The sequence below is a fragment of the Phasianus colchicus genome, chromosome 13 (assembly GCF_987193195.1).
Source record: "Phasianus colchicus chromosome 13, bPhaCol1.hap1.1, whole genome shotgun sequence".
Classification (NCBI taxonomy): domain Eukaryota; kingdom Metazoa; phylum Chordata; class Aves; order Galliformes; family Phasianidae; genus Phasianus; species Phasianus colchicus.
Genome location: NC_143448.1, coordinates 818,720 through 930,041, shown reverse-complemented (window position 1 = coordinate 930,041; position 111,322 = coordinate 818,720). Strand labels below are relative to the sequence as shown.

Sequence of the window (111,322 nt, the reverse complement as noted above, 5' to 3'; positions counted from 1 at the left end):
CCTCTCCTGCAGAAGCATATGGCTTAGATGGGTGTACTGTTTCTCTTTACTGGGTAAAAAGCTGGCTGGATAGCTGGGCCTGCAGAATTGTTGGTGAATGGAATCAAATACAGCTGGCAGTTGGTCATGAGTGGTGTCCCCCAGTCAGTATTTGGGCTGGTAAGGTCCAATATCTTTATTGATTATCTGGATGACAGAATTGAGTGCAATCTCAGAAAGTCTGTGGATGACACCGAGTTGGATGGAAGACTCGATCTGCCTGAAGATAGGATTCAGATTCAGATTTGGAGGGATCTGGTCAGGCTGTATTGGTGGGATGAGGCCTATTGTACAAGTTTCAACAAGATCAAGTGCTGAGCCCTGCACTTTGGTCACAGCAACCCATGCAACACTTCAGACTTGGAGCAGAGTGGCTGAAGGCTGCATGGAGGAAAAGAATTTGGGGGTATTGGTGGATGTTTGAACACAAGCTAGTAATGTGCCCAGGTGGCCAGGAAGGCCAACAGCATCCTGTTTGTATAAGAAACAGTGCAACCAGCAGGAGCAGGGAAGTGATTGTCCCTCTGTACAGCACCAGTGAGGCCACACCTCAAGTGCGGTGTTTAGTTTTGGGCCTCTCACTACAGGAAAGACTTTGATGCCCTGAAGCACATCCACAGAAGGGCAACAAAGCTCTGAAGGAATACAAGCCTTATGAGGAGTGGCTGAGGGAGCTGGGATCGTTCAGTCTAGAGAAGAGGAGATCTCATTGCTCTCTACAACCCCTAAAAAGAGGTTATGGTGAGGTGAGGTGGGGGTCAGCTTCTCCTTTTATTGGAATTAATTTCAGGAAGAATTGTTCATGCTCAGATAAAAATGAAGCTTTTATTTCAGTGATGTCCCACTGAGGAGTTTCTATGGAATCTGCTAAGATAATCTACTGAACCACTCAATCAATCATTCTTCTAACTTTAGGGATTTATACAAAGGAGGAAGATTATCTACTGTCACATGTCTGTTTTGGAACTGTAATATACTTCTAGCTGCCTTAATAACGAGACAACCTCAGATTGCAACTTCTGTCTCTACAGACGCGTATCTTTACAATCAGCTTATACAGAGCCATTGCTCTAACGTTACAGATAACTTTTAAGTGAGGCACTCTTCTCTCACAGTTTTTATGGAAGCAACAAATTAAAATTCTTCCTTACTGCCACATGCACTGAGTCAAGCAATGCACACACTTGAGAACTATAAACAATGCAACTTGTCTGCCATTTTTTGTAAAGACTAGATTTGCACAGCAATATTGGAGGCTTATTGTCATTCACTTCCAACTTGTAATTCTTTTTAAATTTTAGATGCTTAGGTATAACTCAGTGCATGAGATAAGTGTGTATCTAGACAGCAGCGCAGTAAAGAAAGCAAAGGATTCTATTTGAAATAATGCTTAGGTGCATGTAAACTACATGTAGATGCATCATACATTAATATTTTCCTAGGTTGCATTTAAGTAAGAGCACATTTTATGTGGAAACCATAAACTATGTGGTTCAAATATGACGATACAGTAAGTTTATCCTAGGTAAGTTTATTCTTCTTCCCCTACAGGTTGCTTTGCTTCTGATTCATCTGTAGTCTGCTTTCTCCCTTCCGGTAGATCAATGTTTCTGCCTCTAATCTAGAGACTGAGGGGTTTTTAGTCAAATAACTGTGTTTTAGATCATCTGAGTTGTAGATTATGCACATAGATCATGGTATCACCAGAATACTTCCTAGGACATTAGAAAAGCAAAAAAATACTTGGAGCTCCAGCAAAATTTGCTGGAAATAAAAAACCACAGCAGGTCAGAATCAAGGTTTTGATAAATCAAGGTCAACTGTCTGATATGCTGTGAGTACCTAATGTAATGTGTTGCTTTTTCAGTTGCTCTTTAGATTAGTTGAAAACAAAACAAAAATGATGGAGAAAGGAGAATGTTCTGAAGTTCACAAAAGCAATTGTAGTTAACAAACAACTTGAAAATGTAATCCTTATGTATCCTATTGAAATAACATCTAACTTGATTTATTGTTTTATAAGTGCTGTTCAGTTGAAAACCAAAGCTTAATAATGCAAGAGAAAGAAGCTCTTCAGATTAAGAATGATTTGGATAGGCTTAGGGAAACTTCTTTATTAAATCAATAAATGTGCTCTTTGAAGTGATGAAAACATAAATATTGATTCCGAACTAATGAATATGATTGTTTTCTAATTTCCGTTCTGGTATACTGTGCTGGGAGAGCATAGGCAGACAGAAACCCTTTGAAGGTATTTCTCTATTGCTCACATCTGATTTTGTTGTAGCGGTGTTTCCTACAAATTCCTTTACTATAGAGAAATGATGACACCAACAGCGCTGTCTGTTCAAATAGCCCTCTGCCTTTTGTTACAGTTAGAACAGAGTTTGTGTAAAGCATGATGTAACAATTGCCATAGTCTAAGAATGATCCCCCATCTATAGTGTTGGGCATCAAAGAAAGACTTCGTTGCTATAGGCTCAGTTCTGTATGACAGAGCTGATTGAAGGCCTCCTGCATTTTGCAGTCTGAGAAGTGTAATAACATTGTGTAGAACAGTACTATTCACACAGCTTTCACCTACCACTGCCATCTCGTGGCTGCACCTCTTCTTAGGACTCATACACACTGTAAGGTGTTATATAAAAACCTTGTGATATAATAAATACTGTGTATCCGAGGTATTAATTTGATTTATTGTTTGTACAGAGCTCTTTGTCCGAAAGTGGCCTGTTGCAATAGGTGGCTATGGTCATTTTTTAAACACTAGCACATCTACTAACAAGAGTGTAAATATATTTTTACTTTTGCCTTTAAAAACAGTCTTTGTTTTAACACGTGGAATAACTTATGCTAAATATTATTTTAAGATTCTGGGATCTTTGGTATTTATTGCCTATTGGTATATATTTGGTATTCATTTATTTTCTACACACTGCAGGTCAAACAGCCCCACTGAGAGCTTTGACAGGATCTGTAACAGCTTACAGCCTGCCAATTCAGAGAAGTTTATACCAAGCAATTTGCCCAAGAGGAACAGACTGTTGCATTTTATCACTGTATGCTGTCATCAAGAACCAGATTACAGACCACGTGCTGCAGGTAGCATTCAGGATTTACTTTCTTTGTAGGGTTTGCGATAGAGATGGTCTTGCTGGGAAGATTGTTCTGGCACTCTAAATCAATGGCATACCAACTGAAGTGGAAAGTAAACAGCCTTTAGATTATCATCAGAGTGCTGTAGATTTTTTTAAACTTTTTACAGAAGTAGGAAACCAAGACTGTTTAGTATAATGTAGTAAATAAAAACATAAAAATAGCCAGCTAAAAGAGGGGATATTGTTAGTTCATGTATTATTTTAACAAAGATTGACCTGTCTTAAGCATTTATTTCCATTGCATAATTGGTTGCATTCGAGGTGTGCTAACAGTTCCACTAACATCAATGGCGTGGTTATCCTAAAAAAAACACACAAAACCAAACAATAAACCAGACAAAAAAAAAAAAAAACCAGCCAAGAAATCGTGATATTTGAGGGCTAATATACAAATTGATTCTTCAAAAAGTCGTTTGTAATCCTTCTGCAAGTGCACATCTGTATCAACATCTGTAAGAAAAACTAATTTTGAGTGGGTGATCTTCACAATGGATTCATAAAGAAAACCAAAGGTTGTATGAGGTAGAAGCTGCATTTAAACTGATCTAATCTAGTTCATTTGGCTGCTCAACATAACAGTGAAGTTAATATTCAGTTGCATAATTAGTGAAGTTTGTTGCTAATATCAATGCCTAAATATATACACAATTTGGTATGCAACATGGTATATCTAAAATGCTTTGTTCCTCCTACAGAAAGGGCAGACCTTCTAAATGGGATTTTGATGAGTATAAGTAAGAAGGAAATTTCCACCGTCTACAATCTGATGCATGCAAAGGTTTGGGCAAAATTAAGTTTTGTTACGTGATTTTTTGATTGCAGTCTTTGCAGTCCAAAACAGAAGAGCTTTTGAATTTATTGCTTTACTGGACATGCTGGCACCTTTTGGCACCTCAAGTTCATTCAGGAATTGTAGAAAATAGATACTGTGAGCTATTCCGGCTGGTCCTCTCTAGAAACCTCATCAGTTGCTACCTGAGGTTGCAAAAACAGTAGTGTCTTTCTGGTCACAAGCTATAATCAAATATAGCTTGCTATCTCTCTGTCTCCATGCATGTCTACATTTATTATACATTATTACACATTATTACATAATGTATAATGTATATAATATTACTTGTTACATTATACATGTATAATATACATAATAGTATATATTATATACATTATTGCCATGGGAAACCTGGCACAAATCTGACTGCCATAAATGCAGCTATGCCTATCAAACTTTGATAGACATAATGAGGAAAGTACATGGTCATGTTTCAGCCCTTGAACAAGTATTCTGACTCCATATGAACTTGCAAAACCCATTCTGTGTAGTTGGTTTTGTTGCTGTGTTATGTGAACTACTTAAGCTAAGGCATACCAGATTATTTTTATATGTTGCAATCATATTCCGCAATTTTAAAATAGATTTGATTGACACTTTAGTGGTTGGCACAGTTATGGTCCAAGTCATTTTATTACTTCTGAAGCTTATAGAATATTTGGCAATACATCCCTAAAAAATTTAGCATTTCAGTCCCCTTTGAGCAAGATTTTATTTTTCTATTTGCTAAATCAAAAACAATCATTGTTATTGTTTAAATAACTGGAGAGATAACACGTTCCAAATGACTGAAATAGCTACCAGAGATATTTAAAATGGATTCATTCATAGGTGCTGAAGGGCAATGAGTTGAATAAATCTGCTGCAGATGTACAAAATGGAAAAAAGTTTTAAGTATCAACGTATCGTTATAGCAGACATCATACTAAACACAAAATGCTCCTGCTATGTGTGTACTTGAAGGACATGTTATAGCTAGCCCAATATTCATATCTCAGTATAGGGCTATTCTCACCTTCTAGTGCATAACCCAAAAACTAGATTTAAAATTAAAAATGAGAGAAGCAGTAATGGAGTAAAGTCAGGTTCTACACCCACTTACATGCTAAAATGCAAAGTTCTATGCAGTTCACTATTATCATGCATCAGCATGCCCAACAGTATGACATATGTAACGTCCCTGTAAATTATCAGTGTCAGTGTAAATTCTTACTCCTTATAACTGTGAATTGAGGAAGCGTTCTGCATTCTTACTACTGTTCCTGTGCTTTTTTTTTTTTTCCAAAACAGCAATTAATGCATGCAAAGGTTCAGAAGTATACACATTGTAGACAGGCCTACAGAACTCAGAGGTGAGTACATGGCATTTATTTGAGAATCTTACAAAAATCTTCCTCCTTCTCCTGCCAGAGCTGACACTGCATAATATAAACACCATAGGGCAGAATGTCCCCTTTCTTTTGTCCCTAACAAGGACATCTACAACTGGTTTAACAACAAAACTCTGTTTTACCCTCCTACAGGCAGCGGACTCCGTTGCTTTTGCAAAAAGGCTCTCCACTTGAAAGTCACTTTGAACCTCTCCTTCATGAGGATGTCCCAATGAAATGGCAAAAACCTAGTTTTCCTTGTGGTGTTTTCAAAATGCCAGCTGGGAATAAAGACCGAAAAAAGCTTGAATTCTAGCATACGCAACTCATTTTCTTGAAGAGTAAGGATAACTGTCCTGTGATCACTCTGCAGCATACCACTAACACCCATTTTCAAAGTGATATTGGCGCTTGCTGCAGGCCTGCCAATAGAGAGCCAAAGCTCATGCACCTGGATAAGAGCTAACTTTAGCTAGAAAATTCGTTTTCTGTGAATTGTCATGGCTGCTGGCAGCACAGGCTGCAGAATCAATTTAGGACAGCCATAACATCTAGGACAGTTAGCCTACAGGTCTGTGCTGCCACAGCAACCTAGGCAACTAGCTGAAGCTGAATTAGTTTGTCTACAGGCTGAACAATTGCCTGCCCACCCTTCCCAGAACTGTGATACAGCCTTAAATTCCAAGACACAACTTCTTGCAAATGGTTTTGAAAGAAAGTTTCCAAGATAATTCTCCATTTTAATTTTTTTCAGGTCATCTGTCAACAAAAATTCAGCCAAGTAATGAGCAAGAAAATCCCTCCCGTAGTACCAAGTTCGTCACCTATTCTACTTGGTAGCAGTACAAATATCGCAGGAAGAGAAAATATTCTTGAGGCTGATCTGACAGGTCTTATCGCACAGGACTCAACAAAGAAAGGTCTCTGCCTTCAAACATATTCAGCTTAACTACACCAAGGAAAAATACTACTATTTGTTCCACATACACATGTATTTTTCAAGTACAGTTGTCCATTTTTAGAGCTTTGCTCTCTATTGGTATCATTCAAAGCATGAGCTCACTGCAGAAGTGCTTTTTCTGTATTCCTCATACCTTTGGAAACAGAAGTTGAGCCACAGGAAATCAACTCACTTATAATAACACCTGCATTTCCAAGCATTTTACTTCTTATCAATAGCTGCCAGATTTAGAATAGAATTTTCTGGAACTTCAGAAAGTTCCAGAATTCATATAGAATTCCTGAAAAACACAGAAGCATGTTGTAATATATCCAATATAGCCAAAATCTTCCCAGGAAAAGTGTCCTATTATCAAGTGCCCAAAGAAGAGCTAGTAATAAAAAGATGCTCTCAAGTTAGTCAGATGATACATGTTATGTTCTGTTGCTGTTCAATTTAAGGGTCTCATCTTGTTCATTTTAAACTTTTTTTTTTTTTTTTTTTAGATTACCCACACTCTGACAAAAGAAAACCTTTTTGTACTCTGCCCTTATCTGGTCCAACTGCAGGCAGAGACAACTGTCAGCATAAGGATCCACCACGGACAGTCCACAGTCCACAAATTATGCACCCTGAACAACCAGTGACTGGTAAGAGTCCACTTCCAGTTTGAGAGGGCAGCATTCTCCCAGACCAGATCTTATTCAGTGGCTACATTGCTTAGAGATTTATAGAAATAGATAATCTTTTTCTAAGTTATTTGGCACAGTGTCAGTTGTCTTCAGACAATGCTGCATCATTGTAGTCTGTATTGGTGTATGGCCCTCATGTTTTCAGAAAACCAGGCACTGCCCATTGAGAACACTGGCTTGTTCTTTCGTTGGATCATATTCAGGTTGAGAACAAGCCTGAAAAGACCATAGTAAAAACACAGAAATTGTGTCACATCATTAATTGCTTATTAAAGTATGGGCATTTTTTTTCTTTTGTGTTTTAAGCTGAATATTTCATACAGCTAAAAAGTGCTACTGACTATAGAAAAGGGTGATGAAGAGAATGGGATAACTACTTATTTTCTTCCTTATGTGGTCTCAGATTTTGGTACTGAGCTGGAAACTGATCAGTAGGAAAGCTTCTGACTTGCGAATCCTGCCTCTACCTGCAGGTGAAAAGCTCAGTTTCTTGCTTTGCTTGATTGATTGTTTCAGATTGGCCAATTCCTGCATCTGGTTGCTCATTTATTTCAATTTACTACTCAGCGATGGCGTAATTTCAGGATAAAGCAGTAGACTAGTATGTGCAAGAAAAGTTCATCTCAGAACTCTACTGTGATCACTCTGAAATCAGAATGACAGAGGCACATTCTCCACAGTAATGATGGTCTTTGGTTATTAGTTTTCTCTTGATTTACAGTACTTACTGTACAATAAAAACCTGAATGTCAGCACTAAATACTCTGAGAGGCACAAGCCTCATCAGCGAGTGGAGAGGTAGAACCGAGTGCTCTTGATCACTTTTGCCAAAAGTATTAGTTTTGCTATTAGTTTGGCTTTGACATATATTCGTGTTCCTGGTTTCACAACACATTTCAACAGACCTACTATCCTGGACTACCTGTTAGCTGTTCTTCCATATTCTACAGGACAGCATTTTCTCATTTATGTAGAGCCAAATTGCTTTGCACAAGGTTTGTTCATGCTAGGATGAATAGGGCGAGACCTGAAATTCTCCCCTACACAATCCAAACAGTCTTTAGAAACACTGATTTTCTGAAATAGGATCCTCATGATTTTGGATGGGAATTCATTCTACTACTTGTGAACAAAGGACACAAACTAACTCTTCCTTTCTTCTTTCTCAACTGAGATTAAATTTCTACATGCATCAGTGTTGATGCTATCACTTGCTAACAACCTTCGAAGAAAAGGGTAATTAGTGTATCTTGTTTCACCCAAGGTCCTTGCTGCAAAGGAAATTGCAGTCATATACTGGCCAGCCAGAGAGAAACCATCCTGAGCTGCATGACAGAAGGACGCCTCAACCACATCCTTGACATCCTTCGCTCACAGCAAATGCTGTCCCAAATAGATTATGAAACAATAATCTCTTACCCCACAGTGACCAGCCGTGCTCGGGCACTGCTAGATATTTGCTTCTGCCTTGGAGAGAAGGCAGCACGGGTTGTAGTGACAGTTCTAACAGTGAACAAATGCAGTCCTCTGGCACGAGGCAGACATTGCATAGGCTGTCCTGAGACAAACAGGCTGCTGCTTTAACATAATTTTGAGGTTTTCTACATGAATCAGAGCACTGGTAATTTGGAGTGACAGTGATTCACATTAATTCCTCATAAATCATTGAAATCAGTTCTTCCTCTGGCCAATGCTTGTAATCCACTCATGGAAAAAAAAAACCTACCTGGATGAAAAGATCACATCAACCCATTGCCTGCAGAAATAACCCAGACTGGTAGAACAAATTCTGATTAAGTCAAATGACACCTAATTTTCTTGATTTTGGAAGTCAGAAAAATGGATTGTGAGATTTTGGAGATCACACTAAGGAAGAACAACAGTTACTAAGTCCTTCCAACTAAGGACAGTGTACTGTATGATGAGAAAAAAGATACTGCCTTTCACTGAACTCAGTACTGAACCAGCTGTCACAGTGAAAGACTTCAGAGAATTAAGAAATATTTATTAATACTTAATATGAGTCTTGGAAATTTTACATTATGCATATGAATTATTTTATTTTTATTCGCAAATGGTCATATATTATGAAAACCTGGTGCTGATAACAGCATTTTGGAGAGATGGGCTTAAAGTATTGGTAAATAGAAACTCTGATACATTACATTCATGTCGTTCTCTGAGTGTGTCTGCAGTACAAATGTAAAATTAAAGCATGAAAAGGATGTGCCAAGCTGATCATTTTTGAGATGGTGGTTCTACAGAATTGTAAAGGAATGAGTACCAACATTATAATAAAAATGAGATTATAAAAGTGGTGTTTTTTGAAGATAGAGTGGATTCCTTCAAGCTGCAAGGCACTGGATTAACATGAGCAAACTTGTTCTATTTCAGGTACTGAACTATGCCATTCCATTTCTCTGCATTGCATTTGTTCTCTGCAGTTTCAAACTGCCCATCCAATTCGGTAGTTTGACAGGCTGTAAAATTAAATAATAATGTGTTTTCTAGGCACAAGTGATAAAATAGATTTATTTAGTGTACTACAATATTATTGAAACTGTAAACTTTAGCTAGAAAATATTTTTATATACATTCATTAAACTTTAAGATTTTCTTGAAATTATATATTGATAGAATTAAAATCAGTGTCTGTAAGAATAAAAATGGTTTTGCCTGTCACGGGAACTAACACTGACTCCACTGCTGAATGTTTTTTCCAAAGACCACATTAGCCCTTACCAGGAAAGATGTCTTGCTCAAGAGGAAGAGAACAGTTGTCACAGTGTTTGCTTGTTTAGAAGGTATAAGATAATCAGAGTAAAGCAGAAAATCATTCATTTGTAGGTATTATTTATAGACTTTTAAGAGGGAAGCTAGCAATATTGTTGAAATCTAATTATCAACTTTTGGTAATTATTCCATTTGATTTTTCTGCAAGACATGTTTATCACTCTGACAGATGTGCCAGCTGATGGACTATGTTCATTTGTGCCTTTTTTTTTTTTTCCTTTAATTTACATAGGAACAGTTTTGGATCTCACTTTTCTTGAAACAGCTTTTTATTTGAGAATTTCAGTTGAAGCCAAACAATACCAGTTTTAACTGGTAATTAGACAAGTGTCATGAAATGGGTGGGAGCAGAAGTTGCCTGGTTTTGGACAGATTTTATTCTCATATTTGGCTTTCCAATTTAAATATATAGGATGTGACCTGCCAGAGTTACTGATCCATTGCCATTGTGTTTACCCAGATTTTTGTCAAGATAATCCCAGTAAATTGTAACCAATTACAGAACAAAGGAAAATCTATTAATTCATGTTCAAACGAGCCCAGATGAAATTCTTTAAGTATGTTAATTTTTTTTTGTCATGTATTCAACTAAAATCACTGTATGAGTTTGAGATTTTGCATGGGCACCTTGACTGAAAGCAGTCATAAACCAGCAATGCTGCAGTCCAAATCCTTAAGCTAATGCAGACTTATGCCATAATAGAGTGCATGCATACAGTTCCTCACATATCTCTCTTGTGCAATATAAGTGCTTTGGGTAGGTTTGACATTTGCAGCTGTTGAGAATCCTCTTTTTTTAATAAGTGTAGTATTTTGGAGGGATGCTTTTAGCTCACTGAAATAAAACTGCAGTGATATAGTAAGCTTTGTTAGAGAACCAGGATACTGTGGCCTGAAATTTGCACCCTTTCCCTTTTTCTCACAAAAAAAAAATACATACTCTTACAAGGCCTGCAATAAATTGGCAAGATAATAAAGACATCAGTGTATATACATTAATTACTGATGTGAAATATCAGATTTCTTAAAAATTGTATTTTTTTATGTTTGTACTCAACCAGGTTAATTATAAAAGATTTCTACTGTCCCTGCTCCTCTTTTCCATAGTTCACTTGATATCACAAAATATCGACCAAATGGCACTGAGTAAGAGTGGATATCAGAATCAAACTGTTTCTTAGTACCTGTGGGAAGAAATGAGAATAGAGTCCTAGGATGGAAATACATAACATAGGTAAGTGGAAAAGAGTAGAGGGATTTTAAAAAAAAAAGGCACTTCAGGTGTGAACATAGGAGTAAACATAGAACATGATTACTAGAACACTTTGTCTTGCAGTTACTCAAAGAAAAAATAGAACTAAATATCTTAGAATTGAACCACATTCAAATTCTGTTAAGCTTAGACTGATTAAATGTAAAATAACTACAGTTAGTGGGTGCTTATTTTTTTCTGACTCAAGTGGAATGTATTTTTCTTTTTGAAGTTGGTTGCAGCTGTCTTTCGCTGATCTGTGAAAAGGTCCTGTCCCTTGCTCTTTTCCCTATCTGTTTATTTAAGCTGCCATATTTCCTGCAATGAAAGAACGTCGTCTACACTAGAATTTTTTGAAGTTAATCTCTGGGCAATTAATATGAAGAAGTGGGCACCAGAAGCCCAGCATTTATCACAATGACATGTCATATATGTAGGAGCACACAGGGACATCTCACCTACACACTGAACACATGTAACTCCTGATGCCAGGAAGAACAAGATCTGTCTCTGTTGTGAAGAGAAAGCCCCTTGCCAATATCATGACCTGAATAGAAACTTTTTAAGAGACTGAAAGCTTCAAATGGAAAGGAAAAAAAACTATAAAATATCCAAATGCTGGAAAACTGAAATGCTTGCTTTCTTCAACTGCCCAGCATCCTTTGCCACACATTTGTTACTTGCACTGTCATTAAAATAGAGTACAGAGTCAGTAGGAAAGAAATGGCTACGTGGTGGTGTCAGTATGAGCACCGCCATGATTTGATCTCAGTTGATCTCTCTATGATCTATAAAACAAGAGCTTTTTTTCAGATTCTTCATCTTGCCATTCCTCCAGTTCTCTGGGCTGACAGAAGGGGGTCTCATGAGATGCTTTCCATATAGCACATACTGGAATTTGGACATCTGAAACAGAACTTTGCCCACAGGAGCATGCTCACTTTTTTCCTGGAGTCTCAGCAAAACTCCCTTGTTCAACCAATCAGTCTCCTTTCCTGTCATCTTATGGCACACAGGGATAAGCTGTTCCTTACCTTTAAGACTTCCTTCTTGAGGAGGAACCAACCTCTCTGGACCCCTCCACCATTCAGGACTGAATCCCAGGGCACCCTCCCTACCGGTCTCCTGAACAGGTCAAAGTCTGCTCTTAGGAAGTCCAAGGTAGCAGTTTTGCTGACCCCCCCTCCTGAGCTCACCAAGAATAGAGAACTCCACCATTTCATAGCTGCTCTTCCTTAGACAGTTTCCAATCACCACGTTTCCTTTTCTATTTGTGAACATCAGATCTAGTGAGGCGCTTCCCCTGGTAGGCTCTCTTACCAGCTGTGTCACCTTCCATGCACTCCAGGAACCCCCAAGACTGTTTACTCTCTGCTGTATGATATTTCCAGCAACTTCTGGTAAGTTGAAGTCTCTCACAGGAACAAGGGCTAGCAATTGCGTGACTCTGGCCAGCTGCTTGTAGAACACTTCATCTGCCTCTTCATCCTGGTTGGGCAGTCTATAACAGACTTCCACCAAAACGTTCACCTTGTTGGCCCTCCCCTGATCATTATCCGTAAGGGATATCATTCCCAGCCCCAAACTCCATGACATCGAAATACCCCCTGACATAAAGAGCCATGCCATCACCCTTTCTTCCTCACCTATCTCTTCTGAAGAGCTTGTAGCCATCCACTGCAGCTCTCCAGTGGTGGGACTGATCCCGCCACGCTGCAGTGATGGTGACTGTGTCACAGTTCTCCTGTCCCATCACATCTTCCAGCGCCTCCCGCCTGCTGCCTGTGCTGCCTGCATTGATGTAGATGCTCTTCAGTCAGGCTATTGGTCTCCCTAACTCTGGCATGCTCCCCTAGGCTCATATCTAGCAAATCTGTCTTTGTCTCCTTTCTCCTTCCCCTTCAAACTTAGTTTAAAACCCTCTCAGTGAGTCCTGCCAACTGCAGGGCTAGAATCCCTTTTCCTCTTTGACATAGGAAAACTGAAGCTTTTCTGGTCCTTCGACTGTTGCCCTCTAGATCTCATCTACGTAGGCACCAATGATAGAGACAAACTGGGGAAGTGCTGAGCACTATTATGTGATCCTGGAGGCAGTGATCAAGGGCACGGGTGACTCAGGTTGTCATCTTTTTTTCCTGTGCTTGTGAGGAGGACTGGGTCAACAAGCAGTTGCACAGCTGGTACCACCAAAAAAGTTTTAATTTCAATTTCCTCAAGACACTCTCTGAGGATCAGCCACTGCTTGGAAGAGAAAAAATATTCCCCAAATTATCCCAAAGTACGACAAAGTAGAGTCATATTATCTTTACTGTCAGACCAGAGAGCCTGTTAACACTAATACTGGAATGTGGGAAGAGAGAGGGGAATAAGAAAGAATGACATGAGGATGGGGTAGGCAAGCAAACATTTATACACACAAGAGGAACACTGCAATCCACAAAGCAGCACTGTGCAAGTCAATCCAAGTCTTTGCACACTGTTGTGGAATTGCTCGTGGGAGAGGAGTATGGTGAAAGCTCTCATACTCTCTCAGGGACATCAGCACTGTTGGGCATTTCTCTTACATGCTTGTACACTCATGCAGATAGCAGGGGGAACAAACAGCAGGAAATGGAAACCTATATGCAGTTCGTGAGATTGTGATCTCGTAGAAATAAAGGGCACAGGGAGATAGCTCACAGAGCTGCAATGCTGTGATGGATGCATGAATAGAAGCTCCCCAGGAAGAAGAAAACCGTCTTGGGAGCTCCTGAAAGGCAACAGTGAAGCACAAATTGTCAAGAAAATGGGGAGACTGATGATAACTTCCCAAGCATGCAGAGATAGGTTTGGGATAGCCAAAGCCCATTTTGAATTTAATTAGCCAAGAGACCTGAAAGGAAAATAAAAGGCTTCTACAAGTACATAAAAAGCAAAAGATTAGGGAAAATGGAATCCCACTGGTAGGCAGATTGGGAGCCCTGGTGACAAAGCATACGAGATACAAATTGAGAGATACATATACATTGCCTTCCTCACCTCTGTCTTCGTTCAAATACAGAAAGTTCTGTATTCGGTGGTGCCTCCAACAGTGAACCCCCCTCATCTACAGCATAAGGAACCAGAGCTCACGCATGCATTGAGGAAAATGGCGCCACAGTTTTTAGCAGCACTGAACTTATGAGTCATCTCTCTCTACAAATAACTCACAGTCTGTTCTATGACCTCTGCTTTACGTTCCTTCCTGCACATCATTTAGTTATATGCGGGAATTTATTTATTTATCTTCATTACTTATTTATCTACATTAGTAGTCATTTTTTGCTCTTATTTTTGTTTTTAGTAGTTATCAAGCTTCTACACAAATGTTTGGATTCCTTCTACTGAGATATTACCCTGCTTGGCTTCTCTTGGAGACCAAATAAAATGTGGGCCAGAGCTGACTCTCTCCCAGTCTCTGCGTCCTGTCTCTGTATCTGCAGGCAAATGAATGTCTGCAGTCACCATGGAGGCAGCGGGCATGCAGCAGGGCACAGGGAAGGGAAGCTGGAGGGGCATTCCTGCCATCCTTGGGCATCCTGGACACATCTGGTGCCTTTGGAAGCGCTCCATTGTCATTGCAAGCATTTTGCAGACCCACGCACTTCCACAGAGGGGGTTTAGCAACACTCATTCCTATCTGTCTGGGTCTGCTTCCCCCCCTGATGAGTGCGGCCAGCACAGAGCTGCCCAGCAATGGCTGAACGTGGGGACTGACGGGAGCTGATGTGGGTATGACGTTTCCCTGCAGAGGCAATCACGACCAAGAGGGCTCTTGGCCTTGCTGCTTTGCTCAGCCTCTGTCTTGAGCACATATCCTTCAGACAGTGTCCCACCCTGTGTGCTGGCCATTACACCAAAAACAACTCTTGAACAAGCTATGCGTGCTGAGGGACAGCTGGAGCACCACATTCTGGTTGTGACAACGAGCAGAATGAGAGAATGAGGCTGCAGCCTCAATGAGCCCACAGCAGGAGGGATCAGGCAGGGGAGATCCAAACCCTGCAGATCACTCCATGCCAACGGGGCTCTGGAGTAGGGTGTCTCAGGGCAGAGATCCAGCCCAGCTTCCTGTTGCATGAACAAAAAGGAGAAATTTCCCAAGGAAACCACCACCATCACTGAAACTCATGCTAGGGGTTCCCAGCAGCAAGCTCTCACCTTGGTCTGCTGTGGGCTGATGGCTGCAATGGCACTGCTCCAAGCTGCAGCCAGGCTCAGTGCCTGCACGGGGGAATGGGCAGCCTGGCCTGGTCCCTCTCCCAGCCCTGAGCCATCAGAGCCTGGAGCAGGGCTGTCTGCAAGCATGGGGCTGGGTAGGGGCTGGCTGGTGCGGGAGCCTGCTGGGCAGGCAGCTGCCTTCAGTTTTACAGCTTTTTTCACATGCTGTTATATGGTATGGACTATCTCTTAGGCCAGGTTAGGTCAGATGTCCTGGTTCTGTGCCCTTCCAGCTCCTTGAGCCCCTCAAGTCTCTTGCTCATTAGCAGGACAGTATGAGAAGCTAAGAAACAGAAATATCCTTGGCTCAGTACCGCACTGCTCAGCAACTACTAAAACATCACTGTATTGACAACGCTGTTTTTCTCCTAAAATCAAAACATAGCATCACGCCAGACATTTTGAAGGAAAACAACTCTGTTCCAGTTGAAACTTAGACAGTATCCACCTCTTATTCCATATCATTTACATCACCTCAGGCCCCACAATTTCCCATACATCCTAACAAATTACCATCACCTATCTTCTTCATGTATACACACAGATATCATTCCTGTGGCCTACAGGCCATCCCTGTAAATTGCCCATGGAGTTAATTTAGCCCGTGACTCTGGGCTCCATTTGCAATAACAGTCCTACAGAGCAGTAGGAATGATTCGGCGTGAATCGAGATACAAGCCACTTACGAAGACAGGAATGAAGAAAAGTAAGAAAATAGCAACGATAACTGCAGATAAATGTGAGATACACAGATACGCACTACGCACTGACCGAGGCCTGGCTAATTCCCCAGGCAGAGGTATGGACTAACGCTGGTTCCGCCCCATGTTGAGGCAGTGGCTCTTTCCCCACTGAGCAGCCTGGCCCAGCCCCAGGTTAGCACCTATTGCTCAGCTACAACCACAGCATCAGGGTGCTATTAATTGTGTCTCAACCGGAGCCAGGAAAAGGGAGCCCAGCATTGAAACTCTCTTCTTCTGGCTTCCCAATGGGCTGTATGCCAGGCTCCCCACTGAAGGCCTCCAGCAACTTTCCGAGCCCAGAGCTCTTGCCTCCTGGAGAGGGAACTGAAGGTCATTTTGGAGGAGCTGAAGGCTGGGTTGATGGTGGGTGATCACAGTGGATCTGTTTGATAGTTGTTCCCGTGGCCATGAGGCTGGCGGAACCCCATTCCTGGCTCTTCCCCTGATCAGGGGAAGCATGGCACACTGTGTAAACTGCCGGGGGTTTGACAGAGCTGCCGCTCCGGAGCTGTGATCTCATCCCATGGCAGACCAGCAGCTTTTCTCTTCTCAGACCTGTTGCCCTTCAACAGATCCCAGAAGGTGACAGTGCGTCAGTGTGTTGTGGGGAGCATTGCCAGCCTGAGCAAGGCTCTTGTCCCCACTCCTCTGGTGGAAGTAAGCAGCCAGGTGGGCAGGCAACCTCTAACCCCCACCCCTTGACTTTTCCTGATGTCCCAGAATAGCTCTGGGCTCCTTGCAAGAGGAGGACTCGTGGGACCTGTCACCTCCCAAAGCGCCCTACCCTAGTGGACAACCAGGTCTGGTTCATGCTGGGACACCTCCGTGCTGCATCCTGTGCTGGAGCTGTGTGGCAGAGTAGCCATAAGGGCGGCCCGTGAGCATGGGAAGAGCCCAGGGGCCTGGGAATGCAAAGTGGTCAGCAGTGGGTACCTGTGGGAAGGCCACAACTTCTGTGTAGCTGAGGCTTCTCAGCAATCTGAGCACATCTCCTCATTCTTCCCCCAGCCAGGGCTCTGCAAACCAAAGCAGCTATCTACCATGCTGTGATGTTCCATGAAACAAGTGTAGCTCTCAGCCAGAGACGGAAGCACTAGGAGATAGGTGCCACGGCTGTGCTCCTGGAGGAGGGCCTAGTGGGGCAAGCAGTGCCTCCCTGCAGGGCCTCGAACCCCTGGCAATGCTGTGACTGGTCCTGGGGCCCTTGCCCTGAGCCTTGCAGGAGGGGCAATTCAGCATGCTGCTGGATATCCTGCTGACCGGGACATCCTCACGTTGTAGTGCTGGGTGTGTTTCAGCTGCTGGGCTGCGTCGGTGTTGAGGAGCACACTGATGGCAGCATCCTGGGCCTCCTCCAGTCACACCTGAGGAGTCAGCCCTCAGTGCTGCGTGGGTTACTGCTCACAAGCCTGGCCAAACTGTCTCAAAACCCAAGATGGTGAGCATGGGACAGGGAGGCAGAGGGATGGCTAAGCGTGCCTGCAGCCCCAGGCAGTGGTGCCTTCAGAGCCTCAGAGCTGTCATCCTGCTTAGAGTGGGAGGAGGTGCCTCAGCACAGGGCCAGGCTAACATAAGTGGTGGCTTTGGGAGCCCAAGGCAGCAGCCCTCCATCCCAAGGGGCCCCAGTGCGCTCACTGCCAGCCTGGAGACAGGTGTCTGCTCTAGGCTCCACCTGTTTTAAGCAAAGCTGTTCTGCCAGAGCGGTGCCTGGGGTTTCTGACAAAGAACTGCTGTGTTTCACATAGGCAGTAACTTTGCAGGACCTACTACCAGTGGTTACACAGCCACTGCAAGATGCCGACAGCAACAGCAGTATGGCAGGGAGAAGACGAGACCCTGGGCAGCAAGCTACAACGCCTGGTGGACCCAGGGCAGTAAAGGCAGAGCGGTGAGCGATTTCATGGCCACCTGGAGCATTTGCTGCCAGTCCCTTCCAGCTGTATCCTCTGCAGAAGGGGACAGTCAGCTCTCTGCCCTGCTGCCACCCCACTGTTGATTCAGGCAAAGATACTGTTGGTCTTCCAGGCTGCAAGCACACACTGTTGTCTCATGTCAACTTTTTCATCCACTAGAACCCCCGAGTCCTTCTCTGCAAGGGCTGTTCTCAATGAATTTTTCTCCCAGTCTGTATGTGTATCTGGGATTGCCCGGACCCAAGTGCAACACCTTGTACTTGGTCTTGTTCGACCTCTTTAGGAAGACCCGGGCCCACTCTTCAGGCTTGTCTAGATCCCTTTGGATGGCATCTCTTCTGTTGTATCAGCAGCATCACTCAGCTGAGAGTCCACTCAATCTCACTGTCTAGGTCACTGATAAAGGTCTCAAAGTGCACTAGTCCCAAGATGGAACCCTGGAGGACACCATTCATCACTGGCCTCAACATGAACATACAACAGTTGATCACAACCCTCTGGCACTGACTATTCAACCCATTTGTTATCCACTGAAGAGTCAACTCATCAACTCCCTCAAGGGGGACTTCAGGGGCATAGGGACAGTGTCCAAATACATATTTTCTCCCACAAAGGCCTGTTTTCTCCCAAAGATGGGATATATTCCCCCAGAAATACCTGCTTATTCTTAAAAATATGGCCTTTTCCCCCAAAATACCAGCTTTCTCACAAACACGTCATTTTCCAACCAAGTATGCTACTATCTCCCCGAAACAGCACTTTTCTGAGAAATACCTGACATTTTCACTCAAAAATACTACTTGACACTCCTCCATAGGTCATTTTCTCCCATATTTACCATGTTTTCTCCCCAGGAGACCACTTGGCTCACCAAAAATACCACAGTTTCTCTCCAAGACAAGACATTCTTTCCCACCCTTTCCCACATTTTTTCCCTCAGCTATGTCATTTGCTCTCAGAAACACCACTTTTCCCTTGGAAATTTCACCTTCTCTTCCAAAAAGAGGATTTTTTCTCCCGGAAATACCACTTTTCCCTTGGAAATTTCACCTTCTCTTCCGAAGGGCCCAGTGCCCTTCATTCTGCACGAGTTTGCCCTCCACCAGGTTGGAAGCCTGCTTATATCTTCTTCAGCTTGCTGGGACCTAAGACGGGGCCGTGTATCTGCCCATGCCACAGCACAGTACAAGGCATCGATCCGCCTCTCCAGCTGCTGGGTATCTCTCAGCCTGGCAACTCCTTCTCACAGCCTGGTCAGAAGAGAGGAGAAGGCTCCGGGGAGTTCAGTAATTCTGTTGCTCTGGATCTTAGTGGCTGCAGCACTCACTTCTTCACTTTGGGCACTCGGGCAGGCTGACCTCAGAGCTCGATGAAGACCGTGGGGCACGTTTTGCTGCCTTCACCTGGCCCACGTCCGGTGCTCGGCCTTTGGTTCCTGTTTGCCCCTGAGGTTGGCTGGATGCTTCTCAGGCCAAAGGCACCCCTTGTTGCTGCGCAACATCGACCTCCGGCGAGGGGACAGTCGGACGGAACGAACGACCAGCGTTCCTTCGCCGAAAGCCAATTTATTGCTGCGTAACAAGCACTTATATACCGTGACACGCGACCGCCCACGAACGCACCCAGGAAACCCATGAACCAATCCCCACTCCCCTTGTACCACCCTCAACCCTGCCTATTACCCCAACACCCCTGATTCCCATACTTTTCCTATATAAAATGGCCGCTGGCAAGCCAGCCCGTACAAGGCCAGCATCCACATGGCAGCGCAATCGCCCTGCTGACTTAGGCTCTGGCTTGCTCTCTTGAATCCCCTGTTCCCTTATGGCCCTAGTTGGAGGGGCGGGTGGCCTCCGTTTCTCTCCAGCTGCGCTCCTCTCCTTTTCCCTTTCCCCTCCCCCTGAGGAAAGGTCGCTGAGATAGCCCCCCTTCCATGTGCATATGGGGCCGATTTCAGAGCCACAGCCCAACTGTGGATCCCTTCATCCTCACTCCTATGGAAGAGCACTGGGAACAAACAAGCACTTCACCATCTCTTGCGAGGCATTTGTTGTAGTTTTCCTCTATCTATATCCTCCTGCTTTTTCAAACAACAGTGCAGGTTTTGGAGCAATTTGCTCACATGCAGACTCCAAGGGTGGCTTCAGGTCAGGACACCGAGGGAGGGCAGCCTCTTCTCTCCCCCCTCTCTACTCCCTTTCTGCAACATGTTCAGCTGCTCTGCAGCATGTTCACGTGTTTCTGCAGCATGTTCAGCTGCAGCGTTCTGCTCCTCAGCTATGCCGGTGCCGCCCAAAAAGGCTTCTCTTCCTACCAGGGATCTAAAGGAGCAATGAGCTGCAAAGAAACACTCCCCTCTTGGGCCCAGCGCAGTCTCACACTTAGCTGTCCTCCAGTGGCATCAGAAGAGAGATGTCGTTTGTGGGTAGCTCAGGCAGACTGCGCTCAGAGCTTGATGCTGATTGCATTTCTACATTGTCCTCGGAGTCTGGGCTTCACAAGCACCAAACAGCTTGCCTTTGGCAGTCTTCAGCACTCTGCCATCACACAGGACTTCCTCCACTCCTCGACCTTCTCCTCTGAAGCTCATGTTTTCTATGCACAGTGGCCTGCCTGTGACCCGCAAGGGTATTTAGCTCTCAGCTGAAGGGCTTGCTGTTATAAAAGCATCACAAAGACCTTTTTTTGGTCAGTGAACAAACACTACGAACTGAGCAACTGTGTTGTCAGTTACTTCTCTATCTGTAGTTAGATTAACTTTATTATTTACTAAGTTGGTATATAGCTTTATCCCAGTGATTCATCAGCTCTTAGCTGAAAAATTTGGACCTTTTAATGTGTTGTTGTTGTTGTTTGTTTTACTACTGGGGGAAGAACCCCTTGAGAGCAGCCCTGCAGAGGAGGACTTGGGGGTCCTGGTGGATGGACAAGAAGCTGGACATGAGCCAGCAGTGTGCGCCTGCAGCCCGGAAGGCCAACTGCGTTCTGGGCTGCATGAAAAAAGGGGTGGCCAGCAGGGAGCGGGAAGTGATTGTCCCCCTCTACTCGGCTCTTGCGAGGCCCCATCTGCAGCGCTGCGTCCAGGACTGGGGCCCCGGTACAGGAAGGACGTGGAGCTCTTGGAGCGGGTCCACAGGAGGGCACTGAGATGGTCAGAGGGCTCTCCTATGCAGAAAGGAATAGGAGCTCCTGTCCGATGAGGAAAGGCTGAGGGAACTGGGCTTGTTTCCCTTGGAGAGGAGAAGGCTCTGGGCAGACCTCACTGTGGCCTTCCAGTAGTTGAAGGGAGCGTATAAACAGGAGGGGGAACGGCTGTTTACATGGGTTGACTCCACAAGTGGCAACACATCATAGAGACCCAATCCACCGTGGAACAAGATTTAATGAGGATTAAAGGCTCTGAAATAAAAAAGGACTACCTTTGTACTTCTTTCTTACGTATGTTAGCTGACTGCATTTCAGGGTAAACATTTCTTCCATCTCACAGCAGCAGAGCCTGCCTGGCCTGTCTCGTCAGGTCCGGAGCTGTCAGCCGGATGGCTGTGGTTATTGCCATCATGCGGGAAAGAAGAGCCGTGAGGAAATACAGACATGCTTTTCTGCTTTCCTCTTCTGGCCCATGCCTTCTGCCCAGCGGGGACGGATCCGCTCTTCCATAGGGACATTCCTCTCACAGCCACACATCCCCCAGGTTTGTGCATTCCCAGCTGCAGGGTGGGAACACCGTCCTTGCCCTGCACCATCCCCCTGGCTGTGTGACTCCCGGCTCCGCCTTTCTGTGAGCAAGGGGAAGGCACAGGGGATGGCTGCTGCAGGTGCCACAGAACGTAAACCTGTGTCTCTCCTGAGTGCTGAGAAAATGAACCCAAAGTGCACTTAGACTCACCGTTCTCTGAAGCCCAACTCAGTTTGGCTGTGTTTGGATGAGCCCCATTGCTTCCAATAAGCAGCCAGCTGCAGGCATACGTGCTGCACGAGGTACTGCGGCGGAGAGGAGTGACTTGCGGAGTCAGACTCCACAACCCAAAGTTAGATTATGGAGCAGGTACGTTTTAATCAGTGCTGCGCAGACACTGGGAGCAAGGGGGATATTTCCACCTATCTTGCCCAATGTAAGGAAGAAGCTTGGTACAGAGATAGGCCGAACGAATATACAATCAGTGGAATTCGCATGCATATTCATTCCATTCCTGACTTATCAACATACGGTCCCACCATGAGCAGTGGGGTCTCCTTTGATGGTCATGGTAGAAGACCCATTGTCTCTGACAGAAATAATCCGATCCTGACCTTGTGTAATGTTGCAACAGAGTTTCCAGATGTCCTTTTCTTATCTGACCACACATCCTGCTTACCTACATTCCTAAACAAGAGTTAATCCTTATCTTGTCCTCTCCTTACTCAATTCCCCCCTTTTTCTTGAACCTGGCAAATTCTTTTCCTAAATTGCTCCATTCGGGAAAAGGGAAGTTTTGAAATAACTCCCACTTTCCACTCTCTGCCTTAGCTTGTGCTTTTTCCATTCCTCATAACTATCCCCAGAAGTTTTACATATCCATAATGCACATCTCATTGCAACACACATAAAAATGAGCAAGATAATTATAATAATACAAGCCACAAAGAGTTGCTTTAGCCACGCAAAGTTAGGTAACCAGCTGGTAAGTTTTTCCCACAATTCTGTGAATCCATCGTTACCTGATGAAGTAATTTAATGTGCTCCCATATTGCCTGTAGAGACTGATCCTTTGAGTCTTATCTACATAAGCACAACAACTCTGATTAATTATCACACAAACCCCTCCCTCTTTGGCTGTTAGGAGATCCAATGCCATTCTATTTTGTAATACAACCTTACTAAGCATTGAAATCTCAACTTGTAATGCTTTGATTGCATCAGCGGTTGCGTTCTCTATTATCTCTAGAGTGGCCGAAATATTAACAATTGCTTTCTCCAGCTCAGTTACTCCAAGAGATGGGACGAGCCATCTCACAAAGCTGTGGAAAACAGTAGGTTTTTCCACCAAAGGATTTAGTACTCTTCTCACCCATCTCCAGGGTGTTCTTAAGAGTCCCCGTGGTATTTCCTCATGCACCGTGGTCTGAGGTACCAAGTATCCTGCAGTGCATGTTCCAATCCAATTTAGAGGCAGTGCTTTTCGTGCCTGCCCATCCCCACATAACCACCAGTATCCATAAGGTAATCTGCATGGATTAGACGTACCCTCTTGTTGGGTAAAAGATGTTCCCATTCCCACAATCCCAAGTACATTCTTATCTATAGGCCAAGATGAATTTTTACTTGTTCTAGGATCGCACCCTATGCCCTGCTTCCACCTTGTAGTTTCGTTGAGTCCTGATACTGTTCCCGAATTCCCATATTCCCAACTACATCCTATACCTGTTAAATTTCGCCACCCGACTTTCACACTAATTTCGCTATCACTTTCCCTATCCACATAGATAGATTTAGAGGAAGTAATAATCAACAGATCAAACTTGGGGCACTTTTGTAATTTATCCTCTATTCCATACTTACGTTCTCCATGTTCCACCCAATTTGGAATTGTCCAATTAAGCGCTACTACCCTGTGGGAACGTAAGAAAAAACTGCACAGAGCAGCAGCTGCGGAGCAAGATAAGCGGCATGAGAACCAAGGACACCTTCAGAAGAAGAAAGAACATCTCACGGCTCTGACTGGCTAAGCACCTGTGTGAACGGTTGAGGAGTGTTTTGCAGAATGCTCTGTTAACATGTATAAATAGAGTAGTGCTTAACAATAAAGCAGACTAATAGCCTTTAACCACACTGGTGTGCTGTTATGTCTCTAGTGCGTCCTGAGAGTCCAGAGACTTAACCACATTTGGTGCCCGAACAGGGACCCTTCGTGGGACGATTCAGGGAAGTGGACAACGGCAGGACGGTCGCGACAGAGGTTGGCACCGTGTTGCGGTAGCTGGGTTAGGCGCCGACGTAAGTGCTGCGGTTAGCTGGAGCGGGGTCGCGACCCGCCCTCTGTATCCACGATGGAGTGGGAAGCTGCGGAGAAACTGCCGTTAAATATTCTCTCTAAGAGAGGGGAGCAGTCATCTCCTAAAGGCATGGCCGAGACCCTGGTGCACTGGGCTCGGAAGAAGGGACATTTGTCAGAAGTGGCGCTGATATTCAGCGTCGACAAATGGTGTGATATTGGGGACTGCATGTGGGAATCAGTCATTAATGGTGGAAAGGAAGAAAAACTATTGCGGCCCCTTGACCCCTTGTGGAGGTCTGTTATTAACTCTTTGAAAGCTATGCAAGCCGAGCAACAGACAGCCGCTGCAGCTATGCAAGCACTGGCTGGTACAACAACTAATTTGGCTTCAGAGTTTGACGTGCCTGTTCGGGGTATCACACAGCCTGTGTGTTTCTTGGCGGGTCGAGTAAAAGCATTGGTAGAGGCAGCAGCTCCTGATCTTTTAAATGACACTGCTACTGAGTCATCTGCAGTAGTGCAGCAGGAAAAAGGGGCTATATCTGACATCACCCCTGATGGACACTGCCAGGAGCAGCCTCCTGCCGAATCAGAGAGCGTCGGTGAAGGTGAGGGATTAGAAAAACTGGATTGCAAGGTTAAAATATTAACAGAGCGATTATGTAATCTGGAAATCTGTATGTGGCAAAAAAAAGATACGGGGCCTGACCGAGGCTCTCAACTAGTGCCTTCTACGGGTCCTGACCTACCGACAGTGCCTTTTGCTCCACCGACTCATCCGGCAGCGCCGCCCGACTGAACTACGGAGAGCTCGTTTCGCGCGCGCCCGCACCGTTCTGCGGGACAGGGGCTGAGCGGTCGGGATCTGTGCGGAGTTCACTGGTGAGGGAGCAGCCGGTAAATCTTGCAGCGTTACTGTTAGTTGACGTTTCAGAATCAGCCTGTAGTTACCTTAGCATTAGTTACTTTTCTCAAATGGTAAAGCAAAAATGTTCCTGAATTTCCGAAAACTGGATTCTCTTTCTATGGAGAGTTTTGGGGCCAAACTGGCGCAAAACTCCGGGAGGTTTTTATTACTATAACAGCACAGCTGCTAAACTTTTATCTGTTTGGAACCAAATAATGGAAGGGCTTAAACAAATTCGACAAGGAAGAATTTCTTCCGACTATTCCCCATCGCCCTCCCTCCCACCCCCGTCGCTACCCCTCGGTGCAGAAAGCAGCCCTGGTCCGCATTCCGCATTCGGTCCGCAGCTCCGATCCCACCCCTGACCGCGGGGAAGAGAAATCGCGACTCCCTCCCCTCCTCCCGTCCCACTTTCCCCCCCCCCCCCATCGCTGCTGCCCTCGGCTCCGTCCCTGGCGCTCATCCCGCTCCCACCCTCCGCCCCACCCCCGTTGCTCGGGGTGACGCTGCTTTCCTCTACCCCGCCTACGTTCCCTCACGCTTCGTCTCTGCAGCCTGCGTGTAACTTAGAGCCAATAACGGACCTGCTTATATTTCTAAAGGCATTCGAACTTCCCTCCAAGAATAGGGTGTTAGATATATTACAGGCATTCCTCATTCTCCCACTGGACAAGCTATCATTGATCATACTCATCTAACATTGAAATCCATTCTTAATAAACAAAAAAGGGGAATATGGGAGACACACCGCAAGAAAGACTGTAAGTGTTTTGCTTTCTCTGTGCCATCTGTCAATAAAGTGGAGCCAGCCTCTTGGTATCAATGGGTTGTACTGCCTCAAGGCATGAAGAATTCTCCAATTATGTGTCAGATATTCGTAGCCACACCTTGCAACCTATTTGTAAAGCAAACCCTCATATGATTATTTATTATTACATGGATGGCATACTGTGCTGTTCAGGAACAGCCTTTTGATAATAGCTGGGAAATGCAATTAATCTCCCATCTCTCTCAATTTGGCCTTACAGTGGCACCGGAGAAAGTGAAACGCACCTTTCCTATGTTAAATTTGGGTTGGAAATTATCAGATGCTATGATATGCCCTCAGACTGTAGAATTGAAAATTGACATTTCCACACTCACTGACTTACAAACTCTTTTAGGTCGCTTACAATGGCTACGGCCAACAGTTGGCATTTCCAATGTTCAATTAGAACTGTTGTTGTTAAGAGGGAGATGTGCTAATGATGCGATTGTACTGACGCCTGAGGCTAAGCAGGCTCTAATTCAGATTACTGCCCAAATTCAATCAGCAGCTAGCTATTGACAGTCCTTACATCACAATATCTCCCTTGTCTTGTATGTTCAGGAGAAGCATGCTGTCACAGTCATTTGTCAATGAAAACAAAAACAAACAATCAAACAAACAAAAAAACATATTTCTCCTCAAAACAGGCCTACTAAACAATCCTCTACTTCTCCTTCTGTGGTTGTTTTTTTTTTTTTTTTTTTTTTTTTGCTGAAATGGCTGTTTCCCCCTGCTCAGCCTCGGTCGTCCTTGATGACTCGTATCATTATAGTAGCTGAACTGATTCATGTGGGCAGAGAGAGAGTTCTCTGCATAGCGGGGCAAGAACCTGACGATATTAGTTTACCTTTTACCTTGTTGTGGGCATAGTGAGTGTACTGTCACTCTCGCTCCTTAAAATTCGCTTTAGAAGGGTACCCTGGTCATTTTCATTTAGAACACCCTGATCAGCGAGTAGCGTAGTTTCTGGAAAAAAACTGACTGGATTGGAATACCTCAGTATTCGAAATGATTGGTGGATGGTCGCACAGTATATACTGACACTGGATGCTGGAGCCACAAAGCTGTCTGTGTGTGGTGGGACAATAGCTGGAAGCATCAGTTTGTGCCAATGGAGCTGTGAGACAGTTTACAAACTATGGAACTAAAAGCAATTTTATGGGCCTTTACTGCATGGCCAAATGAACCTCTAAATGTTGTAACTGATTCCCTCTACGCGGCTCGCATATGTCAAAGAATTGAGGATGCCCACATTAGAGACAACAAGAATGTGTGCCTTATCTCTCTGTTTTTACGTCTTAAACACACATTACAGCGAAGAAAGGAACCATATTGTGTCATCCACATTCGCAGTCACCTGAACACTGTTGGTTTAGGGAAGGGTAATGGTGTTTGCTGATAAATTGGTTGTTGTAACTCCCGTTAATCTGTTTGATGCTGCTCGTAGCTTTCATGAGATGTTTAATCAAAATGCCTGTGGTTTCCACACACAGTTTAATATTGATGTGAATGATGCAAGGTTGATAGTTCAAACATGTCCACAGTGCAGTTACCATAACGGTGGCTTTGGGCTGGGGACTAATCCCTGAGGTTTGCAAGCATTGAAAGTGTGGAAAATGGATGTCACCCATATTGCAGAGTTTGACTGACCGTGATATGTACATGTCACTATCGACACCTATTCTGGGTTTATATTTCTCCTTTAGCGGGTGAATCTGCTAGATACGTCATTAAACATTGGATTGCATGTCTTGCTATCTTGGGAGTTCCAAAACAAATTAAAATGGATAATGGGCCAACCTATAAGTTGCAGTCAGTACAGTCCTTTTTGCAAAAGTGGGGAGTTCAACATAAGTTCGGGATTCCACATGCTCCTCCAGGTCAGGCTATTATAGAACGCACACATGCTACACTAAAAACACAACTAAACCGAATGAGCGATACACGTGATGTGCCAGGTCGCCTCATGAGCGTTCTTTTCTCCCTTAATTTCCTTTCTGTACGAGGAGGTTTATCGATACCTGCTATAGCCTTGCATCATTCAGGCACTAGTATGAGAATACTATCTGAGTCTGCAAAAGTATCTTACAAAGATCCTTTAACTGGAGATTGGAAAGGTCCAACTACTATCATATTTGTAGGAAGAGGTTATTTTTGTCTTTCCACAGATGATGGCCCTATTTGGATTCCTGCTCGCAGTGTTCGCCCCTGGCGTGGAAACACTACTTGAACTGCACCAAATCAATTTGCGGAAAAATATGTGGGTTATCTGGGCTAAATCAACAAACCAGACCGACTTCTGCTTAGCGCTTGCTTCTGCCACTGATTCCTTCCAAATTTGTTTATTAGGGATGCTGTTTTCTCAATGATTCTGACTTTTTTGCTTACTCTACAGGTAGTTGCAATGTACTGGATACTCCAGGTGATTGTTCTTTTAAGCTTCTTAGGAGTCTCAATACCAGAATACCCTGGGACTCACAGGAGTTAAATCTTCTTGGAACTCAAAAGGTCGGTAACACATCTAAGGGATGGAAGAAAACATGTTTTATGTTTGGAAATACCAGGAAATGTTTTTGGGGGTCCATGTTACATTGGTAAATTCACTATATTTTCTCTCACTTTCCAGGACATGCATGATATCCACTCTAAACATAGCACACGGGTAGCATTTAGCTGTCCTTACACCAGGAGCTGTTGCTAGGAATAGGCATTATAACCATTAGTATAGTTATCCGTATTGTAAAATGCTTACTTAACAAACTGTCCACTACTGTCTTGCTTGCGCAAAAGGAAAAAGGGGGAATGGTTGTGTGTACTCCCATTGCAGCTCACGGAACCCACAAAAAGAACAGTGTCAGGATGTGAAATGATGAGAAAGACTGAAACCAGGCTTGAAACGACCATGAACTCATAGTGATTGGGATTGTGTGCTTCTTATTATTTGGTTTTGCTTTGTAACTTGTTGTATTGCAAATAGCAGAGTAGTAACCGTTGTTGTGTGGTTTTTATTTTTTTTTTTATTTTTTTAGTAATAGATTGAATGTGAATTAACAGGATTTAATGTTACTAATGCTGAAATCTATGGAGATAGCTATTTTAATGTATTAGTAGCGCTAAGACAAAACCTGGAAAGGAATCCCAAGCAAAGGGATGACCTTATGTTATAGAATGATTAACTCTCTTTCATCCCACTATTCAGGAATTTAAAATATGATCATGCAGCACCTGAGACAAAGGCACACGCTAAGAGAGTTAACCTTGATAGTTCATTCTGCAAGCAGATGTTCCATTTGGCCTCTGAATCACGCACTGGCCATGCGGATGCAGTGGACAAATGGAAAATACCCTTCGGACCCTGAGAAGAATAAAAGAGAGAATCTGTGGTGAGTGAGAGAGGAAAAGTGCGCCTTGAAGCAGGGGACGCCCTGCTGGCACTGCCTATCGCATTCACCGCCCCTTTTCTGCAGGTTGTTGTTTCTCGAGGGTCAGTAAGTAATAATGCCCCTAGTTCTATCTGGCATGTAAAGTTCCTCAACTATTAATTTTCTATTATCCCAAAGGCATAATAATGAGCACTCTAAAAGCATCCAACAAGACCAAGTACAAGGTGTTGCACTTGGGTCCGGGCAATCCCAGATACACATACAGACTGGGAGAAAAATTCATTGAGAACAGCCCTTGCAGAGAAGGACTCGGGGGTTCTAGTGGATGAAAAAGTTGACATGAGACAACAGTGTGCGCTTGCAGCCTGGAAGACCAACAGTATCTTTGCCTGAATCAACAGTGGGGTGGCAGCAGGGCAGAGAGCTGACTGTCCCCTTCTGCAGAGGATACAGCTGGAAGGGACTGGCAGCAAATGCTCCAGGTGGCCATGAAATCGCTCACCGCTCTGCCTTTACTGCCCTGGGTCCACCAGGCGTTGTAGCTTGCTGCCCAGGGTCTCGTCTTCTCCCTGCCATACTGCTGTTGCTGTCGGCATCTTGCAGTGGCTGTGTAACCACTGGTAGTAGGTCCTGCAAAGTTACTGCCTATGTGAAACACAGCAGTTCTTTGTCAGAAACCCCAGGCACCGCTCTGGCAGAACAGCTTTGCTTAAAACAGGTGGAGCCTAGAGCAGACACCTGTCTCCAGGCTGGCAGTGAGCGCACTGGGGCCCCTTGGGATGGAGGGCTGCTGCCTTGGGCTCCCAAAGCCACCACTTATGTTAGCCTGGCCCTGTGCTGAGGCACCTCCTCCCACTCTAAGCAGGATGACAGCTCTGAGGCTCTGAAGGCACCACTGCCTGGGGCTGCAGGCACGCTTAGCCATCCCTCTGCCTCCCTGTCCCATGCTCACCATCTTGGGTTTTGAGACAGTTTGGCCAGGCTTGTGAGCAGTAACCCACGCAGCACTGAGGGCTGACTCCTCAGGTGTGACTGGAGGAGGCCCAGGATGCTGCCATCAGTGTGCTCCTCAACACCGACGCAGCCCAGCAGCTGAAACACACCCAGCACTACAACGTGAGGATGTCCCGGTCAGCAGGATATCCAGCAGCATGCTGAATTGCCCCTCCTGCAAGGCTCAGGGCAAGGGCCCCAGGACCAGTCACAGCATTGCCAGGGGTTCGAGGCCCTGCAGGGAGGCACTGCTTGCCCCACTAGGCCCTCCTCCAGGAGCACAGCCGTGGCACCTATCTCCTAGTGCTTCCGTCTCTGGCTGAGAGCTACACTTGTTTCATGGAACATCACAGCATGGTAGATAGCTGCTTTGGTTTGCAGAGCCCTGGCTGGGGGAAGAATGAGGAGATGTGCTCAGATTGCTGAGAAGCCTCAGCTACACAGAAGTTGTGGCCTTCCCACAGGTACCCACTGCTGACCACTTTGCATTCCCAGGCCCCTGGGCTCTTCCCATGCTCACGGGCCGCCCTTATGGCTACTCTGCCACACAGCTCCAGCACAGGATGCAGCACGGAGGTGTCCCAGCATGAACCAGACCTGGTTGTCCACTAGGGTAGGGCGCTTTGGGAGGTGACAGGTCCCACGAGTCCTCCTCTTGCAAGGAGCCCAGAGCTATTCTGGGACATCAGGAAAAGTCAAGGGGTGGGGGTTAGAGGTTGCCTGCCCACCTGGCTGCTTACTTCCACCAGAGGAGTGGGGACAAGAGCCTTGCTCAGGCTGGCAATGCTCCCCACAACACACTGACGCACTGTCACCTTCTGGGATCTGTTGAAGGGCAACAGGTCTGAGAAGAGAAAAGCTGCTGGTCTGCCATGGGATGAGATCACAGCTCCGGAGCGGCAGCTCTGTCAAACCCCCGGCAGTTTACACAGTGTGCCATGCTTCCCCTGATCAGGGGAAGAGCCAGGAATGGGGTTCCGCCAGCCTCATGGCCACGGGAACAACTATCAAACAGATCCACTGTGATCACCCACCATCAACCCAGCCTTCAGCTCCTCCAAAATGACCTTCAGTTCCCTCTCCAGGAGGCAAGAGCTCTGGGCTCGGAAAGTTGCTGGAGGCCTTCAGTGGGGAGCCTGGCATACAGCCCATTGGGAAGCCAGAAGAAGAGAGTTTCAATGCTGGGCTCCCTTTTCCTGGCTCCGGTTGAGACACAATTAATAGCACCCTGATGCTGTGGTTGTAGCTGAGCAATAGGTGCTAACCTGGGGCTGGGCCAGGCTGCTCAGTGGGGAAAGAGCCACTGCCTCAACATGGGGCGGAACCAGCGTTAGTCCATACCTCTGCCTGGGGAATTAGCCAGGCCTCGGTCAGTGCGTAGTGCGTATCTGTGTATCTCACATTTATCTGCAGTTATCGTTGCTATTTTCTTACTTTTCTTCATTCCTGTCTTCGTAAGTGGCTTGTATCTCGATTCACGCCGAATCATTCCTACTGCTCTGTAGGACTGTTATTGCAAATGGAGCCCAGAGTCACGGGCTAAATTAACTCCATGGGCAATTTACAGGGATGGCCTGTAGGCCACAGGAATGATATCTGTGTGTATACATGAAGAAGATAGGTGATGGTAATTTGTTAGGATGTATGGGAAATTGTGGGGCCTGAGGTGATGTAAATGATATGGAATAAGAGGTGGATACTGTCTAAGTTTCAACTGGAACAGAGTTGTTTTCCTTCAAAATGTCTGGCGTGATGCTATGTTTTGATTTTAGGAGAAAAACAGCGTTGTCAATACAGTGATGTTTTAGTAGTTGCTGAGCAGTGCGGTACTGAGCCAAGGATATTTCTGTTTCTTAGCTTCTCATACTGTCCTGCTAATGAGCAAGAGACTTGAGGGGCTCAAGGAGCTGGAAGGGCACAGAACCAGGACATCTGACCTAACCTGGCCTAAGAGATAGTCCATACCATATAACAGCATGTGAAAAAAGCTGTAAAACTGAAGGCAGCTGCCTGCCCAGCAGGCTCCCACACCAGCCAGCCCCTACCCAGCCCCATGCTTGCAGACAGCCCTGCTCCAGGCTCTGATGGCTCAGGGCTGGGAGAGGGACCAGGCCAGGCTGCCCATTCCCCCGTGCAGGCACTGAGCCTGGCTGCAGCTTGGAGCAGTGCCATTGCAGCCATCAGCCCACAGCAGACCAAGGTGAGAGCTTGCTGCTGGGAACCCCTAGCATGAGTTTCAGTGATGGTGGTGGTTTCCTTGGGAAATTTCTCCTTTTTGTTCATGCAACAGGAAGCTGGGCTGGATCTCTGCCCTGAGACACCCTACTCCAGAGCCCCGTTGGCATGGAGTGATCTGCAGGGTTTGGATCTCCCCTGCCTGATCCCTCCTGCTGTGGGCTCATTGAGGCTGCAGCCTCATTCTCTCATTCTGCTCGTTGTCACAACCAGAATGTGGTGCTCCAGCTGTCCCTCAGCACGCATAGCTTGTTCAAGAGTTGTTTTTGGTGTAATGGCCAGCACACAGGGTGGGACACTGTCTGAAGGATATGTGCTCAAGACAGAGGCTGAGCAAAGCAGCAAGGCCAAGAGCCCTCTTGGTCGTGATTGCCTCTGCAGGGAAACGTCATACCCACATCAGCTCCCGTCAGTCCCCACGTTCAGCCATTGCTGGGCAGCTCTGTGCTGGCCGCACTCATCAGGGGGGGAAGCAGACCCAGACAGATAGGAATGAGTGTTGCTAAACCCCCTCTGTGGAAGTGCGTGGGTCTGCAAAATGCTTGCAATGACAATGGAGCGCTTCCAAAGGCACCAGATGTGTCCAGGATGCCCAAGGATGGCAGGAATGCCCCTCCAGCTTCCCTTCCCTGTGCCCTGCTGCATGCCCGCTGCCTCCATGGTGACTGCAGACATTCATTTGCCTGCAGATACAGAGACAGGACGCAGAGACTGGGAGAGAGTCAGCTCTGGCCCACATTTTATTTGGTCTCCAAGAGAAGCCAAGCAGGGTAATATCTCAGTAGAAGGAATCCAAACATTTGTGTAGAAGCTTGATAACTACTAAAAACAAAAATAAGAGCAAAAAATGACTACTAATGTAGATAAATAAGTAATGAAGATAAATAAATAAATTCCCGCATATAACTAAATGATGTGCAGGAAGGAACGTAAAGCAGAGGTCATAGAACAGACTGTGAGTTATTTGTAGAGAGAGATGACTCATAAGTTCAGTGCTGCTAAAAACTGTGGCGCCATTTTCCTCAATGCATGCGTGAGCTCTGGTTCCTTATGCTGTAGATGAGGGGGGTTCACTGTTGGAGGCACCACCGAATACAGAACTTTCTGTATTTGAACGAAGACAGAGGTGAGGAAGGCAATGTATATGTATCTCTCAATTTGTATCTCGTATGCTTTGTCACCAGGGCTCCCAATCTGCCTACCAGTGGGATTCCATTTTCCCTAATCTTTTGCTTTTTATGTACTTGTAGAAGCCTTTTATTTTCCTTTCAGGTCTCTTGGCTAATTAAATTCAAAATGGGCTTTGGCTATCCCAAACCTATCTCTGCATGCTTGGGAAGTTATCATCAGTCTCCCCATTTTCTTGACAATTTGTGCTTCACTGTTGCCTTTCAGGAGCTCCCAAGACGGTTTTCTTCTTCCTGGGGAGCTTCTATTCATGCATCCATCACAGCATTGCAGCTCTGTGAGCTATCTCCCTGTGCCCTTTATTTCTACGAGATCACAATCTCACGAACTGCATATAGGTTTCCATTTCCTGCTGTTTGTTCCCCCTGCTATCTGCATGAGTGTACAAGCATGTAAGAGAAATGCCCAACAGTGCTGATGTCCCTGAGAGAGTATGAGAGCTTTCACCATACTCCTCTCCCACGAGCAATTCCACAACAGTGTGCAAAGACTTGGATTGACTTGCACAGTGCTGCTTTGTGGATTGCAGTGTTCCTCTTGTGTGTATAAATGTTTGCTTGCCTACCCCATCCTCATGTCATTCTTTCTTATTCCCCTCTCTCTTCCCACATTCCAGTATTAGTGTTAACAGGCTCTCTGGTCTGACAGTAAAGATAATATGACTCTACTTTGTCGTACTTTGGGATAATTTGGGGAATATTTTTTCTCTTCCAAGCAGTGGCTGATCCTCAGAGAGTGTCTTGAGGAAATTGAAATTAAAACTTTTTTGGTGGTACCAGCTGTGCAACTGCTTGTTGACCCAGTCCTCCTCACAAGCACAGGAAAAAAAGATGACAACCTGAGTCACCCGTGCCCTTGATCACTGCCTCCAGGATCACATAATAGTGCTCAGCACTTCCCCAGTTTGTCTCTATCATTGGTGCCTACGTAGATGAGATCTAGAGGGCAACAGTCGAAGGACCAGAAAAGCTTCAGTTTTCCTATGTCAAAGAGGAAAAGGGATTCTAGCCCTGCAGTTGGCAGGACTCACTGAGAGGGTTTTAAACTAAGTTTGAAGGGGAAGGAGAAAGGAGACAAAGACAGATTTGCTAGATATGAGCCTAGGGGAGCATGCCAGAGTTAGGGAGACCAATAGCCTGACTGAAGAGCATCTACATCAATGCAGGCAGCACAGGCAGCACAGGCAGCAGGCGGGAGGCGCTGGAAGATGTGATGGGACAGGAGAACTGTGACACAGTCACCATCACTGCAGCGTGGCGGGATCAGTCCCACCACTGGAGAGCTGCAGTGGATGGCTACAAGCTCTTCAGAAGAGATAGGTGAGGAAGAAAGGGTGATGGCATGGCTCTTTATGTCAGGGGGTATTTCGATGTCATGGAGTTTGGGGCTGGGAATGATATCCCTTACGGATAATGATCAGGGGAGGGCCAACAAGGTGAACGTTTTGGTGGAAGTCTGTTATAGACTGCCCAACCAGGATGAAGAGGCAGATGAAGTGTTCTACAAGCAGCTGGCCAGAGTCACGCAATTGCTAGCCCTTGTTCCTGTGAGAGACTTCAACTTACCAGAAGTTGCTGGAAATATCATACAGCAGAGAGTAAACAGTCTTGGGGGTTCCTGGAGTGCATGGAAGGTGACACAGCTGGTAAGAGAGCCTACCAGGGGAAGCGCCTCTCTAGATCTGATGTTCACAAATAGAAAAGGAAACGTGGTGATTGGAAACTGTCTAAGGAAGAGCAGCTATGAAATGGTGGAGTTCTCTATTCTTGGTGAGCTCAGGAGGGGGGGTCAGCAAAACTGCTACCTTGGACTTCCTAAGAGCAGACTTTGACCTGTTCAGGAGACCGGTAGGGAGGGTGCCCTGGGATTCAGTCCTGAATGGTGGAGGGGTCCAGAGAGGTTGGTTCCTCCTCAAGAAGGAAGTCTTAAAGGTAAGGAACAGCTTATCCCTGTGTGCCATAAGATGACAGGAAAGGAGACTGATTGGTTGAACAAGGGAGTTTTGCTGAGACTCCAGGAAAAAAGTGAGCTTACCAACTTTGGAAAAAGGGCCAGGCAACTCAAGGAGAGTACAAGGATGTTGCTAGGATACGCAGAGAGAAAATTCAAAAGGCAAAAGTCCAGCAAGAACTTAGTTGTCCAGAGAAGGACTACTAAACTGTGGAGAATCTTATGGGTGGTGGCTGAAGGAACTGGGATGGTTCAGTCTGGTGGAGTTCAGGAGAGACCACATCGTTCTCTACAGTCTGTGAAAGGAGGTTGTGGTGAGGTGGGAGCTGGCCTCTGCTCCCAGGTAACAGTGATAGGATAACAGGTAATGGCGTTAAGTTGCACCAGGGGAGATTCAGGTTGGGTATTAAGAAACATTTCTTCTCCGGAAGAGCAGTGAGGCAGTGGCACAGCTGCCCGGGTTGGTGGTGGAGTCACCATCCCTGGAAGAGATCAAGGACTGGAGATGTGACACTGAGGTCAATGGACATGGTAGGGGCGGACTGACGGATGGACTAGACGATCTTAGTGGTCTTTTCCAACCTTAACGATTATATGATTCTATAAATCCTGCCTCTGTCAGTACCTGGAAACAAAAGGCACTCTTGGTTTCCTCAGAGATTCCCAGCAATCTTGATATCTTAAAAAAAGTCCCAAGAAAACATTTTCAGATCACAATTGGACAGGTCCTTAAGAAGTTGGTGGGAACTCACTGTTCTCCCTGGCAGGAGCGTGTGCTTGATCTACAGACTCCAAAAATCTCTTGCAACCTCAATGATTTGATGTTACTGTTATCTCTGAAAAGGCTACTGAAGTTCCTGAAGCCATCAATTGCTCATCTGTGTGAGAGTTAGCACCAAGCAGATGAGGTATTAAGGTGATGTGATGTTGCTTCTTTTGGGCCTCAAACTTTCCAAGTTTGAAGTTTAATCACCAGTGATTTCTTGCACGCAACAGGCCTTTCTCACACTTGAAACACCTGTGTAGTGCAACGTAATGACAACTGAGACTGATGCACACAGAAAGCCAAGGCTGGAAAACAATGATATTTCAACTACCCTGGAGTCCTTTGAAGATCCAGGAATATCCAGTAGGGCTGGAAGAGCCTTCAACATCTGAGGCACGTAGTTACTTGGGAGAAAAGAAGGAAAAAGGCTTTGAGGAGATACAGATCTGCTGGCATGAGAGCAAGGCTGGGAAGTGGGCGCCTGGAGCCTGCAGGCGTGTGGCAGTGTAGGACAGCCCAAGGTGGGGATGGCTGAGGGAGCTGGCAGGGCTGGAAGGTGGAAGGAGAACTGAGGTCTTTGTCCCCTTGGTTGTGGCAGTTGTGTCTGCGTGGAGGCATGCCGTCCTCGCTACACTGAGACCTCTTTGCCTTTATGCAGCCCTGCAGAAACACCAGCAGATGTCATATCATTCTCCTTGACAAAACACTGCATACCCCACATCCCACTGAAAATGGGAGAACTCTGGGACACGTGTAAGGGATGGATCTCCTTTCCCTGGGTCTGCAGGCCAGGGCTTGGCCTTTCTGCTTCATCAAACAAACCAAGGAGTTTATTCAGCATCGCATACCTGCCCAGTGCTTCCCTCTTAACTGCAATCATGGCCTCCAACTATCTGCTCTAACAAGTCCATGAGGAGATTTTGTTGGTACTGCTGGGGACCAGTTAATACTCAAGACAACTACAACATTTCCTTCTGAGTTCACTTTCTCGTGTGGTTCCATCAGCCTCCCCTCAGAACTTGAAGTTCATGGACACGACACCCAATGCGCTGTGGGGCTCATTACAGCGCAGGCAGACCTAGCAAGATTCCTCGAATCTTCAAGACATCTACAGTTAATTATGTCTCATGGAGGTTTTTACAAAAATGAATTTTTCATATTTAAATGTATTTTTCATTATGTTTCTAACCAAAGAGGTGATGGAAGCTGTCTGCATCTTACAGTCTTCCAGGCTGCCTCCTAAGGAGGTCTGGACAAGATGTTGCAGCCAGCCTTGCTCCTCACCTCCCCTTCCCCACCACTTTCCTCCTCAGCCACTTCCTTCACTTTTCCATACAGCAGACTTTTCCACCAAAGTCTGGGTGTTCCAGCTCCTCTGCACAACCTTCCACCTGCTTCCTTGGAGAAATGGCTGCACGCAAGCATTGGTTTTGATTGTTGTTGTTGCTTTGTTATAGGTAAAACTGATAACAAGTATGAGAGCAAGAAAACACAGTCCTCAACTGTCAACCAAATCCAAGCAGCCTCCATTGAGTTTCACCTTCCATAAGGTATAACTGTACAAGGAACATTTGACACAGAGAGACAGCAAATCATAAATAGAAATATAATTATGGCCATAGGGACAATGAGAAAGAGCACTTTAAATGAGCAAGCTTAAAATCCCTACAGTTCCAAGAAGCAGCTGGATTGGTGAGTGACCAAAGAGTATGTGGAAGAGAAATCTGGAGAATAACGGGAAGTGTGCACATACAGAGAGTTGCTGGAAAGGTGACTTCCAGCATGGACTGTTGAATCAGGCCAGGTGGGAACACCTGCAGGGCTGCAGAGACAAAGTGCACTGCATAAGAGACAGAGAACTGTCAAGTCCAAGGGGAAATAAATATTTTTTTCTCTGGTATTTATAAACACGAAGAAAAAAAAAATGCTAATGGGAAAACGCTAACATTTCAGTACCAATGTTCAGTCGCCTCAGGTGGTAAGCAATCTTCATATATTTTTCAGGTAATTCTCAGACCCACAACTCCAGTTTTCTGCCTTGCTTAGAGCAGAGAGCCCCCAAACTCCCTGCCCAGCACTGTTACTGTGGTACCATCTGGAATATTCCCCAGCAGTGTGAGAGCTGGGACAGGAGAGAGGCAGAAGCAAGCCAGGGAGACGTGGCTGGGAGGCTCTCGAAGGACCCTGAAGGACCCTGAGTGCCCTGGGGCAGGTAGCAAACACGGGATGTCCTTCGGTGTCACAACCCCTGCAGCAGAGAGGACGGGCCCTCTGCCTGATCGTTGTGCTCTGCCCTGCCTTCTTATTAAACTCTAAATATAAACTTCTTATAAAACTAAATAAAGACCTGGGAGTTTGGCACACAAGTGTGCTCATTTGTGTGGGTAAATGTCTGTGCATGCTTTGCTCGCCAAGCTCAGGGGGGGCTGGCTGGAGGACAGCAAGCTCCAGAGACACAGGGTTGGGGCTGCCAAGTGGGGAACAGCCCAGGGCCTGGGCAGGGCACCCAAGGGGACCCAAAGACCAGCTGCGCACTCAAGGAGCCAAGCCCACCTCTCGATCCCACCTATGTGCAACATCCCTTCCCCGATGGCCTGAGATGACATAGGCCAACCGAGGTAGAGATAGCTCACCCTGAAGTTGCCTGTCAAGATCTATCTGAGCCACTTCAATCCTAGCAGCCCAATCCACCTGCTGGTTGTTTTGATGCTCTTCAGTTGCACAACTCTGGGACACCAGGGCATTTATGTGATGAATCGCATTCTCTACCTGGGCAGCGACATCCCGCCACAACGCAGCAGCCCAGATGGGCTTGCCACTGCACTGACAATTTTTGTGCTTCCTCTGCTGTAACCACCCCCAGCTGCGTGGTCAGCGCGAGCCATGAGTTCCACATAGCACCAGCTGCATGACGTGGGGAAGGAACTCTCCCTCTGAACATCCAGCCCAGCTCAGGCAGTCACGTGCCAAAAGGGGCTGTGCTTCAGTACCAACCACCTCCAGAGCTGCCTGGACTGCTTCATATGCTGCCAAGAGTTGGAGTATAGCAAGCCTCAGATCCCCATATCCTCAACTCCAAAGCCCCTCCCCCCCCTCAGGGTTGACCTTGCGTCTCCCCTGGCGCTTTCTGCCTGAGGCTCCCAGTCCTCTAGGAGGCAGTCTATAGCATGTTTTTTCATCTTGTCCTGTCCAGACTGACCAAAGCGCTGCTACACGAACTGTGTCCTGTTTGATTTGTTCAAAATGAAGACTGGTTTTCAGAAGGACTAGGATTATTGTCTTTCTCTTTCTCAAAACCCTCCTCCAGTAGTCATGGATTTTTGTTGTTCTGGATAGGTAAAGGGACTCTACCTTAGTGCAGAGTAAACAGACCTGGTGCATCTGTCAGCTCTGCTCTCAGCTGCCTGGCTCTTACACTTCTTTGAGCTGAAGAGTCTTTACAAGAAGACATTACCTGAGAAACAAATCAGATATTGCTGAGAGCAGGCAAATCCCATTCCAAAGCACAGAACAAGAAATTCCTCAGCTTTTCTCAGAATACTTAAAAGATCTCAACTCTCCTGTTCTAGGCAGACACACAGACAGCTCCTTGCAGCTGTCCACATGCAGATTCATTTCTACAGGCCTATCAGTAGGACGCCTTCTCCATGGAACTCCTCGATAGCCCAAAGATCCTACAGGAAAGGTGTATTTGTCTGGTGGGTAGCTTGCAGCCCAGCAGGATGCCCCAGAGAAACACTGTCATATCCTGGAGATGGGGGGCACTGAAGGAAGAGTCGTCTTCGCACATCTCTGAGTATGGCAACACAGCACCCACAGCCCCGTGTGTTGACACTGCTGGGATGCTTTGGAAATAATAGAAGGGGGTGGGACAGCTCGCTCACCTGGGGTACTGCAATGGGGACTGCAAAAGGGATACGGGCTCTGCTAGACACAGTGGCAGGAGAATGAGGAAGGAACAAGGATGCCCTGTGAGAATGTGCAGCTCATATGTACAGAGCTGGTCTCTGAGAAAACAAAAGTTTCTGAAGAACAGATAAGTAGCTTTCAGGAATGAGGATGAGTGGAGAATTCGGTAAGGGCTGCACTGCCTTGGCTATTATCAACCTCTGGATGAAGGAGAAGCAGAAATCTTCTGTCAGCAATTCCAGAAAATCTCCACATAAATGGGCAGCATCCAGAGGGGAACTGCAATTGCCCTGGCATTCACAGGCCAGGTAAAAGAAGAAGCTGCAAAGAGCCTGGAGGGTCTACAGACCCACAGGGGTCCCTGCTGTTCCTATGGAGTTACACCCCAGGGACTCTATAGAGCCAATACAACTGCCCCACCCTATGTGGCACCTCTGTCCCCTGCAGAATTCATCCAACATGTCCTGTAAGAGCTGCATCTCTAAACTTATAAGGCAGCGCCCCTCTACCCCTACAGGACGACACTGAAGACCCACAAGTGAAAAATTTGATTTTAGTGTGGAAAAAGTGGGAAAAAACATATTATTGAAAACGTCATCTGAGCCAGCAGGATGCCAGTGCTGCGGGCGACGGGAGGCAACAGCACTAGGTGGTACTCAGCAGGTGGCGCTTGGGGGCAGTGGCAGTGTAGGGGTGCCAACGCCATTCCACATCAGCAGCATCCCCTTGCTCCAGGGTCCCCAGGCGGATCAGGTAGGCTGCAGGGAAACGGGACACATTGGAGACATGATGGGGACCCATAGGATGCAACAGGGGCATAAAGACATGGTGGGGAAATGGAGATACATTGGGAAGATGAGGAAGAGGTGGACACGACGGGGACACGGGGACACAACGGAGACATGGGGGGGGACATGGGGGACGCGATGGTGATGCACCGATACACGGGAGACAAGGGGATGCAGCGATCTGGAGGACACAGGGACAGGTTGAGGACACAAGGACACACTATGGACATGGTGGACATAATGGGAACACACCAGTGACATGGGAATGCAAGGGACACGTTGGGGATATAAGGACATGGTGGAAACACGGGGGACATAATGGGAACCTGTTGCGGCATGGGGACATGTGATGGAGATGTGGGAAACACAGGAAAATGGTAAGACAGGTTGGGGCACGAGGACACACGAGGGACATGGGGAACACGAGGGGAACATACTGGGGACATGAAGGTACATGGAAAACATGGGGACATGGAGTTATGAGGGACAGAGAGATGGGAGATGGGGAAACAGGAACACAACAGTGACATGGGGTTACATGGGAAATATGGGAATACGGCCACATTAAAGGACACAGGGATATGGGGGACATGGGGATTTGGGGGACACAGAGCCATGTTGGGGACACAAAGACAGTTGACAGGAACACATTTGGGATGTGGAAAGTTAATGAAGACATGGAGAATGTCTTCATTAGCGATATGGGGACGTGGAGACATGCTGGGACAAACAGGGACAAGGGGGAACACTGGGGACAATGAGGACATGGGGGAAATGTTGGAGATAGGAGCATGTGGGGTACACGTGACATGCGGGGACACATCCAGGAACATAGGAGGATGCTGGGGACATGGGAGAAACGTTGGAGACCTACACATGGAGGACATACTGGGAAATGAGAGAACACTGGGCTGTGGGGAAATGCTGTGGATACGTGAGAAGATAACAGGCACGGGGAACGCAGGGACACAAGGGGACAGGGGACATGTTGGGGACACCCTAGAGACACATTGCAGATGTGGGAACACGTGGAGGGAAATGAGGGTTAACAAAAGGCACAGACATAAACAGAGGGTGTCAAGCACTAGGGCTCGGGGAAAGTGATAGAAGATGCTGAGGGGTCTGGGAAGGCCACGGGGACACTTGGGAACACTCACGGCGTAGCTGGAAGCGGGGTCCCACCTCCTCTAGCTCCACTGTCTTTCCCTGGCGCCGGTAAACATGGTTCCTGCAAGGACACCACTGTTTCCTAAAAGTTCCCAAGGTTCTTTAACCCCATCCACATCCCCCGTGCCTCCACAATATCCCCACTGCCTCCCAAAGTACATGTGACATCCTTCCCAGTGCCCGTCCCACCCAGGTCACCCTGCATTCCCACCGGACAAGAATGACGTCGTCTTCGTTGGCAAAAGCCACCACGCGGCGGGTCTGCGGCCGGGGGACAGGGAACAGGTGCTTGAGGATGGTCCCCAGCTGATGAACAGGCACAAGGACACTTACCACAATGTGCTGCCCACGTTCCTCCCAGTTTCCCCACTGTCCCAGTCTCCACGTCCCTCATCATCCCTCCCTTTGTCCCCGTGTCACCATGCTCCACTACATCCCCACATCCCTCCACGTTCCCACATTCCCCCAGTGCTCCCCATATTCTCCGAAGTTCCCATATCCTCCAGGTTTCTTAGTCCCTCCATGTCCCCCACGTCCCTCACATCCCAAGTCCCCCAACATCCCAATGTCCCTCCATGTTCTCATATGTCTCCCAACATCCCCACATCCCCTACGCCATGTATCCCTCCACATCCCCACATCCCTCTATGTCCTCGTGAAACCCCATATCTCCGTGTCCTCCGAAGTCCCAGTGTCCCTGTGCCCATCACGTCCCCGGTACCCCCATCAACCCCACACCCCACATCTCCACATACCCATGTCCCCTCCCTGCCCCCCTTGTGTCCTGCAATGCCTCTGCGTCCCCTTACCCGACGTCCCAGTGCGCTGTCCAGTCGGTGCAACAAGATGTGCGGTGCTCCTAGGGGAGCACCTCCAAGACCCCCCACTTCATGCCTCAGCACAGCCCCGCTCAGCGTGAAGTGGGCTGTAGGGCCATGGGGCAGGTGGCACAGAACCAGCCCATCTGGGGACAGTGGTATCAGTGAGAGGCCACATTCCATCAGCGTGCCCATTCCCTTTAGTCCTGCACACCTCCCCACAGCTCCACCCCTTCATGTTAGCCAACGCTTTTCCGGTTAGTCCCACCCCTCATGCACTAGCCTCCCCCTCCCATTAGCCTCACCCTTTCCCAGCCCAACACAGGCCCCTCAACACCACGTTTTCCCCCAGCACAGGGCACCTCCTGTGGGCCCCCCCTTTTCCAAGTCTCCACCCCATCTCACCAGGCCGTCCGCGGGTCTCATGCAGTACCAGCAGATCAGTGACGCCAGCTGCCCGGCACGCATTCACCAGGGCCCCCACCTCTGCCCGGCCCCTGTTCAGCCGCCGTGCCCCTGGGATCACCAGGCACAGCTCCTGGGGGTGAAGCAGGTCAAGAAGCCATGCCTACTACCTCGACTGTGCCAATAAATGCTCCACCCACCCCAACGAGCTCCTCGCCCACGTCCTAGTGTGGATTCAGGCCCACGGGGGGCACCATTCATTCACCATTCTTCAAGAAAGGTGGCACAGAAAAGGGTGTCTGCTCTCTATCAGTGGGTAACTAGGCGTGGCTGCTTGGATTCCTTTGGGTTGGTGATGTCACGGCAGGACACCTTACATCACAATGACGGCTGCTGTGGCACACTGCCCTGTTCCTCTGTGTGCTGCACAGTAGTGTGGAGGAGGAGGAGGAAGAGGTTGAAGAGTACAGAGGAGTTTCCAAATGGGAAGCCCGTATATAGCGATGCAGTTTCCTTTTGTCAAGCTGCCAGCGCTGCGAGTGCTCAGCCTGGATGGTATGGCTTTGGGAGTCCTGCTGCCAGTGCAGGACACCCGATCTCAGAATTATGGGCTGGGGAAAAATCGTGGGGGCCCCAAGTGTCTGAGGATGAGCAGTGGGAGGAAGTCCCTGGGAAAGGGGGAGGCCCTGGAGACCTGAAGGGGAAGGGAGCAGAAGGCCAAGAACAGGAAGGAGTCCTGCTGGTAGCACTGGTACCTCCACTGCGTCTCCAGAGACCTGAAGTGCCCTGCACTGGAGACCCAGGCCCTCCCTTTCCACCGAGCTATGCTGTCTCAGGGTGGTGTTCACGGAGGCGGGTGGCGGGCTCAGGTCTGACACGTCTCTCTGTTGCTTTTCAGAGGTCATGAGCATTTGGGACAGTACATCTGAGTACATGATTCAGCAGTTTGCCCTCAAAAAGGTGGGATGTCCCTCCCCTTCCTCCCGGTATCTGTGTGCTGTCAGCAGTCCCTGCAGCCATGATGCCATCGAGTGACCCCATCCGTTCCCTTTGATGAAACCCCTGGAGGGTCAGTGAGGTGTGACGGAGCTGCTTCTGCAGCAGCTGGTGCCAGTGGGGAATTTGTCCGGAAGAGGCTTCAGGCCTTCCTGGCCACTACCATCCCTCCCTGCTGGAAGGCAGAAGCCAGCAGAAAGTCTGGGGCACTTCTCAGGGCTTCTGCGGTTGCTCAGCGCCCTACCCTGAAGTCCGTGCATAGCTCCAAGGTGTTTGTTTGGCTTTTCCTTTCCTTCTGTGTTATGAGGGAAAGAGGAGAAAGAATCACGGCCTTCTCGTCGGGGGCCCTGACCCAAAGCTTTCGGAAGAGCCCCCTCCTTCTCCTCTGCACCTCCAGAGCAGACGGAGCACATTTGTCCATCCAAACCTACATCTGTGTTCCTCTGCTCTCTGCTGGCTCCAGGCTGTGGCCGTAGACGTCCTTGGCACTTTCTACATCCTGAGAAAGCGCATCTGCGAGGGGACCAGGCCCATGATCGTCCCCAGGTTCCACCTGTCGCAACGAGTGGCACAGGCCCAGGGGCTCATCTACACCAACAGCGACATTCCTGGTAAGGCCTTGGCACAGGCTTTGCTGGCCCTTGCAGCGGTGCCAGCCTGTGAATTTGCTGTGGAGGAGTGACCGAGAAAGCTGACGGTTGCTCTCCAGGAGAACATCTCACCGGGTGCACACCCTTTGCGTATTAGATGTGCAAAGGGTGTCTGCCTGGGGGTGCTGGCTTTACAGCAGCACTGCGTGCAGTGTATCCCTCCCTCCCCTCTGACCTGTCTTGCTGTGGGCTCCCTATGGTCCTGTTTAGGACAAGTGCATGCGGAGGGAAATGCTTTGGAGCTGCTTTTGGTTTTGACCCAAACTGCCAGGAAACTGGTACTCCATGTGCAGTCGGCACCAGAGCTTGTGCAGGAACACAGCAGCATTCTTGCCAGCTCCAAAGCTCCCTCCAGCTCCAGGCAGGTGCTTCGCACCTGACCCCGCAGGCTTCAGAGTGCTGTGGGTTTGGCCCGGAGTGCAGCACTGGCTCCTCAGGGCCTGTTTCAGCCTGCTGTGTTGCTGCCTGCCTGACTCTTCCTCTTTCCTAGATGATCTCGAAGTCGTCCCCCTGGACTATTCCCAGCTGTCCCTGAAGACATCCTTGCCAGAGAAGCTGGTGAAGGAGTGTGTGAATGACATCGTGGTCCTCTTCAGCTGGGGCGCAGGGCTGGGAGAGGACTATGACCTTGTTTTCAAGGGCATTGGGGTTCTTATGAGCCGGAATCGGATCCTCACAATGAGATACCGTGAGGAGTTTCTCCTTGCCATTGATCAGACAGGAGCTGCGCTGAAGTGCCTGCTCGCTGTAAGTCTACCGTCTTGCGGCTCTTTTTCCAAGGTCCTCTCTTTTCTCGGGCCAGCCGTGCCGTGCACTGGGCAGGCTTGCTACCCTGTGGGACAGGGGATCCTTTCCCAGCCTCACCTTCACGACTCTGTCCTCTTTGCAGAACCCGCAGACAGAGGTTTGTGTGCTATCAGGCGAGGAACCGGCTGCTTTCCACGTGCGTCCCGGGGGCATCCGTGTGCTTCCAGTGTGAGTACATGGGCTTGCGTAGTCCTTGGCTTCTCAGCTGCCGTTTGGCAGGGCCACGCTGGCAGACTGCCTGCTCCCAAGGCCAGGTCCCATAGAGAAAGGGCTCCGTGTCACCTCCGTGAGAGCGCTCTTCTACGCTCTGGACACCCTCACTTGGAGCCATGTGCAGGAGGGGCTGCGCTCCGTTGCTGACATGGGTTGGACCTGGAGAGGAATTCTGGCACCCTGTCCTACAGAGTCTTGCCTCCTCGTTCCCTGTGTTGGCTGAGGGACAGGAAATAGCATTGCAAAAGGCAGCTTCCCAAGCATCCACTGTTTTAGAGGAAACATCATCTAAGTCTTTCCTCGTGGAGAACTGGGGAGATGAGGGACTTGGTGGCTGTAAGGGCACCCTGCGGGGCTCTGTCTCTGGATGCAAAGGGAAGTGGTACCCTTTTTTCCAGCACGCGTCTTCTTCCTTCTTCTAGGTTTAAAATTAAGCCACACCCTGAATTAAAAGCCAGAGAGCTTTCCTCTGACAAGGAAGCCGACGGGAAGGAAGGTAAAGACTGCCCACGTCCTAAGCTGGGGCTAGGCAAGTCTGCACCTCCCGCGTCTGTATGCACACAGAGATGCTCTATGTGTCTCCTTCCACAGGTGCACGGAGCTACCAGGATAAGTACCTGCACCAGCAAAAGAGACAGCCACCACGCCACCAGAAAGGGGACAGGGCTAGAAAAGGGAATCAAAAGCACATAAGGACGCCTATGGACAAGTGAGGCTCGTGGGCGGGTGGACGCGGGCAAGGCATGACCTTGTCCTTGTGGCAGTTAGACTCTGTGCTGGTGCGCTGTCTGCATGGGCTCTGTGGGGACGCCATCAGATGGTGTTTCCCAGCCAGAGTGCAGGTGTACAGCAGGTCTGGGTGAGAGACTGCCGTCAGCCTCACTTCCTTTCATTTTCTGTCCAGTGGTATCTTCAGCCAGCTGTTAGCAGGCCTGAAGTCCAGGTTTGAGGCTGAAGAAGGGGGAGTCGGGGAAGACGTGTCTAAGGAGCAGGAGAAAGAAGGTAAAGCAATGGATGAGTCCCCACATGGGCCAGCAGGTTTCCGCACTACCAGAGGACAGAGGCCAAGGCTGCCCGAGGAACACCTGTGCCTCCTAGCTGCAGAGCTTGGAGGACACTTCCCCGCTCCGCCCCATCCCCAAGCATCCCTTGCCGAGTGCTCCTTCCCTTGAGCACTGCCACAGGACCAAAGGCCTCCTAGCAACAGGACCACAAGTCTATCGGGGACTGCTGCTGCAGAGAGCACCCCGACAGCACAGAGTGCTCCCATCCCGAGCTGCCCGAGTTATGGCTGAGGTTGGAAGCTCAGAGCCCTCCCCGTGTCCTTCCTGCAGGGAGCCGCGAGCACCCCACGACCCAGCGGAGGCTGCCTCCGGTGACATTGCCAGCACTGCCCACCAAAGCCACCCGAGGAGAGCCAGCACCCGGCGCCCCGCATCCAAAGAGGTGAGCGGTGGGAGGGCAGCAGCAAGGTGGGGGGCAGAAGCAGCAGGATGAGGGTTGGTGGCACTGCCAACTCTTCAGAGCCCCAAGGCCGCGTGCCTCGGGTGGGGGTTTTGCTGCTGCATGTGATGGGGCTTGGGGAGGCTCCGTGTCAGCTCCATCCCTGTGTTCACCTTGGTTCCAGGTCAGAGTTTTCCCAAGCACCATCCGGCACTCAGGGGTCAACCAAGCTGCTCCAAAAAATCCATGGGGAAGAAGGTCAAGCAGAGGAGGGTGAGGGAGACGGCAGGGCAGCAGGTAAGGCCTGGCCCAGGCTTCCCTGCACCTTTGGTGCCTGTTGCCTATCGTAGGCGTGGCGACCTGGTTCGGGAACGGCACGGCGACCAATCCCAGGTCGCTCGGTCCATCGGCTCACTGACACCAATGTGGTGGACGGCAAATGGCGTTTATTGGCGGGAAAAACAGCCTTATATAACCTGGGCACTGAACGCTACTGGCTATCGGGAGGGGGACCCTGTCTTCCCGTACAACGCGGTATCTTCCGGGCGCCAGACCCTCACTACCACAGGTGCCAGGCGAGGGGAGGCTGGAATGGAGACGTGTTTCCCACATGGCTGAGTGTGCCCCAGAGGCTCCGTCCCCAGGGCTGGCTGTGGAAGAGGCCCCCGGGACAGCACCGTGGCCAGGCTGCAATAGGTCTGCCGAGTCCCCACTGCACTCCGTTCCTGGGTGCACCTTGCTGGGCCCCGCTGTGCTGGAGGCAGAGTGGGTTGTGTTGAAGAGAGAATGGACGAATGACTGTGCACCCTCATCCGAAGGCCCACCTCTGCCCCGCGGGTTGCAGAAGGCAGTTGGTGTGTCCTAGAGATTCCACTTGTCCTCATCCGATGAGGCATAACGTGTTGGGGAGATTGTCAGAGACTCCCGGCGGAGGTGCTCAGACCCCATTCAGCTGGGAGCTGGTGGCCAAACCCCTGTGACGCAATGGCCGCTGACAGCGTCCCTATGCAGTGCCTGCAAGAGTTGATGACCCCAGGGCCAGGCAGGGGGATGCTGCCTGCTGCAGCACTGCCCGGCAGCTCCTGCTTCCCACGGGTTGTCCTAGGAAAACGGATACTCTCTGGCACTCGAAGGTACAGGGCAGGGCCTGAGGACCCATGCAGGATACTGAGGACACACAGAGGAGAGGGCTGCTCTGTGCAGCCAGAGCTGGACGAGACAAAGGGTTTGCCTCAGGCCGCCTAGGAACAGGACTGCAAATCTATCAGGACTGCTGCTGAGAGAGCATCCCGACAGCACAGAGTGCTCCCAGCCCGAGCTGCCCAAGGCATAGCTGCAGTTGGAAGCTCAGAGCCCTTCCCATCTCTTTCCTGCAGGGAGCCGCAAGCACGCTCAGCGGAGGCTGCCGCCGGTGACGCTGCTGGAGCTGCCCGCCGATGTCGCCCAAGGAGAGCCACTGGGAGCCCCGCGCCCAAAGAGGTGAGCGGTGGGAAGGCAGCAGCAGGCCGGGATGCCCCGGGCCCATGGGCTGGGGGCTGGTGGCACTGCCAGCTCCAGAAAGCCCCACAGTACCGCACGGCACTGCTGCACTGCTGCCTGCTGGTGTCAAGGCGAGTGCCTGGCTTGCCAGCCTGTGCCTGCAGTGCAGATGCAGGTGTGTTTGCTGGAGTGCCAGCTCTGCCTGCTTCGTGTTTTCAGTGTGCTACCAGCAATTGAGAGGAGCTCTTCAAAGGAGGGCAAGAGGAGAACGGTGCGCCAGCGCAGGGAGAAAACTGAAATTCCTGCTTGCAAAGGCCATCAGCGAGTAGGACAGGTCCGAAGTTCTCTTGTCACCGCCGCACTGCAGTGAATTGCTGCGCAGTGTCTCCCTCTGGTCCCTCATCACCAACACAAATCAGTCTCCTGCCAGCAGAATCCTTAGACGATAAAGAACGTGGGGCATCCGTGGGAAGGAAGAGGCTCCTTGCTGGTGCCCCACGGCTTCACTTTAATGGTGTTAGCAGCAGGATGCTGCAGTCGGGAGGGCTTGGGACGCAGCACGGGAGCTCCTCAAGCCTTGATATTAAACTAACTCCGTGCACTGCGTGCCTGTGTCCCCAGGAGGTCTGCTACCTGTGTTTACAGCAAGAGCAGCGTCGCCTGCGGGCAGCCATGCTGGAGGAGAAGGAAAAGAAAGAAAGGGCTGAGCGGGCAGAGCTGCAGGACTGGCAGGCCAGGATGGCAGCCCTGAGCCAGGTAGGGGGATCTTGGCCCCACCAGCAGTGGTGTGGTCACGGGGCTGTGCAGGGCACACATGCATTTTTCCATAAACACAAGAGAAAGAAGCTTGCTCCTCTGGCTTCAGGGCCAGAAAGATGCAGCCCTCGACGCTATGTGCTTGTCAGAGACGAGAAGGCTGAGCGTGCAGTGCTGCACAGTGGTGGGCAGCAGCAGTCCTCTGGTGACACCTCAAGCCAAAATGCTTTCCTTTTGTTACTTTCCTAAACACACTCTTTGTGTTCTTTTCCCCCTTGTGTAACAGAGGAGAGCACGTGCTGCATGGGAGCGGGAGGTTGCCAAAACAGAGAAAAAGGAGAGCTTAAGATACAGCAGAAATTACCTGGTAAGGCATTTGTAAAAAGCAAGGAAAACAAGAGTTTCCCAGCAGTTAACCGGGAAGCACAGTGAGCCCTGCTTTGACCGTGGCACCTCCCAGAGGACTTCCCAAATCCCTCTGCCCTATCTGCAGTCCTGATGCCGTCCCCTCTGCACAGGTGCTTCGGAGGCAGGTCCACGCCTTTACCTGCTGCTGAATAAGCCTCCCTCTTGCTTTCCAGGAATCCCTCTGCCTCACTCCTCCAGGCTACATCCGGAGGATGGAGTATGACCGAGAGCTCCAGGAGAGGAGGGAGGTGTGGGAAAAGGAGCATTTGAGAGTACCAGCGAAGATCCCACTACGGCAATAAGCGTGGGCAGCTCCTGCCGCGTCCTGGCTCAGGGGCAGTGAGCCGGTCTTGAGCCAGGGACCCCCACGGATGGGGCCGTGGGCGTGCAGGCTGGAGCAGGAGGGGTCCGAAAGCAACTCTGTGCCGCCACCAAGTGCCGATGGCCCTCCCACCGCCATGCTAGGGAAGGATAGAACCCGGTGGGCAGAGCAGAAGACCAGAGAACATCAAAACCCCCACAGGGCTTGCAGCAGGAGCACACCTGGTTCCTGTGGAGCAGGAGAGCAGGGCCAGTGCTTTGCCCTCACCCTGTGGCTGCCAGCCAAAGGAGCATCACCTTCCTGGGAGTGTGGGGACAGACAAAAGACCAGTCAGAGCAGAAGCTGCGGAGCAAAATAAGGAGCATGAGAAGACATGCTGAGAACCGAGGACATCTCCAGAATACACGGGAGAAAGAAACTACACTTTACAACTGTCAGGGAATCGTAACCATTTCTGCCCACCTTGACTGTGAACTGCTTGCTCTGCATACGAAGCTTCAGAGCCTTGAGAACAGTGGAAAATTACCGGGTTAAGCTAGCGTGGGTAAACAGCCGTTCCCCCTCCTGTTTATACGCTCCCCTCAAGTACCGGCAGGCCACAGTGAGGTCTCTTTGAACATCATGTTGTTTGTAACGTTAGCTATTCCATCTGGGATGTCAGTGGCAAAATTCAAATCATGTCGCCCGGTGTGTATCGTGAGGAATAAAGGAATGCCACTTTCTAACATCACACTGGAGTTAGAGAGATTTCTTCCTGGATTTCCAATGGCAGTTGGTCATTTCTGCGGCATGGGTGGGCGTAGTATGACTTGGCTGTAACGTGCCAATTTGCTGTGCTCTGTCACAAAGGCCTTGTGCTTTTCTCTGGTCTCTCGGAGCTCCATCTTCTTCCCAGCACTGTCAGAGGGAAGCAAAAGCTGTTCAGCTGGGCCTACAGAGAAGAGGGGAGAGACATCCCGCCCACCTCCAGCAGGGTCTGGACCCAAAGAATTGCTGTACTCTCTGAGACACCCCCAGGCCAAGGGCCCAGCTCCACTGCCATGACGCATGGGCGGCTCACTGGCCTGGGGCTGGGGCCAGCCAAGTAGGGGCCCTCCAGGCAAGATGCCTGGGTGTCCGTGCTCTACCAGGGGAAGGACGGTCTTTCTGGGGTAGAAAAAGAGAGCCAAGACCCAGCAGAACCCAGTCCCTCCGCCCACAGATCTGCCTGCTGACATCTCCTGGGCTGGAAGGCAGCTCTCGCTTAAGGGCACAGCCTCAGGAGTGTGCTGCTCTCCACAGCACCAGGCTGTCAGGGAAAGGCAGTCCCTCCCAGCACCGCTAGTATTTGCACCTGAGGAGCTCCTTGGCACCGGTGGGCCGGAGCCCGTTTTGCTCCACCTTCTTCCTCCACTCCTCGCGGCACGTTGTGTATGTCTTCAGGTTGGCCAGGACCTGTTTCGCCCGCAGTGACCGGACACTGCAGCAGCAGAGACAAACTCTCACTTGCACCCTTTCCAAGATGCTGCCTGCCCAGAGCCTGCCCTCCCCCAGCCCCTGCACTCATGCTGCCTTTGGGCCCCAGCAACTCATCATGGTGGAATGAGCTTCAGGCCCACACCGAAGGCACTGGTGTCAGGGGCTCTGCCAGGGCGTGCCCGTGTCAGGGAGATCAGAGGAGGAAGCGTCTGCTCCCCAGCCCCACAGCTAGTCAGTCTCTACCGCTCACCTCTGCCAAGCCTTCCTGAGAGGTGCTGCACACTTCCTTGGGCTCTGTAGTCTCCAGCGGAGGAAGAAGTGTCCACTCCTCCTCTGCTCGAGGAGGGTGCCAAAAAGCCTCCTCCTCATCCACCTTCTTCCAGATTTTCTCTCTTCCCGGCTCAGCTTTGGCCCTCTCCTGCCCAGTGTTTCTCACCGGTAGGAAGCATAGTGATGTCTCAGGCCCCGGGTTTGCTCGGCGCACTGCAGCCCATTGCTTTTCCTGCATGGGAAGTAGAAGCAGACGAGAGCCCACGTTGCCTTGGCCAGCAGCGCCCTCCCGTCGATGGGGCTCAGGTTGGGAGGGCCCAAGTCAAGCTCCATGGTGAGCAGCGCAGGCCAAGACTGTGTGCAGCACGGGAGGAGGCCCCTTGGTGCCCCCCACAAAGCACGGCCCATCCCCTGCCCCTTGGCATCTGTGGACACCTTCCCCTCCCCAGCCCACGGGCAGGAGCGTGAAAGCAAAGTGCCGTGGGAGCAGGGGGAGTCCCTCACCGTAAGGAAAGGAAGAGCCAAAGCAGAGAGGGGGTGAACTTGTTTGGGGGGCTCGCCTAGGACTCCCTCTCTGTAGCACTGTATTTCTCAACCCATCGCTTATCGTCATTTACGTCCACGTGGAGCACGTACCAGTGCTGTTCCCAGCTGGCCCTGCAGAGCAGGGAGCCTGACTTTGTCTTGCTCCCTCACTTTTGCTTCCATGCTTTGCTCTGGACGTCTCCTCCCAGCAGGCAGCTGCACACTGCCAACAGCACAGGGAGCCGGCTGGAGAACAGGAGGAGCCTGTTCTCCAGCTGGGGCTCGCCAGGAACAGCCCCGTGCAGGCAGCACAAGGCAGTTCTGTGTCACAGTTCTCTCTCAGCTAGTCGTGAGCCTCAAGTGACAAGGAAGAAGAGAGAACCAAGAGCCGGGCTCCTCTGCCAGGCCACAGCACACCCGGACGGAGCTCAGTGTGCTGCCCGGGCCCAGGCAAGGGCTCCTTACAGGCAAATGGGAGCGCAGGGCATCACGCTGTCAGTCCCCAAAGACCCTCACCTTACAGCCCTCGCTGAAGTCCTCTTTTCTGCCACCAGACTACGGCCTCTCGTCTGGATGGGAGGAAAATGGATGTAGGAGAGCAGGCGCTCACGAACCTCTGGAAGCACAAAACAAGAAAGCTCTTCACACAGCTGCATCTCTGAGAAACTTCCCACAAGACAGCCATGCCAGCTGCGCATGGACTTGCTGCTGCTGTCTGGCCTGCCTCCCCATCCTCGCAGCCAGGCTTCCTAGGAGCACCGCAGCCCTCTCCACTGCCACCCGTTCCCAGCCCTCCCTTTCACATGGTCCTGCCCATCCCTCAGCAGAACATATTGCTTCCTCAGGTGCCTCTCTGAGAAGCGGTGATCTGGGACACGTCAGTCCCTTTGCAGGATCTCTGGCACTGCAAATGTGGATTCAGAGCTGCAGTAACACACTCCCACTTCTCTACACCACGTCCACATGGTAGTACGGCACCTTGCTGCGAAGCTGTTTCAGCCAAGCGATATTCTGGCGTCTCGTGGTTGGGCAGGAAACTGCAAATAAGAAAGCCGCAGTGGTTACAAGAAGCGGCAGAGAGCACAGGGCTGCCCAGGGCCTTGTGGAGCTCGCCTCTGAGCTCTGGCTTTCTGGGATCAGCTGGGCACGCCCAGCCACAAGCACCATGGAAAAGCTGCCCCGGGCTCCCACTTCTTCCCAGAGCATCTGAAGGTGGGCTGCTGGGCTGGGCCTTCGGTGTGAACAAAGGGGCTGCACAGGAGGTCTCCTGCACCTCTGAACATTAAGTCCAGCGCAGGGTCTGGCCAGACAGGCCAAGGCTTTGACCTGGCAGCCAGAGAGTGAGCGGGAGCCCTGAAACTGTGCCAAACTCATGTGGAGGAAAGCATCCAAATCTGCTTACCGCCGAGCTCCTGCACTCCTCCTCTGCTCCTCCTGGGGCAAACAGCCCCAGCACTATCGCACTGCCTGCCTTTGCCTTCACCTCCTCACTGCAGAGCAGCTGCAGAGAGAAGAGCGCTGGCGAGAGCAGCAGCCCGTGCCTGTGCTCACTACCACCTCTTGGGGAAGCGTGTGCTGGGAGCTGTGGGACAGGGCAGGGACAGGGTCCCCCTTGTGACCCAAGCCCGTGTCTCAGAGGGGCTGCAGGGCCCCCCCCCCCGGTCATGCCCTGTCCCCCTGCACCATGCTTCTCGCTGCCCAGGCAAGGGGCTCTGCTGGGCATGGTGTGGGCTCCACACATCCGCCATCTTCCCTCTCCACAGGCAGAACTCTGCAGGCACTGGAAGAATGATTACCAGGCTTGTAGGGTGGAACGAAAGAGGCTGAAAATCCGAAAAGTCCCTCAAGCAAAGTGCTTTCTGCAGTCCTCACACCCATGTGGCACAGCACAGAACATCCAGATGTTCCAGAGCAAAGTTCTAGAGCAAGCTCCCATCTGTTTAAGGAATTACTTGATGGAATACCCTAGGAAGCTGTCATAGGGGCACAGGGATGGAACAGAGCAGGCAGCTCATTAAGGATGCCTGAGAGCAAAAGAGTTCTCTGTCCCCACATGTAAGAAGTCAAGCAGAGGAAACAGGAAACTGGGACGGGTGGGCAGGACCTGCTGATCAAACTGAGGGATAAGAAGGAAATGTACAGGCTATGGATGGAGGGATGAATACAGGGGTGCAGCCCAGACCTTCGGAGATGGGATCAGGAAAGCCAAGGCAGGAAAGCCAAGGCAGAGATGAAACTGAACTTGGCCAGGGATGTGGAAAATCACAAGAAGGGTTCTTTAGGTACCTTGGGCAGAAGGGACAGGCAAAGGAGACAGGCAGATAGCGATGGGACCAGGGGGAGTGGCCGTAAACTGAAAGAGGGGAGAGTCTGCTTAGACTTCAGGAAGAAATTCTTGCTCAGAAGGCAGGGTGGGTGTTCCATCTTGGTGCTGCTCATGGCCACGGATGGAGCCCTGGCCAGACCGAGCTGGTGGGGGGCAACCAGCCCACGGCAAGGGCTTGGAACTGAACGAGATCTCTTCTAACCCGAGGCATTCTGTGATTCCGTGTTGCTCTGCTGTCTGGACATGGAAACACTGTGGCCATGGCACACGGGCCAAGGCCCCTGGATGCAGAGCACCTGTCATGTCATGTCTGAGGTGTGCAGGGGAAGGGGCACAGGAGGAATGACGAAGGGGAGAGTCCGCACTTCTGGTGTTCTTCTCATTAAATCTGGTCTCATCCCTCTGAAACAAGGAAACGTATAAGCAACGGAAGGAAGACTGCTGAGCGAGCGTGTCCTCAAGGTGTTTGTAATGACTGTGTTGCTGTTTTTTAATTTTAAATATCTTTTTTAAACGTAGATTATAACAAAATGACCTTTGGCAGTGTATGGTGAGGGCTGGTTATCTTTAAATCCGTAGCACTGGCAATTGAATTGGCGGAACATCTGCCAGCCTACTTGAACACCTGGGTATGTGCAGTTGATGATGTACATGTGATAACACATTTTCTAGAAGTGCCTACACCGTTCTCCTTTTACAAATCTATACTACATTAAGACATTTTGACATCAGTGCCACAGCCCTAAATTTATGTGACGTGGGAACTGTATCTGAACATTTAACCTCAGAGACTTAGGCTTTTTGAGTAGCAGATGTGGAAGTTTTGTTAATTGTGCTGAATCAAAGGTGAATATGGAGAATACAAAATTGTCATGTAACGATACGATTTACATAACCCATGCTAAAGCACATTTACTTATACCATTGGGGTTCTTTTTGTTTTGTGGAACCACTGCCTCCACTTAGGTACCTGCAAATTCCACAGATACGGAATTCCCCTGTGCAATTAGTAGAACTATCATTCGGTTCTGATTTGAATGCCCTCCCTTATGTAGCTGCAAAGGTCTCCAAGACATACTCTTTACGGTAGTTTGTTCTCTCATGGGGAGGCATTAGGATTAGCGTTTCACAAGTCGCAGGATCACAGCACAGTCCCCGTCACTGCGGTGCCGCAGTGGGCAAAAGCACAGTGGCAGTGTGCCACTGTGGTGTCATGGGTACAGGAGTACAGTAGCGGCAGTCTTACTCCATTGTCACCATGGGCAGCCCTGCCACGTGGATGTGGCAGCGAGCATTGCAGTGGTGCCCGTGCCACTGTGGCGTCACGTTGGGCAGGAGCACAGTAGAGGCGGTGGTGTCACTGCTGGTGTCACAGCTGTCAGGAGCACAGTGGCCGTATCACTGCGGTGTCACAGAGGCCACGACTGCAGCAGTGACTGCACCACTGTCAAAACTGCAGTGCAGGCCGCGTCACTGCTCTGTCACCAGTGACAGGATCACAACAACATCCGTATCACTGTGGTGACTCTGAGGGCAGGAGCACTGCCACGTCACTGCTGTGTCAGTTGGCAAAAGTGCAGCAAAGGCTGTTTCACTGCTTTATCAGGCAGGAGCAGCGATCAGTGCAGGGCAGCAGGGCAGGAGCGCAGTGAAAGAGCGTGGAATAATTACTGGAAGTGACTTATTGAAATGTCTAGCTCTTGAGAGAATGATGGAATTGTATGGATCGGAAGGGACCTCTAGAGATCCTCAGGTCCCTGATAAAGCAGGTTCCCTACAGCGGCCGTGCTGGCAGGCATCCAGGCAGGTCCTGAGTATCTCCAGAGAAGGAAATTCCACCCCCTCTCTCGGCAGCCTGTTCCAGTTCCTCGTCACCCTCAGAGCAAAGGAGTTTTTTCCTCGTGTTCCTGCAGAACTGCCTATGTTCCAGAAGGTGAAGCCCCCAGGGGGAACGCGCTGGATAATCTGTTCCACGATAGTCCCCTACGCAACATGACCTGCGACCTTAGCTGTCAGCAAACACCAGGGGAGCCTGGTATGCTGACTCTAAGAAAACACAGAGTGTGGAGCAGGGTGGAGTCTCGTGGCCAAATTCCATGTTTATCCTTCCTGCAGGGATGGGGACTTGATGAAACAAACTGTTGGAACTGACAAAACCGTTGCGTTGTTCTGAGCCAGTCCCGAGCCACCGGTTTTCAACCTTTCTGCCTTAACCACGCTTCCTGAATAAACTTTACAACATGGATCCACGTGAAAAAAACTTTAGACAGTGAGGAGAGCGGGTTGGGTGTGGGACAGCCGCTGTCTGGTGACTGGGTGGGCATCGGTTGGAAGGTGGTAAGCGATTGCTTGCTTTTCTCTTGTTTTGTAAACGCGCATTGTATTATTACCAACACTACTACTATTTCCCTTTTTTCTTCCTTCTCTTAGCTTTTATCTCAATCCACGAGTTCCACTTCGCGTTGTTTCTCTTATTCCCTTCCCCGTGTCCAGCCTGGGCTCAGCCCAGGGACTCAGCCACGCCCTCCAGCAGCTGCGCGGCCGCCCCTGCAATCGTGTCCCAGTCACTCCTCCTCTACCCCACAGCCGCCTCCCTCCCGCCCCCAGCCGCCGCTGCAGCAGCGCGGGGCACCACCGGGGCACCCCGGCAGCGGCACCCAGGCCTCATCTTCCCTCCTCCTCGGTCTCCGGCGCTTCCCCGGGCGCCTTCGGCCCCGGCAGGTCGTCCCGGCCGTGCCCTTCTGCTGGCTCCGGCTCGCTCCGACGCCTCCGAGGGGAGGACGGGGCCGTGGCGGTGCGGCGCCTTCGGGCACGGGGACCTGTAGCCATGTACCGCTGCCGGCCCCTTCCCCGAGTCTCACGGGGACGCTCCGCAAAACGGGCCCGTGCCCCCCGAGGCCGCCGTTCCCAGCTCCGGGGGGCTCCCAAACGACCCGGGAGGACGCCCCGCGTCCTCCTCACAACGCCCCGGTCCAGCCCCACGAGACCCTCCGTGTCTCTACGACGGCCCCAGGCTCTCGCCCAGCCCCGCAAGGACCCGCGTTTCCCCGGCCCGAGCCGCCCCCACTGACGTCACGGTCGCACCGCTCCCAGCGCGCGTCGCATGCGGTGACGTCACGCGACCGTAGCACCGCCTACCGGAAGCGGCGGTGCGGGCACCGCCTGCCGGCCCGAGCATGCGCAGAGCTGGAGTGGGGCAACCGTTCCTCCTTCCGGGGCTTGAGTGGCAGTCGTCACAGCCAATGACTGCAAGGAGGGGAGGGGCCGGAGGCGACAGCACTCGCTCGAAAGCGCCCGGAGGAAGAGGCGGGGGGAAGCGCGGGCAACCGGCCGGCCGTGGGAGCCAATCGGCGTGCTGGGCGGGGCAGGGCCCGCCAATCGGATCGCTGGGGGGGCGGAGCGGCGGCGCGGCGGCGCGGCCCGGTTTCGCTGCGGGACGCGGAGGGGCCTTGGCGCTCCCAGCCCGGGCTCCGCGGCGTCCCGGGAGCCTCGCGGCCCGCGGGGGCACCCGAAGTCCCGGTCGTGGTAACGGCACGCAGGCCCTCCTCCAGACCCACCTCCAGGTCGTGCCCCTTCTTCATCCCCTCCTGCAGCCCCGCTGTTTTCCGTTCCCGGTCCCTTTCGTCAGGCGTCTCCCTTCGAATCCCAGCCCCCCCCCCAAACCTCTGAAGACCCCTCGTTTCCCGTGCACTCCCGGTGCCGTACCCTCCCTTTTCCTACATTGCCTTTCCTCAAAGCTCAGCCCCTCGCCCTGCGCCAGCCCGCCCGTTTTCCAGTCCCCCCGGCCCCCTCGGGCTCTCTCTTTTCCCAGCGATGTCCCCTCTTTTCCCCGACGCCCCTCCTCAAAATCCTGCCCCCCTTAACACCCTGCAGCCCTCCCCCCACCGTCCTGTAAGCCCTCTCCTATGTCCCCCAGGCTCTCCCATTTCTCATCCCCTAGGGCCCCCTTTCCCCTCTCCTATGTCCCCCCTTTTGCAGACATCCTTCCATCCCATAGCGTTCTCATCTCGCGCCTTCATTTCCTCCGCTTTCTCAGATGCTTCCTCCACAAATTCTTGACCCCCTCACCCAAACCCTTTAGGCTCCCCTCCATCCCCTAGTCACTTCTCTCCAATCCCCTCCCCCCCCCCCCCCCCCGTCTCCAGTGTCTCCCTAATCTGCCGGTATCCCCCTTTTCCCATCCCTTAGGACCCACCAATCCCAAGCCGCCCTTTGCCACAGGCGGCTCTCTGGCAACCATGGAGGAGCCACGGTGCCTGCAGGCCAACTGCTTCTTCCGTGGCAAGGAGCACAGCATCCAGCTGAGTGTGAGCCAAGCTGTGCTGGAGGTGGAGGTGGAGGAGTGCTGCAGCACCAAGCGCTGGCGGGGCCGTTTTGATGCTGCCTGTGAGTTGCCCATGGTTCTCCAGAGTGGGTCCCTGAGACTGCCAGCCCTTGACAATCTCCCCTGTCCACAGCTGTCGAGGACCTGACGCGCAAAACGGGCAACTTCAAGCAGTTTGGGATCTTCTGCAGCATGCTCGAAGCAGCACTGATGAAGGTGAGCCGTGCTGGTTTTGGGAGCTGGAGGGGACATCTGGGGATCCCAATCGTCCTGTCCCACTCCACAGAGCAGTGAGGCTGTCAGCCTGGAGCTGCTCACCTACAGTGACCTGGAGGCCCTGCGGTGCTGTAAGGCAGGGGTGGCAACACGTGTCCCCCCCTCAACCTCGCCACTCAGTAGCAAGCGGTACCTCATCCTCGTCTACTGCGTTGAATTTGACAGGTGACAGGGGGCAGCGTGCAGGGATGGCAAAAGGTGGGGGCACTGAGAGGGGGCCACCCAGCACGGGCACCGAGGGGCCGAGAACGCTGCGTGGGGACAGTGAGGGGCTGGGCGTCAGCATGGGGCTGGGGGCACCAAACGAGGAGGAGGCATGGGATCAGGGACGTTGATGGGGGGACACAGAGGGGCTGGAGATGCCAGTGGGGGTGCACTGCAACACTGGGGAGAGTGATGTGGGGACAGCAAGGCTGGGGGAAAGCCTGGGGCTGGGGACATGGTGGCACTGACACTGCGGTGTCTCTGTTCCCCAGGATCCACTACCCACTGCCGTTGCCCTACTTCGGTGAGGCAGACGTGGCTACACTGCGACGCCTGGTGCAGGAGCAGCAGGACGAGCTGGCACACCTGCGGGACGAGTGAGTGCAATTGCCTCGTGTGTCCCTTCTGTGGCATTATCAGTGCAACAAAGGGACAGCACGCTGTGCATTGCGCAGGCTGCGGCGGGCACAGCAGGAAGCGTGGAGGCTGGAGGACGAACGGCTGCGGGACAAGGCCTGGCATCAGCAGGAGCAGCAGCGGATGACCAAGGAGGTGCGCAGGATGAGGCTGGGGACATGAGCGTGCCGCTGCACTGTCACAGCTCTCTTATGGCTCCTTCTCCAGCTGGCAGAGGTGAAGGCGGCTGAAAAGATGCTGCGGGCACATGTGAATATGCTGACGGCTGAGTTGGCAGTGTGCAGGAAAGGGTAAGGTGGCGACAGCACTGGGAACAGGACTGGGAACAGCAATGTCATGTCCCTCATCTCCACCTCACCACATCCGTCCTTCCCACAGGCACAGCACATCAGCCACAGCACCAGGCCCCCCACGGTATCGCCACCGCTCTAACTCCCGGGACAGCCGCAGTAGCAGCCAAGGCCGCCTGCCACCACGGTCCCCATCTCCTGCAGGTGAGGGACATGGGGACGTGGGGACCTTCCTGGGACCCCTTCCCAGTGTTCTCCCTCCCCTTCCATTTCCCCTAGGTTCACGGCCACCGCGCTTCAACCCCACAGCCTTTGTGAGAGCCCGTGAGCAACGGCGGCAGGAGGCTGAGCTCCGAAGGTCAGTGGTGCCACAGCCGTGCCACAGCGCCCTCACTCACCGACAGTTTTTTTGGAGGGCTAGGGGAAGGCACCTCTGCTCCCTGCAGCAAATGATTCCCTGGGTGCAGGCAGAAGCTGCCACGTGGGACAGAGTCAAGTGGTGACAGCTGTAGGAGGAGGTGCAGGCGCAGCTCTTCGGGTAGGTGGAGTGCACTTTGGGTTTGAGGGACACCCAGTGGGCCTGGGGTGCTTAGTACATCTGAGTGATGCCCAGCAGGTCTGGGGGCACCTGTTAGGTCTGGCGTCTGCCCTCAAACCTTCCATCAAACCCTGTTTCCCTCCAGCTGAAAGTTTCCAGAGCCAGCGCTCAGCACTGAGCTCGGGCAGCGAGGCTGACATATGTCCCCAGCGCCGCAGGTCAGTGATGGCATTTCCTCTAAGCACTGCAGTCCCCTCCCAGCTACCGTGGTCTCCTTGCATCCCTGCTTTCTTAACCACTTCTTTCCCATAAAGCAGGGGTTTGGGGGCTCCTAGCACCCGGAGTCCACTGAGTGCTTCGTCCTGCAACAGCACTAGTGTGGTGAGTGGCTCCGGGGGGCAGTGGTGACAGCAGGGAGTGACAGTGACACCAGGAGAGGGAAACTGGGTTGTGTGCCATCACCTGGGTTGTGTGCCTTCCCCTACAGGCATCTCACCTGGATAGGGGCCACAAACAGCAGGGGAAAGGTGAGCCCCTCATCCTGCTCTTATGCCACCTCCTGGCCCCATTTTGTTCTTATTTCTTTTTTCACCCATTTTTCCTTTCTCCCTCCACAGAGAACCTGGGCACAGAGCCCTCAGCCACACTGTCTGAAATCGATGCCCGGCTTCAAGCACTCCAGGCCTACATCAGCACCTTGGGCACCCACATGTGAGCCCCCCAGGGGCCACCAGAAGCTCGCCTCGGAGGGACCAGACTCAGGCATTGGTGTGCCACGAGGCCACCAGTGCCCAGGCTGTGTCCCGACTGTCCCCCAGGGGGAACAGCACTGGCAGGATGTGGTGTAATAAATGCCTTCGTGGCTCTGTGGGACAAGCGGTGTGTGTCCTTATCCCTCCCCTCCCCCTGCTGACCGGATGGGGAGTTGGCACCTAGCTCCTAGCCCCCACTGTCCCATAGCCCCACACCTCGCCAATGCCCCTGAAGTCTTGGAATCATCCTAAGTCATCAGCTGCGATCCCCAGGGTTGTAGAGCCATGGAATTCCGGAAGGGCTTGGGCTGGGAGAGGGACCTTACAGCCCCTCTTACTGTGGATGGGTTGCCCCCCCCAGATCAGGATGCCCAGGGCCTCATCAGGGCCTGGCCTGGAGCGCTTTCAGGGACGGGTCAACCCCAGCTTCTCTGGGCAGCCTGTGCCAGTGCCTCATTGCCCTCCCTCCGAGTAAAGAATTTTTTCCTAACCTCTAACCTACATCTCCCCTCTTTTTGTTTAAAACTTCCCGCTTTTCCTCTCACTATCAGACCACGTAAAATGTTGATCTCCCTCCTGCTTTATAAGCTCCCTTTACATATTGGAAGGCTGTAATGAGGTCTCCCCAGAGCCTTATCTTCTCCAGGCTGAACACCCCCAGCTCCCGCTGCCTGACTTTGTGGTAGAAGTGCTCCCAGCCCTCTGAGCATCTTTGTGGAATTGCCCTGACACAAGCGCAACAGCATAAGCCTGCACTTTTCCTTGTTAAACCTCAGTAGGTTCCTTTGAGCCCACTATTCAAGCCTCCCCAAGTCTCTCTGAACGGCATTCCCTCCCTCCTGCGTTATCAACTGCAGCACTCAGCTTGGTGTCGTCAGCAAACTTGCTGAGGGTGTGCTCAGTCTCGCTGGGTTATTGACAAAGTTGTTGAAGAGCACTGGTCCCAAGACGGAAGCCTGGGGGACACCACTTATCACTGGCCTCTACCTGCACAAAGAGCCACTGACCACAGCTTTCTGGCTATGACCACCCAACTAATTCCTTACCCGCTGAATAGTCCAGCCGTAGATCCATATCTGCAATTTGGAGATAAGGATGTGGTGTGGGACCGTATCAGAAGTCCAGGTAGGTTACGTCAGTTGCCCTTCCTTTGTCCGCTGATGCCATCACTCCATCACAGAAGGCCACTAGATTTGTCAGGCACAATCTGACCTTGGTGAAACCATGCTGGTTGTCTTGGATCGCCTCATCTTGCTCATGTCTTAACATCTCTTCCAGGAGGATCTGCTCCACAATTTTCCCAGGTGTAGACATGAGGATCGCTGCCCGGTAGTTCCCCTTCTTAAAAAATGGGTGCAGTGTTTCCTTTTTTCCAGGTGGACTTCACCTGACATCGTGGCTCTGCAAATATGATGGAGAGCGGCTTGGCAACCACAGCAGCTGGTCCTGTCAGAACCCTGGGATGCATGTTGTCAAGCCCCATAGGCTTGTACACGTTAAGTTTTGTAAGGTGGTCTGGAAACACTTATTTGACTCAGCGTGATCTTATTTTCCCAAGCATTGTCAGAGACTTTTGTTGGTTTGGTTTGGTTTCTTTCCACTCATATTTGGATGAGGCTGTCCATGACCGTGTGCAGATAGGATTCCCTACCGTCACTTCTGCGTCTGATCTCTTTAGAGAGGACGCTGACAGAAGACAGAAATTACTGACGTCTCTGTAAGAAGTTGAGACATAAAACGTTCCTTTTGTTTCTTATGTCCATTCCCGCTGGCATGGCAAGCAATCTAGTCTGTCGCATCAGCAATCGACACATACGAGCAATACGATAAGTGGGGCTGGCTTGGCCTCGCTCACGCTGCTGAGAGGGTCCCTGCTATCTTTCAAGCTCCTGAAATCATTCAAAATGGTGGGAAGAGCAGCAGTTTCAGTGGCAGCTGTGGAAATGGCTGCAGTGCAATAGCAATACCATTCTCACTTGGGTCAGCCGTCTGTGTAGCTGCCGCGCGATGCAGGGAGCCAGGCACTTGCTGCTCTGTTTGTATGAGACAGCAGTGAATAGCAATGACCACGCAGGATTTTGGTGGCTGACACCACCTCCAGAAGCATAGGGGTGCTTTGAGTATCAAGGGGCCAGGGTTGCAGGCAATCGTCCTCCAGGGACATGTGTCCCCTTGGGTTGCCATTGCCTGAGGGCATTGGGGCTGCACCAGCCCTCCTGACCAGTGCCAGGGCAGGTGATACGAGCTTGGGGTAGGTTGTGCGTCCCCTCGTTACGTCCCCCATGGCTGATGGTGGTATTCATGATGTGTCTCCGTGGTTGATTCCACATCCCCACGTCCCCACGATACAGCCCCGTGGTGGCTGATGTGTCCTCGTGCTGGGCGATGCGTTCCCATGGCGTGTCCCTGTGGTGAGGACGTGATAGAAATTTCATTTGGGGCGGAGAGGGCAGCAAAACTGTGCTAGACAGTGCTTTGGGCTCAAGATATTTAAGGACAGCCGTAGCCTTTCCATCCTTTTAGAGATGAAGAAAACACAAGGAAAGCTGAGTGGCCCTCGGCAATGGCTCTTAAAGTGTGAAAGAGGGACAAAGCTGTCAAAGTTCCTGACCTTTCTCTGAGAAATTTCTCCTAGAGCAAGAAGAGCTCCTGTGTTGCCCCCCACCTCCCCTTCTTGAAGGCAGTAGCTCCTCTAGGAAGAGACAACATGGTGCAGACAACCACGGCCCTAAATCCCAAGCCCTTTCTCGTGTTTAGGCTGGTGCCATTTATTGGGGGCAAAAATAAGCATCCTTATGATAGTAATCCTCCTTACAGGAGTCCTGGCTGCCTTGGCAGTGATGCAGAGTTCTTGGGCAAGAGGATGCTGAAGACATGGAGAGGTGTCACGGGAGCAAACAAGCTGCAACGCAGGTAAGAACTGCTCAAAACCCACGTGGGTATGGAATGGGGCTTTTTGCTCTAAGCTTTGCGCCCCCACACAGTCATCCCCTTTGTGCCCTGCTCATGCGTGTCCTTTTTCGCAGCAGCACACAGAGATGGGAGGCTGTCTGTGCACTCAGGCTGCAGTCAAGAGTCCAGGAGACTCTTGCCTGCAGGTGTTACCTGAGGTGGTAGAGGCAGTGCTGGCAACAGGGAGCAGTCCAAGCCTGGCAGGCTGCCTTTATTTTCAGGGGCCTTTGTGCAATGTCCTAGCATGCACATTTCCTAGGAGTGCATGATGGAGCCCATCCTGGGAACGAGATGCCATGGACAGAAAATCCTGCTCTAGACATATAGGCTTGGCCGAGTCCCTGTCCTAAGACCAAACGCCAAGGACCAGGAAAGTGTGTCATCAGAAGAGTAATTACATGCAAGGCATCTATCTACCTGTCTACGTGTCTGTCTGCACAGCAGGCCCAGCTGTCCCTGCTTCCCCTCGCCAGGGGAACTGCCCTTCCTGCTGCTTCCGGAGTCTCCTCTGGCCACAGCGACTTGGGGCAATTCCCCCTCCACCCATCTCTGCCCTGCCTGGGGTCAGTCCCCACAGCACTTCACGGGGCAGGCACGGGCAGTGCAGGTGGGCTGTGTTAAACACCCTCTGTGTCCCTTTGCACGAATAACTGCAGGCAGAGGTACGACAGAGTAAGCACCAAAAATTTAATAAATTCAAGAAACAAAGCAATAAATAAGAGAAATGACAGTAAATAGGAAGTACATTTCCACTCGTAGAACTTTCCCATAATCAAAGTCATTCTGGATCCCAAATATTTCCACTGGAGGAGGTCACGGGTGCCTAGAGCCAGAACATACCAACATACCAAGCACGGTGAAGAAAAAAGGCAACTCTGTCCCAGTGACCAGTAATGAATGTACCTCTTTTTGCCTGCTCCTGAGGGAGAGGGCACGTGTTCAGCTTGTAAGCATCATTTCACAATGCTTGGCCACAGAAGGACAAGGGGTGAGGAAGCAGGTGGTCCAGACAAATTCAGGGCAAACATGTAGAACGGCCTGGATTGAAAAGGACCTTCAAGAGAGTCCAGTTTCAAACACTCTGCCGTGGGCAGGGTTGCCAACCAGCAGACCAGGCTGCCCAGAGCCACATCCAGCCTGGCCTTGAATGCCTCCTGGGATGGGGCATCCACAACCTCCTTGGGCAACCTGTTCCTGTGTGTCACCATCCCCTGAGTGAAAAGCTTCCTCCTAATATCCAACCTAAATCTCCCCTGTTTTAGTTAAGATGTCCTGTCACTGTCAACCCATGTAAACAGCCGTTCCCCCTCCTGTTTATACGCTCCCTTCAACTACTGGAAGGCCACAGTGAGGTCTGCCCAGAGCCTTCTCCTCTCCAAGGGAAACAAGCCCAGTTCCCTCAGCCTTTCCTCATCGGACAGGAGCTCCTATTCCTTTCTGCATAGGAGAGCCCTCTGACCATCTCAGTGCCCTCCTGTGGACCCGCTCCAAGAGCTCCACGTCCTTCCTGTACCGGGGCCCCAGTCCTGGACGCAGCGCTGCAGATGGGGCCTCGCAAGAGCCGAGTAGAGGGGGACAATCACCTCCCGCTCCCTGCTGGCCACCCCTTTTTTCATGCAGCCCAGAACGCAGTTGGCCTTCCGGGCTGCAGGCGCACACTGCTGGCTCATGTCCAGCTTCTTGTCCATCCACCAGGACCCCCAAGTCCTCCTCTGCAGGGCTGCTCTCAAGGGGTTCTTCCCCCAGTAGTAAAACAAACAACAACAACAACACATTAAAAGGTCCAAATTTTTCAGCTAAGAGCTGATGAATCACTGGGATAAAGCTATATACCAACTTAGTAAATAATAAAGTTAATCTAACTACAGATAGAGAAGTGACTGACAACACAGTTGCTCAGTTCGTAGTGTTTGTTCACCGACCAAAAAAAGGTCTTTGTGATGCTTTTATAACAGCAAGCCCTTCAGCTGAGAGCTAAATACCCTTGCGGGTCACAGGCAGGCCACTGTGCATAGAAAACATGAGCTTCAGAGGAGAAGGTCGAGGAGTGGAGGAAGTCCTGTGTGATGGCAGAGTGCTGAAGACTGCCAAAGGCAAGCTGTTTGGTGCTTGTGAAGCCCAGACTCCGAGGACAATGTAGAAATGCAATCAGCATCAAGCTCTGAGCGCAGTCTGCCTGAGCTACCCACAAACGACATCTCTCTTCTGATGCCACTGGAGGACAGCTAAGTGTGAGACTGCGCTGGGCCCAAGAGGGGAGTGTTTCTTTGCAGCTCATTGCTCCTTTAGATCCCTGGTAGGAAGAGAAGCCTTTTTGGGCGGCACCGGCATAGCTGAGGAGCAGAACGCTGCAGCTGAACATGCTGCAGAAACACGTGAACATGCTGCAGAGCAGCTGAACATGTTGCAGAAAGGGAGTAGAGAGGGGGGAGAGAAGAGGCTGCCCTCCCTCGGTGTCCTGACCTGAAGCCACCCTTGGAGTCTGCATGTGAGCAAATTGCTCCAAAACCTGCACTGTTGTTTGAAAAAGCAGGAGGATATAGATAGAGGAAAACTACAACAAATGCCTCGCAAGAGATGGTGAAGTGCTTGTTTGTTCCCAGTGCTCTTCCATAGGAGTGAGGATGAAGGGATCCACAGTTGGGCTGTGGCTCTGAAATCGGCCCCATATGCACATGGAAGGGGGGCTATCTCAGCGACCTTTCCTCAGGGGGAGGGGAAAGGGAAAAGGAGAGGAGCGCAGCTGGAGAGAAACGGAGGCCACCCGCCCCTCCAACTAGGGCCATAAGGGAACAGGGGATTCAAGAGAGCAAGCCAGAGCCTAAGTCAGCAGGGCGATTGCGCTGCCATGTGGATGCTGGCCTTGTACGGGCTGGCTTGCCAGCGGCCATTTTATATAGGAAAAGTATGGGAATCAGGGGTGTTGGGGTAATAGGCAGGGTTGAGGGTGGTACAAGGGGAGTGGGGATTGGTTCATGGGTTTCCTGGGTGCGTTCGTGGGCGGTCGCGTGTCACGGTATATAAGTGCTTGTTACGCAGCAATAAATTGGCTTTCGGCGAAGGAACGCTGGTCGTTCGTTCTGTCCGACTGTCCCCTCGCCGGAGGTCGATGTTGCGCAGCAACAAGGGGTGCCTTTGGCCTGAGAAGCATCCAGCCAACCTCAGGGGCAAACAGGAACCAAAGGCCGAGCACCGGACGTGGGCCAGGTGAAGGCAGCAAAACGTGCCCCACGGTCTTCATCGAGCTCTGAGGTCAGCCTGCCCGAGTGCCCAAAGTGAAGAAGTGAGTGCTGCAGCCACTAAGATCCAGAGCAACAGAATTACTGAACTCCCCGGAGCCTTCTCCTCTCTTCTGACCAGGCTGTGAGAAGGAGTTGCCAGGCTGAGAGATACCCAGCAGCTGGAGAGGCGGATCGATGCCTTGTACTGTGCTGTGGCATGGGCAGATACACGGCCCCGTCTTAGGTCCCAGCAAGCTGAAGAAGATATAAGCAGGCTTCCAACCTGGTGGAGGGCAAACTCGTGCAGAATGAAGGGCACTGGGCCCTTCGGAAGAGAAGGTGAAATTTCCAAGGGAAAAGTGGTATTTCCGGGAGAAAAAATCCTCTTTTTGGAAGAGAAGGTGAAATTTCCAAGGGAAAAGTGGTGTTTCTGAGAGCAAATGACATAGCTGAGGGAAAAAATGTGGGAAAGGGTGGGAAAGAATGTCTTGTCTTGGAGAGAAACTGTGGTATTTTTGGTGAGCCAAGTGGTCTCCTGGGGAGAAAACATGGTAAATATGGGAGAAAATGACCTATGGAGGAGTGTCAAGTAGTATTTTTGAGTGAAAATGTCAGGTATTTCTCAGAAAAGTGCTGTTTCGGGGAGATAGTAGCATACTTGGTTGGAAAATGACGTGTTTGTGAGAAAGCTGGTATTTTGGGGGAAAAGGCCATATTTTTAAGAATAAGCAGGTATTTCTGGGGGAATATATCCCATCTTTGGGAGAAAACAGGCCTTTGTGGGAGAAAATATGTATTTGGACACTGTCCCTATGCCCCTGAAGTCCCCCTTGAGGGAGTTGATGAGTTGACTCTTCAGTGGATAACAAATGGGTTGAATAGTCAGTGCCAGAGGGTTGTGATCAACTGTTGTATGTTCATGTTGAGGCCAGTGATGAATGGTGTCCTCCAGGGTTCCATCTTGGGACTAGTGCACTTTGAGACCTTTATCAGTGACCTAGACAGTGAGATTGAGTGGACTCTCAGCTGAGTGATGCTGCTGATACAACAGAAGAGATGCCATCCAAAGGGATCTAGACAAGCCTGAAGAGTGGGCCCGGGTCTTCCTAAAGAGGTCGAACAAGACCAAGTACAAGGTGTTGCACTTGGGTCCGGGCAATCCCAGATACACATACAGACTGGGAGAAAAATTCATTGAGAACAGCCCTTGCAGAGAAGGACTCGGGGGTTCTAGTGGATGAAAAAGTTGACATGAGACAACAGTGTGCGCTTGCAGCCTGGAAGACCAACAGTATCTTTGCCTGAATCAACAGTGGGGTGGCAGCAGGGCAGAGAGCTGACTGTCCCCTTCTGCAGAGGATACAGCTGGAAGGGACTGGCAGCAAATGCTCCAGGTGGCCATGAAATCGCTCACCGCTCTGCCTTTACTGCCCTGGGTCCACCAGGCGTTGTAGCTTGCTGCCCAGGGTCTCGTCTTCTCCCTGCCATACTGCTGTTGCTGTCGGCATCTTGCAGTGGCTGTGTAACCACTGGTAGTAGGTCCTGCAAAGTTACTGCCTATGTGAAACACAGCAGTTCTTTGTCAGAAACCCCAGGCACCGCTCTGGCAGAACAGCTTTGCTTAAAACAGGTGGAGCCTAGAGCAGACACCTGTCTCCAGGCTGGCAGTGAGCGCACTGGGGCCCCTTGGGATGGAGGGCTGCTGCCTTGGGCTCCCAAAGCCACCACTTATGTTAGCCTGGCCCTGTGCTGAGGCACCTCCTCCCACTCTAAGCAGGATGACAGCTCTGAGGCTCTGAAGGCACCACTGCCTGGGGCTGCAGGCACGCTTAGCCATCCCTCTGCCTCCCTGTCCCATGCTCACCATCTTGGGTTTTGAGACAGTTTGGCCAGGCTTGTGAGCAGTAACCCACGCAGCACTGAGGGCTGACTCCTCAGGTGTGACTGGAGGAGGCCCAGGATGCTGCCATCAGTGTGCTCCTCAACACCGACGCAGCCCAGCAGCTGAAACACACCCAGCACTACAACGTGAGGATGTCCCAGTCAGCAGGATATCCAGCAGCATGCTGAATTCCCCTCCTGCAAGGCTCAGGGCAAGGGCCCCAGGACCAGTCACAGCATTGCCAGGGGTTCGAGGCCCTGCAGGGAGGCACTGCTTGCCCCACTAGGCCCTCCTCCAGGAGCACAGCTGTGGCACCTATCTCCTAGTGCTTCCGTCTCTGGCTGAGAGCTACACTTGTTTCATGGAACATCACAGCATGGTAGATAGCTGCTTTGGTTTGCAGAGCCCTGGCTGGGGGAAGAATGAGGAGATGTGCTCAGATTGCTGAGAAGCCTCAGCTACACAGAAGTTGTGGCCTTCCCACAGGTACCCACTGCTGACCACTTTGCATTCCCAGGCCCCTGGGCTCTTCCCATGCTCACGGGCCGCCCTTATGGCTACTCTGCCACACAGCTCCAGCACAGGATGCAGCACGGAGGTGTCCCAGCATGAACCAGACCTGGTTGTCCACTAGGGTAGGGCGCTTTGGGAGGTGACAGGTCCCACGAGTCCTCCTCTTGCAAGGAGCCCAGAGCTATTCTGGGACATCAGGAAAAGTCAAGGGGTGGGGGTTAGAGGTTGCCTGCCCACCTGGCTGCTTACTTCCACCAGAGGAGTGGGGACAAGAGCCTTGCTCAGGCTGGCAATGCTCCCCACAACACACTGACGCACTGTCACCTTCTGGGATCTGTTGAAGGGCAACAGGTCTGAGAAGAGAAAAGCTGCTGGTCTGCCATGGGATGAGATCACAGCTCCGGAGCGGCAGCTCTGTCAAACCCCCGGCAGTTTACACAGTGTGCCATGCTTCCCCTGATCAGGGGAAGAGCCAGGAATGGGGTTCTGCCAGCCTCATGGCCACGGGAACAACTATCAAACAGATCCACTGTGATCACCCACCATCAACCCAGCCTTCAGCTCCTCCAAAATGACCTTCAGTTCCCTCTCCAGGAGGCAAGAGCTCTGGGCTCGGAAAGTTGCTGGAGGCCTTCAGTGGGGAGCCTGGCATACAGCCCATTGGGAAGCCAGAAGAAGAGAGTTTCAATGCTGGGCTCCCTTTTCCTGGCTCCGGTTGAGACACAATTAATAGCACCCTGATGCTGTGGTTGTAGCTGAGCAATAGGTGCTAACCTGGGGCTGGGCCAGGCTGCTCAGTGGGGAAAGAGCCACTGCCTCAACATGGGGCGGAACCAGCGTTAGTCCATACCTCTGCCTGGGGAATTAGCCAGGCCTCGGTCAGTGCGTAGTGCGTATCTGTGTATCTCACATTTATCTGCAGTTATCGTTGCTATTTTCTTACTTTTCTTCATTCCTGTCTTCGTAAGTGGCTTGTATCTCGATTCACGCCGAATCATTCCTACTGCTCTGTAGGACTGTTATTGCAAATGGAGCCCAGAGTCACGGGCTAAATTAACTCCATGGGCAATTTACAGGGATGGCCTGTAGGCCACAGGAATGATATCTGTGTGTATACATGAAGAAGATAGGTGATGGTAATTTGTTAGGATGTATGGGAAATTGTGGGGCCTGAGGTGATGTAAATGATATGGAATAAGAGGTGGATACTGTCTAAGTTTCAACTGGAACAGAGTTGTTTTCCTTCAAAATGTCTGGTGTGATGCTATGTTTTGATTTTAGGAGAAAAACAGCGTTGTCAATACAGTGATGTTTTAGTAGTTGCTGAGCAGTGCGGTACTGAGCCAAGGATATTTCTGTTTCTTAGCTTCTCATACTGTCCTGCTAATGAGCAAGAGACTTGAGGGGCTCAAGGAGCTGGAAGGGCACAGAACCAGGACATCTGACCTAACCTGGCCTAAGAGATAGTCCATACCATATAACAGCATGTGAAAAAAGCTGTAAAACTGAAGGCAGCTGCCTGCCCAGCAGGCTCCCACACCAGCCAGCCCCTACCCAGCCCCATGCTTGCAGACAGCCCTGCTCCAGGCTCTGATGGCTCAGGGCTGGGAGAGGGACCAGGCCAGGCTGCCCATTCCCCCGTGCAGGCACTGAGCCTGGCTGCAGCTTGGAGCAGTGCCATTGCAGCCATCAGCCCACAGCAGACCAAGGTGAGAGCTTGCTGCTGGGAACCCCTAGCATGAGTTTCAGTGATGGTGGTGGTTTCCTTGGGAAATTTCTCCTTTTTGTTCATGCAACAGGAAGCTGGGCTGGATCTCTGCCCTGAGACACCCTACTCCAGAGCCCCGTTGGCATGGAGTGATCTGCAGGGTTTGGATCTCCCCTGCCTGATCCCTCCTGCTGTGGGCTCATTGAGGCTGCAGCCTCATTCTCTCATTCTGCTCGTTGTCACAACCAGAATGTGGTGCTCCAGCTGTCCCTCAGCACGCATAGCTTGTTCAAGAGTTGTTTTTGGTGTAATGGCCAGCACACAGGGTGGGACACTGTCTGAAGGATATGTGCTCAAGACAGAGGCTGAGCAAAGCAGCAAGGCCAAGAGCCCTCTTGGTCGTGATTGCCTCTGCAGGGAAACGTCATACCCACATCAGCTCCCGTCAGTCCCCACGTTCAGCCATTGCTGGGCAGCTCTGTGCTGGCCGCACTCATCAGGGGGGGAAGCAGACCCAGACAGATAGGAATGAGTGTTGCTAAACCCCCTCTGTGGAAGTGCGTGGGTCTGCAAAATGCTTGCAATGACAATGGAGCGCTTCCAAAGGCACCAGATGTGTCCAGGATGCCCAAGGATGGCAGGAATGCCCCTCCAGCTTCCCTTCCCTGTGCCCTGCTGCATGCCCGCTGCCTCCATGGTGACTGCAGACATTCATTTGCCTGCAGATACAGAGACAGGACGCAGAGACTGGGAGAGAGTCAGCTCTGGCCCACATTTTATTTGGTCTCCAAGAGAAGCCAAGCAGGGTAATATCTCAGTAGAAGGAATCCAAACATTTGTGTAGAAGCTTGATAACTACTAAAAACAAAAATAAGAGCAAAAAATGACTACTAATGTAGATAAATAAGTAATGAAGATAAATAAATAAATTCCCGCATATAACTAAATGATGTGCAGGAAGGAACGTAAAGCAGAGGTCATAGAACAGACTGTGAGTTATTTGTAGAGAGAGATGACTCATAAGTTCAGTGCTGCTAAAAACTGTGGCGCCATTTTCCTCAATGCATGCGTGAGCTCTGGTTCCTTATGCTGTAGATGAGGGGGGTTCACTGTTGGAGGCACCACCGAATACAGAACTTTCTGTATTTGAATGAATACAGAGGTGAGGAAGGCAATGTATATGTATCTCTCAATTTGTATCTCGTATGCTTTGTCACCAGGGCTCCCAATCTGCCTACCAGTGGGATTCCATTTTCCCTAATCTTTTGCTTTTTATGTACTTGTAGAAGCCTTTTATTTTCCTTTCAGGTCTCTTGGCTAACTAAATTCAAAATGGGCTTTGGCTATCCCAAACCTATCTCTGCATGCTTGGGAAGTTATCATCAGTCTCCCCATTTTCTTGACAATTTGTGCTTCACTGTTGCCTTTCAGGAGCTCCCAAGACGGTTTTCTTCTTCCTGGGGAGCTTCTATTCATGCATCCATCACAGCATTGCAGCTCTGTGAGCTATCTCCCTGTGCCCTTTATTTCTACGAGATCACAATCTCACAAACTGCATATAGGTTTCCATTTCCTGCTGTTTGTTCCCCCTGCTATCTGCATGAGTGTACAGGCATGTAAGAGAAATGCCCAACAGTGCTGATGTCCCTGAGAGAGTATGAGAGCTTTCACCATACTCCTCTCCCACGAGCAATTCCACAACAGTGTGCAAAGACTTGGATTGACTTGCACAGTGCTGCTTTGTGGATTGCAGTGTTCCTCTTGTGTGTATAAATGTTTGCTTGCCTACCCCATCCTCATGTCATTCTTTCTTATTCCCCTCTCTCTTCCCACATTCCAGTATTAGTGTTAACAGGCTCTCTGGTCTGACAGTAAAGATAATATGACTCTACTTTGTCGTACTTTGGGATAATTTGGGGAATATTTTTTCTCTTCCAAGCAGTGGCTGATCCTCAGAGAGTGTCTTGAGGAAATTGAAATTAAAACTTTTTTGGTGGTACCAGCTGTGCAACTGCTTGTTGACCCAGTCCTCCTCACAAGCACAGGAAAAAAAGATGACAACCTGAGTCACCCGTGCCCTTGATCACTGCCTCCAGGATCACATAATAGTGCTCAGCACTTCCCCAGTTTGTCTCTATCATTGGTGCCTACGTAGATGAGATCTAGAGGGCAACAGTCGAAGGACCAGAAAAGCTTCAGTTTTCCTATGTCAAAGAGGAAAAGGGATTCTAGCCCTGCAGTTGGCAGGACTCACTGAGAGGGTTTTAAACTAAGTTTGAAGGGGAAGGAGAAAGGAGACAAAGACAGATTTGCTAGATATGAGCCTAGGGGAGCATGCCAGAGTTAGGGAGACCAATAGCCTGACTGAAGAGCATCTACATCAATGCAGGCAGCACAGGCAGCAGGCGGGAGGCGCTGGAAGATGTGATGGGACAGGAGAACTGTGACACAGTCACCATCACTGCAGCGTGGCGGGATCAGTCCCACCACTGGAGAGCTGCAGTGGATGGCTACAAGCTCTTCAGAAGAGATAGGTGAGGAAGAAAGGGTGATGGCATGGCTCTTTATGTCAGGGGGTATTTCGATGTCATGGAGTTTGGGGCTGGGAATGATATCCCTTACGGATAATGATCAGGGGAGGGCCAACAAGGTGAACGTTTTGGTGGAAGTCTGTTATAGACTGCCCAACCAGGATGAAGAGGCAGATGAAGTGTTCTACAAGCAGCTGGCCAGAGTCACGCAATTGCTAGCCCTTGTTCCTGTGAGAGACTTCAACTTACCAGAAGTTGCTGGAAATATCATACAGCAGAGAGTAAACAGTCTTGGGGGTTCCTGGAGTGCATGGAAGGTGACACAGCTGGTAAGAGAGCCTACCAGGGGAAGCGCCTCTCTAGATCTGATGTTCACAAATAGAAAAGGAAACGTGGTGATTGGAAACTGTCTAAGGAAGAGCAGCTATGAAATGGTGGAGTTCTCTATTCTTGGTGAGCTCAGGAGGGGGGGTCAGCAAAACTGCTACCTTGGACTTCCTAAGAGCAGACTTTGACCTGTTCAGGAGACCGGTAGGGAGGGTGCCCTGGGATTCAGTCCTGAATGGTGGAGGGGTCCAGAGAGGTTGGTTCCTCCTCAAGAAGGAAGTCTTAAAGGTAAGGAACAGCTTATCCCTGTGTGCCATAAGATGACAGGAAAGGAGACTGATTGGTTGAACAAGGGAGTTTTGCTGAGACTCCAGGAAAAAAGTGAGCTTACCAACTTTGGAAAAAGGGCCAGGCAACTCAAGGAGAGTACAAGGATGTTGCTAGGATACGCAGAGAGAAAATTCAAAAGGCAAAAGTCCAGCAAGAACTTAGTTGTCCAGAGAAGGACTACTAAACTGTGGAGAATCTTATGGGTGGTGGCTGAAGGAACTGGGATGGTTCAGTCTGGTGGAGTTCAGGAGAGACCACATCGTTCTCTACAGTCTGTGAAAGGAGGTTGTGGTGAGGTGGGAGCTGGCCTCTGCTCCCAGGTAACAGTGATAGGATAACAGGTAATGGCGTTAAGTTGCACCAGGGGAGATTCAGGTTGGGTATTAAGAAACATTTCTTCTCCGGAAGAGCAGTGAGGCAGTGGCACAGCTGCCCGGGTTGGTGGTGGAGTCACCATCCCTGGAAGAGATCAAGGACTGGAGATGTGACACTGAGGTCAATGGACATGGTAGGGGCGGACTGACGGATGGACTAGACGATCTTAGTGGTCTTTTCCAACCTTAACGATTATATGATTCTATAAATCCTGCCTCTGTCAGTACCTGGAAACAAAAGGCACTCTTGGTTTCCTCAGAGATTCCCAGCAATCTTGATATCTTAAAAAAAGTCCCAAGAAAACATTTTCAGATCACAATTGGACAGGTCCTTAAGAAGTTGGTGGGAACTCACTGTTCTCCCTGGCAGGAGCGTGTGCTTGATCTACAGACTCCAAAAATCTCTTGCAACCTCAATGATTTGATGTTACTGTTATCTCTGAAAAGGCTACTGAAGTTCCTGAAGCCATCAATTGCTCATCTGTGTGAGAGTTAGCACCAAGCAGATGAGGTATTAAGGTGATGTGATGTTGCTTCTTTTGGGCCTCAAACTTTCCAAGTTTGAAGTTTAATCACCAGTGATTTCTTGCACGCAACAGGCCTTTCTCACACTTGAAACACCTGTGTAGTGCAACGTAATGACAACTGAGACTGATGCACACAGAAAGCCAAGGCTGGAAAACAATGATATTTCAACTACCCTGGAGTCCTTTGAAGATCCAGGAATATCCAGTAGGGCTGGAAGAGCCTTCAACATCTGAGGCACGTAGTTACTTGGGAGAAAAGAAGGAAAAAGGCTTTGAGGAGATACAGATCTGCTGGCATGAGAGCAAGGCTGGGAAGTGGGCGCCTGGAGCCTGCAGGCGTGTGGCAGTGTAGGACAGCCCAAGGTGGGGATGGCTGAGGGAGCTGGCAGGGCTGGAAGGTGGAAGGAGAACTGAGGTCTTTGTCCCCTTGGTTGTGGCAGTTGTGTCTGCGTGGAGGCATGCCGTCCTCGCTACACTGAGACCTCTTTGCCTTTATGCAGCCCTGCAGAAACACCAGCAGATGTCATATCATTCTCCTTGACAAAACACTGCATACCCCACATCCCACTGAAAATGGGAGAACTCTGGGACACGTGTAAGGGATGGATCTCCTTTCCCTGGGTCTGCAGGCCAGGGCTTGGCCTTTCTGCTTCATCAAACAAACCAAGGAGTTTATTCAGCATCGCATACCTGCCCAGTGCTTCCCTCTTAACTGCAATCATGGCCTCCAACTATCTGCTCTAACAAGTCCATGAGGAGATTTTGTTGGTACTGCTGGGGACCAGTTAATACTCAAGACAACTACAACATTTCCTTCTGAGTTCACTTTCTCGTGTGGTTCCATCAGCCTCCCCTCAGAACTTGAAGTTCATGGACACGACACCCAATGCGCTGTGGGGCTCATTACAGCGCAGGCAGACCTAGCAAGATTCCTCGAATCTTCAAGACATCTACAGTTAATTATGTCTCATGGAGGTTTTTACAAAAATGAATTTTTCATATTTAAATGTATTTTTCATTATGTTTCTAACCAAAGAGGTGATGGAAGCTGTCTGCATCTTACAGTCTTCCAGGCTGCCTCCTAAGGAGGTCTGGACAAGATGTTGCAGCCAGCCTTGCTCCTCACCTCCCCTTCCCCACCACTTTCCTCCTCAGCCACTTCCTTCACTTTTCCATACAGCAGACTTTTCCACCAAAGTCTGGGTGTTCCAGCTCCTCTGCACAACCTTCCACCTGCTTCCTTGGAGAAATGGCTGCACGCAAGCATTGGTTTTGATTGTTGTTGTTGCTTTGTTATAGGTAAAACTGATAACAAGTATGAGAGCAAGAAAACACAGTCCTCAACTGTCAACCAAATCCAAGCAGCCTCCATTGAGTTTCACCTTCCATAAGGTATAACTGTACAAGGAACATTTGACACAGAGAGACAGCAAATCATAAATAGAAATATAATTATGGCCATAGGGACAATGAGAAAGAGCACTTTAAATGAGCAAGCTTAAAATCCCTACAGTTCCAAGAAGCAGCTGGATTGGTGAGTGACCAAAGAGTATGTGGAAGAGAAATCTGGAGAATAACGGGAAGTGTGCACATACAGAGAGTTGCTGGAAAGGTGACTTCCAGCATGGACTGTTGAATCAGGCCAGGTGGGAACACCTGCAGGGCTGCAGAGACAAAGTGCACTGCATAAGAGACAGAGAACTGTCAAGTCCAAGGGGAAATAAATATTTTTTTCTCTGGTATTTATAAACACGAAGAAAAAAAAAATGCTAATGGGAAAACGCTAACATTTCAGTACCAATGTTCAGTCGCCTCAGGTGGTAAGCAATCTTCATATATTTTTCAGGTAATTCTCAGACCCACAACTCCAGTTTTCTGCCTTGCTTAGAGCAGAGAGCCCCCAAACTCCCTGCCCAGCACTGTTACTGTGGTACCATCTGGAATATTCCCCAGCAGTGTGAGAGCTGGGACAGGAGAGAGGCAGAAGCAAGCCAGGGAGACGTGGCTGGGAGGCTCTCGAAGGACCCTGAAGGACCCTGAGTGCCCTGGGGCAGGTAGCAAACACGGGATGTCCTTCGGTGTCACAACCCCTGCAGCAGAGAGGACGGGCCCTCTGCCTGATCGTTGTGCTCTGCCCTGCCTTCTTATTAAACTCTAAATATAAACTTCTTATAAAACTAAATAAAGACCTGGGAGTTTGGCACACAAGTGTGCTCATTTGTGTGGGTAAATGTCTGTGCATGCTTTGCTCGCCAAGCTCAGGGGGGGCTGGCTGGAGGACAGCAAGCTCCAGAGACACAGGGTTGGGGCTGCCAAGTGGGGAACAGCCCAGGGCCTGGGCAGGGCACCCAAGGGGACCCAAAGACCAGCTGCGCACTCAAGGAGCCAAGCCCACCTCTCGATCCCACCTATGTGCAACATCCCTTCCCCGATGGCCTGAGATGACATAGGCCAACCGAGGTAGAGATAGCTCACCCTGAAGTTGCCTGTCAAGATCTATCTGAGCCACTTCAATCCTAGCAGCCCAATCCACCTGCTGGTTGTTTTGATGCTCTTCAGTTGCACAACTCTGGGACACCAGGGCATTTATGTGATGAATCGCATTCTCTACCTGGGCAGCGACATCCCGCCACAACGCAGCAGCCCAGATGGGCTTGCCACTGCACTGACAATTTTTGTGCTTCCTCTGCTGTAACCACCCCCAGCTGCGTGGTCAGCGCGAGCCATGAGTTCCACATAGCACCAGCTGCATGACGTGGGGAAGGAACTCTCCCTCTGAACATCCAGCCCAGCTCAGGCAGTCACGTGCCAAAAGGGGCTGTGCTTCAGTACCAACCACCTCCAGAGCTGCCTGGACTGCTTCATATGCTGCCAAGAGTTGGAGTATAGCAAGCCTCAGATCCCCATATCCTCAACTCCAAAGCCCCTCCCCCCCCTCAGGGTTGACCTTGCGTCTCCCCTGGCGCTTTCTGCCTGAGGCTCCCAGTCCTCTAGGAGGCAGTCTATAGCATGTTTTTTCATCTTGTCCTGTCCAGACTGACCAAAGCGCTGCTACACGAACTGTGTCCTGTTTGATTTGTTCAAAATGAAGACTGGTTTTCAGAAGGACTAGGATTATTGTCTTTCTCTTTCTCAAAACCCTCCTCCAGTAGTCATGGATTTTTGTTGTTCTGGATAGGTAAAGGGACTCTACCTTAGTGCAGAGTAAACAGACCTGGTGCATCTGTCAGCTCTGCTCTCAGCTGCCTGGCTCTTACACTTCTTTGAGCTGAAGAGTCTTTACAAGAAGACATTACCTGAGAAACAAATCAGATATTGCTGAGAGCAGGCAAATCCCATTCCAAAGCACAGAACAAGAAATTCCTCAGCTTTTCTCAGAATACTTAAAAGATCTCAACTCTCCTGTTCTAGGCAGACACACAGACAGCTCCTTGCAGCTGTCCACATGCAGATTCATTTCTACAGGCCTATCAGTAGGACGCCTTCTCCATGGAACTCCTCGATAGCCCAAAGATCCTACAGGAAAGGTGTATTTGTCTGGTGGGTAGCTTGCAGCCCAGCAGGATGCCCCAGAGAAACACTGTCATATCCTGGAGATGGGGGGCACTGAAGGAAGAGTCGTCTTCGCACATCTCTGAGTATGGCAACACAGCACCCACAGCCCCGTGTGTTGACACTGCTGGGATGCTTTGGAAATAATAGAAGGGGGTGGGACAGCTCGCTCACCTGGGGTACTGCAATGGGGACTGCAAAAGGGATACGGGCTCTGCTAGACACAGTGGCAGGAGAATGAGGAAGGAACAAGGATGCCCTGTGAGAATGTGCAGCTCATATGTACAGAGCTGGTCTCTGAGAAAACAAAAGTTTCTGAAGAACAGATAAGTAGCTTTCAGGAATGAGGATGAGTGGAGAATTCGGTAAGGGCTGCACTGCCTTGGCTATTATCAACCTCTGGATGAAGGAGAAGCAGAAATCTTCTGTCAGCAATTCCAGAAAATCTCCACATAAATGGGCAGCATCCAGAGGGGAACTGCAATTGCCCTGGCATTCACAGGCCAGGTAAAAGAAGAAGCTGCAAAGAGCCTGGAGGGTCTACAGACCCACAGGGGTCCCTGCTGTTCCTATGGAGTTACACCCCAGGGACTCTATAGAGCCAATACAACTGCCCCACCCTATGTGGCACCTCTGTCCCCTGCAGAATTCATCCAACATGTCCTGTAAGAGCTGCATCTCTAAACTTATAAGGCAGCGCCCCTCTACCCCTACAGGACGACACTGAAGACCCACAAGTGAAAAATTTGATTTTAGTGTGGAAAAAGTGGGAAAAAACATATTATTGAAAACGTCATCTGAGCCAGCAGGATGCCAGTGCTGCGGGCGACGGGAGGCAACAGCACTAGGTGGCACTCAGCAGGTGGCGCTTGGGGGCAGTGGCAGTGTAGGGGTGCCAACGCCATTCCACATCAGCAGCATCCCCTTGCTCCAGGGTCCCCAGGCGGATCAGGTAGGCTGCAGGGAAACGGGACACATTGGAGACATGATGGGGACCCATAGGATGCAACAGGGGCATAAAGACATGGTGGGGAAATGGAGATACATTGGGAAGATGAGGAAGAGGTGGACACGACGGGGACACGGGGACACAACGGAGACATGGGGGGGGACATGGGGGACGCGATGGTGACGCACCGATACACGGGAGACAAGGGGATGCAGCGATCTGGAGGACACAGGGACAGGTTGAGGACACAAGGACACACTATGGACATGGTGGACATAATGGGAACACACCAGTGACATGGGAATGCAAGGGACACGTTGGGGATATAAGGACATGGTGGAAACACGGGGGACATAATGGGAACCTGTTGCGGCATGGGGACATGTGATGGAGATGTGGGAAACACAGGAAAATGGTAAGACAGGTTGGGGCACGAGGACACACGAGGGACATGGGGAACACGAGGGGAACATACTGGGGACATGAAGGTACATGGAAAACATGGGGACATGGAGTTATGAGGGACAGAGAGATGGGAGATGGGGAAACAGGAACACAACAGTGACATGGGGTTACATGGGAAATATGGGAATACGGCCACATTAAAGGACACAGGGATATGGGGGACATGGGGATTTGGGGGACACAGAGCCATGTTGGGGACACAAAGACAGTTGACAGGAACACATTTGGGATGTGGAAAGTTAATGAAGACATGGAGAATGTCTTCATTAGCGATATGGGGACGTGGAGACATGCTGGGACAAACAGGGACAAGGGGGAACACTGGGGACAATGAGGACATGGGGGAAATGTTGGAGATAGGAGCATGTGGGGTACACGTGACATGCGGGGACACATCCAGGAACATAGGAGGATGCTGGGGACATGGGAGAAACGTTGGAGACCTACACATGGAGGACATACTGGGAAATGAGAGAACACTGGGCTGTGGGGAAATGCTGTGGATACGTGAGAAGATAACAGGCACGGGGAACGCAGGGACACAAGGGGACAGGGGACATGTTGGGGACACCCTAGAGACACATTGCAGATGTGGGAACACGTGGAGGGAAATGAGGGTTAACAAAAGGCACAGACATAAACAGAGGGTGTCAAGCACTAGGGCTCGGGGAAAGGGATAGAAGATGCTGAGGGGTCTGGGAAGGCCACGGGGACACTTGGGAACACTCACGGCGTAGCTGGAAGCGGGGTCCCACCTCCTCTAGCTCCACTGTCTTTCCCTGGCACCGGTAAACATGGTTCCTGCAAGGACACCACTGTTTCCTAAAAGTTCCCAAGGTTCTTTAACCCCATCCACATCCCCCGTGCCTCCATATTATCCCCACTGCCTCCCAAAGTACATGTGACATCCTTCCCAGTGCCCGTCCCACCCAGGTCACCCTGCATTCCCACCGGACAAGAATGACGTCGTCTTCGTTGGCAAAAGTCACCACGCGGCGGGTCTGCGGCCGGGGGACAGGGAACAGGTGCTTGAGGATGGTCCCCAGCTGATGAACAGGCACAAGGACACTTACCACAATGTGCTGCCCACGTTCCTCCCAGTTTCCCCACTGTCCCAGTCTCCACGTCCCTCATCATCCCTCCCTTTGTCCCCGTGTCACCATGCTCCACTACATCCCCACATCCCTCCACGTTCCCACATTCCCCCAGTGCTCCCCATATTCTCCGAAGTTCCCATATCCTCCAGGTTTCTTAGTCCCTCCATGTCCCCCACGTCCCTTACATCCCAAGTCCCCCAACATCCCAATGTCCCTCCATGTTCTCATATGTCTCCCAACATCCCCACATCCCCTACGCCATGTATCCCTCCACATCCCCACATCCCTCTATGTCCTCGTGAAACCCCATATCTCCGTGTCCTCCGAAGTCCCAGTGTCCCTGTGCCCATCACTTCCCCGGTACCCCCATCAACCCCACACCCCACATCTCCACATACCCATGTCCCCTCCCTGCCCCCCTTGTGTCCTGCAATGCCTCTGCGTCCCCTTACCCGACGTCCCAGTGCGCTGTCCAGTCGGTGCAACAAGATGTGCGGTGCTCCTAGGGGAGCACCTCCAAGACCCCCCACTTCATGCCTCAGCACAGCCCCGCTCAGCGTGAAGTGGGCTGTAGGGCCATGGGGCAGGTGGCACAGAACCAGCCCATCTGGGGACAGTGGTATCAGTGAGAGGCCACATTCCATCAGCGTGCCCATTCCCTTTAGTCCTGCACACCTCCCCACAGCTCCACCCCTTCATGTTAGCCAACGCTTTTCCGGTTAGTCCCACCCCTCATGCACTAGCCTCCCCCTCCCATTAGCCTCACCCTTTCCCAGCCCAACACAGGCCCCTCAACACCACGTTTTCCCCCAGCACAGGGCACCTCCTGTGGGCCCCCCCTTTTCCAAGTCTCCACCCCATCTCACCAGGCCGTCCGCGGGTCTCATGCAGTACCAGCAGATCAGTGACGCCAGCTGCCCGGCACGCATTCACCAGGGCCCCCACCTCTGCCCGGCCCCTGTTCAGCCGCCGTGCCCCTGGGATCACCAGGCACAGCTCCTGGGGGTGAAGCAGGTCAAGAAGCCATGCCTACTACCTCGACTGTGCCAATAAATGCTCCACCCACCCCAACGAGCTCCTCGCCCACGTCCTAGTGTGGATTCAGGCCCACGGGGGGCACCATTCAAGCTCCGCTCACCCACTCCAGACCCAACCTAAAGAACAAAGCACAAAGACTGGGGGCAGAGCCAACCCAAAGCCCCACCCATGTTACCAAAGCCAGACTCCATCCCGTGAGCCTTACCAACAACTGAGGCATCACCCACCTTGGCAAAGACACGGAGGCGGCTGCTGGGGTCACGCGAGGTTGTCACCATCACCTTGGGGAGCTCCAGCCCTGCCCACCGGTACTCATCGTCCTGGCTGCCCGTCACACCTGGGGGTAGGCCTTGGTTAGGACACCCTCCTCAGCAGGGAGTACGCAGGCAGGGCAAACCCAGCCCCCCTGGGGAGAGATTCATGAAAATCTCTCTCTAATTTTTTAGAACTGGGCAAATTCTCTCCCTCTGTTGAGGAAGATTCAGCCAAATTCATTCTTTGTCTTGAGAGAAATTGAGGAAAACCTGTTTGTCACTTTAGGAGAACCAGTTTCTCAGTTTAGGAACAACTCAGGTGAATCTCCGCAGGTTGAGGTTGATTCAGCCTAATCCACTCCCAATTTTAAGAAAAAAATAGGACAAATCCGCTTCCTGTTTTGGGGAAGAATCATAAAAGCCCACTCTCCATTTGGGGAGGAATTTGGACACACTGCCATTCTGAGAGGAATTGAGGAAAATCTGTTCTCAGTTTGCAGGGGAGGGTCATAAAAACGTGCCCTCCATTTCAAGAGAAATTGAGGAAATCTGCTCCCCCACTTTGGGGAACATTCAGGCAAATCCACTCCTCATTTTGGGCACGACTTGGGTAAACGTAATTTTGCCAAAATCACAGCAAATCCCCCAACTGTGAGAATGAAGCAAACCTATCCTTCGTTCTGAGGAGAATTCACCCAAGCACCCTTCTAATTATAGGGTCCATCCAGGTAAATCACTTGCTCCTTAGGGTCACAGATTTCTGCCAATCCCTGCCTCATTTCTAGAGCATCTTGGTGCATCCTCTCACTCACCATTTTCCCCCAGTGTCTCAAACTCCAGCTCCTTCTGCAAGGCCAGCGCCTGGCGCCTCAGCTCAGTGGGCAGCAGTCGGTTCTCTGGGGAGAGGAAACAAAAATTGAGTGGGAGAATGGGGAACCCCAGATACTCCATAATCCAAACCAGAACCCCTTTAAATCTTCCCCTCTACATTCTGCAGGCCATAGTGCCTCTTTTACATTTGCTCCTGCACACCCCAAATTCACCCCTTATGTGATATTTCCCCTCTCTACACCCCCAACTCATCCCCCATGCTCCTCACTTGCCCCCACATCCACCATGTTTACCTCACCAACCACCATTTTGCCTCTCAAAACCCTGTCTCTGCTCCACAACATTCTGTATTTACCTCTACTTCCTCTCCACGAGTTTGCCCATCAGCCTATATTTGTTCCACTTATCCTATGTTTCCCTGTCCACGTCTGTCTCTAGAGTCCCAATACTTACCCCTGTAGCCCCATCTCCGCCTTCCCACCCCAAATCTGCTCCCTCTGCACCCCTAACTTTCCCCTCCATATGCCCTGTTTGGCCCACACGTGCTTCCTCCGGACCCTGTATTTGCTGCCACATATTTGCTCCCACATACCTCACATCTGCCCCCACACCCTGTATTTGCCCATTAGATCCCACATCTGCTCCCATGCACCACAAATTTACCCTCATCCACACACCATAACTTACCTCTCATCCCGTATTTATTCCCACAGCCCCCATATGAGGGGCCCACACCCCTCATCCGCCCCTCAGCACGCTCTATCTGCTCCCTCTGCCCCACATTCGCCCCTCACCATCCAGGGCCTGTCGCAGCTGCTCCTTCTTGTCCTGCTGCCGCCGCAGCCGCTCCTCCTGCGCCCGGCGCTGCAGGTACTCACGGCGCTCACGGGCCTGGCGCCGAAGCTAAGAACGGGGGAACGCGGTGACAGCCAGGGAGACGGGAAAGGAGGAGGTGGAAGCGGGGCGACGGAGGGGCGCAAGAACGGGGAGAGGACGAAGGGCGGCCGCGGTGACAGCGAGGGGGCCAGAGCGACAACGGCGGGGGGGTCACGGGGGAAGGAGAGCTGAGGATCCTGCGGAGGCACGCGGGGACACCGCCGGAGACACGGGACGCCGAGGGCTCGCGACAGGGACGCGGCGAGGGGACAGGGAGACCGAGAAGGGACGCGGAAACGTTAACGGGGACTCAGGGACGCCGAGAAGGAGCCGTAGCAACAGTCCGGGGAACGCGAGCACGCTAAGGGGGGCCGTAAAAAGGGACGCGGGGACCCCGAGAAGCACCGGGGCGCTGAAGAGGAACGCGGCGGCACCGAAACGGCCTCGCGGACCTGTGGTACCGAGGGGACGTGGAGACACCAAGCAGGGCGTAGAGAAGGCGCGGGAGACGCGCGGGGGCGGAGGAAGGGGACGCGGAACCGTCGGGAGGGGAAAAGGGGCGCCGAGGGGACGAGAGACGCCGCAGGGACAAAAAGGAACCCCGCGGCCCCACCGCCTCGTACCATGGCCGCAGCCGCGCCGCTCTCTCCTCGCGTCGGCGCCTCCAAACACCGCCGCCGTTGATTGGATCGGACAGCGAGGACCAATCGGAGCGCCTCGTGCTAGCGAGGCGCCTCCAATATGGCGGCCGGGGACGGCGGTGCGGTGCCCTCATCCAAAATGGCAACCGAGCGGGCTTCGCTCGCTTGGCAGCCGGCCCCCGGCGAGTTCCCGCCCAGCGCCGCAACGCGCGCGTCGATTGGTGAAACGGCGGAAATCACGGCTTCGATTGGAGGAGGCTGTGGCAGGAGCGAGGCGGAAGAGGCGGGCAGAAGTGTGGGGACGGCAGCGTGTGTGTCGTCTCCTGTGGGGTCACGCTGACCCCCACCTTTTCTGGTAGGATCTCCGTGTCTGTTTACACGGGGTTATTTTTGGGCAGGACTCCCAGAGAATCATAGAAACATCCCCTGGTGGGGTTTGTTTACAAAGGTGGCTTACAAGGCTCTTGAAATATCCGGAGTTTACTTGCACAAGAGCACACTTAAGGCTCTCTTAGCCATGACTGCAGTCCGCTCTTCTCTGTTCTTAGCCAAAGCCATACACAGCAGGGAAGGAAAGCAGGCCTGGGCCGTGGCTTGCCGTGGGTTTGTTTACAAAGGTGGCTTTGGTGGGGGCTGTCAATCACAATGGGATTTGCTTTAGTGGGGTTTCCCATTATGGGGTTTGCTTACAAGGCTAGTTTGGCAGGATCTTCTATGTCATTGTCTTTACGTGGGAGGATATTTAGTAGGGTTTACTAGGGAGCTTGACTGGGTAGGATCTCCCACGGTGGCATTTGTTCACAGGGGTTGCTTTACTGTGGTAACCAAGAGGATGTTTTTGTGGGGGTTGGCTTTGGAAGGGTGGCCTTTATAGTCGTCTATGCCAGTTATTTTGGTGAGGTCTTCTATCACGAGGTTTGTTTACAAGGGTTGCTTTGGTAGCTTCTCCCACGTTGGCACGCTTTGTTTCGATACGTTCCCCACGGTGACATGTCTTCTTTTGATAGGGTTGTCTGTACTGGTGGGCTCTCTCTGCTTACCTCTTGCCTGTATTGGCAAGTTTCCTCTGCTTACCAGCTTATTTTGGGAGGGTCTTCCTGTGCACCATGGTGGCATGGGATGCAGTGCTGCTGGAGCTGTTGGATGGCCCGGAGGTGCTGCAGCAGTGCTGCCTCCTCTTCACCCAGCAGCTGCACAAGGTGATGCGAGGATGTGGCGTGGTGACACATCACCCTATATGGGGGCACATCAGGGAGAGAAATCAGAGTGGCACGTCCTCACCACAGGGACACGCCATGGGAACGCATCGCCCAGCACGAGGACACATCAGCCACCACGGGGCTGTATCGTGGGGACGTGGGGATGTGGAATCAACCACGGAGACACATCATGAATACCACCATCAGCCATGGGGGACGTAACGAGGGGACGCACAACCTACCCCAAGCTCGTATCACCTGCCCTGGCACTGGTCAGGAGGGCTGGTGCAGCCCCAATGCCCTCAGGCAATGGCAACCCAAGGGGACACATGTCCCTGGAGGACGATTGCCTGCAACCATGGCCCCTTGATACTCAAAGCACCCCTACGCTTCTGGAGGTGGTGTCAGCCACCAAAATCCTGCGTGGTCATTGCTATTCACTGCTGTCTCATACAAACAGAGCAGCAAGTGCCTGGCTCCCTGCATCGCGCGGCAGCTACACAGACGGCTGACCCAAGTGAGAATGGTATTGCTATTGCACTGCAGCCATTTCCACAGCTGCCACTGAAACTGCTGCTCTTCCCACCATTTTGAATGATTTCAGGAGCTTGAAAGATAGCAGGGACCCTCTCAGCAGCGTGAGCGAGGCCAAGCCAGCCCCACTTATCGTATTGCTCGTATGTGTCGATTGCTGATGCGACAGACTAGATTGCTTGCCATGCCAGCGGGAATGGACATAAGAAACAAAAGGAACGTTTTATGTCTCAACTTCTTACAGAGACGTCAGTAATTTCTGTCTTCTGTCAGCGTCCTCTCTAAAGAGATCAGACGCAGAAGTGACGGTAGGGAATCCTATCTGCACACGGTCATGGACAGCCTCATCCAAATATGAGTGGAAAGAAACCAAACCAAACCAACAAAAGTCTCTGACAATGCTTGGGAAAATAAGATCACGCTGAGTCAAATAAGTGTTTCCAGACCACCTTACAAAACTTAACGTGTACAAGCCTATGGGGCTTGACAACATGCATCCCAGGGTTCTGACAGGACCAGCTGCTGTGGTTGCCAAGCCGCTCTCCATCATATTTGCAGAGCCACGATGTCAGGTGAAGTCCACCTGGAAAAAAGGAAACACTGCACCCATTTTTTAAGAAGGGGAACTACCGGGCAGCGATCCTCATGTCTACACCTGGGAAAATTGTGGAGCAGATCCTCCTGGAAGAGATGTTAAGACATGAGCAAGATGAGGCGATCCAAGACAACCAGCATGGTTTCACCAAGGTCAGATTGTGCCTGACAAATCTAGTGGCCTTCTGTGATGGAGTGATGGCATCAGCGGACAAAGGAAGGGCAACTGACGTAACCTACCTGGACTTCTGATACAGTCCCACACCACATCCTTATCTCCAAATTGCAGATATGGATCTACGGCTGGACTATTCAGCGGGTAAGGAATTAGTTGGGTGGTCATAGCCAGAAAGCTGTGGTCAGTGGCTCTTTGTGCAGGTAGAGGCCAGTGATAAGTGGTGTCCCCCAGGCTTCCGTCTTGGGACCAGTGCTCTTCAACAACTTTGTCAATAACCCAGCGAGACTGAGCACACCCTCAGCAAGTTTGCTGACGACACCAAGCTGAGTGCTGCAGTTGATAATGCAGGAGGGAGGGAATGCCGTTCAGAGAGACTTGGGGAGGCTTGAATAGTGGGCTCAAAGGAACCTACTGAGGTTTAACAAGGAAAAGTGCGGGCTTATGCTGTTGCGCTTGTGTCAGGGCAATTCCACAAAGATGCTCAGAGGGCTGGGAGCACTTCTACCACAAAGTCAGGCAGCGGGAGCTGGGGGTGTTCAGTCTGGAGAAGATAAGGCTCTGGGGAGACCTCATTACAGCCTTCCAATATGTAAAGGGAGCTTATAAAGCAGGAGGGAGATCAACATTTTACGTGGTCTGATAGTGAGAGGAAAAGCGGGAAGTTTTAAACAAAAAGAGGGGAGATGTAGGTTAGAGGTTAGGAAAAAATTCTTTACTCGGAGGGAGGGCAATGAGGCACTGGCACAGGCTGCCCAGAGAAGCTGGGGTTGACCCGTCCCTGAAAGCGCTCCAGGCCAGGCCCTGATGAGGCCCTGGGCATCCTGATCTGGGGGGGGCAACCCATCCACAGTAAGAGGGGCTGTAAGGTCCCTCTCCCAGCCCAAGCCCTTCCGGAATTCCATGGCTCTACAACCCTGGGGATCGCAGCTGATGACTTAGGATGATTCCAAGACTTCAGGGGCATTGGCGAGGTGTGGGGCTATGGGACAGTGGGGGCTAGGAGCTAGGTGCCAACTCCCCATCCGGTCAGCAGGGGGAGGGGAGGGATAAGGACACACACCGCTTGTCCCACAGAGCCACGAAGGCATTTATTACACCACATCCTGCCAGTGCTGTTCCCCCTGGGGGACAGTCGGGACACAGCCTGGGCACTGGTGGCCTCATGGCACACCAATGCCTGAGTCTGGTCCCTCCGAGGCGAGCTTCTGGTGGCCCCTGGGGGGCTCACATGTGGGTGCCCAAGGTGCTGATGTAGGCCTGGAGTGCTTGAAGCCGGGCATCGATTTCAGACAGTGTGGCTGAGGGCTCTGTGCCCAGGTTCTCTGTGGAGGGAGGAAGGAAAAATGGGTGAAAAAAAGAAATAAGAACAAAATGGGGCCAGGAGGTGGCATAAGAGCAGGATGAGGGGCTCACCTTTCCCCTGCTGTTTGTGGCCCCTATCCAGGTGAGATGCCTGTAGAGGAAGGCACACAACCCAGGTGATGGCACACAACCCAGTTTCCCCCTCCTGGTGTCACTGTCACTCCCTGCTGTCACCACTGCCCCCCGGAGCCACTCACCACACTAGTGCTGTTGCAGGACGAAGCACTCAGTGGACTCCGGGTGCTAGGAGCCCCCAAACCCCTGCTTTATGGGAAAGAAGTGGTTAAGAAAGCAGGGATGCAAGGAGACCACGGTAGCTGGGAGGGGACTGCAGTGCTTAGAGGAAATGCCATCACTGACCTGCGGCGCTGGGGACATATGTCAGCCTTGCTGCCCGAGCTCAGTGCTGAGCGCTGGCTCTGGAAACTTTCAGCTGGAGGGAAACAGGGTTTGATGGAAGGTTTGAGGGCAGACGCCAGACCTAACAGGTGCCCCCAGACCTGCTGGGCATCACTCAGATGTACTAAGCACCCCAGGCCCACTGGGTGTCCCTCAAACCCAAAGTGCACTCCACCTACCCGAAGAGCTGCGCCTGCACCTCCTCCTACAGCTGTCACCACTTGACTCTGTCCCACGTGGCAGCTTCTGCCTGCACCCAGGGAATCATTTGCTGCAGGGAGCAGAGGTGCCTTCCCCTAGCCCTCCAAAAAAACTGTCGGTGAGTGAGGGCGCTGTGGCACGGCTGTGGCACCACTGACCTTCGGAGCTCAGCCTCCTGCCGCCGTTGCTCACGGGCTCTCACAAAGGCTGTGGGGTTGAAGCGCGGTGGCCGTGAACCTAGGGGAAATGGAAGGGGAGGGAGAACACTGGGAAGGGGTCCCAGGAAGGTCCCCACGTCCCCATGTCCCTCACCTGCAGGAGATGGGGACCGTGGTGGCAGGCGGCCTTGGCTGCTACTGCGGCTGTCCCGGGAGTTAGAGCGGTGGCGATACCGTGGGGGGCCTGGTGCTGTGGCTGATGTGCTGTGCCTGTGGGAAGGACGGATGTGGTGAGGTGGAGATGAGGGACATGACATTGCTGTTCCCAGTCCTGTTCCCAGTGCTGTCGCCACCTTACCCTTTCCTGCACACTGCCAACTCAGCCGTCAGCATATTCACATGTGCCCGCAGCATCTTTTCAGCCGCCTTCACCTCTGCCAGCTGGAGAAGGAGCCATAAGAGAGCTGTGACAGTGCAGCGGCACGCTCATGTCCCCAGCCTCATCCTGCGCACCTCCTTGGTCATCCGCTGCTGCTCCTGCTGATGCCAGGCCTTGTCCCGCAGCCGTTCGTCCTCCAGCCTCCACGCTTCCTGCTGTGCCCGCCGCAGCCTGCGCAATGCACAGCGTGCTGTCCCTTTGTTGCACTGATAATGCCACAGAAGGGACACACGAGGCAATTGCACTCACTCGTCCCGCAGGTGTGCCAGCTCGTCCTGCTGCTCCTGCACCAGGCGTCGCAGTGTAGCCACGTCTGCCTCACCGAAGTAGGGCAACGGCAGTGGGTAGTGGATCCTGGGGAACAGAGACACCGCAGTGTCAGTGCCACCACGTCCCCAGCCCCAGGCTTTCCCCCAGCCTTGCTGTCCCCACATCACTCTCCCCAGTGTTGCAGTGCACCCCCACTGGCATCTCCAGCCCCTCTGTGTCCCCCCATCAACGTCCCTGATCCCATGCCTCCTCCTCGTTTGGTGCCCCCAGCCCCATGCTGACGCCCAGCCCCTCACTGTCCCCACGCAGCGTTCTCGGCCCCTCGGTGCCCGTGCTGGGTGGCCCCCTCTCAGTGCCCCCACCTTTTGCCATCCCTGCACGCTGCCCCCTGTCACCTGTCAAATTCAACGCAGTAGACGAGGATGAGGTACCGCTTGCTACTGAGTGGCGAGGTTGAGGGGGGGACACGTGTTGCCACCCCTGCCTTACAGCACCGCAGGGCCTCCAGGTCACTGTAGGTGAGCAGCTCCAGGCTGACAGCCTCACTGCTCTGTGGAGTGGGACAGGACGATTGGGATCCCCAGATGTCCCCTCCAGCTCCCAAAACCAGCACGGCTCACCTTCATCAGTGCTGCTTCGAGCATGCTGCAGAAGATCCCAAACTGCTTGAAGTTGCCCGTTTTGCGCGTCAGGTCCTCGACAGCTGTGGACAGGGGAGATTGTCAAGGGCTGGCAGTCTCAGGGACCCACTCTGGAGAACCATGGGCAGCTCACAGGCAGCATCAAAACGGCCCCGCCAGCGCTTGGTGCTGCAGCACTCCTCCACCTCCACCTCCAGCACAGCTTGGCTCACACTCAGCTGGATGCTGTGCTCCTTGCCACGGAAGAAGCAGTTGGCCTGCAGGCACCGTGGCTCCTCCATGGTTGCCAGAGAGCCGCCTGTGGCAAAGGGCGGCTTGGGATTGGTGGGTCCTAAGGGATGGGAAAAGGGGGATACCGGCAGATTAGGGAGACACTGGAGACGGGGGGGGGGGGGGGGGAGGGGATTGGAGAGAAGTGACTAGGGGATGGAGGGGAGCCTAAAGGGTTTGGGTGAGGGGGTCAAGAATTTGTGGAGGAAGCATCTGAGAAAGCGGAGGAAATGAAGGCGCGAGATGAGAATGCTATGGGATGGAAGGATGTCTGCAAAAGGGGGGACATAGGAGAGGGGAAAGGGGGCCCTAGGGGATGAGAAATGGGAGAGCCTGGGGGACATAGGAGAGGGCTTACAGGACGGTGGGGGGAGGGCTGCAGGGTGTTAAGGGGGGCAGGATTTTGAGGAGGGGCGTCGGGGAAAAGAGGGGACGTCGCTGGGAAAAGAGAGAGCCCGAGGGGGCCGGGGGGACTGGAAAACGGGCGGGCTGGCGGCAGGGCGAGGGGCTGAGCTTTGAGGAAAGGCAATGTAGGAAAAGGGAGGGTACGGCACCGGGAGTGCACGGGAAACGAGGGGTCTTCAGAGGTTTGGGGGGGGGGGCTGGGATTCGAAGGGAGACGCCTGACGAAAGGGACCGGGAACGGAAAACAGCGGGGCTGCAGGAGGGGATGAAGAAGGGGCACGACCTGGAGGTGGGTCTGGAGGAGGGCCTGCGTGCCGTTACCACGACCGGGACTTCGGGTGCCCCCGCGGGCCGCGAGGCTCCCGGGACGCCGCGGAGCCCGGGCTGGGAGCGCCAAGGCCCCTCCGCGTCCCGCAGCGAAACCGGGCCGCGCCGCCGCGCCGCCGCTCCGCCCCCCCAGCGATCCGATTGGCGGGCCCTGCCCCGCCCAGCACGCCGATTGGCTCCCACGGCCGGCCGGTTGCCCGCGCTTCCCCCCGCCTCTTCCTCCGGGCGCTTTCGAGCGAGTGCTGTCGCCTCCGGCCCCTCCCCTCCTTGCAGTCATTGGCTGTGACGACTGCCACTCAAGCCCCGGAAGGAGGAACGGTTGCCCCACTCCAGCTCTGCGCATGCTCGGGCCGGCAGGCGGTGCCCGCACCGCCGCTTCCGGTAGGCGGTGCTACGGTCGCGTGACGTCACCGCATGCGACGCGCGCTGGGAGCGGTGCGACCGTGACGTCAGTGGGGGCGGCTCGGGCCGGGGAAACGCGGGTCCTTGCGGGGCTGGGCGAGAGCCTGGGGCCGTCGTAGAGACACGGAGGGTCTCGTGGGGCTGGACCGGGGCGTTGTGAGGAGGACGCGGGGCGTCCTCCCGGGTCGTTTGGGAGCCCCCCGGAGCTGGGAACGGCGGCCTCGGGGGGCACGGGCCCGTTTTGCGGAGCGTCCCCGTGAGACTCGGGGAAGGGGCCGGCAGCGGTACATGGCTACAGGTCCCCGTGCCCGAAGGCGCCGCACCGCCACGGCCCCGTCCTCCCCTCGGAGGCGTCGGAGCGAGCCGGAGCCAGCAGAAGGGCACGGCCGGGACGACCTGCCGGGGCCGAAGGCGCCCGGGGAAGCGCCGGAGACCGAGGAGGAGGGAAGATGAGGCCTGGGTGCCGCTGCCGGGGTGCCCCGGTGGTGCCCCGCGCTGCTGCAGCGGCGGCTGGGGGCGGGAGGGAGGCGGCTGTGGGGTAGAGGAGGAGTGACTGGGACACGATTGCAGGGGCGGCCGCGCAGCTGCTGGAGGGCGTGGCTGAGTCCCTGGGCTGAGCCCAGGCTGGACACGGGGAAGGGAATAAGAGAAACAACGCGAAGTGGAACTCGTGGATTGAGATAAAAGCTAAGAGAAGGAAGAAAAAAGGGAAATAGTAGTAGTGTTGGTAATAATACAATGCGCGTTTACAAAACAAGAGAAAAGCAAGCAATCGCTTACCACCTTCCAACCGATGCCCACCCAGTCGCCAGACAGCGGCTGTCCCACACCCAACCCGCTCTCCTCACTGTCTAAAGTTTTTTTCACGTGGATCCATGTTGTAAAGTTTATTCAGGAAGCGTGGTTAAGGCAGAAAGGTTGAAAACCGGTGGCTCGGGACTGGCTCAGAACAACGCAACGGTTTTGTCAGTTCCAACAGTTTGTTTCATCAAGTCCCCATCCCTGCAGGAAGGATAAACATGGAATTTGGCCACGAGACTCCACCCTGCTCCACACTCTGTGTTTTCTTAGAGTCAGCATACCAGGCTCCCCTGGTGTTTGCTGACAGCTAAGGTCGCAGGTCATGTTGCGTAGGGGACTATCGTGGAACAGATTATCCAGCGCGTTCCCCCTGGGGGCTTCACCTTCTGGAACATAGGCAGTTCTGCAGGAACACGAGGAAAAAACTCCTTTGCTCTGAGGGTGACGAGGAACTGGAACAGGCTGCCGAGAGAGGGGGTGGAATTTCCTTCTCTGGAGATACTCAGGACCTGCCTGGATGCCTGCCAGCACGGCCGCTGTAGGGAACCTGCTTTATCAGGGACCTGAGGATCTCTAGAGGTCCCTTCCGATCCATACAATTCCATCATTCTCTCAAGAGCTAGACATTTCAATAAGTCACTTCCAGTAATTATTCCACGCTCTTTCACTGCGCTCCTGCCCTGCTGCCCTGCACTGATCGCTGCTCCTGCCTGATAAAGCAGTGAAACAGCCTTTGCTGCACTTTTGCCAACTGACACAGCAGTGACGTGGCAGTGCTCCTGCCCTCAGAGTCACCACAGTGATACGGATGTTGTTGTGATCCTGTCACTGGTGACAGAGCAGTGACGCGGCCTGCACTGCAGTTTTGACAGTGGTGCAGTCACTGCTGCAGTCGTGGCCTCTGTGACACCGCAGTGATACGGCCACTGTGCTCCTGACAGCTGTGACACCAGCAGTGACACCACCGCCTCTACTGTGCTCCTGCCCAACGTGACGCCACAGTGGCACGGGCACCACTGCAATGCTCGCTGCCACATCCACGTGGCAGGGCTGCCCATGGTGACAATGGAGTAAGACTGCCGCTACTGTACTCCTGTACCCATGACACCACAGTGGCACACTGCCACTGTGCTTTTGCCCACTGCGGCACCGCAGTGACGGGGACTGTGCTGTGATCCTGCGACTTGTGAAACGCTAATCCTAATGCCTCCCCATGAGAGAACAAACTACCGTAAAGAGTATGTCTTGGAGACCTTTGCAGCTACATAAGGGAGGACATTCAAATCAGAACCGAATGATAGTTCTACTAATTGCACAGGGGAATTCCGTATCTGTGGAATTTGCAGGTACCTAAGTGGAGGCAGTGGTTCCACAAAACAAAAAGAACCCCAATGGTATAAGTAAATGTGCTTTAGCATGGGTTATGTAAATCGTATCGTTACATGACAATTTTGTATTCTCCATATTCACCTTTGATTCAGCACAATTAACAAAACTTCCACCTATGAGACATCTGCTACTCAAAAAGCCTAAGTCTCTGAGGTTAAATGTTCAGATACAGTTCCCACGTCACATAAATTTAGGGCTGTGGCACTGATGTCAAAATGTCTTAATGTAGTATAGATTTGTAAAAGGAGAACGGTGTAGGCACTTCTAGAAAATGTGTTATCACATGTACATCATCAACTGCACATACCCAGGTGTTCAAGTAGGCTGGCAGATGTTCCGCCAATTCAATTGCCAGTGCTACGGATTTAAAGATAACCAGCCCTCACCATACACTGCCAAAGGTCATTTTGTTATAATCTACGTTTAAAAAAGATATTTAAAATTAAAAAACAGCAACACAGTCATTACAAACACCTTGAGGACACGCTCGCTCAGCAGTCTTCCTTCCGTTGCTTATACGTTTCCTTGTTTCAGAGGGATGAGACCAGATTTAATGAGAAGAACACCAGAAGTGCGGACTCTCCCCTTCGTCATTCCTCCTGTGCCCCTTCCCCTGCACACCTCAGACATGACATGACAGGTGCTCTGCATCCAGGGGCCTTGGCCCGTGTGCCATGGCCACAGTGTTTCCATGTCCAGACAGCAGAGCAACACGGAATCACAGAATGCCTCGGGTTAGAAGAGATCTCGTTCAGTTCCAAGCCCTTGCCGTGGGCTGGTTGCCCCCCACCAGCTCGGTCTGGCCAGGGCTCCATCCGTGGCCATGAGCAGCACCAAGATGGAACACCCACCCTGCCTTCTGAGCAAGAATTTCTTCCTGAAGTCTAAGCAGACTCTCCCCTCTTTCAGTTTACGGCCACTCCCCCTGGTCCCATCGCTATCTGCCTGTCTCCTTTGCCTGTCCCTTCTGCCCAAGGTACCTAAAGAACCCTTCTTGTGATTTTCCACATCCCTGGCCAAGTTCAGTTTCATCTCTGCCTTGGCTTTCCTGCCTTGGCTTTCCTGATCCCATCTCCGAAGGTCTGGGCTGCACCCCTGTATTCATCCCTCCATCCATAGCCTGTACATTTCCTTCTTATCCCTCAGTTTGATCAGCAGGTCCTGCCCACCCGTCCCAGTTTCCTGTTTCCTCTGCTTGACTTCTTACATGTGGGGACAGAGAACTCTTTTGCTCTCAGGCATCCTTAATGAGCTGCCTGCTCTGTTCCATCCCTGTGCCCCTATGACAGCTTCCTAGGGTATTCCATCAAGTAATTCCTTAAACAGATGGGAGCTTGCTCTAGAACTTTGCTCTGGAACATCTGGATGTTCTGTGCTGTGCCACATGGGTGTGAGGACTGCAGAAAGCACTTTGCTTGAGGGACTTTTCGGATTTTCAGCCTCTTTCGTTCCACCCTACAAGCCTGGTAATCATTCTTCCAGTGCCTGCAGAGTTCTGCCTGTGGAGAGGGAAGATGGCGGATGTGTGGAGCCCACACCATGCCCAGCAGAGCCCCTTGCCTGGGCAGCGAGAAGCATGGTGCAGGGGGACAGGGCATGACCGGGGGGGGGGGCCCTGCAGCCCCTCTGAGACACGGGCTTGGGTCACAAGGGGGACCCTGTCCCTGCCCTGTCCCACAGCTCCCAGCACACGCTTCCCCAAGAGGTGGTAGTGAGCACAGGCACGGGCTGCTGCTCTCGCCAGCGCTCTTCTCTCTGCAGCTGCTCTGCAGTGAGGAGGTGAAGGCAAAGGCAGGCAGTGCGATAGTGCTGGGGCTGTTTGCCCCAGGAGGAGCAGAGGAGGAGTGCAGGAGCTCGGCGGTAAGCAGATTTGGATGCTTTCCTCCACATGAGTTTGGCACAGTTTCAGGGCTCCCGCTCACTCTCTGGCTGCCAGGTCAAAGCCTTGGCCTGTCTGGCCAGACCCTGCGCTGGACTTAATGTTCAGAGGTGCAGGAGACCTCCTGTGCAGCCCCTTTGTTCACACTGAAGGCCCAGCCCAGCAGCCCACCTTCAGATGCTCTGGGAAGAAGTGGGAGCCCGGGGCAGCTTTTCCATGGTGCTTGTGGCTGGGCGTGCCCAGCTGATCCCAGAAAGCCAGAGCTCAGAGGCGAGCTCCACAAGGCCCTGGGCAGCCCTGTGCTCTCTGCCGCTTCTTGTAACCACTGCGGCTTTCTTATTTGCAGTTTCCTGCCCAACCACGAGACGCCAGAATATCGCTTGGCTGAAACAGCTTCGCAGCAAGGTGCCGTACTACCATGTGGACGTGGTGTAGAGAAGTGGGAGTGTGTTACTGCAGCTCTGAATCCACATTTGCAGTGCCAGAGATCCTGCAAAGGGACTGACGTGTCCCAGATCACCGCTTCTCAGAGAGGCACCTGAGGAAGCAATATGTTCTGCTGAGGGATGGGCAGGACCATGTGAAAGGGAGGGCTGGGAACGGGTGGCAGTGGAGAGGGCTGCGGTGCTCCTAGGAAGCCTGGCTGCGAGGATGGGGAGGCAGGCCAGACAGCAGCAGCAAGTCCATGCGCAGCTGGCATGGCTGTCTTGTGGGAAGTTTCTCAGAGATGCAGCTGTGTGAAGAGCTTTCTTGTTTTGTGCTTCCAGAGGTTCGTGAGCGCCTGCTCTCCTACATCCATTTTCCTCCCATCCAGACGAGAGGCCGTAGTCTGGTGGCAGAAAAGAGGACTTCAGCGAGGGCTGTAAGGTGAGGGTCTTTGGGGACTGACAGCGTGATGCCCTGCGCTCCCATTTGCCTGTAAGGAGCCCTTGCCTGGGCCCGGGCAGCACACTGAGCTCCGTCCGGGTGTGCTGTGGCCTGGCAGAGGAGCCCGGCTCTTGGTTCTCTCTTCTTCCTTGTCACTTGAGGCTCACGACTAGCTGAGAGAGAACTGTGACACAGAACTGCCTTGTGCTGCCTGCACGGGGCTGTTCCTGGCGAGCCCCAGCTGGAGAACAGGCTCCTGCTGTTCTCCAGCCGGCTCCCTGTGCTGTTGGCAGTGTGCAGCTGCCTGCTGGGAGGAGACGTCCAGAGCAAAGCATGGAAGCAAAAGTGAGGGAGCAAGACAAAGTCAGGCTCCCTGCTCTGCAGGGCCAGCTGGGAACAGCACTGGTACGTGCTCCACGTGGACGTAAATGACGATAAGCGATGGGTTGAGAAATACAGTGCTACAGAGAGGGAGTCCTAGGCGAGCCCCCCAAACAAGTTCACCCCCTCTCTGCTTTGGCTCTTCCTTTCCTTACGGTGAGGGACTCCCCCTGCTCCCACGGCACTTTGCTTTCACGCTCCTGCCCGTGGGCTGGGGAGGGGAAGGTGTCCACAGATGCCAAGGGGCAGGGGATGGGCCGTGCTTTGTGGGGGGCACCGAGGGGCCTCCTCCCGTGCTGCACACAGTCTTGGCCTGCGCTGCTCACCATGGAGCTTGACTTGGGCCCTCCCAACCTGAGCCCCATCGACGGGAGGGCGCTGCTGGCCAAGGCAACGTGGGCTCTCGTCTGCTTCTACTTCCCATGCAGGAAAAGCAATGGGCTGCAGTGCGCCGAGCAAACCCGGGGCCTGAGACATCACTATGCTTCCTACCGGTGAGAAACACTGGGCAGGAGAGGTCCAAAGCTGAGCCGGGAAGAGAGAAAATCTGGAAGAAGGTGGATGAGGAGGAGGCTTTTTGGCACCCTCCTCGAGCAGAGGAGGAGTGGACACTTCTTCCTCCGCTGGAGACTACAGAGCCCAAGGAAGTGTGCAGCACCTCTCAGGAAGGCTTGGCAGAGGTGAGCGGTAGAGACTGACTAGCTGTGGGGCTGGGGAGCAGACGCTTCCTCCTCTGATCTCCCTGACACGGGCACGCCCTGGCAGAGCCCCTGACACCAGTGCCTTCGGTGTGGGCCTGAAGCTCATTCCACCATGATGAGTTGCTGGGGCCCAAAGGCAGCATGAGTGCAGGGGCTGGGGGAGGGCAGGCTCTGGGCAGGCAGCATCTTGGAAAGGGTGCAAGTGAGAGTTTGTCTCTGCTGCTGCAGTGTCCGGTCACTGCGGGCGAAACAGGTCCTGGCCAACCTGAAGACATACACAACGTGCCGCGAGGAGTGGAGGAAGAAGGTGGAGCAAAACGGGCTCCGGCCCACCGGTGCCAAGGAGCTCCTCAGGTGCAAATACTAGCGGTGCTGGGAGGGACTGCCTTTCCCTGACAGCCTGGTGCTGTGGAGAGCAGCGCACTCCTGAGGCTGTGCCCTTAAGCGAGAGCTGCCTTCCAGCCCAGGAGATGTCAGCAGGCAGATCTGTGGGCGGAGGGACTGGGTTCTGCTGGGTCTTGGCTCTCTTTTTCTACCCCAGAAAGACCGTCCTTCCCCTGGTAGAGCACGGACACCCAGGCATCTTGCCTGGAGGGCCCCTACTTGGCTGGCCCCAGCCCCAGGCCAGTGAGCCGCCCATGCGTCATGGCAGTGGAGCTGGGCCCTTGGCCTGGGGGTGTCTCAGAGAGTACAGCAATTCTTTGGGTCCAGACCCTGCTGGAGGTGGGCCGGATGTCTCTCCCCTCTTCTCTGTAGGCCCAGCTGAACAGCTTTTGCTTCCCTCTGACAGTGCTGGGAAGAAGATGGAGCTCCGAGAGACCAGAGAAAAGCACAAGGCCTTTGTGACAGAGCACAGCAAATTGGCACATTACAGCCAAGTCATACTACGCCCACCCATGCCGCAGAAATGACCAACTGCCATTGGAAATCCAGGAAGAAATCTCTCTAACTCCAGTGTGATGTTAGAAAGTGGCATTCCTTTATTCCTCACGATACACACCGGGCGACATGATTTGAATTTTGCCACTGACATCCCAGATGGAATAGCTAACGTTACAAACAACATGATGTTCAAAGAGACCTCACTGTGGCCTGCCGGTACTTGAGGGGAGCGTATAAACAGGAGGGGGAACGGCTGTTTACCCACGCTAGCTTAACCCGGTAATTTTCCACTGTTCTCAAGGCTCTGAAGCTTCGTATGCAGAGCAAGCAGTTCACAGTCAAGGTGGGCAGAAATGGTTACGATTCCCTGACAGTTGTAAAGTGTAGTTTCTTTCTCCCGTGTATTCTGGAGATGTCCTCGGTTCTCAGCATGTCTTCTCATGCTCCTTATTTTGCTCCGCAGCTTCTGCTCTGACTGGTCTTTTGTCTGTCCCCACACTCCCAGGAAGGTGATGCTCCTTTGGCTGGCAGCCACAGGGTGAGGGCAAAGCACTGGCCCTGCTCTCCTGCTCCACAGGAACCAGGTGTGCTCCTGCTGCAAGCCCTGTGGGGGTTTTGATGTTCTCTGGTCTTCTGCTCTGCCCACCGGGTTCTATCCTTCCCTAGCATGGCGGTGGGAGGGCCATCGGCACTTGGTGGCGGCACAGAGTTGCTTTCGGACCCCTCCTGCTCCAGCCTGCACGCCCACGGCCCCATCCGTGGGGGTCCCTGGCTCAAGACCGGCTCACTGCCCCTGAGCCAGGACGCGGCAGGAGCTGCCCACGCTTATTGCCGTAGTGGGATCTTCGCTGGTACTCTCAAATGCTCCTTTTCCCACACCTCCCTCCTCTCCTGGAGCTCTCGGTCATACTCCATCCTCCGGATGTAGCCTGGAGGAGTGAGGCAGAGGGATTCCTGGAAAGCAAGAGGGAGGCTTATTCAGCAGCAGGTAAAGGCGTGGACCTGCCTCCGAAGCACCTGTGCAGAGGGGACGGCATCAGGACTGCAGATAGGGCAGAGGGATTTGGGAAGTCCTCTGGGAGGTGCCACGGTCAAAGCAGGGCTCACTGTGCTTCCCGGTTAACTGCTGGGAAACTCTTGTTTTCCTTGCTTTTTACAAATGCCTTACCAGGTAATTTCTGCTGTATCTTAAGCTCTCCTTTTTCTCTGTTTTGGCAACCTCCCGCTCCCATGCAGCACGTGCTCTCCTCTGTTACACAAGGGGAAAAGAACACAAAGAGTGTGTTTAGGAAAGTAACAAAAGGAAAGCATTTTGGCTTGAGGTGTCACCAGAGGACTGCTGCTGCCCACCACTGTGCAGCACTGCACGCTCAGCCTTCTCGTCTCTGACAAGCACATAGCGTCGAGGGCTGCATCTTTCTGGCCCTGAAGCCAGAGGAGCAAGCTTCTTTCTCTTGTGTTTATGGAAAAATGCATGTGTGCCCTGCACAGCCCCGTGACCACACCACTGCTGGTGGGGCCAAGATCCCCCTACCTGGCTCAGGGCTGCCATCCTGGCCTGCCAGTCCTGCAGCTCTGCCCGCTCAGCCCTTTCTTTCTTTTCCTTCTCCTCCAGCATGGCTGCCCGCAGGCGACGCTGCTCTTGCTGTAAACACAGGTAGCAGACCTCCTGGGGACACAGGCACGCAGTGCACGGAGTTAGTTTAATATCAAGGCTTGAGGAGCTCCCGTGCTGCGTCCCAAGCCCTCCCGACTGCAGCATCCTGCTGCTAACACCATTAAAGTGAAGCCGTGGGGCACCAGCAAGGAGCCTCTTCCTTCCCACGGATGCCCCACGTTCTTTATCGTCTAAGGATTCTGCTGGCAGGAGACTGATTTGTGTTGGTGATGAGGGACCAGAGGGAGACACTGCGCAGCAATTCACTGCAGTGCGGCGGTGACAAGAGAACTTCGGACCTGTCCTACTCGCTGATGGCCTTTGCAAGCAGGAATTTCAGTTTTCTCCCTGCGCTGGCGCACCGTTCTCCTCTTGCCCTCCTTTGAAGAGCTCCTCTCAATTGCTGGTAGCACACTGAAAACACGAAGCAGGCAGAGCTGGCACTCTAGCAAACACACCTGCATCTGCACTGCAGGCACAGGCTGGCAAGCCAGGCACTCGCCTTGACGCCAGCAGGCAGCAGTGCAGCAGTGCCGTGCGGTACTGTGGGGCTTTCTGGAGCTGGCAGTGCCACCAGCCCCCAGCCCATGGGCCCGGGGCATCCCGGCCTGCTGCTGCCTTCCCACCGCTCACCTCTTTGGGCGCGGGGCTCCCAGTGGCTCTCCTTGGGCGACATCGGCGGGCAGCTCCAGCAGCGTCACCGGGGGCAGCCTCCGCTGGGCGTGCTTGCGGCTCCCTGCAGGAAAGAGATGGGAAGGGCTCTGAGCTTCCAACTGCAGCTATGCCTTGGGCAGCTCGGGCTGGGAGCACTCTGTGCTGTCGGGATGCTCTCTCAGCAGCAGTCCTGATAGATTTGCAGTCCTGTTCCTAGGCGGCCTGAGGCAAACCCTTTGTCTCGTCCAGCTCTGGCTGCACAGAGCAGCCCTCTCCTCTGTGTGTCCTCAGTATCCTGCATGGGTCCTCAGGCCCTGCCCTGTACCTTCGAGTGCCAGAGAGTATCCGTTTTCCTAGGACAACCCGTGGGAAGCAGGAGCTGCCGGGCAGTGCTGCAGCAGGCAGCATCCCCCTGCCTGGCCCTGGGGTCATCAACTCTTGCAGGCACTGCATAGGGACGCTGTCAGCGGCCATTGCGTCACAGGGGTTTGGCCACCAGCTCCCAGCTGAATGGGGTCTGAGCACCTCCGCCGGGAGTCTCTGACAATCTCCCCAACACGTTATGCCTCATCGGATGAGGACAAGTGGAATCTCTAGGACACACCAACTGCCTTCTGCAACCCGCGGGGCAGAGGTGGGCCTTCGGATGAGGGTGCACAGTCATTCGTCCATTCTCTCTTCAACACAACCCACTCTGCCTCCAGCACAGCGGGGCCCAGCAAGGTGCACCCAGGAACGGAGTGCAGTGGGGACTCGGCAGACCTATTGCAGCCTGGCCACGGTGCTGTCCCGGGGGCCTCTTCCACAGCCAGCCCTGGGGACGGAGCCTCTGGGGCACACTCAGCCATGTGGGAAACACGTCTCCATTCCAGCCTCCCCTCGCCTGGCACCTGTGGTAGTGAGGGTCTGGCGCCCGGAAGATACCGCGTTGTACGGGAAGACAGGGTCCCCCTCCCGATAGCCAGTAGCGTTCAGTGCCCAGGTTATATAAGGCTGTTTTTCCCGCCAATAAACGCCATTTGCCGTCCACCACATTGGTGTCAGTGAGCCGATGGACCGAGCGACCTGGGATTGGTCGCCGTGCCGTTCCCGAACCAGGTCGCCACGCCTACGATAGGCAACAGGCACCAAAGGTGCAGGGAAGCCTGGGCCAGGCCTTACCTGCTGCCCTGCCGTCTCCCTCACCCTCCTCTGCTTGACCTTCTTCCCCATGGATTTTTTGGAGCAGCTTGGTTGACCCCTGAGTGCCGGATGGTGCTTGGGAAAACTCTGACCTGGAACCAAGGTGAACACAGGGATGGAGCTGACACGGAGCCTCCCCAAGCCCCATCACATGCAGCAGCAAAACCCCCACCCGAGGCACGCGGCCTTGGGGCTCTGAAGAGTTGGCAGTGCCACCAACCCTCATCCTGCTGCTTCTGCCCCCCACCTTGCTGCTGCCCTCCCACCGCTCACCTCTTTGGATGCGGGGCGCCGGGTGCTGGCTCTCCTCGGGTGGCTTTGGTGGGCAGTGCTGGCAATGTCACCGGAGGCAGCCTCCGCTGGGTCGTGGGGTGCTCGCGGCTCCCTGCAGGAAGGACACGGGGAGGGCTCTGAGCTTCCAACCTCAGCCATAACTCGGGCAGCTCGGGATGGGAGCACTCTGTGCTGTCGGGGTGCTCTCTGCAGCAGCAGTCCCCGATAGACTTGTGGTCCTGTTGCTAGGAGGCCTTTGGTCCTGTGGCAGTGCTCAAGGGAAGGAGCACTCGGCAAGGGATGCTTGGGGATGGGGCGGAGCGGGGAAGTGTCCTCCAAGCTCTGCAGCTAGGAGGCACAGGTGTTCCTCGGGCAGCCTTGGCCTCTGTCCTCTGGTAGTGCGGAAACCTGCTGGCCCATGTGGGGACTCATCCATTGCTTTACCTTCTTTCTCCTGCTCCTTAGACACGTCTTCCCCGACTCCCCCTTCTTCAGCCTCAAACCTGGACTTCAGGCCTGCTAACAGCTGGCTGAAGATACCACTGGACAGAAAATGAAAGGAAGTGAGGCTGACGGCAGTCTCTCACCCAGACCTGCTGTACACCTGCACTCTGGCTGGGAAACACCATCTGATGGCGTCCCCACAGAGCCCATGCAGACAGCGCACCAGCACAGAGTCTAACTGCCACAAGGACAAGGTCATGCCTTGCCCGCGTCCACCCGCCCACGAGCCTCACTTGTCCATAGGCGTCCTTATGTGCTTTTGATTCCCTTTTCTAGCCCTGTCCCCTTTCTGGTGGCGTGGTGGCTGTCTCTTTTGCTGGTGCAGGTACTTATCCTGGTAGCTCCGTGCACCTGTGGAAGGAGACACATAGAGCATCTCTGTGTGCATACAGACGCGGGAGGTGCAGACTTGCCTAGCCCCAGCTTAGGACGTGGGCAGTCTTTACCTTCCTTCCCGTCGGCTTCCTTGTCAGAGGAAAGCTCTCTGGCTTTTAATTCAGGGTGTGGCTTAATTTTAAACCTAGAAGAAGGAAGAAGACGCGTGCTGGAAAAAAGGGTACCACTTCCCTTTGCATCCAGAGACAGAGCCCCGCAGGGTGCCCTTACAGCCACCAAGTCCCTCATCTCCCCAGTTCTCCACGAGGAAAGACTTAGATGATGTTTCCTCTAAAACAGTGGATGCTTGGGAAGCTGCCTTTTGCAATGCTATTTCCTGTCCCTCAGCCAACACAGGGAACGAGGAGGCAAGACTCTGTAGGACAGGGTGCCAGAATTCCTCTCCAGGTCCAACCCATGTCGGCAACGGAGCGCAGCCCCTCCTGCACATGGCTCCAAGTGAGGGTGTCCAGAGCGTAGAAGAGCGCTCTCACGGAGGTGACACGGAGCCCTTTCTCTATGGGACCTGGCCTTGGGAGCAGGCAGTCTGCCAGCGTGGCCCTGCCAAACGGCAGCTGAGAAGCCAAGGACTACGCAAGCCCATGTACTCACACTGGAAGCACACGGATGCCCCCGGGACGCACGTGGAAAGCAGCCGGTTCCTCGCCTGATAGCACACAAACCTCTGTCTGCGGGTTCTGCAAAGAGGACAGAGTCGTGAAGGTGAGGCTGGGAAAGGATCCCCTGTCCCACAGGGTAGCAAGCCTGCCCAGTGCACGGCACGGCTGGCCCGAGAAAAGAGAGGACCTTGGAAAAAGAGCCGCAAGACGGTAGACTTACAGCGAGCAGGCACTTCAGCGCAGCTCCTGTCTGATCAATGGCAAGGAGAAACTCCTCACGGTATCTCATTGTGAGGATCCGATTCCGGCTCATAAGAACCCCAATGCCCTTGAAAACAAGGTCATAGTCCTCTCCCAGCCCTGCGCCCCAGCTGAAGAGGACCACGATGTCATTCACACACTCCTTCACCAGCTTCTCTGGCAAGGATGTCTTCAGGGACAGCTGGGAATAGTCCAGGGGGACGACTTCGAGATCATCTAGGAAAGAGGAAGAGTCAGGCAGGCAGCAACACAGCAGGCTGAAACAGGCCCTGAGGAGCCAGTGCTGCACTCCGGGCCAAACCCACAGCACTCTGAAGCCTGCGGGGTCAGGTGCGAAGCACCTGCCTGGAGCTGGAGGGAGCTTTGGAGCTGGCAAGAATGCTGCTGTGTTCCTGCACAAGCTCTGGTGCCGACTGCACATGGAGTACCAGTTTCCTGGCAGTTTGGGTCAAAACCAAAAGCAGCTCCAAAGCATTTCCCTCCGCATGCACTTGTCCTAAACAGGACCATAGGGAGCCCACAGCAAGACAGGTCAGAGGGGAGGGAGGGATACACTGCACGCAGTGCTGCTGTAAAGCCAGCACCCCCAGGCAGACACCCTTTGCACATCTAATACGCAAAGGGTGTGCACCCGGTGAGATGTTCTCCTGGAGAGCAACCGTCAGCTTTCTCGGTCACTCCTCCACAGCAAATTCACAGGCTGGCACCGCTGCAAGGGCCAGCAAAGCCTGTGCCAAGGCCTTACCAGGAATGTCGCTGTTGGTGTAGATGAGCCCCTGGGCCTGTGCCACTCGTTGCGACAGGTGGAACCTGGGGACGATCATGGGCCTGGTCCCCTCGCAGATGCGCTTTCTCAGGATGTAGAAAGTGCCAAGGACGTCTACGGCCACAGCCTGGAGCCAGCAGAGAGCAGAGGAACACAGATGTAGGTTTGGATGGACAAATGTGCTCCGTCTGCTCTGGAGGTGCAGAGGAGAAGGAGGGGGCTCTTCCGAAAGCTTTGGGTCAGGGCCCCCGACGAGAAGGCCGTGATTCTTTCTCCTCTTTCCCTCATAACACAGAAGGAAAGGAAAAGCCAAACAAACACCTTGGAGCTATGCACGGACTTCAGGGTAGGGCGCTGAGCAACCGCAGAAGCCCTGAGAAGTGCCCCAGACTTTCTGCTGGCTTCTGCCTTCCAGCAGGGAGGGATGGTAGTGGCCAGGAAGGCCTGAAGCCTCTTCCGGACAAATTCCCCACTGGCACCAGCTGCTGAAGCAGCTCCGTCACACCTCACTGACCCTCCAGGGGTTTCATCAAAGGGAACGGATGGGGTCACTCGATGGCATCATGGCTGCAGGGACTGCTGACAGCACACAGATACCGGGAGGAAGGGGAGGGACATCCCACCTTTTTGAGGGCAAACTGCTGAATCATGTACTCAGATGTACTGTCCCAAATGCTCATGACCTCTGAAAAGCAACAGAGAGACGTGTCAGACCTGAGCCCGCCACCCGCCTCCGTGAACACCACCCTGAGACAGCATAGCTCGGTGGAAAGGGAGAGCCTGGGTCTCCAGTGCAGGGCACTTCAGGTCTCTGGAGACGCAGTGGAGGTACCAGTGCTACCAGCAGGACTCCTTCCTGTTCTTGGCCTTCTGCTCCCTTCCCCTTCAGGTCTCCAGGGCCTCCCCCTTTCCCAGGGACTTCCTCCCACTGCTCCCCCTCAGACACTTGGGGCCCCCACGATTTTTCCCCAGCCCATAATTCTGAGATCGGGTGTCCTGCACTGGCAGCAGGACTCCCAAAGCCATACCATCCAGGCTGAGCACTCGCAGCGCTGGCAGCTTGACAAAAGGAAACTGCATCGCTATATACGGGCTTCCCATTTGGAAACTCCTCTGTACTCTTCAACCTCTTCCTCCTCCTCCTCCACACTACTGTGCAGCACACAGAGGAACAGGGCAGTGTGCCACAGCAGCCGTCATTGTGATGTAAGGTGTCCCGCCGTGACATCACCAACCCAAAGGAATCCAAGCAGCCACGCCTAGTTACCCACTGATAGAGAGCAGACACCCTTTTCTGTGCCACCTTTCTTGAAGAATGGTGAATGAATGGTGCCCCCCGTGGGCCTGAATCCACACTAGGACGTGGGCGAGGAGCTCGTTGGGGTGGGTGGAGCATTTATTGGCACAGTCGAGGTAGTAGGCATGGCTTCTTGACCTGCTTCACCCCCAGGAGCTGTGCCTGGTGATCCCAGGGGCACGGCGGCTGAACAGGGGCCGGGCAGAGGTGGGGGCCCTGGTGAATGCGTGCCGGGCAGCTGGCGTCACTGATCTGCTGGTACTGCATGAGACCCGCGGACGGCCTGGTGAGATGGGGTGGAGACTTGGAAAAGGGGGGGCCCACAGGAGGTGCCCTGTGCTGGGGGAAAACGTGGTGTTGAGGGGCCTGTGTTGGGCTGGGAAAGGGTGAGGCTAATGGGAGGGGGAGGCTAGTGCATGAGGGGTGGGACTAACCGGAAAAGCGTTGGCTAACATGAAGGGGTGGAGCTGTGGGGAGGTGTGCAGGACTAAAGGGAATGGGCACGCTGATGGAATGTGGCCTCTCACTGATACCACTGTCCCCAGATGGGCTGGTTCTGTGCCACCTGCCCCATGGCCCTACAGCCCACTTCACGCTGAGCGGGGCTGTGCTGAGGCATGAAGTGGGGGGTCTTGGAGGTGCTCCCCTAGGAGCACCGCACATCTTGTTGCACCGACTGGACAGCGCACTGGGACGTCGGGTAAGGGGACGAAGAGGCATTGCAGGACACAAGGGGAGCAGGGAGGGGACATGGGTATGTGGAGATGTGGGGTGTGGGGTTGATGGGGGTACCGGGGAAGTGATGGGCACAGGGACACTGGGACTTCGGAGGACACGGAGATATGGGGTTTCACGAGGACATAGAGGGATGTGGGGATGTGGAGGGATACATGGCGTAGGGGATGTGGGGATGTTGGGAGACATATGAGAACATGGAGGGACATTGGGATGTTGGGGGACTTGGGATGTGAGGGACGTGGGGGACATGGAGGGACTAAGAAACCTGGAGGATATGGGAACTTCGGAGAATATGGGGAGCACTGGGGGAATGTGGGAACGTGGAGGGATGTGGGGATGTAGTGGAGCATGGTGACACGGGAACAAAGGGAGGGATGATGAGGGACGTGGAGACTGGGACAGTGGGGAAACTGGGAGGAACGTGGGCAGCACATTGTGGTAAGTGTCCTTGTGCCTGTTCATCAGCTGGGGACCATCCTCAAGCACCTGTTCCCTGTCCCCCGGCCGCAGACCCGCCGCGTGGTGGCTTTTGCCAACGAAGACGACGTCATTCTTGTCCGGTGGGAATGCAGGGTGACCTGGGTGGGACGGGCACTGGGAAGGATGTCACATGTACTTTGGGAGGCAGTGGGGATATTGTGGAGGCACGGGGGATGTGGATGGGGTTAAAGAACCTTGGGAACTTTTAGGAAACAGTGGTGTCCTTGCAGGAACCATGTTTACCGGCGCCAGGGAAAGACAGTGGAGCTAGAGGAGGTGGGACCCCGCTTCCAGCTACGCCGTGAGTGTTCCCAAGTGTCCCCGTGGCCTTCCCAGACCCCTCAGCATCTTCTATCCCTTTCCCCGAGCCCTAGTGCTTGACACCCTCTGTTTATGTCTGTGCCTTTTGTTAACCCTCATTTCCCTCCACGTGTTCCCACATCTGCAATGTGTCTCTAGGGTGTCCCCAACATGTCCCCTGTCCCCTTGTGTCCCTGCGTTCCCCGTGCCTGTTATCTTCTCACGTATCCACAGCATTTCCCCACAGCCCAGTGTTCTCTCATTTCCCAGTATGTCCTCCATGTGTAGGTCTCCAACGTTTCTCCCATGTCCCCAGCATCCTCCTATGTTCCTGGATGTGTCCCCGCATGTCACGTGTACCCCACATGCTCCTATCTCCAACATTTCCCCCATGTCCTCATTGTCCCCAGTGTTCCCCCTTGTCCCTGTTTGTCCCAGCATGTCTCCACGTCCCCATATCGCTAATGAAGACATTCTCCATGTCTTCATTAACTTTCCACATCCCAAATATGTTCCTGTCAACTGTCTTTGTGTCCCCAACATGGCTCTGTGTCCCCCAAATCCCCATGTCCCCCATATCCCTGTGTCCTTTAATGTGGCCGTATTCCCATATTTCCCATGTAACCCCATGTCACTGTTGTGTTCCTGTTTCCCCATCTCCCATCTCTCTGTCCCTCATAACTCCATGTCCCCATGTTTTCCATGTACCTTCATGTCCCCAGTATGTTCCCCTCGTGTTCCCCATGTCCCTCGTGTGTCCTCGTGCCCCAACCTGTCTTACCATTTTCCTGTGTTTCCCACATCTCCATCACATGTCCCCATGCCGCAACAGGTTCCCATTATGTTCCCCGTGTTTCCACCATGTCCTTATATCCCCAACGTGTCCCTTGCATTCCCATGTCACTGGTGTGTTCCCATTATGTCCACCATGTCCATAGTGTGTCCTTGTGTCCTCAACCTGTCCCTGTGTCCTCCAGATCGCTGCATCCCCTTGTCTCCCGTGTATCGGTGCGTCACCATCGCGTCCCCCATGTCCCCCCCCATGTCTCCGTTGTGTCCCCGTGTCCCCGTCGTGTCCACCTCTTCCTCATCTTCCCAATGTATCTCCATTTCCCCACCATGTCTTTATGCCCCTGTTGCATCCTATGGGTCCCCATCATGTCTCCAATGTGTCCCGTTTCCCTGCAGCCTACCTGATCCGCCTGGGGACCCTGGAGCAAGGGGATGCTGCTGATGTGGAATGGCGTTGGCACCCCTACACTGCCACTGCCCCCAAGCGCCACCTGCTGAGTGCCACCTAGTGCTGTTGCCTCCCGTCGCCCGCACCACTGGCATCCTGCTGGCTCAGATGACGTTTTCAATAATATGTTTTTTCCCACTTTTTCCACACTAAAATCAAATTTTTCACTTGTGGGTCTTCAGTGTCGTCCTGTAGGGGTAGAGGGGCGCTGCCTTATAAGTTTAGAGATGCAGCTCTTACAGGACATGTTGGATGAATTCTGCAGGGGACAGAGGTGCCACATAGGGTGGGGCAGTTGTATTGGCTCTATAGAGTCCCTGGGGTGTAACTCCATAGGAACAGCAGGGACCCCTGTGGGTCTGTAGACCCTCCAGGCTCTTTGCAGCTTCTTCTAAAAGAAATTCACAGGCGCTGCCTGTGAATGCCAGGGCAATTGCAGTTCCCCTCTGGATGCTGCCCATTTATGTGGAGATTTTCTGGAATTGCTGACAGAAGATTTCTGCTTCTCCTTCATCCAGAGGTTGATAATAGCCAAGGCAGTGCAGCCCTTACCGAATTCTCCACTCATCCTCATTCCTGAAAGCTACTTATCTGTTCTTCAGAAACTTTTGTTTTCTCAGAGACCAGCTCTGTACATATGAGCTGCACATTCTCACAGGGCATCCTTGTTCCTTCCTCATTCTCCTGCCACTGTGTCTAGCAGAGCCCGTATCCCTTTTGCAGTCCCCATTGCAGTACCCCAGGTGAGCGAGCTGTCCCACCCCCTTCTATTATTTCCAAAGCATCCCAGCAGTGTCAACACACGGGGCTGTGGGTGCTGTGTTGCCATACTCAGAGATGTGCGAAGACGACTCTTCCTTCAGTGCCCCCCATCTCCAGGATATGACAGTGTTTCTCTGGGGCATCCTGCT

General features: G+C 52.2%; 10 protein-coding genes across 19 annotated transcripts in view; 5 read left to right on the top strand and 5 right to left on the bottom strand.

Moving 5' to 3' along the window:
* Window positions 1–6,295, top strand: part of LOC149916104 (uncharacterized) — a gene marked incomplete at its 5' end in the record, with an annotated part of 6,695 nt that extends 400 nt beyond the window's left edge. The window contains 4 exons of the mRNA XM_090149610.1: window positions 2,981–3,141; window positions 3,893–3,975; window positions 5,320–5,381; window positions 6,154–6,295. Coding sequence (XP_090005736.1) covers window positions 2,981–3,141; window positions 3,893–3,975; window positions 5,320–5,381; window positions 6,154–6,184 — 337 coding nt within the window. The remainder of the gene's footprint in view (window positions 1–2,980; window positions 3,142–3,892; window positions 3,976–5,319; window positions 5,382–6,153) is intronic.
* A 34,329-nt stretch (window positions 6,296–40,624) lies between these two features.
* On the bottom strand, window positions 40,625–43,547 carry LOC149916103 (U3 small nucleolar ribonucleoprotein IMP4-like). The gene is made up of 6 exons (XM_090149676.1): window positions 43,529–43,547; window positions 43,264–43,396; window positions 42,850–43,004; window positions 42,252–42,346; window positions 42,031–42,101; window positions 40,625–40,843 (listed from the first exon to the last, which is right to left on the bottom strand). Exons 1-6 carry the CDS (start codon window positions 43,529–43,531, stop codon window positions 40,731–40,733), a joined length of 570 nt encoding a protein of 189 aa, XP_090005802.1. The 5' UTR covers window positions 43,532–43,547; the 3' UTR covers window positions 40,625–40,730.
* Window positions 43,548–43,626: 79 nt separating this feature from the next.
* Window positions 43,627–50,317, top strand: LOC149916102 (uncharacterized). Its single transcript, XM_090149670.1, has 15 exons — window positions 43,627–43,818; window positions 44,162–44,223; window positions 44,723–44,870; window positions 45,400–45,656; window positions 45,799–45,884; window positions 46,352–46,425; window positions 46,521–46,638; window positions 46,834–46,931; window positions 47,264–47,375; window positions 47,557–47,669; window positions 48,749–48,851; window positions 49,071–49,185; window positions 49,473–49,607; window positions 49,894–49,974; window positions 50,189–50,317. The coding sequence occupies exons 1-15, from the start codon at window positions 43,746–43,748 to the stop codon at window positions 50,315–50,317; spliced, it is 1,704 nt and encodes a 567-aa protein (XP_090005796.1). The 5' UTR covers window positions 43,627–43,745.
* A 799-nt stretch (window positions 50,318–51,116) lies between these two features.
* Window positions 51,117–58,922, bottom strand: LOC149916101 (uncharacterized). Its single transcript, XM_090149609.1, has 6 exons — window positions 58,897–58,922; window positions 58,055–58,491; window positions 53,107–53,206; window positions 52,046–52,297; window positions 51,671–51,796; window positions 51,117–51,234 (listed from the first exon to the last, which is right to left on the bottom strand). The coding sequence occupies exons 1-4, from the start codon at window positions 58,920–58,922 to the stop codon at window positions 52,228–52,230; spliced, it is 633 nt and encodes a 210-aa protein (XP_090005735.1). The 3' UTR covers window positions 51,117–51,234; window positions 51,671–51,796; window positions 52,046–52,227.
* On the top strand, window positions 58,338–61,841 carry LOC149916100 (centrosomal protein CCDC61). 6 transcript variants are annotated; one of them, XM_090149674.1, is made up of 14 exons: window positions 58,340–58,479; window positions 59,105–59,302; window positions 59,374–59,456; window positions 59,527–59,645; window positions 59,993–60,097; window positions 60,176–60,272; window positions 60,345–60,427; window positions 60,516–60,631; window positions 60,707–60,785; window positions 60,895–60,965; window positions 61,111–61,183; window positions 61,280–61,346; window positions 61,453–61,492; window positions 61,583–61,841. In XM_090149674.1, exons 2-14 carry the CDS (start codon window positions 59,155–59,157, stop codon window positions 61,678–61,680), a joined length of 1,179 nt encoding a protein of 392 aa, XP_090005800.1. In that variant the 5' UTR covers window positions 58,340–58,479; window positions 59,105–59,154; the 3' UTR covers window positions 61,681–61,841. The 6 variants fall into 6 exon arrangements, 5 of the variants coding, with proteins under 5 accessions (XP_090005801.1, XP_090005800.1, XP_090005799.1 ...); XM_090149673.1 differs by having other exon boundaries at window positions 59,527–59,681; window positions 60,737–60,785; XM_090149672.1 differs by having other exon boundaries at window positions 59,527–59,681; window positions 61,283–61,346.
* Window positions 61,842–80,372: 18,531 nt separating this feature from the next.
* IMP4 (IMP U3 small nucleolar ribonucleoprotein 4) lies at window positions 80,373–85,926 on the bottom strand. The gene is made up of 9 exons (XM_090149668.1): window positions 85,768–85,926; window positions 85,063–85,171; window positions 84,250–84,333; window positions 83,411–83,520; window positions 83,012–83,144; window positions 82,598–82,752; window positions 82,000–82,094; window positions 81,779–81,849; window positions 80,373–80,591 (listed from the first exon to the last, which is right to left on the bottom strand). Exons 1-9 carry the CDS (start codon window positions 85,768–85,770, stop codon window positions 80,479–80,481), a joined length of 873 nt encoding a protein of 290 aa, XP_090005794.1. The 5' UTR covers window positions 85,771–85,926; the 3' UTR covers window positions 80,373–80,478.
* Window positions 85,927–89,353: 3,427 nt separating this feature from the next.
* On the bottom strand, window positions 89,354–92,858 carry LOC149916099 (centrosomal protein CCDC61-like). 5 transcript variants are annotated; one of them, XM_090149657.1, is made up of 14 exons: window positions 92,719–92,858; window positions 91,894–92,091; window positions 91,740–91,822; window positions 91,515–91,669; window positions 91,099–91,203; window positions 90,924–91,020; window positions 90,769–90,851; window positions 90,565–90,680; window positions 90,411–90,489; window positions 90,231–90,301; window positions 90,013–90,085; window positions 89,850–89,916; window positions 89,704–89,743; window positions 89,354–89,612 (listed from the first exon to the last, which is right to left on the bottom strand). In XM_090149657.1, exons 2-14 carry the CDS (start codon window positions 92,039–92,041, stop codon window positions 89,515–89,517), a joined length of 1,215 nt encoding a protein of 404 aa, XP_090005783.1. In that variant the 5' UTR covers window positions 92,042–92,091; window positions 92,719–92,858; the 3' UTR covers window positions 89,354–89,514. The 5 variants fall into 5 exon arrangements, 4 of the variants coding, with proteins under 4 accessions (XP_090005783.1, XP_090005784.1, XP_090005785.1 ...); XM_090149658.1 differs by having other exon boundaries at window positions 89,850–89,913; XM_090149659.1 differs by having other exon boundaries at window positions 90,411–90,459.
* Window positions 92,187–100,215, top strand: LOC149916098 (uncharacterized). Its single transcript, XM_090149607.1, has 6 exons — window positions 92,187–92,230; window positions 92,707–93,143; window positions 98,001–98,100; window positions 98,910–99,161; window positions 99,411–99,536; window positions 99,973–100,215. The coding sequence occupies exons 1-4, from the start codon at window positions 92,187–92,189 to the stop codon at window positions 98,977–98,979; spliced, it is 651 nt and encodes a 216-aa protein (XP_090005733.1). The 3' UTR covers window positions 98,980–99,161; window positions 99,411–99,536; window positions 99,973–100,215.
* A 674-nt stretch (window positions 100,216–100,889) lies between these two features.
* LOC149916097 (uncharacterized) lies at window positions 100,890–107,571 on the bottom strand. Its single transcript, XM_090149656.1, has 15 exons — window positions 107,385–107,571; window positions 106,980–107,041; window positions 106,336–106,483; window positions 105,550–105,806; window positions 105,322–105,407; window positions 104,781–104,854; window positions 104,568–104,685; window positions 104,275–104,372; window positions 103,831–103,942; window positions 103,537–103,649; window positions 102,355–102,457; window positions 102,021–102,135; window positions 101,599–101,733; window positions 101,233–101,313; window positions 100,890–101,018 (listed from the first exon to the last, which is right to left on the bottom strand). Exons 1-15 carry the CDS (start codon window positions 107,455–107,457, stop codon window positions 100,890–100,892), a joined length of 1,704 nt encoding a protein of 567 aa, XP_090005782.1. The 5' UTR covers window positions 107,458–107,571.
* Window positions 107,572–107,655: 84 nt separating this feature from the next.
* LOC149916096 (U3 small nucleolar ribonucleoprotein IMP4-like) lies at window positions 107,656–110,578 on the top strand. Its single transcript, XM_090149667.1, has 6 exons — window positions 107,656–107,674; window positions 107,807–107,939; window positions 108,199–108,353; window positions 108,857–108,951; window positions 109,102–109,172; window positions 110,360–110,578. The coding sequence occupies exons 1-6, from the start codon at window positions 107,672–107,674 to the stop codon at window positions 110,470–110,472; spliced, it is 570 nt and encodes a 189-aa protein (XP_090005793.1). The 5' UTR covers window positions 107,656–107,671; the 3' UTR covers window positions 110,473–110,578.
* Window positions 110,579–111,322: the final 744 nt, after the last annotated feature.

Coding starts and splice junctions, on each gene's coding strand:
- LOC149916103 (XM_090149676.1), bottom strand. Junction 42,347..42,849: donor ACAGCGCACTGGGACGTCGG/GTAAGGGGACGC, acceptor CCTGTTCATCAG/CTGGGGACCATCCTCAAGCA. Junction 42,102..42,251: donor GACGACGTCATTCTTGTCCG/GTGGGAATGCAG, acceptor GTGTCCTTGCAG/GAACCATGTTTACCGGCGCC.
- LOC149916102 (XM_090149670.1), top strand. CDS start 43,746: ATGGGAAGCCCGTATATAGCGATGCAGTTTCCTTTTGTCAAGCTGCCA. Junction 45,657..45,798: donor CGCTGAAGTGCCTGCTCGCT/GTAAGTCTACCG, acceptor TCCTCTTTGCAG/AACCCGCAGACAGAGGTTTG. Junction 48,852..49,070: donor GGAGCCCCGCGCCCAAAGAG/GTGAGCGGTGGG, acceptor TCGTGTTTTCAG/TGTGCTACCAGCAATTGAGA.
- LOC149916101 (XM_090149609.1), bottom strand. CDS start 58,922: ATGAGAACGCTATGGGATGGAAGGAT. Junction 58,492..58,896: donor ACGCTATGGGATGGAAGGAT/GTCTGCAAAAGG, acceptor GAGGGGATGAAG/AAGGGGCACGACCTGGAGGT. Junction 53,207..58,054: donor TGCCCGCACCGCCGCTTCCG/GTAGGCGGTGCT, acceptor TTGTGCTTCCAG/AGGTTCGTGAGCGCCTGCTC.
- LOC149916100 (XM_090149671.1), top strand. CDS start 59,155: ATGGAGGAGCCACGGTGCCTGCAGGCCAACTGCTTCTTCCGTGGCAAG. Junction 59,682..59,992: donor TACTGCGTTGAATTTGACAG/GTGACAGGGGGC, acceptor TCTGTTCCCCAG/GATCCACTACCCACTGCCGT. Junction 60,786..60,894: donor CAGGAGGCTGAGCTCCGAAG/GTCAGTGGTGCC, acceptor CCCTGGGTGCAG/GCAGAAGCTGCCACGTGGGA.
- IMP4 (XM_090149668.1), bottom strand. Junction 82,095..82,597: donor ACAGCGCACTGGGACGTCGG/GTAAGGGGACGC, acceptor CCTGTTCATCAG/CTGGGGACCATCCTCAAGCA. Junction 80,592..81,778: donor ACCCCGCTTCCAGCTACGCC/GTGAGTGTTCCC, acceptor GTTTCCCTGCAG/CCTACCTGATCCGCCTGGGG.
- LOC149916099 (XM_090149657.1), bottom strand. CDS start 92,041: ATGGAGGAGCCACGGTGCCTGCAGGCCAACTGCTTCTTCCGTGGCAAG. Junction 91,204..91,514: donor TACTGCGTTGAATTTGACAG/GTGACAGGGGGC, acceptor TCTGTTCCCCAG/GATCCACTACCCACTGCCGT. Junction 90,852..90,923: donor AGCAGCGGATGACCAAGGAG/GTGCGCAGGATG, acceptor CTCCTTCTCCAG/CTGGCAGAGGTGAAGGCGGC.
- LOC149916098 (XM_090149607.1), top strand. CDS start 92,187: ATGGAGGGGAGCCTAAAGGGTTTGGGTGAGGGGGTCAAGAATTT. Junction 93,144..98,000: donor TGCCCGCACCGCCGCTTCCG/GTAGGCGGTGCT, acceptor TTGTGCTTCCAG/AGGTTCGTGAGCGCCTGCTC. Junction 98,101..98,909: donor ACTTCAGCGAGGGCTGTAAG/GTGAGGGTCTTT, acceptor CTTCCCATGCAG/GAAAAGCAATGGGCTGCAGT.
- LOC149916097 (XM_090149656.1), bottom strand. CDS start 107,457: ATGGGAAGCCCGTATATAGCGATGCAGTTTCCTTTTGTCAAGCTGCCA. Junction 105,807..106,335: donor CACCAACAGCGACATTCCTG/GTAAGGCCTTGG, acceptor CCTCTTTCCTAG/ATGATCTCGAAGTCGTCCCC. Junction 104,686..104,780: donor GGAAGCCGACGGGAAGGAAG/GTAAAGACTGCC, acceptor CTCCTTCCACAG/GTGCACGGAGCTACCAGGAT.
- LOC149916096 (XM_090149667.1), top strand. Junction 108,952..109,101: donor GACGACGTCATTCTTGTCCG/GTGGGAATGCAG, acceptor GTGTCCTTGCAG/GAACCATGTTTACCGGCGCC. Junction 109,173..110,359: donor ACCCCGCTTCCAGCTACGCC/GTGAGTGTTCCC, acceptor GTTTCCCTGCAG/CCTACCTGATCCGCCTGGGG.